This window comes from Hemicordylus capensis, chromosome 5 (genome assembly GCF_027244095.1).
Source record: "Hemicordylus capensis ecotype Gifberg chromosome 5, rHemCap1.1.pri, whole genome shotgun sequence".
NCBI classification, from domain to species: Eukaryota; Metazoa; Chordata; class Lepidosauria; order Squamata; family Cordylidae; genus Hemicordylus; species Hemicordylus capensis.
The window spans coordinates 256,936,977-257,038,814 of record NC_069661.1 but is presented as its reverse complement, the minus strand read 5'-3'; the positions used below and the strand labels follow the sequence as shown (position 1 = coordinate 257,038,814).

Sequence of the window (101,838 nt, the reverse complement as noted above, 5' to 3'; positions counted from 1 at the left end):
TTGTAGTGAATTTCATCGCCACAACCTGAACTTCCAGGCAGCCTGCAGTACATCCAAATTTGGAGCTGCACGCTGTTGGCCCTGGAACCGAAGTTAAAGGAAGAAGCTTAATGTGCAACATAGCATGTCCATAACACTGGTCTTGTGGTAGCCAGCATGACTTGTCCCCTTAGCTAAGCAGGGTCTGCCTTGGTTGCATATGAAAGGGAGACTAGTAGTGTGAGCACTGCAAGATATTGCCCTTGGGGATGGATCCGCTCTGGGAAGAGCATCTCAGTTCCAAGTTCCCTCCGTGGCAGCATCTCCAAGATAGGGCTGAGAGAGATTTCTGCCTGCAACCTTGGAGAAGCCACTGCCAGTCTGTGAAGACAATACTGAGCTAGATGAACCAATGGTCTGACTCAGTATATGGCAGCTCCCTATGTTCCTATGTTACTATCATGCCAGCTGCTACCTTTTGAAATACATTTTAATTCAAGATTTCAATTAGATTACAATAGTTAATGACAACTATTACAATTTCACAAAAATAGAACTTAATCTTGCACACTATTGTTGATTCCAAATAATTCCCACAAGCACAAAATGGATTATTTCACCCAGAAGGGTGAAGGATATTGGCTGAAGCCAGTGGATTCAACAAGATGACAGCCCTAGGGTTCTTCTTTGTTTATTGAACTGGGCAAAGTGGATTAATCATAAGAACAGCCCTGCTGGAGCAGGCCCAAGGCCCATCTAGTCCAGCACCCTCTTTTACAGAGTGGCCCACCAGATGCCTCCGAGAAGCCCTTAGGCAAGAGATGAAGGCACATCTTCTCGCAGGTTGTTGCTGCCCTGTGACTGGGGTTTAGAGGCATTTTGCCTCTGAGGCTGGAGGTGGCCTATAGCGTTCAGACTAGTAGCCACTGATGCTGTCCTCCATGAAGGCTAGGAATGATGGGAGGATGTACGAACAGTCCTGCTGGGTCAGGCCCAAGGCCTATCTAGTCCTATTTCCCACAATGGCCCACCAGATGCCTCTGGGGATCCCACTGCCACACTTAATTGATTCTGTATCAGGCATCTGTATTTGGCTTGTTATGGGGTGCCGGGGAGATACAGGAGAATATGAAATTTGGCAAATATTTGGAGGCACAAGTATCTGAATATTGTTTTGGAGCTGGAGGTGGAGGCTTATCAGCAGCAGCAGTGTGGTGTGCTTTTCTTTTCTTTTCTAGAAGCATCTGCCTCTCTTTATAGCATCTATTGCCACATGGATCCACTGCGGCTCTTCCTAGCCAGATCCTGCTGCCCACCTTTATTTTTTTCCCTTCCCCCTTTTGAAAAAGTGAACAAGGCGTAACACTGTGCCACATCATTCCCTAGTGCATTTCACGGAGGTTTGGCATTTTCTGTAAAAGAAAGAAACCTCCCTCGACTCTGAGACTCTTCAGAAAGGAAATCTATCACAACATTTGGGGGGCGGCGGGGGTGGGGGGAGATTGGTGGGTTTTGAAGCCCTTCTCCAGAGAGGCAGGGCACTGCTGTTTTCAAAAAGAGGAAGAAGCTAAGCCACTCTCCAAACAATTAATTCAGCTTCGTGCTGCCCCCAGGGGCGTAACTATAATAGGGCAAGGGGAGACAGTTGTCTGGGGGCCCACTGCCTTGGGAGCCCCCCAGAGGCAAGTCACACGACTGATTCCCCCAACCACACACCCGCCCGGGCTTCCTTCAGTTGTATTCATCCTCCGAAATTGATGTGAGTGTTAAGACCTGGAGCGACCGGAACAGCATGTCTTTCTCTAGTGCCATTCAATGACTTGCATCGTCCCCAATTTGCAAAACCTTTAAAAAAATAATTTAGGATGATGTTCTATTGTGGCACGTAGGATATAAATAAAAATATAAATTATACTCTGCTTTTTGTTACCACTATTCAGCCTAATTTAAGATTTTTTTACTTCATGAGTTGAGCTTCAGTGAGGGGTGGGGGCCCATTTTAAAATCTTGTCTCTGGGCCCCCTCCAACCTTGCTACACCCCTGGCCGCCCTCACCACACACACACACACACACACACACACACACACACACACCCCTACTGAAACCCGCCTCCCACTATTTTTGACACCAGTGAAAGCAAAAACACACAGCAAACACGAGGGACCTTGGGGGTCTGCAGCACTGCTACCCTCCTGAACCTCCCTCTGCAGAAAGGATATCAGCATCCGAAAGTTTCCCTGGTGGATCCTTGTCCAACTTTGTTTTGAAAACCACCCCTTTGACACGGGATCCCGCAGCCTTGCCAGGCAGTTCCTTGGGTGCTGCTCATCCCTTGGAAGCCCCCACCCCTGTAAATCTCACTGTCAGCACCTGCTGTTCAGTCCAAAGAGTTTTTGTCCTCCCCAAACACTGAGGCTGAACAAGAGTTCTTCTCCCTCTGCTGCTGCTGCTGCTGACATCTGCTTAGGCACCAGCATACGCTGCAACTTCGACAGTTTTTTCAGCCATAAGCTTTCCTCTCGCTTCGTCTTTGTGGTTCTTCTTTGTACCATTCCCCACCCCCACCCCTCCCCCCACCCCACCCCAGTACCTTCTTCACTGCTGGCCTGTAGCCAGGATAGAACCCAGCATTGCAATAGAGATCTTAATGGGCACACGATCGAATGGTACTATTCCTTCCTGAATCTTAGAGATAATACACCTGGTGCATGCAGCAGCCTATAATTACCTGACCCACAGTACTGCCTGCCAAATATTAACCATTATCCCCGTCACATCTTGTGCTCACTGTTCAGACATTTTGTCTAGAAAGGACATTTCTCCCTGTTCCAGAGGCCATCAGCAAGCTTTGGGTTTTGTTTGTTTTAATTTGGCCATTAACTTCCTGAAGAAACCCATTATATGTATAGTAACCCTCAGCACTGAATGAGGTTAAGGACTGACCTACCATTTTGCACTCAAATAGCCATTTTTGTTGGACAAATGTCACTATCAGACAACAGTTCCTCTATTTTACGACATTATAAAGTGTTCTCGTGAAAATGTACCAACAGGTAAGATCACATTGCCAGACCTTGAATATAGCTTACCAAACAGGATCACTCCCAGAAAAACCTTTTATTGTAGAAATGTTCACCAGAAGCATAATCAGTTAGTGACTTTTCTTACTTCACATTCAAAAGCCTTTGAAAGAATCAATTTCCAGGAAATGTTTTTCTCTGGAAAATTCTGCTCTATGATTAAATTCATCTAGAGCAGTTTATATTGCATCAAGAGGGTGTGTCAAAACACAGAAATATACACACACTAAATATTATGCTCCAGTGTGGAATTCCAATTGCCTAAGGCTGCAATCCTGTACACACTTACCTAAGAGTACGCTCCACTGAACACTTGGGGATTTTGGATTAAACATAGATAGGATCCAGCTGGAAGAGGCAGAAACACTGAATCATTGTTACTGGGGTTTTGCCCAGTACTATGTATTATGAGTTAACATATTTTTACGATCTGTTAGATGAGCTTGGCACTTCTATAAGAATCATGGTGATGTGTCTGGGTTAAACATTTGCCAGAGCATTATCTAGACCCATTTCAAACTGGCTTTAGAGCAGGCTATGGGGATGAGATGGTGTTAGTTGTCGTGATAGATGACCCTCACCAGGGAATTGACAGAGTGTGACTCTGCTGGTTCTTTTAGATCTCTCAGCGGCTTTCGATACCATCAACCATGGTATCCTTCTGGATCACCTGAAGGCTTTGGGGATAGGAGGCACAGTTTTACAATGCTTCCACTCCTATGTCTTAGGTTGATATCAGATGCTGGTGCTTGCTGACAGTTGCTCTTCAAAATGGGAGCTATTATGTGGAGTCCCTCAGGGCTCCAGTCTGTCACCAATGCTTTTTAACATCTACATGAAACTGCTGGGTAAGCCCATCAGGGGATTTGGTGCTGGGTGTTATCAATATGCTGATGACATCCAAACCTATTTCTCCTTGTCATCAATATCACTAAATAGTGTTAGCCCCTTAAATTCCTGCCTACAGGCAGTAATGGGCTGGATGAGGGATAATAATAAACTGAAGCAGAATCCAAGCAAGATGGAAGTGCTCATTGTAGGGTCCCTCAGGTATCCTGGGACCAAACCATTAAGGGCTTTAAAGGTCAAAGCCAGCACCTAGAATTGGACCCGGAAACAAACTGGTAGCAGTGCCGCTCTTTCAAAATGGGTGTGATGTGCTCCCACCTGACTTGTCCCCTTAGCTAAGCAAGGTCCACCCTGGTTGCATATGAAAGGGAGACTAGAAGTGTGAGCACTGTAAAATATTCCCCTCAGGGGATGGAGCTGCTCTGGGAAAAGCAGACAATTTCAAGTTCCCTCCCTGGCTTCAAGATAGGACTGAGAGAGATTCCTGCCTGCAACCTTGGAGAAGCCACTGCCAGTCTGTGAAGACAATAATGAGCTAGATAGACCGATGGTCTGATTCAGTATATGGCAGCTTCCTATCTTCCTATGTTCCTAAAAAGCTTGAGTTGCCAGAGAACTCTTTGACTCAACCCACAAGTCCACCTCCAAAGCATATTGAGCAGCTTTTAAGGTGAATATATGCGGATTATGACAATCAGCCATATTATTCTGATAATTGTCGGCTTTACCATAACAATTAGGAGTTATATTGTGGGTTGTTTTCATCCAACTTCAGAGCTCTGTATTCTTTCAAGATACTCATTTATTAATATGCATGCACTAATTTACTTCAGGAAGTTTGTGTTCTAATCAAAAGCTGGTTCTGCCCACTGGAACATGGAGAAATGTCCTTATAGAGTAAAAGTTCTGAACAATTAGCTCGAGATTGGAGATATTTTAAGCACAGGATTGGGGTTAACTGTGAATGTTTTCAGGGACCATGGGTAACAATGTTTATCAACCTGATGCCATAGTACACACAGCCAATGTAGTTCTGGGTTCATGGAATCCAAAAGCATCTTTGGGGATTTAGAAAATGATAGGACCATTTCACTCAGCACTGGTAAGATTTCCAATGGAAGCCTAGATCTGGAACTATTCCAGAAATACAATCAGGATGGAATACATTGCCAGGGTGTAAAATATAGTAGGTTCATTCGCATTATGATAAAGAGGGTAGGAGGAGCGTCCTACCCTGATTCAGGAGCTCTGTGCACTCAGTTTTCTGCTCATGACTGAGGGGGAGACGAGGTGGGAGGCTCCAGCAGTGATGATCAGCTACCCACCCGCAGGATAGGAGGGTTCCATCCTACCCAGCAACTATACCCAGTTGATGGATGAGATAGGAGGGAAAGCCCTTTGACCCAGCGGGAGGCTAGCTGATGATCCCGGCTGGATCCTCCTACCTGGTTTCTCCTTCGCACACAAACAGAAAACAGGCACATGCACAGCTCTCAAACTTGGGAAGATTGCATTTCCTACCCTGTTCACCATCATGTGAGCGAGCCTGTGGAGTTCTCGCCTAAGAAGGCTAGTCATGAATAAGTCCCACTGACAGGAATCAGGCTGAATGAGCTGCAACTAACTGGGCTTAGGAATTCCCATGGTGCTGGGTCATGCCTAACTTTCTTAGGATACAACCCCGTTTATACACACTCCACCCACCCCTCCATATTTTCCATTCCTTCTGGCACCTGCGTGTACTTTCCCACGGAGCCACAGAGTTCACGTTTGATCTCTGCAAGAGAGACACATGTCACTCCCTTTCAGCGCGTCTATAAATAAATGTCCCAGGAGGACGAGTGTCCTACACAGAAGGAATGAACGTGGCCTTCGCGTCAGGCCAGGCAAGCCAAGCAGAGACAGACAGACGGTCAAGTGAGTAGCCTTCACACTGTGGCCTCTGAGGCTTCCATACTGCGCAGGGCCCACTGTTCTAGCATTGGGGTGCTGCCCACACTGCCTCTGTCCATCTTAAATCCCCTGAAGCAGCTCTGTGGCTGTTAAATATAGCATCAGCATGGAAACATCTCTCTCACATTAGAAATAATGGGAGCGTGTCACTTCTGCATGGACACTATTTTTAGAAGCCACAGAGTTACTCCAGCAGTGTGTTCATGCATATGGTCGAATGGGGGTAGGGGGTGCATAGTATAAAAGCCACTGACTCATCTAGCCCTTTGAGATGTATCTCTGTCAGAGACATGATGCTGCTGCTTCTGACCAAAGGTGATCCAGTTGGCATTGTGTACTTGGACTTCCAACAAGCTTTTGACAAAGTTCCACACCAAAGGCTCTTGCGTAAACTTAGTAATCGTGGAATAAGGGGACAGGTTCATGTGTGGATCGGTAACTGCTTGAAGGACAGGAAACAGAGGGTAGGAATAAATGGACAGTTCTCTAAATGGAGGGAAGGAAGAAGTGGGTTCCCCCAGGGATCTGTACTGGGACCAGTGCTCTTTAACTTGTTCATAGATGATGTAGAAGGATGATGTAGAAGTTAGGGTAAGCGGCAAAGTGCCCAAATTTGCAGACAATACTAAACAATTTCAGGTAGTGCAATCCAAAGCAGACTGTGAGAAACTACAAAAGGATCTCTCCAAACTGGGGGAGTGGGTGACAAAATGGCAAATGCAGTTCAATGTAAGCAAGTGTAAAGTGATGCATTTTGGGGCCACTTCTCCCCCCACTTCACATATACATTGATGGGGTCTGAGCAGTCAGTGACTGACCAGGAGGGACAATCTGGTAGACAGTTCATTGGAAGTGTTGACTCAGTGTGCGACAGATGTGAAAAAGGCCAGTTCCATGCTAAGGATAATTAGGAAGGGGACTGAAAATAAAAATGCAGCTATGATAATGCCCTTTTACAAACCTATGGTGCGGCCACATTGGGAATACTGCATGCAGTTCTGATCACTGTATTTTAAGAAGGACATTCTTGAAGTGGAAAAGTTGCAGAAGAGGGCAACCAAGATGACCAGGGGCCTGGGGCCTGTAAAAGTCCCCCCTTTTACATCAAAACACCACTGCCTTTGCAGTGGAATGGGGCAGCAACGGCGAAGGCTGTGGTGTGTGTGTGGGGGGGGGAGTCCCCCCATTTACGTTAAAGCAGTGGCCGCTGCGTGGAGGAGCGGCAAGGGAGAGCTCCTTCCAGTTCCCCTCCTCCCTCCCCAATGAGTCCATGCCCCCATCGCAGCCCATTTGGGACCCTTCTCCATGTGAGGTGAAAGGTCCAAACCGAGCTGCAACGGGGGGGGCACTCATTTGGGAGGGAGGTGGGGAGCTAGAAGGAGCTCTCCCTTCCCCCCCACCCCCGGCAGCAGCAGTGGACGCTGCTATAAGGTAAATGGGGGAACTCCCACACTCACACCACAACCCTCCCGGATGCAGCTGCCACCACCCCATTCCGCCGTATAGGCAGCTGTGTTTGAATGTAAAGGGGGGGGACTTCCCCTCGTCCCCTGATCCCCACAGCCACCACTGTGTGGCCTTTGCTGCCCCCCATCCCGGCACTGTGGCAGCTTTTAGAAAGAAAATGGGGTGGGGCTTCCCCCTTGCCACCCTGTCTGAGCGCCCTCTCCAGGGGATGGGCTGGGTGTAGGTAGTTATCTCTACAGTACTCTTTGATTCAAGGAGTGCCACGAGGGACAGAGGGTGGGGTGAGAGGTGGCTGCTGGCTTCATGTACTGCAGCTGGAGGGAAATGCAAAGAACTAAAGCCAGAGGGGGGAGTGTAATACTGGCCCAACCGGTGCTGCCGACTCTGCTGTCATCCAGGCAGGCAGCGCCCTGAACCAGACGGGCCCACTAGGAGCTCTCGGCACCGCCCGCTGCCGCGGCTGCCACACAGCAGCAGTTTTTTAGAAGAAAATTAAGATTCAGCTTTCCCCACCCCAAGATTTGCTGCTGCCCCCGGATTTGCCACCATAGACAATTGCCTCCATTGCCTGTGCAGTAATCCACCTATGCCTGGAGCAACTTCCTAACGAGGCCAGGCAGCAGCATCTGGGGCTTTTTAGTTTGGAAAAGAGGAGACTACAGGGAGACATGATTGAGCTGTATAACATCATGCCCAGAGGAGAGAGAGTGGACAGAGAGACATTTTTCTCCCTCTCTCATTCATAACACTAGAACCAGGGGTCACCCCATGAAACAGAAGGCCTGGGAATTTAGGGCCAATAAGAGAAAGCACTTTTTCACACAGCACATAATTAATCTATTTCAGCAACAGGGTGCTTTCCAGGGCGTTTTCTGCCACAGGATGTGGTGATGGCTACTAGCTTGGATGCCTTTAAAAGGGGCTTGGACAAATTCATGGAGGACAGGTCCATCAGTGGCCACTAGTCTGGTGGCTATAGGCCACCTCCAGCCTCAGAGGCACAATGCCTCTAAAGACCAGTTGCAGGAGAGCAACAGCAAGAGAGAGATCTCTTGGGGGGTAGCGGGTACATAGTATAAAAGCCTGATCCAGCAGGGCTGTTATTTTGTTCTCATTACACAATGTGGAATTTTTAAACTACCGCTTTGCAGATGTGATTCCCTATGTTAGCTACCAAGTTGCTACTTTTGCATTATTGTCTTTTAAACTTAGGAAGAAATTTATATTTACTAAACCTTTTTCTAAATTGTAGTTTCAGGTCTAGTCTTACTGTATAAACTATATTTATTGATGTAACTCCAGATAGGAATTTTAGGTCATTATCATTAATTGTATTTTATTAAGAGGTTTTTTCTTTTCTTTTTTAGCCTACTTTCCAGTAGGCTTATGAAATTATCCGGGAGTCCATGTGTGTGTCCGTGTGTCTGTCCCCTACTATCAACTTCACAATGCCTGGACCAATATGAACCAAATTGGGTGCAGTTGTAGGGACACATAGGAACACCTCAAGGGCATAGTTTGTGATGATGTAATCCACCCCAATTCAAGATGGCGGGTGCGTAAACCTTTGATGCACAAGTGGGCTAACTTGTGGACTACTTAACTGATTTGAACCAAATTTGGTACAGTTGTGGTGAGTGACACACAGGGACACCTCAACGGCATAGTTTGTGATGATGTCATCTACCCCGAACAAAGATGGCAGAAACATGAACATTTGAGATGCAATTGGGCTAAGTTGTGAACTGCCTAACTGAGCAGAACCAAATTTGCTACAGGTATAGGAACACATAAGGAGGGCTCAAGAGCATTGTAATGAGGCCATCCACCCTGATTCAAGATGGTTGGTACACAAACATATGAGGTGCAAGTGAGAACCGATTGGGACCAAATGTGGTACTGTTGTAGGGACACATAGGGAGATCTCAAACGCATAGTTTGTGGTGATGTCATCTACCCCAATTCAAGATGGCAGATGCATGGACATTTGAGGCACAAGGGGGCTAATTTGTGAATGGCCTAACTGATTTGGACGAAATTTAGTTCAGTTGTAGGGATAGTGAAAGTAAAGTAGGCAGATTAGTTCTTACTAGAACAACATGTTATGTATTATATGTTATTTATTATTTATGTATTTATTTATTTGATTTTTATACCGCCCTTCCAAGCTGGCTCAGGGCGGTTTACAATTAAAAAACAGAAATGTGTTATGTGTTGTGATGTGATGTGATGTGACGTGACCTGACCTGACCTGACATGACATGACATGATGTAACGTTACGTTATACATAGGAACATAGGAAGCTGCCATAGACTGAGTCAGACCATTGGTCCATCTTGCTCAGTATTGTCTTCACAGACTGGCAGCGGCTTCTCCGAGGTTGCAGGCAGGGATTTCTCTCAACCCTATCTTGGAGATGCTGCCAGGGAAGGGACTTGGAACCTTCTGCTTTTTCCAGAGTGGCTCCATCCCCTGCGGAGGGGAATCCCTTCCAGTGCTCACACATCAAGTCTCCCATTCATATGCAACCAGGGCGGACCCTGCTTAGCTAAGGGATAAGTCATGCTTGCTTCCACCTTTCCTGTTATGTTATGTTATGTTATGTTATGTTATGTTATGTTATGTTTTGAACAGTGGTTACAACAATAAATTTACACACTTACTAGTACACAACTTCTCTGGGTTTAACTGCCCTTCCAACAGTCCTTTCTCCTTTCTCCCCAGGTGCAGAAGAATGGGGCCAATCTCTCCCTTCTATTCCCCCCTTTTTGGCCTCCTGGTCTTCAGCTGCTTCCTGCAAGGTAAGTCTCAACTGGGCCCTCCATGGGTTGTGAGAAGCCAAGATAACTTTTCACTTCAGTACAGGATCTTTTTTTAATGCACAAGGAGACCTGGAGGCTGAAAGCCTATTTAGCGGGGGGTGGGGGTGAGGGTCGGGCTTTCCAAAATACTGAAATCACTCCTAGTCCTGGAATTACCTTTTTGCGGAACAGCCACAGGAAATAGAAGCGATCGTTTTAAAGACAGAAGCATAAGAAGATTTTGCCTCTATTCATCTGTCCCCCCGCCCCCTGTCATGTGGGGCCCAGGGCAATGGCCTGCCTGCACCAACTCAGCAAATCCCACTGAACTCAGTGCTGCTTACATCTGAATAAATCAGTTCTCTGAAAATGTTTTCTACTTTTCCCCAAAACAACCTAATGGCTTCTGTGCTGCTGCTGTGCCTTGGCACAAGTGCATGGACATACTCCAGGTCTGGTTCTGTTTCATTTTTCCCCCTAAATCCCATACATCATAAGCTTGGCAGACAAGAACCTGAGGAATGCCATCTCTGAGCAACGTTCTCAGTCCTGAGCTCCAAAGAGCAGGAGGTGCTCCTGCTGCCTCCGCATTGCCTCTGTGTGTCTGTTCATACATAATTGTGACTCTATATCGTCCCCCTGAATCTGGTGAAGGGAAATGCCAGTTCCTTTCCTGGGGATATCATAGGGCTTTTCCAGGCAACATTAAAGAGATTTGTTATGAAGCAAGTAATCAACTGACAGTGACATTCTTTGGCAGGACAAATAAGTGACCACTATTGCTGCAGCAACAAGGAGCTGCAGAGAAGGCACAAGAAGGCACCTCATCCCAATAAGGTTCCCGTTTCAGTCAGTTACCTAATTCCAAGCCACGCTAATGTGGCCTTTTTATCTTCCAGATGACATTAAGAAGTCCTGTTCCTGGACTGTTCCCAGCACAATTTTCCTTGGCTTCCACACACTTCAGCAGGCTCCTGTTGTCCTTTCCATTGCAAAGTCATCCTCAGTCTGCCCTTATGCACAGCAGGGTCCAGCACAACTCTATGAGCGCCACCTGCTGGCCAGCCCTTGATTTCCATGAAGAACCACCATTTGCCATAAAAGCAGTAATAATTTCTTCATGGAAAGAAGGAGCAACAAATGTCTCTCCTAAAACCGTGCTGGAGCCTGCTCTGTATATGGACAAATATATGGACAAAGTGTGACTTTGCACTGGAAAGGGAAAGACAATGTGCGTGCTGTAGTGTGTGGAAGCCGAGTAAAACCACACTTGGAAGAGGGCAGGAAAAACTCTACAATTCTAATCTGGTCTTTTTCTAGAGGTTTTCAAATAGAGGCTGGATGGCCATAGGGCAGAAATGCTGCTATTCTGGACCAGAAGACTTCCAACTCTAAATTCCTCTTTCTGTGATTCCCAGTCTAGAACATTTGTCCATGAAGTAATAGGTTCACATTTCAGTTTCTGATGTGTTTTCTTCAGTATAGCATTACTTACATGAGAGCAATATATTTTTGCAATTCCAAAACCAGAAATGAGGATACCCCATTAAAAATAACCCCTAACATTTGTATAGTGCTTTATCAGTGTGCAAACTGTGTCACATGCATTATTTTGATGCAATCCTCACAATAACCTCATGAGCTACCAGTCATATTGTTTTCCCCATATTGCAGTTTGAGACTGAGAGGGAGCAACTTGCTTAAGGCCACAATGTATGTTCATGGCAAAGGCAGTATACAAACAAGAAACTTTCTACTTTGCAGTTTGGTTTCTTAGTTACCATAATGCTACATGAATGATCTTGTTGTTGGCCCTTCCAACATCTATAGGACAAATTTGATTTACTCCTGTGGTAGCAAGCATGACTTGTCCCCTTGGCTAAGCAGGGTCCTCCCTGGTTGCATTTGAATGGGAGATTATAAGTGTGAGCACTGGAAGATATATTCCCCTCAGGGGATGAAGCCGCTCTGGGAAGAGCAGAAGGTTTCAAGTTCCCTCCCTGGCAGCATCTCCAAGATAGGGCTGAGAGAGACTCCTGCCTGCAATTTTGGAGAAGCTGCTGCCGTCTGTGTAGACAATACTGAGCTAGATGGACCAATGGTCTGACTCGGTATAAGGCAGCTTCCAATGTTCCTATGAGTTTTTCTAGTGTGTTACATAGAGGACAAGGTTGTGCACAAAGTGAAATTTGCACCCAAGTTTGGTATCGAATTGGCTTGGGTGAAGGCCAACCTGGTGTGGCGCATCGAGGCACCCCCAGAGCCGGGGGAGAGGTGAACACTGCCTTTTAAAGGGAATACTGCAGGCCCTTACCTGCTGCTGCAGCACTCCCTCCAACAGCTGGTGTGCAGTGCTGTGGTGGCAGAGCAGTGGCACACACATGGCCTCCATCCGCAGATGCCATTTTCATGGTCAGCAACACCATTTATTTAACAATCAATCAATCAATCAATAATGGAATGTGTGCATGTGAGGAGCCCCCATGTGCATGCTGGCACCATACTGGTGCCGCACATGGGCTGCTGGTGGGAACGCCACCGAAGCAGGAAGCTGCATGGAGTGGCAGAAAGCAGGTATGGACCTGCTGTATTGCCTTTAAAAGGTGCCACTCAATGCCAACCCCCCACCCCTGCCAATGGCACCTTGGAGCGCAGAACCTGGCCCTCGCCCCAACTGCTTCAGTGTCGAAACTGAACCATTTTCTTTCTGCTTCTCTTGCCTCCTTACACTAGGTAGATTCCCCCTCCCACCAATTCCCCCCATCCTTTGCCTGCTCTGGTCTTTGCTTCTCACCTTTGCAGCCAGCTCCTCTGTCAACCCTTGATTTCCATGAATTTCCACCTTGCTTCTGGGATCTCTTTCCATCACTTCTCATCTTTCTAGAATCCTTTCCCCGGACTCCTCTACCTCCGAATACAACACAGCTTCTGCAGAGCCCACATCCTGCGCGAGGTGCCACATCCCACCCCCACAAGAAGGTTTTAGCCCACCCGCAGTTCAGCTGTGGCCCAGCCCTGATTCACAAGCCACCCAACATTTCATCTCTGATGCCGCTTTCCCCCTTCTCTAGCAGACGCAGCAGTAACAGTGTGTCCTGAAGGCTGGATGTCCTACGAGCGCAATTGCTATCAAGTATTTGCTAATGCATTGAGCTGGAATGATGCAGAGGTAAGGAGGAGCAGGGCTGGGCCAAGCCAGGGGGTGGGCTGCGTTATGAACAGCCTTGTGCCTTGTAACGTGCACCATCAGACCTTACACACTTCAAAACAATGATTCCAACAATCATGTGGGGAGCTGAAAAGTGGGTAAAAATGTGCACATATCCTTTCCCAACACATTAGGCCAGCCTTTCTCAACTATATATCTTCCCTTTTTAGGCATCAATTCCCTCCAGAACAGGGAGTGAGAAAACCCCAAGCCTCGTCCTCAGGGATCAGGAGCTTTCCAGATTACCCGCTAGAACTGTTGCAATATGTTTAGCCTTGGCAGGATCAAATTGAAAACGACCCCCAGAATCTAACGGAAAATGCAGCTACTGTTTTGCAATGGACACACAATGTTATAGCACTAAATCTCGGCGATGAAATCCGAAACAAGGCATCCGAAATGTGAACCACACCCTGCCAACAGTGTAGGGACCATGGAGTCACAACACAGGCAGTATGGAAGCACACTTAGTAGATATGTTGTGACACTGTTGTGGGGGTTAATCTGGAAAGCGCCCAGCCCAGGTGACACCTCATTTATTGAACATGTATATATACTGCCTGTAACTACATCAAATACTCATTTCTGCCTCTTCCCATAAGAAGGCAGGGATCCCAGAAAAAACTTCTAGGGAATCCAAATCAGTTCCTGCATGGGAGCCATGTTTAGCCTACTTTGCAAAGGGCAGAGGGCTTATGAGACCACCATAGCCCTGAATGCACATACATTCAACACCCATACAACATGTGTACACTACACACAGGTACAGTTCTGTACATGAGTAAATTCATTCACATGTAATGTTGAATGTAGGTACAGAAGTATGCTTCCTATCTGTATCATGCATTTGAAGGGCCTGTATCCAGGTTTACTTTTATGAGGAACACAGGTACAGTCATTCACACAAACACAGGTACATGTGTACAAACATCTGTACACACATACAACATAATGTCTGAATCGGACTCATGTCTCTGTGTGTGTCCATGTTACCATGATGTGTCCCCTTATAGTAATACATAAGAACATAAGAACAGCCCTGCTGAATCAGGCCCAAGGACCGTCCTGTTTCACACAGCAGCCCACAAAATGCCTCTGAGAAGCCCACAGGAAAGAGGTGAGGGCATGCCCCCTCTCCTGCTGTTGCTCCCCTGCAATTGGCACACAGAGGAATCTTGCCTCTGAGGCTGAAGGTGGCCTATACCCACCAGACTAGTAGCCATTGATAGACCTGTCCTCCATGAATTTGTCCAAGCCCCTTTTAAGGCCATCCAAGCTAGTGGCCATCACCACATCCTGTGGCAGAAAATTCCATAGATTAATTATGTGATGTGTAAAAAAGTACTTCCATTTGTCAGTCATAAAATTCCCAGCCTTCAGTTTCATGGTATGACCCCTGGTTCTAGTGTTGTGAGAGAGGGAGAAAAAAGTCTCTCTGTCCACTCTCTCTAAAGGTAAAGTGTGCCATCGAGTCGGTCCCTAATTGTCTCCTTGCATTTCCTTTGCCAGAGTTTATGTTCCTTTCTGTGACAATGGTCTCTAATCCCCAGTGGTTCTACAACTCTGACAGCTTGCACCACCAGGTCCTGGGAACCACTCAGGATTAAATCCAATGTCATATTCTCTCTGGTTGGTTCTGCAACCAACTGTTCTACAACACAGTCATTTAGCATGTCTAGAAATGTGGCTTCATTGCCATTACTTGAATGTGAATTTACTCAATTGATGTGTGGGTAATTGAAGTCACTCATTATTACAATTCTGTCTCTCTTTGATGCCTCTCTGATTTGCTTCTCCAACTCCAGGTCACACAGCATTTTGATCCGGAGGGCGATAGTAATACATTTCCTTTCAGTCCTTGTATTGTCACCCATAATGACTCTATGGAGGACTCTAGTACCTGTAGGTTTTCTACCTTGTTAGATTCTATCCTTTAATATACAGTGCTACTCCACCCCCATTCCTCCCCTCCCTGTCCTTCCTGTAGAGTTTCTATCCAGGAGTAACAGTGTCCCCCTGGTTCTCACCGTTCCACCAGGTTTCCGTTCTGCCCACTACCGGTATATCTATGTTTTCATTAGCCACCAAACACTCCAGCTCAGAAGTTTCTGGCATTGGTATATAAATACCTATGTGCCAAGTCTCTTACATGATGTATGTATGTATTTATTTATTTAACTTATATACTGCCCAAACTTTCGTCTCTGGGCGGTTAAAATAAAAACAATTAGAATACATATAAAAGTTAAAACAATGCAACAATTTAAAAACAGCCATAAAATTAAAACCAGACAGTTTTTAAAAGCTGGGAAAGCTTGGGTGAAAAGATGGGTTTTCAGGTGTTTTTTAAAAATTGCCAGAGATGGGGAGGATCGTATCTCAGCAGGGAGCGCATTCTCCAATCTCGGGGCAGCGACCGAGAAGGCCCGTCTCTGTGTAGCCACCAAACGAGTTGGCAGTTCCTGGAGACGGATCTCCTCAGATGACCTCAGTGGGCGGTGGGGCTCATAGCGAAGAAGACACTCTCTTAAATACCCAGGTTCTATGCCATTTAAGGCTTAATAAGTTATAACTAGCACTTTGGAGTAATGTGGTCTCTCCGAGATGACCCAGTGACCAATGTTGGTGTGTGCCGTCTCCCTTGCTGTCACTTGACCTTTTTAACCCCCGTCATGTGTTTCCATCTGCTCTACTCCTGGTTCTACTCTGCCCACCTGCTTTATCTGAAACATTTACACCCTCACACCTTAGGGGAGTTTGCTTGCTGAACCAGGTACCACCCTGCTCCTGTTAGCAATCCTCCAGGCGTCATTTTAAAAGTTGCTGTGTGACCTTTTTATTTTAAGCACCAGCAGTCTGGTTCCATCTTGGTTCAAGTGCAGCCTGTCCCTTTTGTACAGGCTTCACTTTCCCCAAAATGTATCCCAGTGCCTAACAAATCGAAACCCCTCCTCCCGGCACCACTGACACATCAAAGCATTGAGACCTCTCAGATCCACCTATCTCAATGTCCCTGTGCGTGGAACAGGTAGCACTTCAGAGAACACTACCTTAGGGGTCCTGGAATTCAATATTTTACCTAGCAGCCTAAATTTGGCTTCCAGGACCTCCTGACTGCATTTCCCAACATCATTGGTGCCAATGTGCACCACAACAGCTGACCTCCCCAGAACTGCCTAACAGCCTATTTAGATATTGTGTGACATCCACAACCTTCGCACAGGCAGGCAAGTCACCATGCAGTCTACACATAGGTCACAAACCCTATGCCCCTAATGAGCTAATCACCCACTGCTAGGACACCCCCAACCCATGGAGGAGTATCCTCTGTGCGAGATGATATGTGTGCATCACTCAAGGAAGGGATCCATTCTAAGGGAGCATGCCCCACTTCCTCAGACTGATGTCCTCTTTCCTTGAGACCTTCATTCTCCTTTAATATACAGTGCTACTCCACCCCCATTCCTCCCCTCCCTGTCCTTGGATGCCTCTGCAGTCAGCCTTGGATGCCTCTGTCCCTTAGAGTTTCACCCACATATCTCTCTGCCTTCCTGAGCTTCTCCAGGTTAGTCACCTTGACATGCTTGTTCCTTTAGAGCCAGGAGCTCTATGTACCAAATACACACCCACAACCTTTGCCCCTCAGGCAGATAGCCATACATGTAACACTTCATGCAATTCACTGGGAACCCCCCTCCCCTGCTGGAATTCTACATTCATAACTGGTTTAATTGGCAGTTTATAATATATAGAGCGTGTTTACTTGAAAACTGGGTCTTAGCTGCAGTTGTCTGTCTTTCAAGGAAATTACAAAAGTGGTGTAGCACTCACCATCTCCACATGCTGAGTGTCTCCTTTGTTATAAACGGGGACCACTTCTGTGCCTCCCCCCACACACTCCTCCACTAGCCTTCTCTCCAAACTCCTTCGATATCTGTTTGCAAACTCCTGTTCACAATGTTCTGGGGAGCAAAGCTCCTCTGGTCTGAGTCTTGTCTTCACAAGAGCTGCTTCCAAACTGAGTCACTTCAGAAATCTTCCCTTCCCACAAGCTGTGTGACCCTCCTGGAGCTAATCCCTCACCCAAACAATCTGCCCGGTCAAAAACACAAACCTCTAGCCAGCCAGAAATCAAACCCTAGAAACGACTAGTCCTAACAAACTTAGCTTGTCTTTTCCCCCTTGCTTTCTTGTTGATTTATTTATTTATACATTTGCTTCCTTGCTGTCTTCTTTAGGAGAGAAATCAAATGTTTGCTGCCTCCCCGGTCTGAGCCTTGTCTTCTCAAGGCTTGTCTTGTCATGCTTGCATTTACAATCTGATACAGACCAAATTCACAGCAACAAAGGGTTCCTAGAGGCCCCCAACAAGGGTTGGTTTTTGTTTGTCTGTTTGTTTGTCCACCCACCCACCATCTTGTTTCAAGATTGCCCCCATTCAAAGTACAAGTAATACCCTTTATCTCCCATGTGTGGAGAGCTAGATAAAAACCAAATTCTTTCAAGATGGAAGGTGGTGGCCTCCCAGTTACCTGCTGACGCTGCCCTTCCTCACCCCACTGAAGCATGCTGTTCATTTTGCCTTCCTTGTCCTCTTCTCTCCCCTCTTCCCCTCCCTGGCATGTGTCCCTGACCCCACTGTCACCACCACTGTCTCCGTGGCATGGCCTGAGAATGCTCAGCACCCACCTGCAGATGGGAAGGGAGTGAACTCTTGTCCTTCACCTCAGGCACCCACATGTCTTGGACTCATTCTGCACAACAGGGTTCTTTAAGGAAACTCCTTCAAGGAGGTTTTTTGAAATATGATTTTCCTTTTACAAAAGCTCAGTTATACTCCTGGAACAAAGTTAAAGATACAATAAGTCCAAGAATCCCCCCTGTAGCCTCTTCTATATAGAAAGAATGATTATTTTAGGCTTCAAAAAACTCACTTTGATGTGAGTAAAATTAGTATGGTTTTGTGATATAAGAAAGCAAAACTGATGTATGAAGAGCGAATGATGAGGGAGGGTTAAGAAGTACCATGAATGAGAGGCCCCCCCGTGTTCTCTGCAGTGAAACCCCTTTGTTCTTTGTCCCTCCCAGACAGAGTGCCAGGCCATCAACCCAAGCAGCCATCTTGCCTCTATCCTTAGTCAGCAAGAAATGAACACGGTAGCCAAACACATCTCCTCGACCCATGGGAATGTGGGTTATGTCTGGATTGGCCTCTTTGATCCCGCCGGTCATGCTTCTAAGGTGAGTGTGGGCAGTCTTGGCTTCTCTTTCCTCTCAACGTTCAGGGACTGTGGAGACTGCAGCCTAAAAGGGGAGGGAGAAGAAGCCGAGGGAGGGAAAGAGCAAAGCTCGTGTGGAGGAGGAGAGGGGAGAAGGGCAGCAGACACATGAACCTCCATCTTCCCAGGATCCACCTGCAACCCCACCTTGTGGCACAGGACCCCATTTGAATTGTTCCCATAGAGCAAGGGTTCCCAACTTGTGGTGCCTTCCAGTGTTGCTGAACTACAACTCCCATAAATTGTAGCTGGGGATGATGGGAGTTGTAGTCGAGTAACATCTAGAATATCACAGGCTAGGAACCCCTGCCACAAATGACCGCTGCCCTCTCTGGGCTGACCCAATGGAACGGAGGCACGCAGGGTGCTTCTGCCTTTAGCAGGCCTCAGAAGAGGGGGGCCCAGGTATGGCCGCCTTGTGGGGGTGGGGCTGCTCCGGCCAACATCCCCTCTTTGGGGTGGCTCCCAGAGGTGCAGGCACGCTGCCTCCCTTTGCGTTGGTGCCTTGGTCCCAATCCATCAGGCAAGGAGAGATTCATTGGCAGCCCGGCCCTGAAGACAGTTGAGGAGAACAAGGCTGCGTGGCTTCCAACACGGGAGAAAGGCATTCTTCTCTGGGAATCTGGATGCCTGAAATTCTCCAGCAAATATGCTAGATGATCAGATCAGACTAGAGCACGCCCATTTTGCGTTTGAAGGTTAAAGACAATTCTTATCCCAGATGCGTATTATACAAATATGAATACAATTAATATTCATATATTTGTCATATAACAAAAGTTCCCAAAGCAGTTTACATATACATACATACATAAAATGGCTCTCTGACCCCAAAGGGCTCTGACCCCAAAGGGCTCACAATCCAAAAAAGAAACCTAAGATAGACATCAGCAATGGCCACTGGAAGGATGCTGTGCTAGGGATGGAGAGGGCCAGTTGCTCTCCCCTGCTTTAAAAAAAGGGGGGGGGATCACCACTTTAAAAGGTGCCTCTGCTCAGTTAGCAGCAGAGGATATTCAAACGCTGGATTCAAAACCTGTGGCCAGAGTGGAAACTCCATGTGGCAAGGATGTCTGCATTAGTTTCAGCTGGAGCAGATTCTCCTCTGCATTTGGTCAGCTGCAGCCTTCTGTACCTTGAATGCTCTGAGCCGTCTACTCCAGCTGGTGGAGTGTTTGAGTATTTTCAAGGGGGAGAACTGGTCTTGCAGCATCAAATGTGAATTGTTCCCTTAGCTAAGCAGGGTCTACCCTTGTTTGCATTTAGATGGGTGACTGCAAATGAGCCCTGTGTCTGCTATAAGATATTCCCCTTAGGGGATGAGACCATAGCTGAGTGGAAGAGCATCCACTTGCATGCAGAAGGTCCTAGGTTCAATCCCTGGCAGTATCTCCAGGTATGGCTGGGAAATACTTCTGCCCGAAACCTTGGAGAGCTGCTGCCAGTCAGTGTAGACCAGGGATTCTCAAAATTTGGTCCCCAGACGCTGTTAGACTTCAACTCCCATAATCCCCAACCAAAGGCCACTGGGGCTGGGGATTATGAGAGTCCAATTACATCTGGGGACGCGAAGTTGAGAATCTCTGGTGTAGCCAATACTGAGCTAGATGGACAAAGAGTCTGACCCAGCAGAAGGCAGCTTCCTATGTGCAAAGATCCCAGGAAGGTTAGGGAAGAGTTAAGGAATTCTTGGTTTGCAGGCCTACCCCCTAACAGGTTCAGGGGCCTACTTAGGGATGCTTACCAAAGGGCCCCTGAAACCCTGGGGCAGACACTCTGAGATGGGTCTCGCGATCAGTGAGACCTGGTTTGGGAAGGTAAGCGGAGAGAGCGGGCTAAGCCTGCTCTCCCCACAGACGAGCAGGGCGGGAGCCCTGGGCGGCCAGATCAGCTGCCCACATGACTGCCGGCTCCATGACTGAGCTGGGGGGGCTGGGAGGATCGTGGGCCGCATGGCCCCCGGAAGCTCCAGTATGCCCTGCATGAGCGCGCAGGGCATACTGGAGAGACCCCCGGAGCTGGGAGGTGGTTTTTCGCCTCCCCTCTGGTGGCCTACTCATGAGTAGCCATGGCGCAGAGCCACTCTGGCTACTCACAATTTTAAAAACCAGGTTTGTGGTGCACTCACTCCGCAAACCCGGTTTAAGGGGAGAGGTTGTTTGGTGGGTTAACCGCCGGAAGGCAACTAGGCTCACCTGCGAGTCTGGTGGCTCCCACGATCAGCCGAAATCAGGCTAGGCTCCCCAAGCCCAATTCCGGCTGATTGTGGGAATAGCCTTTCTGTCCTGCTGCCTTCTGATGTGTGAACACGAGGCTGCTCTCCAAGGTCTCCAGACGCTGAAACATTCCCAACATCCAGTGGGGTCCTATGAATACTGCTGAAGCTCTTCTTCCAAGATCTGCTAAGCCGTGCAGTGGCGGGGGGGTGGGTGTTTCCCCAGGTGTGCTGTTGCCACAAACCACCCCTCTGGACACGTACAGCTGTTTAAGTGGCACAGCAGGAGCACCTTGCTGTCGTGCTGTGATGGTCCGCCTGCAACGTTTATTTGCTTCGAGCTAGGATGCCTTACGGCTCTTCCAGACAGAGGATGTTTTCTGACTGGGTGAGCAAGCCTAACCGGTGGGAAGCCGTCCTCCTTTTCCAAACAGTAGCCTGGGAAGTGAGTGGATTTGGTGCCAGGGAAGCGATGGACCCCATTGCTCAGCAACCTCCCCCCACATCTGGTACCTCGTTCCCCCCAAGATCTGCTTCCAACACTTACGGCAAAGGCTCAATTCAGCTGAGGAGAGCCTCCTCTGGCAGCAGCCCAAGAGGCCACGGCCCTGAGCCAGCTTGCCTAGCAGCACATCCCAAACAGATGGCCCTAAGGTACCAGTGCAGATCTCCGCTATGGAGGAGATGCCTCTGGTCATTCACTGCGGGGGGGGGGAGGCCCTCTGCACAAGCACAGAGGCACTCCCTTTCACTCCACAGATTATCCCAACCCCAGCACTGAAAAATAAGAAGAATCCTGCAAATAAATAAATAAAGCAAGCAAGCAAGCAAACACCTGGGAGTTATTCACAAATGGCTTCATGCTGCAAAGTAGATGTTGAGTGAAGCCACTTTGAAATACACTCGAGGCATCTGAGGGAAGCAACCCCTCTCCTCTGTTCTCGGGGGCTTTTTTGGAAACAGTTTGCATTGCATGCCTCCTTCTAGCCAAGGGGGCCGGGGGGAGAGAAAGAGAAAGAGAGAGCGAGAGAGCACTCCTTGGATAGGAACACAATGACTCTCTGTCAGTGCCTCTCTATTTGCTCCAGCATTTTCAGAAAAACTCCCTTAAAACCAGCATTTTAATAATCCAGAAATACATCGAGATAAGCTAGAAATCGGAAGACAAAGCCAGATTTGTGTGCAGAGTGCTTCCAAGGATCTTGAATGGACTTTGGGGTCGGTTTGGCTGGTATGTGAATGCACTCACTATCTTCAGGAGGAGATTCAGGGTAGCAGCCCTGTCTGTAAAGCCTCCTGGCAGACTAAAACATTCTCAGAGCATGATTTGTGGCTGTTATTGTTGTCTGGTTGGAAATAGGAACATAGGAACAAAGGAAGCTGTCATATACTGAGTCAGACCATATGTCCATCTAGCTCAGTGTTGTCTTCACAGACTGGCAACGGCTTCTCCAAGGTTGCAGGCAGGAATCTTGTCTCCCAGCCCTATCTTGGAGATGCTGCCCGGGAGGGAACTCGGGACCTTCTGCTCTTCCCAGATCGGCTCCATCCCCTGAGGGGAAGATCTTGCAGTGCTCGCACATCAAGTCTCCCATTCATATGCAACCAGGGCAGACCCTGCTTAGCTAAGGGGACAAGTCATGCTTGCTACCACCAAACCAGATCTCCTCTTCAAAGAGAGGACTAAACAATCCAAGTGTACTGAACAATCCAAGGTGGTTTAGTACAATAAGCAAGTAAGGAAGAGGTGTTCCTTATACATGGTGATAAAGGTCAGAAAGATTCAGTAGAATGTTGTCTCATGTGAATGCAGGGGTGTGGCCAGGTCAGAGTGGGCCCTAGGAGAAGACTGTGAAGACGGGTCCCTGCCCTGTCCCTCCACCACCACCACTGCGCCTTCTTCAGAGAGGCAAGAGAAGGGCAAACTATTGCCCCGCTGGAGCCCCCCCCCCACGGGCCCAGAGACACTGGCCCCTGCTTTGTTAAATTATACACCCCTGGGCTAACATGGAATGCTAGACATTGACACCTTCATGCAGATGTTTTACAGTGTCCAAAAGACTGGACGGTGCTTATCTATGGCATAGGATTATGTGAGCAGGGTAGAGTTTAGTGATGAAACACTGGATCCCTCTGATCCAATGAGTGAGACTTGGATCACACTCTGACAGTCACATATATTTTTGCTAACTGAAGAGGACCATTTTTCACACTAACCTGGCAAATGCTTTTTTGTGTTATAGTTTTAATTCAGCATTTTCTTTTTACCCCTTATCTGTTTATCCAACTTTTTCTCGCATGCCCCATTATGCACTCCGCCTGACCATCACAGCACAAGGGGAAAAGAAAACGGCAAACAGCAGTAAGTTCTCAGTGCATCCCAAATGTGTCTTTATCTATTTCCTGTAGGCTTGCTCAGATCAAAATGTGTCTTCCTTTAAAAATATGTGCCAGCCAGGATGCTGAGCAGAAGCTGGAAGGCCGGGCAGAATAATAAAACCCATCAACATAAGAAGGAGGGCAGCCAAACTGTCCTTTCTGGGGAGCTGGATCCAGCGCTATTGAGCACCCACAGAGAATCACCACAGAGTCATCTGCACAGTGACTCATAGGTGACCCCTCCCATGGATACAGGGCAGGAAGCAGAGCGTCTCCAGAAAATAACTGGGGCCCCTCTGTTCCGGCCACAGAACAGAGCAATAAGATTCGTGTAACCAGCTGTATCTTTCTTTGAATTTGCTTGGCAATTCTGGAGTCCTGCCAATTAGCCCAGAGACTCAGGATGCTCTTCTTCTGTAGCCTGGGAAGGACTTTCCCCCACTATGAGCACTGGAGGGCAGGTCCTGTCCTCAGGATAACAGGAAGAGGGGAGGAAGGGATCCTCTTCCTCCTTCAGCAAAGTCTCTGATACTTCTCCCCACTTTGTCTACAGAACAGACGATGGAAGTGGACAGATTCCTCGGCCGTCCTTTTTCTTTCTTGGGCACCTGGGCAACCCGACAACAGTGATAAAAGGGAGTATTGTGCTGCCTTACTACATCAAGGTGAGGTGATGTTTTTGCCACATGTGTCCAGGAGCTGACATTCTGGAGTGTTTTGCATTCATAGTTTGATCCTTCTCTTAGGTTTCAGAGAACAAGACATATGTAAGCAGACCTGTAAGAGTCCCTTTTCCCACATATTACTGGACTTCACTTATCTGTGGGATAAATCTCTCTTGATATGACCCAACCTTGCCTCCCCCCAATTTCCACTTTCGAAACCTCCTTTGATATTTGCCCCCCTTAAGAAAATGCCTTCAACTGCTTCAGCCACTCAGCTCAAAGACAATTTTCTCCCTCTTTCCATGGCTCCCATTTCATCCAGGGTGGGCAGCTATTAGAAGAAATTAACATTCTGGGTTTCAGGCACAGTCGGCTGTGTAAGCATCATCCATAGATGCACTCTTTAGAAATACAGGTATGTGATAGAAGAGGCAGTCAAAAACTGTCATGTGAAAACAGGCGTGGCAATCTAAATCACCCTGGCGTGTTCCAGACTAGACCCTACAATGGGGTCAGGACGCATCTCGGAAGTGGGCTTCCACACTTCCTGTGTCGTGACACCACAGTCCCTTCACGGACAGCAGGGTGCCGTCCACATTTCCAATGCCTTGTTGCGAATGTAATCACTGCGATATAGAGCAAGGATGTTGCATATCCGGCATAAAAAAGTTGTTGTTTTTTCGGGTTGTCAGTTGCTGCGAGACTGCTCCCCCTGCTGTTTATGTCCCAAATTGCCCAAACAGAGCAAACGGACTTGCCCAAACAGAGGCATTTTGCTGATGATGAGCAGCTAGGCTGGAAAGCACCCCACTGAGCCAGGTGCTCCCCACTCACTTCCCCCTTCCCGAACCCTGGCCCTAAGCACCACCTTATGCACCACCAACATTTTAGACTAACCTGCTGTTGATGCAGGTCCTTCAAACAAGGCTCGTCCTGGAGATTTTTCTCTGCTCCAGGGCAGGGGATGATGGGTGTCACTACACACAAGTGATGAATGAGTCCTAGTCACCCAAAGGAGCCTTCTACCGAGTCAGACCATTGGTCCATCTAGCTCAGTATTGTCTGCACAGACTGGCAGTGGCTTCTCCAAGGTTGCAGGCAGGAGTCTCTCTCTCAGCCCTGACTGGAGATGCTGCCATGGAGGGCAACTGGAACTTCCTGCATGCAATCATGCAGATGCTCTTCCCAAAGTGGCCCCATCCCTTGAGGGGAATATCTTCCAGCTGGGTCAATAGGAGTCAAAGTGATATTAATTGATCTGTTCTTGTCTTCTAGATTACACAAAATGGAGGGATGACATTTGTGAAGCGAAGCATCCCTACCTGTGCAGGTTTCCTTTGTGAAGTCAGCCAGTCATCAGGGCTTCGACATGGTCACGACCTGGGGCAATGGGACTACTCAACCCGAGGATCCTTCCTTCCAGGGGATTCCCACTTCCTTCCATCTATTACTCCAGTGCCCCAGCCCCATGGAGTGGCTATGGGTCATGCTTTCTCTTTTCTGTGCTGTGGAACCAATACACTCACTTCCAAATACATGCGTGTCTCTGACTTCTGTCTCTGTCTCCTTTAATCCATCCAAAAATCTCAGCACCTCTGGCTGAACCTCTTTGAGCTTCAGATCTATTTGCATTTTTTCCTCTAAGGTGCCTGGGTTTAGGGGTGTGCATGAATTGGTTTTTTCATTTTGATTTGTACCCAAATGGAAACACCCCCAATTTGTTTTGAGTCTGAATCTGACCCAACCGAATCACCCCAGATTCTATTTGTACCCAAATTCTCCAATCCAAATCGATTTGGATTTTTTAAAAAAGAGTCCCAGGGCCAAATGAGTGGGATGGGTGGTATTGCCCAATGGGTGGAAGCTACCACCCAAATTTCAAAGAAATTGGGCAAAGGGATGACTTTTAAACAATTTTTGAAGTTTACGTGTTGTTAAGCTTTTCCCAATAGATAATAATGGGGATTTCCAGAAGCCTTATAGCTCCATGTGGGGGCACCAGGGTGGCCCAGAGCGGGTTGTGGTGGGTGGTAGTGCTCAATGGGTACAAGGAAGCTACCACCCAGATTTCAAAGGAATTGGGCAAAGGGCTGATTTTTAAAGAATTTCTGAAGTTGGCATGTCTTTGGGGCAGATTTGAGGCAGCAAAGGGGTTTGGGGGACAAAAGAGTGGGTCAGATGGTAGTGCCCCAATGGGTGCCTGCTACCATCCAGATTTCAAACAAATTGGTGAAAGGGGTGGTTTTTAAACAATTTCTAAAGTTTGTGCAGCTTTAAGCTTTCCCCCCATAGGGAATAATGGGGATCTCAGCAGCCCCATAACTCCACTTGGGGGGCACCAGGGTGGCCCAGAGCGAGTGGCACATAGGGTGCCAACGACCCCCAACCCCACAAGGCCATGGCCCATTGGGTTTTGCTGCTTCTGAGATGTTCTGAAGTGCACCAGGGTTAAGGGAACACTTACGCCCCTAACCCTGGCTCAAAGCTGGGGTCAAAAGTAGGGTTGTGAGAGGCAGCAGTGCCAGAGTCAGCCACGATCCTGGTGCTGCATATGAGATGTCCAACCCAGGCTAGGTTGCCCTAGCCTGGGTTAAGCTGCTCATGTGAATAGCCTTAATGTCTATGAACTGCTTCTTGTGCATAGTTGACTACACTGTTATAGAAAGCCTATTTGAAGAGACTTTTACTAGACATGTGATTGCAGGCTGCAGCCTGAAGGATCCCTCCTTGGCAGACAGAGGGGGAAAGGAACATGAGAAGTTGCAAAAGAGTTTATTGGTTTGACCCTGAAAAAGAAGAACTGGCCCAGAGACATCATACAGATAGAGCAGATCAGCATGCACAAGGCTTCCATCAAAGGGCATGCTTTGCCCCATTGTCCAAAGATTTTCCCACCATCATTCCCAGCGTCATCCACCTCCTCAAAAAGCTGCTCAAACATCCGCCTTTGCTAGGCTGAGTATTTGCAGAGGTAGGCCATCTCCAAAGAACAGTCTGCATCGTTCCATTTCATATATCCTGAAAGGCAACACAGAAATGGACTCAGAGAGGTTCCTGTTTTTCTATGCTTCCTGACTTTAAGGCAGAGAGCGCCCCTTCCCAATTCCTGGACTACAGTCCAGGAGGAAAATTCTGGCCACAGGGCTGTCGATGCCTTCCTCAGTTGTGGACCCCCTTCACTCAGCCGCATAGTGGAAATGCATCCAAAACCAGGTTCCCCGCTCCCCACCGCCTGTTTTCTGATGTAATAGAAATCAGGGGGGTGTCCTAAATTCAGAATCAGGTACTGTATATGCAGGTATAACTGTATTTAACCTTTTAAATACCATTGAAATGTTTTAAATAAATAAACCTGTATTTTTTTTTTAGGGTGACGGCATCTTAAATTTAGAGTCATCTTCAATTCAAGTAAATGTGGTATTAGGGCAGCAAAGCAAAAACTGATCTTCTAACTTTTCTCCTTGAAGAAGCAGTCAATCCCCTGAGGTTTTAAAAGGCCCCTGGGGTTTTTTGTATTTATTTCTATATTACATGAATATCCTGCTGCTCCACTTCTCCATGGTGACACTCATGCAGTTCCCAGGCTGCAGTCACCCAACCAGACACTGGTCAAAGCAGGTCTGGCTTTTTTGCTTTTTAAAATTTTTATTGGTTTTTACAATATCTTTACAATCCCGTTACATCTAATTAAGTAAATATTGACTTCCCACTCATCAATCTGCACGATTCATTAACTATACAAGTCAACCATTGCTATAGTAATTCAAAACATATATCCTACACATTGCAAACTCGATTTTGCTCTACCCAACCTGCTATTATTACTAAATTTCAAACCCTGCTGAAAGGGCCATATTAGAAAAATAGTTCTTTAAGTATAATAAGAATGGTTTCCAATCTTCTTTAAAAGATTCATCCCTTATCAGTACTGTACGTTTTGCCATCTCAGCATATTCCAAAATTTTTATCAACCAATCTTCTTTTGAGGGCATTTCATTGTCCTTCCATTTCTGCGCATATACTGTTCTGGCCGCCGTGGTTGCATAAGGTCTGGCTGGTGGACAGAGTTGCACCTAGGTAATTTTGGAGCCTGGACCTAAAGGGCTTTGGAGCCCCCACTCCCCACTGCAAGCTAAGCATCATACACACACACATGCAGTATTTTAAACACATGGGTTCTTGGGGACACAAATAGCAACTGAACTCACAAGAATGTAAGGATATAAAACAGGTCTATTTGTGCGAATATGCAGTAGCAGAAACATTTCAACACACAACTTAATGTATTTCCCTCTGACATGTTTCTTTCCCTACTCGCCCCTCTGTCTCTAAAGCACCTGGCACAGATCACAGTCACACTCGGCCGCCCTGCACAGTGCGGGCCAGCAGTGACCACACACCCCAGGAGAGACTTAAGAGGATTTGGGGGGGCCCAGGGGGCGAGGGGCCCCTGAAGTCCTGGGGTAAGAGGGCGCACCACTTCTGGTGCTGCTGACTTGACTGTACTAGGGTGAGACCAGGGAGCTGTTTGCTCCCTGCCCTTTCTCCTGCCCGGTCTGAATAGGGTGGCCAGGTATTCTCTTATCCTGGACTGTGCCATATTTTGAAGGGTTGTCTGGGGCTTGTCTGGGATTCGGGGCAGCCTCGTCCCAGACAAAGGCAGCGAGGTTAATTATTTCTGCCTGGGCTGCAGCTCAGCTGCAACAACCCTGAGCTCCCTTTCAGGCTCAGTCTTTCTGAAAGTCCGAGCCCACAGGAGTCGAGGAGAAGCCGAGAGAGGTCAGCGTGGAGGAATCTGGAGATGAGGTCCGAGCTGTGCACAGGCACCGCTGTGGTCAGCGGCAGCCAAGGCAGGCTCAGAATGGGACGAAGACATGCAACCAGACAAGCCGGCAAGGACGGTGCCAGCACTGGCTGGGGCTGGGGACAACAGGCATGCGGAGGCTGTAAGGCAGTTTAAGTGCACCTGTGCTGGAGGTGAGGTGGCTGGCCAGAGTGCCTGTGGTCCCCAGAGAGGGAAGAGGCACCAGGAGGAGGCCCCACAAGGCAGGAGTGAAGGTCCAGGGTGAGGTGGCCCTCTTCCTCTTGGGTTATGGACAGTGTTCCCTATATCAGGGATTCTCCAGACGTTGTGGACTACAACTCCCATAATACCCAGCCAAAGGCCATTGCAGCTGAGAATGATGGGAGTTGTAGTCAACAACCTCTGGGAATCCCTGTTACAGAGAAAACTGGAGGTGGGCCCCCTCGGGGCCTTATACTGGGGGCTCCCAGCAAGGGATTTTTGCAATTTTTTTGCTTTAAATGATGTGTGACTAAGTTTAAAATAAGAAAAAAAAACCTCACTGCAGGCCTGGCACATGAGCCATTTCCCCAGCATCCTGGATAAGTAATGTGTTGAGTTGTAATTATATTGCAACTACCTTAGATCTATATTTACCCTGATAAACAGTGGGGGAGCCAGCCAAACGGGGGCCTGTGTTCCACTCTGCCCAGCCACCCCACCAGTGACGTCACATGCATGGTGGTATGGCTCAAGCTCCAGGGAGCCCAAAGAGAGCTCTCCCCCTCTCATTTCAGGCAGTGTTTGCTGACTGGCAGCGCTTATTTCCCTTCCCCTCCCCCACTGGAGGAAGCGGGAAATAAATGCTTTCAGGCAACAAGTGCTGCCTGGAAATGAGAGGTCGAGGACTGGGGCGGTCCTTCCAGCAATCAGGCCACACCCCCTTTGCTTGTGACATCACACACAACAGGGGCTCCAGCGGCCCTTTTCATTGGCGGCCTGGGTTCCTTGAACCCATTCACTCAATGCTGGCTCCGCCCCATCTATAAACAGAAATTAACATATGGACATTTCAACCAAAGTTGTGTCCTCTTTCTTGGCGGGGAATACAGTATGTGTGGTCAATAACTTGCCAAAAGCCTTTTTTCCTCCCACAAGGCAAATAGTTAGTTAGCTAGCAGGAGTCAAGCCGTCTTGCAAGTCCTTTTCCCTGGGCAGGTCACCCACCATTCCAGCTATCCAGCACTTCCGCTGCTGGGCCCAGGTGCCCTAACCTGCTCCTTACCGGACTGGGCAGTCAGATGAACACAAAACTCCTTTTTATTAGTATTGCTGGGCTCCCCAAAATCCCAAGGCTTGAATCTGACCATGGACAAATCTGACCATCGCCACCGTTGGTTCTGTAGAGACAAGAAAGGGGGTGGGTTCCTTGCAGGTAAATCCTTCTGGTGTTTGAAGATTCAAGTTAAAGGAAAAGCAGAGAGAAGAGACCTCCTCAAGTTGCAAATGGTCCCTCAGAGGCCTATAGCCAATTTGGCACCAAGTGCCTAGCCGTGCTTACATAATCACCCCATTCACACAACCATGGGAGGTGACCCAGGTCAGAGGCTGTACCCAGGTGTGCATGGCTATGTGAACGGGGTGACTTTGTAGCTGATCAGTTCTCCGCTTGCTCAGTTTGCTTGCCAGAACAATTTTCAGCACTGTGGAGTTGACACCAAGGGACATTTGAAGTTCCCTCTCCAGTAAAAAATCCAAGAAATTTGAGAGCAAACAAAAAACCAGTCATTTCAGGGGTGAAGTTTTAGCACAAACATTGGGGATGGCAACTTTTTACTATCCTCTCAGGAGGCTCTGGAAATTGCCTGGGAGAAACAAAGAGCACTCATCTGACTGCAATGGTGCAAACATAATCTGAACTTAACCTGAGCCAAGGTTGACGCGTGAGATGTGGTGATGGCCACCAGTCTGCATGGCTTTAAGCAAGGCTTAGACAAATTCATGGAGGACAAGTCTATTAGGGGCTACTTGTCCTGATGGCTGTAGTCTACCTCCAAATACCAGTTGCAGAGGAGAAGCAGCAGGGCATGGGCAATGGTTTCCTCTCCTGTTTGTGGGCGTCCCACAGGCATCTGGTGGGCCACTGTAGGAAACAGGGTGGTGGACTAGGTAGGTCTTGGACCTGATCCAGCAAGGCTGCTCTTATGTTCAGGGCTGCTCACAGCCTGTTTTGGTACCAGAGAGCAGCTCTAAGCTTGCACAGAATGTCTTCCGGGGAATTTAAGGCAGCCTCCAACCCTGCCATGCCATGTCCCATTTGATAGACAGCCCTGGCAGCCAGCAGTGATGCATGCTGAATTTGCTATCTGGGGGGGCAAGCATTTCTTCTTGGGATGCATCCAAATGACTGTGGGGCCATGAACTGAATCCACAGATATCTGGTTTGCTGAAAAGGACTAATTGGCTGGTACAGAGATCAATACACAGCTCGTTTTGGGGAGGAGAGCTGGCCTTGCAGTAGTCAACATGGCTGGTCCCCTTGCTAAGCAGGGTCTGCCCTGATTTGTATTTGGATGGGTGACTACGTGTGATATTCCCCTTAGGAGATGGAGCCATAGCTCAGTGGTATCTGCTTTGCATGAAGAAGGTCCCATGTTTACTCCATGATTCAGGCAGGGCTGGGAAAGACTCCTGCCTGAAATCTTGGAAAGCTGTTTCCAGTCATTGTAGACAATATGGAGCTAGATGGACCAATGGACTGACTCACTATAAGGCAGCTTCCTATCTTTATATGTCACATGTTGGCTGAATGGTGGTACCTGATACCCGCCCGCCAAAAAAACCCTATCTTCCATCTAGAAGTTCTAAATAAATATGCTAAATAAAATAAATAAGTGTCCATGGACATTGATTCCAAGTTGTTCAATAGGGTAACCTTTGTGCCTCTTTCTGCACCGCTTTCTGCACCGCTGGCAGGATGAAAGAGTTGTGCCCTCTCCAGTGCTTATTAGGGTCCCTTTGTAGAAGCAAACTTTGCCACACAGTGTGCGCTCAATGCAATGCCAATGCCCATTCTTGCCCTCCACGCAGTATTCCTCTATGATACAGGATTGGCTGCAGTTTTTTTCAAACACTTCCTTATTATAGTCACACTTCCAACTTAAGATGTACTCCTAAAAATATCTTAGGTGTGTACCTAAACAGAACCTCATGAGAACCTGTTTTCCTGATTCTCACGAGGAAAATCAGAGCAGGAGGGGCATCACCAGCCCATCTCAAAGCCCTGTGCGCAATCCAGGAGATCCATCATGTGTCAGAAAACATGGAGGTAAGAAGTTGAGGTGGGAAGTGATCGTGTTCTAGCCTCGATCTGGGCAGGGTGGCGACAGCCAACCCAGGTAGTTTACCCAACATCAAGGGTGGAAGAAAAGCCCATCCCACCCTATTCCACCAAGATCGAGGCACATGATCACTCCCACTCCCACTCCCCCTGCCTCAGTGTTTGTTGTCACGTGACCATTCCTCATGAGTGCACACAGCTCAGAAAGGCTGGCTGGACACTCCTCCTAGCAGCAGATGATTGTAGGAACAAGCCCCAAGGGTGGAGTGGCCCTTTAGACTCCAGCCACTGTTCAGGGAGGACGTTATTGCATTAGAGATGAGCTCCATTGAATTAGGGATGACCTCCATTTGGAAGGCACCAGTGCATTTCAGTGGGCATTTCCTGTCATTCATTTTAGGATGTCCTGACACCAGTCCACCAGTAGGACTTGCATGCTGATGGCCCCAAATTCAATCACTGGCAGCATCTGCCTGGAGTGCTGCTGACAGTCTGTGTAGACAATACTGAGCTAAATGGACCAATGGTCTGACTCAGTATAAGACAGCTTCAATGTTCCTAAGACAGGAATGTTCCTATATTCTGCGACAATATCTATTATAATAATAACAGCAACAACATTGATAGTAAAATCCAGCCATCCCAGGTCCTTGGGAAGGACTCGATGTATGGATAAAACAAACCAGTCAATAACACCTGTCTGTGAAAACAAAAAATAAAACAACAACAACAACAACAATAATAATAATAATAATTTGGTTCATGGTATCTGGGCATTCTCCAAAGTGACAAAATCAAGCATGCTGAAGACCAAAGTTAGTAAGGAATATATCAGGTGAGTAAGAAAGCCACTGAAGTCCAAACTTAATGGTGGTAACACTATGAAAGCAATCAACACACGGGCAATTCCTGTAATCCAATATACAGCAGGTATTGTTGACTGGACACAAGCAGAATTGGATGCGCTAGACTGGAAAACCAGGAAAATAATGACCATCAATCATGCCCTGCACCCAAGAAGTGATGTTGATAGGCTGTACCTGCCAAGAAATGAAGGTGGACATGGAATGTTGCAAGTCAGACAGTCTGTTGAAGAAGAAAAATGAGCATTGGCGGAATACATCAGTGAAAGCCAAGAAGAAATGCTACAGGAAAAATAAGACAGGACTGTTGAAAATAAAGGAATGAAAGGATGAATACAAAAAAACAGCAGATGAGGAATCGACAAGAAAAATGGCACAACAAACCATTGCATGGTCAGTTCTTTAATGATGACATATAATCAAAAGTCAACAATAGCACAACATGGCAGTGGTTAAAGAAGGGAATACTGAAGAAAGAAACAGGAGGTCTCATTTTTGCAGCCCAGGAACAATCACTACAACAATCACAAATGTTATAAAAGCAAAAATTGATAAGACACAGAAAGACAGTAAGTGTCGGTTATGCAAGGAAGCGGATGAGATGGTTGAGCACCTTGTATGTTGTTGTAAGAAAATTGCACAGACTGATTATAAAGAAAGACACAATAAAGTTGCTGCGATGATCCACTGGAACCTTTGCAAGAATTACAAATTGCTAGCAAGCAAGAATTGGTGGAATCATCCAATTGAGAAGGTCATAGAAAATGAGGAGGCAAAAATCCTTTGGGATTTTAGAATACAAACTGATAGGCATTTAGTGCACAATACACCAGATCTGACAGTCATCAAGAAGAATCGGGTTCTGATAATTGATATTGCAATCCCAGGGGATAGACGAGTCAGCTGAAAACAACTGGAGAAAATAACTAAATACAAGAACATTCAGATTGAAATTGAGTGGATCTGGAAAAAGAAAATAGTAGTGGTGCCAATAGATGTTGGTGCTCCTGGTGCAGTACCAAAAGAACTTGAACACCATCTCGACACCTTGGGCATCGATAAAATTACAACACATCAGCCACAGAAGACCACACTACTTGAGACAGCATGAATACTACGACACTATCTTTAATTTTTCTTTAGTTATCCTAGACCCTTGGAAAGGGCCCGATAATTAAAGTACCAAATCCAGTCAATAACATCTGGTAGACTGTGTGTAGATCATCATCATCATCATCATCATCTAATGTAACCAACAAATTCAAGACCTAATAACACCAGAATTAATAAGTGAAAGAGCAAAGAAAATTAAAAATTGGACTGCTCCAGGTGACGATGAACTGCATGGCTTTTGGCGTAAACACCTAACAAGCCTTGATAAACAATTATCAAAACATTTCAATGACATTTTGCAAGGAGGTGATATTTAACAATGGTTAACAACTGGCAAAACTCATCTCATAATGAAAGACCAGTGAAGAGGATGCAGTTAAAATGGTCAATAATGAGAAACTATTAAACACCACTGAAAGAAAGCAGGCCTACAAGAAAGAACAAGTCAAGAACTGAGCAGAAAAATGGAAAAATAAGCCACTGCATGGTCAATATTTGCACCATATAACTGGAAAATCAAACATCACCAAGACCTGGCAGTGGCTTAAGAATGGCAACTTGAAGAAAGAAACAGAGGGTTTAATACTGGCTGCACAAGAACAGGCACTTAGAACAAATGCAGTAAGAGCAAAAGTAGAAAAGTCAACAACAAACAGCAAGTGCCACCTTTGTAAAGAAGCAGATGAAACAGTGAACCACCTAATCAGCTGTTGTAAAAAGATCGCACAGACTGACTACAAACAAAGGCATGACAAGGTAGCAGGGATGATACACTGGAACATCTGCAAAAAATACAAGCTACTTGTAGCCAAAGATTGGTGGGACCATAAAACTGAAAAAGTTGTAGAAAACGAAGATGCAAAATTATTATGGGACTTCCGACTACAAACAGACAAACATCTGCCACACAATACACCAGATATAACTGTAGTCGAGAAGAAAGAAAAACAAATTAAAATAATTGGCATAGCAATATCAGGGAATAGCAGAATAGAAGAAAAAGAAATAGAAAAAAAATCACAAAATACAAAGATCTACAAATTGAAATTGAAAGGTTGTGGCAGAAAAAGACCAAAATAATCCCAGTGGTAATTGGCACCCTAGTTGCAATTCCAAAAGACCTTGAAGAGCACCTCAGCACCATAGGGGCCACAGAAATCACCATCAGCCAATTACAAAAAGCAGCTTTACTGCGAGCAGCCTATATTCTGCGACGATATCTATAATAACAACAAGAACAACATTGATAATAAAATCCAGCCATCCCAGGTCCTTGGGAAGGACTCGATGTCTGGATAGAACAAACCAGTCAATAACACCTGTCTGACTGTGCAAACAAGAAATAATAATACAACTTTATTTGTCACAACAGAGCATTAAGAGGCAACTCCGGATTCTATCATCCATTCAGTTTGGGTGAAGAAGAACAGAAACATCCCGCTCTCCACCAAAGTGTTTTGGAGGAGAAGCAACATGTGGCTCTATATATCTCTGCCTCTATCCAGTGACAGGAAGAAGACAGGGATACTCACCTCGTTGGGGTCATTCAGTCCAATCCAAATATGGCCCACATCATTGTACGTATTGTTAATGTATTTGGCTATCTCTTTCATCTCTTGCCAGTTCAGGATGGATGCCAGATGAGCTTTGCTGTTTACATTAAAGCACTCAACCTGAGTGAGACAAAGGACAGCTTCACATGATCCATTGCAAGGAAAGAAGGCGGGGAAATGTTGGAGAAATGTCGGGAACCAGCAGCACACACATCTGGCCGGTGTTTCATGTGAGCCCGTCACCCATGTCCAGTTCCTGAGCCTTCTGCCTGACATTTTTTTAATGCCTGTCTTACAGTGGTTCCGTTCTTACCTTAGCGGGTGTGTCCAGTCGGTATGCATTGAGGTCAGGTGCTCTGACCCATGGCCACTCCTTTATGGAGTTCCCCAGGATTCAGTTCTTGCCCGTCCTTTTTAACATCTATATGAAGCCGCTGGGTCAGGTCATTTCCCAGTTTAGGGTGAGATTTCATCAATACACTGATGATACTCAGCTATATATTGCCATCCCAGACCATTTTGGGGATGCTGTTTCTGTGCTTACCCGCTGCCTGGAAGCTATTAAGGTCTGGATGAATCAAAACAAGCTCAGACTGAATCCACTAAGACTGAATTACTTTTATTCAGCCCTCGTACCGGCCAACAGTTGGATGTGAACCTTGTTTTAGATGGGGTGGCGCTGCCCCCAAAGGAGCTTGTTTGGGATTTGGGGGTCCTTTTGGACTTGCACCTCCTGCTTGAACAGCAGGTGGAGGCTGCGGCCAGAAGTGTTTTTGCCCAGCTTCATCTGGTTCGCCAATTACACCCTTACCTTGATCGGCAGGCATTAATGGCAGTGACCCATGCCCTTGTAATCTCCCACTTAGATTATTGTAACGCTCTCTCTCTAGGGTTACTTTTGAGGATGATCGGGAAGCTGCAGCAGGTCCAGAATGCAGCGACTCACCTACTCATGGGTGCCAGAAAATATGACAGGGTGACACCTCTCCTACAGTCATTGCACTGGTTGCCTATTCGCTTCCAAGCTCAATTTAAGGTCCTGGTTCTGACCTTCAAAGCCTTGCAGGGCCTGGCGCCTGTCTACCTACAGACTGCCTCTCCCATCCAGTTACATTCCATCCAGTTAGATCAGCTCAGATGTCGGTCCCTGATTTCCGAGATGTTCAGGGCTCTAGCACCAGTGAAAGGGCCTTTTCGGTTGCTGCCCTGCTCCTTTGGGACTCTCTTCAAAAGCGATCTTCAAATCGCTGTTGAAGACTTTTCTTTTTCGCCAGGCCTTTGCCCTGTAGTTCATTTTTCTGTTTTTCGGTAGTTACTTTAGTTCTTTAATAATTTTTAATTATTAATGTAATGTAATTTTTAATGTTGCCTGTTTGCCTGTTGTTGTATACCGCCCAGTCTTCAGAGTGGGCGGTATATTAAATGTCTCAAATAAATAAATAAATAAATTTTCCCAAGATGCTGCCAACTTCCACGTGGATTCCAAAACCAAGATGTGAAGTTGGATGGAGCATCTTGGGTACCAGACTTGGGTAGGTTCGCACAATAGGCCTGCCAGGAGCATATGCTGCTGGTTTCCGACATCTCCCCAACATCTCCCTACCTTCCATACTCACTGCTGATCATGTTGAAGCCACCCAAAGAATATGTGAGATTCTGAATAAAGGAAGATTACTTGGAGCTGAAACTTGCAATTCAAACCATAAATTTGACTCTTGCTCTACATTGTCTGACTATATGGAAATCCAACTTTTGGGTGAACTTGCAACTTTGATTTTAATGCCTTTTTAAGTCTACAAAATCCACAGTACAGTGTGGCTTGGCTGCAAGCAAAATACCTAAGAAACAACATCCAACACCTAGATTACAGAGAGAAAGCTGTGGACTATAGAAGCACTGGAAGAATCTCTGATTAAACACAATAAAATCTGATGGGCAAGTGGGCAAGTTTCAGATTGGTCAAAAGGATTCTGTGTTGAAATCATTTGCTCGAAACTGGGAAAACAGATATGGTGATGAATTTTCTGCCCTTCTCTCCAGCAAGAATGTGCACCTTTCCGATTGCTATGTTTTGTGCTATTGCACACAAGGTTCATCAAGACATTGTAAAGGCTTCCCCTATTCTAGTAGATGGAGATAGTTAAGTAAGTAAGTTAAGTTGTTTATGCTATTTAGGTTTATTTCATTTCAGACTGATATATTGGATTGATATTGTTCTAGATTGATCTAGATGACTGGATGATTGGTTTAACTGCAATGTATCCTGGTCAATGATCTTAATAAAGTTTCTGATCTGATCTGAGATAGCAATTGAATGTCTGTGTGGAGGAGCGAGGCCTAGACCTCTTGGTCAGTTGTACTGATTGGATTGTTTAAAAATGGTTAGAGAAAAATTGTGTATATATAGCAGAGATGTGCCCGAAGGTGATTCGGCGCTGGCGGGGGTGGTACTTAAAGGGCGGGGGAGGGTGCACTCATCCCTCCCGCCACATTTCCCCCTCCGGCGCTCAGTTATTTTCAAGCTCCAATGGGCCGATGAGGGCAACGGGGCGGCAGGGAGGAATGCTGCCGCCCCGCGGGACTTGAAAATAATGGAGTGCCGGTGGGAGAAATGTGGCGGGAGGGGTGAGTGCACTCTCCCCCGCCCTTAAAGTACCACCCCCGCCAGCGCCGAAATGCCAAAAAACCCCACCCCGAGCCAAAACATTTCGTAGGCCTTTATAATGGCCTCTGAAATGTTTCGGGCTCAAGCCTAATATATAGGAGGGAGGATGCTTGATCATAGAGGGAGTGAGTCTGAAGTCACCAGCTGAAGAGTGAAGAAGTTGCATTGGAAAGAGTTGAAGAGTGTCATAATCAATTACAGAGGTGCACCCAGGTCACTTTGGAGCCTGGACCTCAAGGCCTTTGGAGGGGCCCCCTCCCCTGCAAATTAAGCATCATCATGCACCGCCAGGCGACCACACCACCCAGGACAGACTAAAGAGGATTTGGGGGCCCCAGGGGCTGTGGAGGCCCTGGACGTCGGCCCTGAAGTCCAGGGTCAAGAGCGCCTCTGATTAATTACGACTGCTTTTAGCTGGATCAGGACTAGCCTGTGCCAAGTGTTGTGCTCTTATGTTCTCTTCTGCATGCACAAGCTCCAAGAAGCGGGTTTTACCTCTGCAGCTGACCAGGTCAGATGATCCGTGAAGAGTCCATAGCAGCTTTTTTGGTAGTACCTCCAGCCACGGGGACATGTTTTAGAGCCAATGACTGCAATTAAACACACGGTGTTTTCAGAAGAAAAGCAATATTGGTACTCTGGGGCCTCTTTAGTGCTTGAAGGGAGCCCCCCGATTCAATGAGCCTAGGTTTGCTTCTTCCCAGTTTGAAAGAGTTGCTTCAGACTGGCTCAAAGCTCCAGCTTGCCTCACTCCTTCCTTGCACCCCTCCAGCCATTTGTAGTGCAGGGGCTGCACAACTTTGGCCTTCCAGCTATTTTTTCTTACTACAACTCCCATAATCCCCAGCCAGAGTGACCAATACTCAAGGATTATGGGGGTTGTAGTACAACATCTAATGGCACAGTGGGGAAATGACTTGAATAACAAGCCAGAGGTTGCGGGTTCAAATCCCTGCTGGTATGTTACCCAGACTATGGGAAACACCTATATTGGGTGTTCAGGCATCATCTCATACTGCATGGGAGATGGCAATGGGAAACCCCTCCTGTATTCTACCAAAGACAACCACAGGGCTCTGTGGGCACCAGGAGTCGACACTGACTCGACAGCACAACTTTACCTTTAGTGCAACATCTGCAGTGGGGCTAAAGTTGTGCAGCCCTCATGTAGTACAATGCCTAACTTGTCCTTTTCATTTCAATGGGACTACTTTGAGTAATTCTCCTTATCGGGCCAGCCACTGTCCCTTTCCCCCTGCCACCTTTGAGCTGCCTTCAAAAGGGAAACGAAGGGCCTCTTTCTACCCAATGGTGCTCCCATTCGTGGAGGCTGAGCCCCACAATGTCCAGAGAAGCAGGTGGGTTTTTGCCCCATGACAATGTTGCTTACTTTCCCCCATGGGAATGAATGGCAGCCATCTCCAGCATGGTGCAGTGGTTAGAGTGTTGAACTAGGACCAGGGAGAACTGAGTTCAAATCCCCATTCAGTCATGAAACTCACTGGATGACTCTGAGCCAGTCAACTTTTTCTCAGCCTAGTCTACCTCACAAGGTTGTTGAGAGGGTAAACATAGCCATGTGCACGGCTCTGGTCTTCTTGGAGGAAGAGCGGGATATAAACTTTAATAAATAAACCAATAAACAATGCCCAGTGATAATCAAGTCTGTTCCTGCCTGCATTGCCCCTCCCCCTTCATCTGCATAGCCACACCCTAGGCTCTCTTTCTGAGAGCTTGGCAAATGGCTTTTTTTCCTATCTAGATTCCCTCAAATTAAGTAATGCAAAAAAAAAAATCCGCCATTGAGAGTGAGATAAAAGTACATTACCATTGGCTTCATTCCAAACAAAACTTCTGATACCTAGATAGTGTTTGCCCAACTCTGAGGAGGAGGCCGGTCTCAGAAAAAGTCTAGCAGCCAGGAGGCTGAGGCAGTAGAGCCTGAAGCAGTTGACTGGTCCCATCTGAAAGAGAACCACACAGGGAAATGGAAGCATGGCCGTGCGATAAATGCTCCCCTGGCAGCTGGACAGCCATTGCGTATCAAACATCTCAGCGGTCACAAGGCTCAGACACTTGGGCCTGATCCAGCAGGGCTGTTCTTGTGTTCTTACTTGCTCTATAATGAACAGGCAGCCACAACACAAAGCCCTGCTCCAACCAGATAGGGGGCTGCATGTATGCAAAACAAGCATCGATTAGTTGACTCAAGTTTTGTTCATGAACTAGAAGTTCCTCCTTGATTCATGGGTGGACCCCACAGCCTGCTAAGACTCCTGGTGTTTTAAGGCTCAAGGGTGGGCCACCTTCCTGGTTTCTGGGCCAGATTTGATGGGGTGAGTGGAACGCAACAGTGTTTCCCCTTTCACTTTATATCCCAAATGAGCAGACATTTTTCCTTTAAGAGTGAAATCACTGTGTGTTTCCATTGAAGGATTAAAATCAAAGCTACTTGACACAATCTCTCCCCTTCTTGCCCCTTCTTCACTTCTCCTTCCTTTCCCACAGTAGCTCTTGATGGCCACCATATGGTCTTCAATATTGCCCCTCCAGAGCTGCTACGGCTATAGTGGTTAGTGTGTTGGGCAAGGATTGGGAAGACCCGGGTTCAAATCCCCTGTCCGGCAAGGCCGGCTGTCCTTACCTCCGAGGACAAGGTAGTGAGAGGGCCCAAGGTGACAGGGACAGGTGGCAGCCGGGGAGAGACTGAGGAAAGACTGCCAATGGGCAGGGACTCAGCTCCAGTGGAGGAGGAGCAGAGCCCTGATAAGAGACCGAAGGGGAGGCATGCAAGAATAACATCAGCAGCATGCCTCCCGGAGGGAAGGGGTCTGAGCAGGAGGAAGGAGGAAGGGGAGAGGCGTTGACAACAGCTGTCGGGGGTAATCAAGGGAATAGAGAGGGGCGTTGGCCCCATAATTTGGAGTGGGTGGAGCTGGCCGGGGATGAGAAGCAGGCTGGTGGAGAGTGTCAGGGGCCCCCGGAGAGGGGCAGACACAAGGAACAAGCAGCCTGGGAGGCACCGGGTGACGCTCAACCCCCTCCCCTCCCCCTCTCTGCTCTGAGGCTAGTCCTGATAAGCCTAGCCAGGCTGGGTAGGGGGAGCAGGGGCATGTAGCCGGACATCTCATTGGGTGATTCTGGGCCAGTCATTTCACTCTCAACCTAACCTACCTCACAGGGTTGTCATGAGGATAAACATAACCACATAAAGTGCTCCTGGCTTCTTGATGGAAGGGTGGGATATAATGGCTAAGCAAGGTCCACCCTGGTTGGTTGGTTGGTTGGTTGGTTGGTTGGTTGGTTCAATTTATATTCTGCCCTTCCTGAAGCAGCTCAGGGCAGTTTAGATTTCAATCCAAAACACATAATAAAACAATTAAAATTAAAAACAAAAATTTAAACCAAATTAAAATTAAGGCTAGATATCATTAAAAGTCAGGCTAAAAAGATGGATCTTAAAGTCTCTCCAGAAGGCCTCCAAGGAAGATAATGCTCTTCTATCCATGGGGAGTGTGTTCCACAACCTAGGGGGCATCAACTGAGAAGGTCTGGTCCCAGGCCGCCACCAGATGAACTGTTGGCACCCGAAGACAGACCCCTCCTGATGAGCGGTGGGGATCTTGCAGTAGAGAAAGGCACTTTCTCAGGTAACCCGGACCCAAGCCATCCAGGGCTTTCAAGATAATAAACAGCACATTGTACTTTGCCCAGAAACATACCCAGAAACCCTGCTAACTTGGCAAAGAGGCACCTTTTAAGGTGGTGATTCTCTTTATTTAGCAGGGGGAGAGTAACTGGCCCTCTCCACGCCCAGCACAGGACCTCCAGTGACTGTTGCTGGTGTCTATCTTGTGTTTCTTCTAGATTATGAGCCCTTTTGGGGGAGAGGGAGCAATCTTACTTATTTATTATTTCTCCGTGTAAACCACCCTCAGCCATTTTTGGAAGGGCAGTATAGAAATTGTAATAATAATAATAATAATAATAATATCAGCAGCCAGTGCAACTGTTTAAGAACAGATAAAATGTGGTCTCACCGGGGTACCCCAGAGACCAGTCTGGCTGCCGCATTTTGGATTAACTGAAGTTTCCGAATGACGTACAAAGGCAGCCCTACATAGAGCACATTGCAGTAGTCCAACCTGGAGGTTACCAGCTAGTGCACCACTGTTTTGATGTTGTGCTCTTCAAGGAATGGGCAGAATTGTCAGACCAATCACAGCTGGTAAAAAGCACTCCTGGCCACAGCCTCCACCTGAAGAATCAGGATGAGACCCGGGTCCAAGGGCACTCCCAAGCTATGGACCTGTTCTTTCTGGGGAAGTGTAACCTCATTCAGAACAGGAAGTTCTAACCTGTCTTGCAGATAACAACCCACAACAACGAGCACCTCCATCTTGATTCAGTTTATTATTCCCAATCTAGCCCATTAATGCCTGTAGGAAATGGCTAATGCCATTTCCTGATATTGATGGCAAAGAGAAACAGAAATAGAGCGTGGTTTGGTTCAGTGGGGAGTTGGAACAGATATGCCTTCTATCAGCTTCAGCTGATATGCCAGCTGCCTCCATTTCTTGAGATGGACAACCTCAGAACAGTGGTACATCTGCTGGCACTCTATGTGCGGCTGCCTTTGTATGTAGTCCAGAAACTACAGCTGGTTCAGAATGTGGCAGCCAGGTTGGTCTCCGGGTCATCTTGGAGAGACCATATTACTCCTGTATTGAAAGAGCTACACTGGCTGCCGATAAGTTTCTGGGCAAAATACAGTTTATAACCTATAAAGCCCTAAACGGCTTGGGCCCTGGGTATTTAAGAGAACGTCCTCTTCATCATGAACCCCACTGCCCACTGAGGTCATCAGGAGAGGTCCAGCTGCAGCTGCCGCCAGCTACTCCGGAACGGGCCTTCTCCGCTGCTGCCCCGAGGCTTTGGAACACGCTCCCTGCTGAAATAAGAGCCTCCCCATCTCTGACAATTTTTTAAAAATCTTTAAAAATACATTTGTTCACCGAGGCTTTCAATGCCGTTTTAATGTTAGTTTAAACATTATTTTAAAGTATTGTTTTAAAGTTTTAATTTGTTGTAATGTTTTAACCTTTTGTTGTCATTTATTTTAACCAATGTTTTAATTTCCCTGTTGTCATTTATCTGTTTTAATTAATGTTTTAACTTTTCTGTTTTTTGTTGTAAACCGCCCAGAGACATACGTTTTGGGCGGTATAAAAATATGTTAAACAAACAAACAAACAACTCTCTGAATCCCGAGAGCTGACAGGGCAGCCAGAAGGGAAAACAATAATTAAGTGACTGGACTCCCTTCCCCTATCATGGCCTGCTGGCCTGCCAACGCCCAATCCTCTATTCCCCACCACGACTGAAATAGCCACCTCAATCTCATCGAACATGCCGCCAGCTCCATCCTTAACAAGAGAGCCCAAACCGTGCACAGGCCTGGCACAAACCTCTAAAAAAATAAAATAAAAATAAAAATAAACAAAGCTAGAACTAAAACTGGAGGACCTGGATCGTAACTTCCCCTCAGACCTCAGGCAACCACACCAGCAGCTGCACCTCTGGCTTGCCTCAGTCCTTTTCAGCCTAACTCCCCAGACCCCACCTCTTATGTGGACTCCGGAGCCTGGCTGATGAAACTGGCCCCCACAACTTGTCGGGGCAATCAGGACAGCGGCTCAGGCTGGCAGGAGGAATCCCAGCAGCGGCTGGCTCTCCTCTGCTGCTCAAGGCCAAAGTGGGGAGACAGGGCCGGCTCGGCAAATCTCTCCCATCAGGCCAGGGAGATTCAGGTGGGGAAAGAATCCCCAGCCTCTCAGCCAGCCTCCCCAGTCTTCCTCCATTTGAATGGGAGATCACATGTGTGAGCACTGCAAGATAGTCCCCTTAGGGGATGGAGCTGCTTGGGGAAGAGCATCTAGGTTCCAAGTTCCCTCCCTGGAAGCATCTCCAAGACAGGGCTGAGAGAGATTCCTGCCTGCAACCTTGGAGAAGCCGCTGCCAGTTTGTGTAGACAATACTGAGCTAGATGGACCAATGGTCTGACTCAGTACATGGCAGCTGCCTATGTTTGGATAGATAGATAGATAGATAGATAGATAGATAGATAGATAGATAGATAGATAGATAGATAGATTCAATCAAATCTTGTTTAGCCCAAAGCTGGAAAGGACAAGGACAACCCTCCTCCTTTTCATTAGCTAGCAGCATTTTATTCTAGGCAGTGGATCAGACTGTAGGAAACAGCTATGCTTATTTGGCCAGGGACAGCCTGCTATTCTCTCTGTACACACTGGCTGGCACCCTTGTCCATGAAGGTTGCACAGCTGCCCAAAGTTGTGGCCACAACAAAGTTGTGAGCAGCCACTTTCTTGAATCTTGGAAACATGTCCCTTGCAGTGCTGCAGTCTAAAATGTAACATGTGTGGTGCATCGGTGGGAGACTCCCACCACAACTGCATAACACAAAAGTAGCACACGCAGCTCAAGTTCATTCGAAAGCACCTGGGGCAACCAATGACCCAACTCCCAGGCAGTGTCAGTGAGCCAGCTATGGGGGCAAGGATGGAGAGAACACAGCTGGGGTGGGGTGGGGGGCCTCATTGAAGCCAAAAGTGGATGGAGGATACAGATTGGAGCAGAACAACCACCTGGTGGAAGAGAAGGTACTGATAAATCTATCAGTCAATCTGGGCAGACACTTATCCAACCTTTTCTCAGAAACCTCCAACTTGGCACTCAAGTCAATAACCTTCCAAAGCAGCTTCTGCTTGTGCTTGAACCACCCTTAACCTTATTTCTATTTTGTTTAAGCAGTTGTACCTTGCCTCTTCAAACACTGTTCAAGATCACTTACAAAGCACACACACACACACACACACGATTAAAACCAGATTAAAAGCTGAGAGGCTTAATAGTCTGGACAAATACCAATATAACAATTCAAAGCAGCAAAAGTAGAACACAGTATACTAAGCTAAAGGCTGGATGATAATGCCTGGGGAAAGACTAATGTTTTTACCTGGTTGTGAAAGGAAGAAGCAGAGGTACCTGGAATATAAAACTAGGGAGGCTGTTCCACCAAGAGGGTGCCACCACACAAGGCTCAACACCCACCTCACCTCAAAGGTGGGGGTTGATCATTGGACCCAGAGGCAGCCCAATGAGGGCTGGTTTGGAAGCAACCACATGACGCCTTCTTCAAGGTAGCTGGGATCAGCCTCTCTCTCTCTCTGAAGCATTTATTACTCCCTGGACTCAGCTAGTCCCTCCCCTTCTGCTGGATAGCATTAGCCATGAGGCAACAGCTGAGCAAGCAGGCAGAAGGCTGGGCCACTCCAAGCACCCTGTCCTTCAGGTGCTTCATATCAGCAACTCCAGTAATACACACTCAACAGCGGACCAGAGGGCTTTTTTGATGCATCCTGTGACTGAACAGCTATAACTGTAGTGTTCAAATCCCGGCAGTAAATCCCAGCAATTTTAGCCTCCAAGTGCTTTGCAAATAAGCCATCGAGGACCTTTGAGGGTTTCCTAAAACCACTATCGCAACCCACATATAGTTGGCCGCTAACCACTCAACACAGCCCCTGCTGCACAGCACTGTGAGGGCATCATGGCAGTGGGGAAGTCTTCTGGCTTGGCCGCCATCCCTGCCAGAGAAGACTCCGAAAATTAGCTCTCTGTTAAGTCTGCCTCCACTAACACCACACAAGTGCTTCATACCAGGCAACTGAATGGGCTCTTTCCAGTGGGAAAGGGTGCTTGCTTACGGACCATTGTGTCCAAAGCCACAATACCACCATCAGGCTAAACCTGTCCAGTTAATGGCCTATCCATGACAAGGCAGTCAACAAAACACCTCCACTTTCAGCTCAGCCAAAAACACACATTTTAGGACAGCAACAAGTTGGAAGACCAAGTGGGAAGCTGTAATGGTGGCCATGAAATCTTCAGCTCATCCAGATTTTGGAGGTCCTCCATGCTGTCCGAGATGGCCTCCAAGTTAGCAAGCTGGTTCTTCCATATCTTTAACTATGTCCGGCATCCCCACAATTTAAACCAGTTGCTGGTTGTCCTCCTCAGAGTGAGCAAGGTGGCAAATAGCCTCTCCTGACATTCCTGTAATATTCTTCTAGGTTGAATATGTGTGGCTGCTTGCTCAACCTTTCCTCACTGTGCTTGCTTTCTAATGTTTCCACAGTCTGTAACTCTTCTCTCCGTCCTTTCCAGCTTGCAGTCCTCTTTCCTGAATGGTGAGGTACCTAACGCTAGACCCAGGAGAGATCACTTTACCTTTTGCCAGTGCTGAGTGGATCTATAACATACAACTCATGCAGCTGAAAATTACCTTGGCCGTGCAGACTACAGTGTCACACTGATCATACTTGAATAGAATCATACTTCTATTTACTGCCTACCAGGATCCTATGAAGCATTCATGGTAAGCTAACTTGGCAAAGAGGCACCTTTTACCGTGGTGATTCTCTTTATTTAGCGGGGGGGAGTAACTGGCCCTTTCCACCCCCAGCACAGTACCTCCAGTGACTGTTGCTGGTGTCTATCTTCTGTTTCTTTTTAGATTGTGAGCCCTTTGGGGACAGGGCTCCATCTTATTTATCTTATTTGTCTATTGTTTCTCTGTGTAAACAGCCCTGAGCCATTTTTGGAGGGGCGGTCTAGAAATCAAAGAAAGAAAGAAAGAAAGAAAGAAAGAAAGAAAGAAAGAAAGAAAGAAAGAAAGAAAGAAAGAAAGAAAGAAAGAAAGAAAGAAAGTCTCACCTTATGCTCATTGTTCAAAGTTTTATATCATGAGGAAATTTCTTTTTGTTCCAAAGGACTTTATGTTCCATGGACTTTTAGTGAGTTTAGGAAGTTGGACTTCAGGAACATGGAAACATTTCTCCATGAAATCTTCTGAACAAGCACCAGATGGGGAGATAACTGGCATGTCATGATTAACGGTGCATGGAACAAGAGTCAACAGGATGGTGCTGGCCAATGTCACGTTAGCTTGTATGACCAGGCCCATCGTTTCTACTGTTCACAGGGTGATAATCACAGCCGTAGTGGCTCATCCTAACAAGACGGGGGGGGGGGGGGGCGGGCTCCAAAAGAAGCATAGCTGCCTCTGCTTCCGGGCACTCCTCTTTCTCCCGCTCTGCCTGGGAGCCGTGCTGCCTGCAGGCTGGCCATTCATCAGGTAGAGCTGCATGGTTAACGACATAGCTCTACCGGACAAACGGCCAACCCACAGGCAGCATGGCTCCCAGGTGGGGCAAGTAGAGAGAGGAGCAAGCAACTTGAGCTGCCGCCAGGAAGCAGAGGCAGCTGTGTGGCCTTTGGCGCCCTCCTGTCTCCTTAGGACGAGCTGCTCCTGAATCACAGTCTCCTCAGCACTGGTAAGATCTCTGCTGGCATCTTGAGTTTGCATTTCAAGAAAGAATGGAAGGACTGAGGGGAGTGGTGCTACAAATATAGCAAGACATCTGAACTACACATCTAGGAGGAAAGGTAGAAGGGTGGTGGCAGAAGGGAGAGGCAGACCACTCGCCCATCCTGCCCACGTGAGGCAGGATGAATAGCCAGTGGGGTGAACAGGAGAGGGGAGGCTTTGACTGGAGACCGAGAAGAACTTTCTAACTGCCTGCGGCAGCCCAGACCACGGGGAGACGGCCCACAAGGCTTACCACAGGGCAAGTGGACCTATGTTGTCATCATGCTGGTGGCTCCCGTTCAGGTTGCTAGCCCCTAATCTAATGATATTCAGTTATCTCCCATCTAAATGTTACTGGTTAGACATTTGGTCCCATGAGGAAATTTCATCATGTTCCAGCAGTGATGAGCTTTCAACAATTAAAAGAAGTTAGTGGCTTCATGACATATATCAAGGCACTTTAGGACCTCAGGAACATGGAGAAAAATCGCTATGGAATGATATTCTGAGAAGGAAATATGTACAAATCTAGTGTGTACATATAACCCAGGGGCGGAGGGGGGGGGGCTTTCGCAGGTTCACTTGGATGGCCGTGGCTTGTGTCATGCTAACCATCCTCCACTATCCCACACTGCCGGCTTTGAAGCTCCAGAGAGTCATTGACCAGGAGGCACCTCATATACAGCCAGGCCCCCTTCAGACATGACAGCATGCTCATTCTTAATCTGTAAGGGCCCAAAGTAAACTTCTTCTCCTGGCTCTTAATCCATAACTTTTAATGACTTCTAATTAAAGTCATAATCTACTCTCAGCCTACCCTACTTCACAGGGTCGTTGTGAGGAGAAACTTAAGTATGTAGTACACCACTCTGTGCTCCTTGGAGGAAGAGTGGAATATAAAATATAAATTATTATTATTAATTATTAATTATTATTATTATTAGACTCATCAATTTTAGCATTGTTTTAAATTTTAAATTGTTTTAAAGTTTTAATTTTGTTTTAATTGGTGTTGTTTTGCTGTAAACCACCTAGAGACATGAGTTTGCGGCAGTATATAAATAGGTTAAATAAGTTAAAATGTGTTAAATAAAATAAAAAGGCACAAGAAGCCGCCCTCCAACTGCAGCTATGAAAGAGAGGGCCAAGAAGCACTTTTTGTAGCCTGTATGTGGTGGGGACAGGGCGGGTAAGAGCATCAGGGACCCTGACCATAAAAGGAGGGCCAAACCAACTGTGCACAAAAATGCAGACTACAGTGACCTGCTTCAAAGCTAGGGATGTGCGGTTCGGTTCGGATCCGGACCGGTTCGTCCGAACCGGTCCGGATCCGGCGGCTCGATCCCGGACCGAATCGGGCCCTCCCGGGGACCGAGCCGGACCGAATTCGAGCCGGTTCGGTACCGAACCGGCTCGGGTTTCCCGAACCGGTTCGGGAATGAAATTGAGTCTCACTCAGTGTCTCTTTAAAGTGTGTCCTCCATTTTGTGTCTCCTTCCCGAAACTTTTGCTCCTCCTTGCATCCATTTTGTGATGCTATTTCCAGGCATTGTATTGGCTGCGCTATTGATCCTTGATTGGCCAGAATGAGTCCTTTGGTCTGGTAGGCTGCTTGGCTGTTGCACTGTTGAGAGCTGGCACCCTGTTGGCCGTGGGGGGAGTGCAAAGGTGGGGGCTCCCAAAGGAGGGAATTTCAAACCTATATAAACCCAAGCCTCTTCTCTGGAAACTTCTCTTGGCTGCAGTTGTGGGATCATCTCTGAGACCTGCTTGCCCTTTGCTGGCTGCTCTGGTGTCTCTGTGAGTCCTGACTGTGTCCTGTGTCTCTCTGTGTGTGCTCTGTCTAATCCTTTGTCCACCTGCCCTTTGTGACTCTCTGTGTGTCTCCTCTCTCTGTCTGTCTCTTGTCTGTATACTGTGTGTTACTTCACTTTACTTTCTTCTTAATTTCCCCCAATTTTCCCTGTTCCTTGTCTGTCTGCTTTTCTCCCCCCCCTCCCCCCCCTTTCCCTTCTCATCCTTTGGGCCTACCCTCCCCCTCCCCCACTCCCACCCACTGCATCCTCATTGCTTTAAATCTTCTTCCATTAATTATTGCTCTTTGTCCTGCCTTGTTGTTGTCCAACTTTTTGATTTTCACATTGCATTCCATTGGTTTCAGTTATATATTGCTTGCTGGTTTTGCTTAAATTGTACCATTTTGTTTGTTTCTGCTGACTGCTGCTGCCCTGCGAGTTGGTTCCCTGAATCCCTCCCCCCCACCCCCAGAGGATTCTGTTGTTGTTTCTTGTTGTCCCATATAATCAGTTTTGGTTCCCTGCTCCAAACTTGCCCCTCCAAGTCCAACCACACCCCACCCCACCCCAACCCCACCCCATCCAGCCTTCTCCCAAGTTTGCTGCTGCCAAACCGAGTCCAGTTTTCTTTGCTTGGTTCCACTTATTCATTTGCTATTATTAATTTGCAGCAATTGTGGTTTCATTGTCTCTGTTCACTTAGTGGCCCCCCTCAGAGTCTGTGTTTGGTTCCCCCTCCCCACACCCCCACACCCAAGTTTTTTCTGCTGGTTATAGTCTTTCTTTTAATTTTTTTTTTAAACTTCTGGCTTGTGTTCTCTTGATATATATTGCTTTATATATTTTGCTACCCTCCTCCTCCTCCTCCCCCCCCTGCCTGCCCCCCCCACCCTCCCTCCTCCCAGACCCTACCCTAGCCCAGGCCCAGCTCCTCCCCCAACCACCCCATCCAGCCTAATCGCTGCTGCTGCCCGAGTTGTTCCAGTTTCTCCTTTGCTGTTTGTTGTTGCCCCCTCCCCTTCCCCCCAACACCCCTCTGCCACACACTAGCCCCCAACCACACACACCCTCTCTGCTCCCCCCACCCCACCTCTTTTCCTCCTTGCCCCTGACTCTCTCCACTCACCCCAGGCCCCCTGCCACACACTAGCCCCCAACCACACACACCCTCTCTGCTCCCCCCACCCCACCTCTTTTCCTCCTTGCCCCTGACTCTCTCCACTCACCCCAGGCCCCCTGCCACACACTAGCCCCCAACCACACACACCCTCTCTGCTCCCCCCACCCCACCTCTTTTTCTCCTTGCCCCTGACTCTCTCCACTCACCCCAGGCCCCCTGCCACACACTAGCCCCCAACCACACACACCCTCTCTGCTCCCCCCACCCCACCTCTTTTCCTCCTTGCCCCTGACTCTCTCCACTTACCCCAGGCCCCCTGCCACACACTAGCCCCAACCACACACACCCTCTCTGCTCCCCCCACCCCACCTCTTTTTCTCCTTGCCCCCGACTCTCTCCACTTACCCCAGGCCCCCTGCCACACACTAGCCCCCAACCACACACACCCTCTCTGCTCCCCCCACCCCACCTCTTTTTCTCCTTGCCCCCGACTCTCTCCACTTACCCCAGGCCCCCTGCCACACACTAGCCCCCAACCACACACACCCTCTCTGCTCCCCCCACCCCACCTCTTTTCCTCCTTGCCCCCGACTCTCTCCACTTACCCCAGGCCCCCTGCCACACACTAGCCCCCAACCACACACACCCTCTCTGCTCCCCCCACCCCACCTCTTTTCCTCCTTGCCCCCGACTCTCTCCACTTACCCCAGGCCCCCTGCCACACACTAGCCCCCAACCACACACACCCTCTCTGCTCCCCCCACCTCTTTGGACCGCTGCTACTGCTGTGTCCTCCCCCCACACCTGAATCCCCCCTCCCTGCTGCGCTGCGCTTCTCCTCTCTCCTCTTTCTCTCTATCATCTCTCTTTCTCCTCTCTCTCTCTTTCTTTTCTCTCTCTCTCCTCTCTTTCTCTTTGTCCCTGCCCCCCCTCTCTTTTCTCTCTCTCTTAGTCTTTTCTCTCTCTGCTCCCCTTCACTTTCCACCTCCTCTCCCACAGCTGCAGCCGCACACAGTAGCCTACCCACCTGGCGGCTGCCATCGGTTTTTTTTTTTCTTTTTATAGTTTTTGGTTGATTTTGTCTCTGCTTGGGGGTGAGTTGAGCGACACAAATAGTGTTGTCTCCTCACTTCTGCCCCTCCATCGTTGTTGAACTACCCCGGTTGCCTGTGTGCCTCGTGCGGCCGCCCTGCTGTGTCTCAGCCCAGGGTGGCTGGCTGGCGGCGGCGAATCCGTGACCAGCAGTGAGTGGCAGGAGAAGGACCGGAAGAGGGGTTAGTGTGTGTGCGATTGTGCACCTTTTGTTGCCCCTTTCTCTCCCTAGCTGGCGGTTTTAAATAGGGACACCCCTATTCTGAAATGCATTTGGGTGTGGGGAGGAGGGAGGGAACCTTGGAGAGGAGATGTACTGTTGTAAAACTTGTGTCTTCATGCCCATGCCCAGTAAAGAAATTGCTGCTGTGTGTTGCGTTGCATTGCATGCGTCTTGCAGGTGGTTTTTGAACAGGTGCCTTCCAGAGTGCTTCCTTGCCTCTGGGGCAGTCTGAGTGGGGTCCAGGGTTCTGATGCGATGCTGCCACTACATGCTGGGCCCATGCCATGCCAGAGTGCTTCCTTGCCTCTGGGGCAGTCTGAGTGGGGTCCTGGCTGGGCTCTGATGCTGCCACTACATGCTGGGCCCATGCCATGCCAGAGTGCTTCCTTGCCTCTGGGGCAGTCTGAGTGGGGTCCTGGCTGGGCTCTGATGCTGCCACTACATGCTGGGCCAATACACACGTATGATGATGATCATGATGTTCAATCCATGAGGCTGCCATCAAGTGTTTGCTGCTGCTTGCTTGCCATGGCATTGGGCAGGCAGAGTCACAGAGTGGGTGGGTTCAACCTCTGTGTTGGTGTGACTGGGTTCTGGTTTTGGTTGTGTGCAATTTAGAGTCACTAAATAGGCTGCATTGAGTTTGAATGCCCCTCCAAATTATTTTTTTGACCCTGTCTGGCCTTCCTCCTAAAGTCTCCCTCCTTCTGACCTAGCAGCATGTCTGAGCGCCGTGTGGCGGGCAGGGCTCGCTCAAGGCTGGCAGGCAGAGGTGGGAGAGGCCAGGTGCGGGGTGCGCCTGCGGCACGGGGAGGGAGAGGACGCGGGGAGCCTGAGGACACCCCAGTTCTCCCCATTGGAGAATTCTTTGCTCCGGCCCCATCTTTGGTGCGCAGGATTCAGTTCCCCACGCCTGCTGCCGCCAATCGCGGCAGAGGCAGAGGCACTGTTAGGGCTGTGGCGGGTCCCTCCTCGCCGGCGGCACCAGGTGCTGCTGAGCTACCGCCAGTTGTTGAGGTGGAGGAGACTGTGGAGTTGGAAGAGCAGGTAGAGGGCGGTGAGGACCGTGCGGCTGGCAGCGATGCAGCCAGGTTCTCCCTCCCTCTGGGGCCCCTTCCCCCTATCCTTTCGCCGCTCAGTGGGGCCCCCCCTCGTGAAGCCCGACACTCTGGTGGGGAGCGGTCTGGCGAGGTGGTGGAGGAGAGGCCTGCCTCTCCGATGCCAGTTGAGCCGGGCCCTTCCTCCGCTGTGGAGGGCGGAAGGGGCGGGTTGGGTGGCAGCAGTGGGCAGGCAGCGGCGGCCGCCCCCCCCCCTAGGACTGCAGCCACCCTGCGAGAAACGGCCTAGGACGGCGCCCAGGGCGCAGGAGGCCAAGGGCAGTGGTGCATGGGTGCATTTTGAGGTCCCTCAAGATGCCCCATTCCACGCCCGCTGTGTCCACTGCAGGATGCTTGTCAGCCGTGGAAGGGACCCTGCGCACCTGGGTACGACGCCTATGTGGAGACACCTAGAGCGTCACCACCCAGGTCTCAGGGGACAGGCTGGCAGCGCTAGTGCGCCTTGTGCATCTGCCACTAGGGCGGGCAGCGGCAGTGTGCCAGCCAGCAGGCAGGCTACACTGCCCGTCCAGCGGTGGACGCAGTCCTCGGGCAGCCAGCGTATTGTTCGCGTGGACCATCATCACCTCACCCGCCTCATAGGGGAGATGATTTCCACCGATGACCAGCCGTTTCAGGTGGTCGAGAACAACGGCTTCCGCCGTATTCTCCAATACCTGGCTCCCGAATACGTCATCCCCTCAAGGACGACGTTCAGCCGGAACGTGGTCCCCTCCCTGTACCGCCGGTGCAGGGAGCTCGTGTCGGCCGAGCTGCGTGCAGCTCCGGCCGGGACAAGCGTGCATTTCACGACTGACCTCTGGACCAGTGTCAGTGGGATGCACGCTTCTTTCCTGGCCCTCACTGCCCACTGGTGGGGACCGGAGAGTGAGGGGACCTCCGCGGGCGATGCTTCCGGGTCCGGCGCGGCTCCCGATGCACTACGGCACAGGTGGGCCGTCCTGCACGTGGAGACGATGGACACGAGGCACACCGCGGAGGAGGTGGCGGCCGTACTCGACCGCCAGATAGAGGAGTGGATTGGCGGGTGTCCACACCTCTCCCGCGGCTTCATTGTCACCGACAATGGAGCCAACGTTACCGCCGCTGTCGAGACAGTCATGGACTGTGTGAACATACGGTGTATGGCATCTCATCCCTACGGATGTGGAGACGCGGTGGAACTCCACCTTCCTCCTGTTCCAGCGCCTGTTGGAGCAGGAGAGAGCCCTTGTCGCCCTGGCGAGGGACGAGTCCTTGGATGTCTGCGACTTCTCGAACGCAGAGTGGAAGCAGATGTCCGAGGCGGTGTCGGCACTCGAGCCCTTCCAGCTTGCCACGAAGGGCTTGTGTGGCGACACCACTCCCTTGAGCCAGGCGCTGCCCACAGCTGTTCGTCTCGAGAAGCTGATGGGTGGACTCCATATCTCTCTGACCACGCCAGAGGGTCGTGCTCTGGCTGGGAGGCTGAGGTCTGGGGTTGACGAGCGGCTCGTTGATGTGCTGGGAGACAGGGAGGAGTATGTCCTCGCTTGTCTCTGTCACCCAGCCCTCAAGGGCAATGCCGTGAGTGCCGACGACTTGCCCAGGTGGAAGGGCATCCTGGTCGAGAAGGTTAGGGAGGAGGAGGCCGCTAGGGCCCGCAGAGACCAGGGTGTTGGTAGTGGTGCGGGGGCAGCCCTCGCGGCCCAACCCGCACCCAGCAGCAGCATGGGCGGCCAGCCGGCGTCAGCTTCCCCTTCCCCTCCCTCTTCCCAGTCCAGCAGCGCGGCATCCCAGGCGGCGCCATCGCAGCAGCCATTTGCTACCGACTCGAGATCCGCCCAGTGGTTTCAGCGGTTCTGCTATGGCGCCATGCCTGGTATGCGGGAGGCTCGACCTGCCAGGCCCCCCTCCAGTGCTGAGCAATGCGTTGCGCAGTACTTGGAGGAGCCTGTGGAGGGAGACGGCGTGGACTGCGCACAGTTCTGGGCGAGCCGCCGCCAAGTCTGGCCGGACCTGGCGGTGGTGGCTGTGCGCCTCCTCTCCTGCCCCCCAACCAGTGTCCAGAGCGAGCGGGTGTTTTCACGTGCCGGGGACGTGGTGACACCCTCTCGCTCCCGCTTGGACCCTGGTCTGGTGGAGCAGCTGGTCTTCCTTAAGGTGAACCTCCCCCTGTTGGGCTACCCCAAGCTGCAGTTTGAGACGGGCGAGTGATTACCGTGGGTTGCCCCATGGTTGGTCACCTGCCTGGCTCGAACTCTGTGCTTATCCCTACCCTCCCCCCTTCCACCTCTAGCTGAGCTGACGTGACAGATGCTGAGCCGTGCCAGCCAGTCGCAGCGTGTAGTGTGCCCACACAGAGATGCAGTTGTAGTAGTAGTTGTAGTGCTGCGACTGGCCAGATGTTTACAATGCCCACGCCCACCTAAAAAGAAACCCAATGCTGACCAGCACAGGCCCTTTATCTATCCACCTGTCAGCATTTGGGGACCTGGCGTGGGCACGGCACACCCCCCCAAAGTAGCACAGCCCACGGAGTACTAGACTTAGCGGCAGCGGCGGGTATACGTTCAAAAATGCAGTGTAGATATGTAAATACTGTATGTAAATAAACATGTAAATAATTTTTTCTTTAAAAACCCCATGTCAAAATCAAGCCTCAAAATTATGCAAAAGAAAGAAAAAAAGGTGACAAAGGGAGAACAAAATGATGAATGCCAAATGAATTGATTTTATTGAAAATGTCACCAGAAATCATGTGTGGGGGGCTTGGTTTACATGGAGAAGATGATTGGGTGATTTTTTGAAATGAAACGAATGAATTATTATCATCTTATGTTCATCTTGATTGTGGTCACTGTTGATGTTGGCTGATGGCAAAAAACCCAAAACCATCAGAATAGCAATGAACTGGCTGCCAACACAACATATTGATTGATAACTGTGCAGGGGGGGAATTGGGTCTGTGTGTGTGTGTGTGGTGCAGGCTCAGTCTGTCTCTTCCTGTTGTGTGTCTGTCTGTCTGTCTGTCTGTGTGAATGGATGCCTAGCACTGTCTCTGTGTGTGGATGCTTTCTGTGTGTAGTGTGGTGTGTGTCTGTCTACATGTTTTTTTCCTCCCCCCCATGCCTCCCTCCATCCTTCCCCTCTCATCCTCTCCCCTTCCTCTTCACCACCTTCCATCCTCCCTCCCTTCCAGCCCACCACCGCCTCACCTGCCCCCAACCCCGGTCTGGCAGATGATGAGAGTCTGGTCTCTCCCACCGAAGCACACACGTGAGCACGTGTGTGCACAAATATGTGGCTGACCAACTCTGAGCCGGACCCTCCCCCCTTCAATCCCCTCTACATCCCTCTCCCCCTCCCCTTTCCTCCCCCCTGCCTCCCAGCCTCCCTCCCTGCCTCCCTCCCCCCTCCTAGCTAGCAGCGCACACATACACACACAAAACACCTGTGGTGGCAAACACCACCAGCACACATGCACTCACACTGGTGCCACCACCTCTGCCTTGGGCCTCTGTGTCCTTGAGCAGATATGTGGTGGTGGACCAGAGAAGCATTTCTTTCCAGCAAGGCAAAAGGCATGCACTCACTGCACACACACACACACACACACACACGAAGAGGTGAAGACGAGAAGAGGCAACTTCTAGAACCAGCAGCAGCAGGTGAGTGTCGTGTAATTGTGTTGCTTCCCAAGGCCACTGCCCATGCTCAATGCTCAGTCTGCTGAAACTAAAGAACTAGCTACAATCACCCTTCCTCACATGCAGCTCAGCTCAGCTCAGCTCAGCTGCACAGCACACTGACTAACTAGACACTACAGCTGGTGGTAGAAAAAACAGAAGTCTAGATTCTAGAAGATGTCCTGGTGGATTTTAAACTTTCAAATCTGTGCTAGGATTGCCTCGCCCGCCTCCTCCTCCTCCTCCTCCTCCTCCTCCTCCTGCCTGTAATTGTGCCCTCTCCCCTTGCAGTTGCGCCGTCGTGATGGGTTGGTGATGTGCGTGCGCCGTCTACTTGTTAGCTCTCTCCTCCTCATGTTGGCTGGGCTTGCCAGGCACTGGCTGGCAGCAGCTGTTGGCTGTGTGCTAGGCTCAGGCTGTGGCGCGCGTGACTGGACTGGGAATGTTATTGTAGCGGCAACACTGGTTGTGGTGGTAGCAGTAGTAGCTGTTGTTGTTGCTGGGCTGGTGGCTGCTGGCCTGTGCTGACTCTGCGCACTTGGTCTGGTCTGGTCTGGTCATTGGGATGCAGATGTAGGGTGTGTGTGCATCATCCATGGGGAGCATCAGAGCAGAGCAGAGCAGGTTGGCTGGCTTCTGTCTGTCGGGCCTAGTCAGTGGCAGGCACTGAGTGAGGCGGTGGTTCCTTTGGGCATCACGTCACCCATCATGCAGAGCGGCAGGTCTGCTGCTCTGCTGCTCCGCCTCCTGCTTCTTCTCTGTGTGTGCTGCTCTTGTGCTTAGTGTGCTGCTCCGCTGCTGCTGCTGTGCTGGCAGGCAGCACAGCAGTGGCCTTTTTGTTAGATCAGAGAGTGGGTGTTGTCTCTCTGAGTGTCCTCCTCTTACTTGCTTGGATAGGAGTGGTGGTAGTAGGTAGGCATTAAGATGGACTGACTAGGTGTTACGTGTTAGGGCGCCCAGAGAGAGGGGCCAAAAAGATGGGGTGGCAATTGTTGGGTTGCTCCTAGTATTATTGGTGAATTTCTGAAGAAAAATTTTTTTTCCATTGGCTAGAATGGGGGTTCGGGGCTGCCCCAGACCCGCCTCTGTGGGGTGGCAGCACCGCCAAAGTGGGTCCGGGGCCATGGCAAAAATGCCCTCAGTCCCTCCCAGCAATCCCCGTAGAGATAGGAGTGATGGTTCTGTTGTTTTTCTGAGGTGTTCTGAGTGAGTGTGGATTCTGTGATAGCAAATGAGAGTGGATTCATGGTGTCTCATTGGAAATCTCATAAGCTATCATAGAATCTACACTCAGAATACCTCAGAAAAACAACAGAACCATCACTCCTATCTCTACGGGGATTGCTGGGAGGGACTGAGGGCATTTTTGCCATGGCCCCGGACCCACTTTGGGGGTGCTGCCACCCCACAGAGGTGGGTCTGGGGCAGCCCCGAACCCCCATTCTAGCCAATGGGGAAAAAAAATTTCTTCAGAAATTCACCAATAATACTAGGAGCCACCAATTGCCTTGGGATTTTTGGGGTGGAGGACACCCATGGGTGGCTACCACCCACCCCAGCTTTTTTGCCCCTAAGGGCTCCACATTGTGAGTTATGGGCAAAAATTTATTTTTTGAAAAAAATTTGTAAAAAATCAGAGGAAGGTCCAATCGACTTGAAATTTGGGTGGCAGGTAGAACACAATGTCCCCTTCAAAACCAGCCACTTTTTGTGATCCGAACCGGTTCGGTTCTGATCCGAACCGGTTCGAAACCGAACCGGACCGGGGGGGTGGTCTGGCAAAACCAAAACCGAACCACCCCGGTCCGGTCCGGACCCGGTTCGGACCCGAACCGAACCGGGAGAACCGGTTTTATGCACATCCCTATTCAAAGCAGAATCATCTCTTACCTCATTTTTAAAAGAAAGAAAAAGAAACCGCAGTCCCAGCAGGGCCCTGGCTCCCAGGACTAAGTGGATGCTTTCCCCTGGGGCAGTCTTCCCACGGAAAACTGCCACTCCAAGGAAGCCGCTTGTCCCCAAAGTGGAGACTTAACAGGAAATAGCCGCTGTAGGGGACAAATGGTCCCTTGGAAAGTGATGTTCTGAATATCTCCACAGCAATTGGTCAAAACCAACTCAGGGTTCCCTCGTGGTACAGGAAAGACGTTACTCCCAGTAAGCCGCTCCAGCACCAGAAGTTTAAGGAGAGGAGAGCTGGTCTTGTGGTAGCCAGCATGGCTTGTCCCCATAGCTAAGCAGGGTCTGCCCTGGTTGCATATGAATGGGAGACTCGATGTGTAAGCACTGTAAGAGATTCCCCTCAGGGGATGGGGCCCTTTTGGGAAGAGCAGAAGGTTCCCAGTTCCCTCCCTGGCAGCATCTCCAAGATAGGGCTGAAAGAGATTCCTGCCTGCAACCTTGGAGAAGCTACTACCAGTCTGTGAAGACAATGCTGAGCTAGATGGACCAATGGTCTGACTCCGTATATGGCAGCTTCCTATGTTCCTTCCTGTGTTCCTATGTCCAGGCTGTCTCCAGGCCCTTGACTGACCAGGCCCTTAGGGAGAGGAGAGCTGGTCTTGTGGGAGCAAGCATGACTTGTCCCCTTAGCTTATCAGGGTCCGCCCTGGTTGCATATGAATGGGAGACTAGAAGTGTGAGCACTGGAAGATATTCCCCTCAGGGGATGGAGCCACTCTACGAAGAGCAGAAGGTGTCAAGTTCCCTCCCTGGCAGCATCTCCAAGATAGGGCTGAGAGAGACTCCTGCCTGCAACCTTGGAGACGCCCTTGCCAGTCTGTGAAGACAATACTGAGCTAGATAGACCACTTGTCTGACTCGGTATATGGCAGCTTCCTATATTCCTATGACAGCTGCTGGCCTCTCCTAACCGTGCAAAGCATGAGATGGTGTCACTCTGGTTCACAACTGGGGAGAAGCTGGTGGGCAAGACAGGATTCAGGAACTACAACGACTACTGTTGATAAACCACTGTTCAACCCCCCAAAAATCTCAAAGTGGTTTACATAGAAAAAGAATGGCAAGGAGAAGTCGGTTCTCTGTCCCCAAAGAGCTCACAGGTCTAAAAAGTAGCACAAGGTAGAGGTACCAGCAACAGCCACGGTGGGGGCGGGAGGTGCTGTGCTGGGGTTGAAAAGGGCCAGTTGGCTCTCCCCCTCCTCAGCATAAGAGATTCACCACTTTGAATGGTTCCTCTTTGCCCAGTTAGCAGGAGAAAGCACCGGAAGCCAAACCACGCTGCCTGCAGTGTAGTCTGAGAAGGCCGCACCATCACAAGCAGTGCTCAGCACTTTGCCTTGCCTCTCCTGGATTTTACCTCCTGAGCCACACTGCCAAAGGGGTCTTAGAGCACCCACCCCCGGAAGGCTCAGGACACATGGTGGGGTCTGAGTGGTTCTGTGGACCTCCCACAGAGCTGGGTGTGAAAAGAGGGGGAGCTCTCATCCCAAACAACAGAAATGACTCTTCCCTGGAATCTGCTTGAGTAATAATTTCTTCCCACCTACCTATTCAAGATCCTCCCACCCGACCACAGGCTATTTGTAGGCGACGGCGTTCAGCATACCGCCCATTGGTGAAGGAGCGGGGTCTCACGCTGAGGCGGTCCACTGTCGGTTTTGCCTCTTTCTGTCTCACTTGTCCTCAGGAGCTCTTCCGGGCGCTTTCTAGGGTCTCAGGCTGGCCTGGCAGAGCTTCAAGGCTGCTGGCCCCTCGTATCTCCGCCGTGCTGCTGGGATTTCCTCCTTCGTACTGCGCACCTGCCAGAGAGATGTGGGTAAACCTTGCCCAGCACCACCCGCTCAGCACCAGGCTCTCTGGCTAGGCACAATGCGGCTGGGCCAGAGGGGCAGACTCTGCCAGGCTGCTGTCCACCGCATGAGAGGAGCCCTCCTCACTCCCCCACCAGTTGCATGAGCAGGGAGGGGAGATCCCCACCTGGTCTCAGACTATTCACCTGCCTGTTGTGACCCATGTGTGGCACATGGAAGGACAAGGGGGTGGGGAAGGAGCAGGTCTACACTCAGGGGGAAGCAGAATGGGGCACTGAAGGATAACATTCTCCCAGCACAACGGAAGGGAGTGCTGCCAAGTATTTAAATCTTCCACTCCAGGGCTGGATCTCAGGGCCAGTTCATGCAGAAGCATGACTCAAGCTTGGTTCTGCCCATGTCCTTAGGAGCACGCACTCCCCTCTGCTCAGAAAACCCTCATGCGCTGTGCATGCCCCTTACTCCTGCCTCTCTTCCAAAGCACCCTGAACAGCCCTGGGGGCTTTGCCCAGGGGGACAGCACAGAGGCTCAACCGTCCTGCTCACCCACAGTTTCCTTCTGGCCATGGTGGCCTGTCTTGTGGCGAATGGGCTGACTGAACAGCTTCCCACACGGACAGGAGTGGAAATTTGCTCACGAGTGCACAACGCACATTGAGGCAGTTGGGGAGAACAAGAACAACTTCATGCCGTGACCAACATGGATCATCCAGCTGGAGGGGGAGGAGGGGAGGGGGAGGCCAGGAGGAAAGGGAAGGGAATCCACTGTGGGGAATCTCCCCTCCCAACTCCTGTCACCACCCTAAGGGGCGGACCTTTTCCTGATGGAAAACTCCTATCAGAAGCAGGACCTCCAAATCCGATGCAGCATTATCCGGAAGCTGAACCCATCAGGGATTTGATCATGGACAACCTCCAAGATTCTGATGGTCTGGATCGCCAGGCAGCTGACTGATGGCTTTGGGTCATCTTGCAGATTACTCAGGGCTAAGAAGGAAAGGAAAGGGGAAAGGGTCACAGCCATGCTACTGAAAGGAATATCTGTTAGTTTGTTTAGTCATGTCTGCCTTGTTCACATATGACATGAGGGGTGAGTGTGCTCTAATTTAAGAACCCAAGGGATATATGGATGGAAGGAAGCAAACCCTCTCTTCCGTACCACCTCCTCCTCTTCAGGTACTTTCTTCCCCAATCCAACTCGCTTCCTGGATCAGAACCAGGCTAGGAGGAAAGCACCTCGGTCCATGCAACATGGGATGATAAAATTCAGGAGAGTTCATTGCCCTTCATTTACCATCACCCATCGAACCCTTGTAATGCAAAAATCTGAGACTTTCCCCCACTCTAAATGTGAATGGGGAAGGCATGTGAAGAAACCATCATGACTGCCTTGTCAGTTCTAGTGTGGCCCTAATGTGAAGCATAACAGAAGTATAAGAAACGGCAGAGCTAGAATCTGCTGATTGTCCTGTTATGGGCTGAGGGAATGCATTCGCACATAATACAAAGCCAGAGGTCCCTTCACCTCTGGTTTCAGAAACTGCATGCCCAAATGCGGGCAACCACACTTTCAGCAAATAATAGACCTGCCGTTTCCCTCCCCAAATAGAGGATTGTACCTTCGGTTTGTAGTGAGATCTGCTGCTTGGACCTCCAGTTCCATGGTGCCAGTGTTACCTCCAAACACTGGCACCACAGTTTGCCTTCTCCCCAACTGGAGTTGAGGGACGAAGCTCCTCCCTCATGCCAGCTGCTATTGACTGTGTGGGCTGTCCTTCATGAAAGAAGGAAGCCCATACAGCCAGTTCCCTCTCTTCTCTGCAGTCAGCGAGACTGCAGAGAAGGAGCTCTCCATTTCGTCTGAATGCAGACAGGAAAGTGGGGAGAGGAGTTACGCCAACCTGTGGGTCCATTGGACCCCTGATCCCACGTTACATACCAAGGCAGCCCGGGACTCAGCTGAGGCAGGGACCCAAGGGCACAACTCCCAGGGAAGGCAGGTCAGGACCTTGGATAGCTCCATCCACAAGGGAGCTGGGTATAGCAACATGAGAGGGGTATTGCTCCAACAGATGCTTGGAGGTGACTGCTGGGTTTTATAGCTGCTACCCAGGTGGGGTGGCCCCTTTCCTGCCCTGGGAAAAGCTCTGTTGCTTAAAGGGGCCTTGCCTAATTTTCTAAGCAATGGCTCGGGCAGCAATGGCGGACCTCTACTTGCTGACAAGTCTTCAAGGAACTGCTCAAAGTGAAAAGCTGAAGGCAGGGCCATGTGTTTGGGTCATGGTTTGAGTGCAGGCTTTGGTTACCCTAGTTCTCCTGGTGGGATGGGGCTCCTCAGCACACAGTTGCCTGGGGTTAGGTCACAGTGTCTTTCTACCCTGCTCCACGCTCTAAATGGTCTGCCTAATCTGCTAATAGTGCGGAGAGGGGAGTCTCAGATTTGGGATCATGACACTGATAGGCAACCTCTAGCCCTCCTCAGGCCACAAGAAGGTGGAAATAGCCCTTGGCACATGGCAGGAAGATGCTCATTCTTCTCCCAAGAGTCTAATGCCGAGGCCAGAACTTACCCTTGCAGATGGTCTCCAGATTCCGTTTGTTCTTTGTTTCCTGAGCACCAAGTCCTAGACAGATATCCACACAATTCACACTCAGAAAGGGCAGCTCAGCTCTCAGAGAAGGGGAGGGAGGGATCGATGCTTGGCTGCCTTCATGGTGGAGCACAGGAGGGAAAGGCAATGGGAGAACTAACCATATGTGCCTCTGCCTTCGCTTTAGCCCAGTGAGATTCTCAGTAAGGAAACCATCATGTCAGGAGAGAGGGACTAGTCTGGAAGCAAGTGAGGGTATGGTGGTAGAGCCAATCCTGGGCCTCTGCTTTCATCTTGCTCAGAGTTTGGCTTTCACCAGGCTGCTCCCAGAACCCCAGAAGCAACTTGACTGCATACAGCATGCTTTTCTGCCAACTCCCACATACTGTAGCTGGGATTAGGGGAAATTGTCTTTGGGGGAAGAAAATAAGCAAACTGGCTCTCAAAGACTTCTCTTCTTAGAAACAAACCCCTGCTGGTTTGACTTGTTTTTTAAAGGCTGAGCTGGAATTTCTCAAGAAAACTTTCAGCTTTGGATTGGGGGTGGGGATGGAAACAGTCTTTGTTTTTGATGGCTTTGCCTTTTTACATAGGAACATAGAAAGCTGCCATATACTGAGTCAGACCATAGGTCCATCTAGCTCAGTATTGTCTTCACAGACAGGCAGCGGCTTCTCCAAGGTTGCAGGCAGGAATCTCTCTCAGCCCTATCTTGGAGATGCCACCAGGGAGGGAACTTGAAACCTTCTGCTCTCCCCAGAGCAGCTCCATCCCCCAAGGGGAATATCTTACAGTACTCACACTTCTAGTCTCCCATTCATATGCAAACAGGGCAGACCCTGCTTAGCTAAGGGGACAAGTCATGCTTGCTACCATAAGACCAGCTCGCCTCTACTTCTTAATGTCGTCCTTACTCATTTCATATGATCTTTCCAGCATCTACCATTGTTCCCACCCACCCACCCAAAATGCCCCCATTGGAACAATATTAGCTGACACAGCATCATTTGAGGGGGGGGTTATGTGGAGGGGGGAATCGCTGCTTCTGGGAGGAGGACTGCCCAGGGAGAGGCTAGAAGTGGGCAATCACTTTTTTTCAAAATAGGAGGGTTTAAGTCAATGGCCGGAACTGCCAAGATAGAACTGAAATACGAATATTCATTCATTCATTCATTCATTCATTCATTTAATACATTTCTATACCACCCAAAACGCAAGTTCTCTGGGTGGTTTACAGAAATATTCTGTGACGATATGACGAATATATATATATATACTGCTTTTCAACAAAAGTTCCTAAAGCAGTTTAGAGGAATATAAATAAGTAAAGATGGCTCCCCGTCCCCAAAGGGCTCACAATCTAAAAAAGAAACAGAAGATAGATACCAGCAACAGCCACTGGAGATGTGCTGTGCTGCGGATGGGAGCCTTTAGTTCAGGCCTGCTCAACTTTGCCCCCCCCCACAGCTGTTTTTGGACTACAACTTCCACAATCCTCAGCCACAGTATCCAATAGCCAGGGGTTATGGGAATTGTAGGCCAACATCTGCAGGAGGGCTAGATGTTGAGCAGTCCTGCTTTAGTTCCAGTTCCCTGGGCTGTGGTTTCACCACTTGCAAAGGGTGTGGGGTCATTTCAGCACAGCTTTATTATTAAACACCACCGGTGGGGAGAGAAAAGATAAGACTCCACTCAGAAAGGGAAGCGTTTGGGTGCAGGGCTTACCTATGAGCCGGACGGCCAGCTCTCTGATAGCTGCTTGTGGGCTCTTGAGGTACTTTATGCTCTGTGCTAGGAAGTGGCAGGCGGTGACCGTCCTGTATTTCTTTATCTAGAACGGAGATACACTGACTTCACTCTTATACACGTTTAAAGAACAACGACCAAACACTAGCCCCCTGTGGCCTCCTGGGATGTTTCACACGTACAAAACAAGAGTATAGAAAAATAAAAAGAGGGTACAACCGGACTACCATGTTACCCCCAGACCTTTGAAGAAGCTACCAACCCTCACCCGCCAGCTTAGGGAGGGGACTCGGGCCCAGAATGCAGAGAAAGGCTACATACAATGAGCAAGCAGATAGACCATTTATCCTGGCTCCGAATCAGGGGCTGAAGCTTCCGGCACCCGAGGAATCTCCCCACACTGGAGAGGGTGTCCCAGGAGACCTGCGGGAAGGAGTGGGGGGTTGTAACCGCTAAGGACTGTCCCATTCCACCTTTCTGCTCACCACAAACAGCCCTATCCCAGGTCAAAGCCTTGAGCCATCTAGCTCAATGTGGTCTCCCTCCCTTTCTGCCACCCAGCCTGAAGTTTTGCAGCATCCCAGTAGTGGGGGGGGGGAGGGCAGCAGGGCAACCAGGAGCGGAAGCCAGGTGAGGTGACACCTGGGTGGTGGGAGGGCAGGGTGGGAAGCCTGCACTTGCCCCCCCCCATCACTTGCAGAAGCACCGCCTGAGGCCATGGCTTCACTGTGCCTCATCACACAGACCTATTGCAACATCACTGGCCCCAACATGTGTACGTTCTGGTCAGAACTGAGCGGCACCCTCCCCACTCACCCCTCCACCCACTGTGGCCACCTGTCGCTGCTTCCTTCTGCAGAAAGCCGAGGCCTTTGCTTCAGGGCCGGGAGTCTACCTGGATCACATGGGGGCTTTGGTCGTGGAGGTGCATCACCAGCGGCACCAGGCTGTGAAGGGCATGCGTCTTCATTTGCTTCCTGGCTTGCCATGAAGTTGCCATTTCCAGCAGGTTGCTAAAGAGGCCAATCGCGAGGAATCGGACTTTGTGGGACTCCTGTGGGTGGAGATCACAGAGGAGACAGTCCATGAAGGCCTTGCCTGTCCAAGCGAGAAGGAGATTTAGAAAGTTGGGGAAGGGTGCTCGTTGTGCAGTGCCCTCCGACAACTGGCTTCCTTGGCTCAAAGCATCCCCCTGTAGACATCCAGCCTGTTTCCACAGTTTCCTGGGGAAATCCTGTTTCGGCTGTTATTTCTGAGTGTCATAGAACGAAAGTATAATTTACAATCGGTTCCGTCTTAGGGATAGAGATCTGAGAAGCCGTACCTAACATATCAGAAAACATCTCACAGAGATATATAAGAATCAGGACTAAGATCTCTTGGTGATTAGTGAAGACAATTTATAGAATGGTCAGACCGATTTTCACTGCGTTAAATTCAAACATATCTTTTCCCTTTCCCATTATAAGCTTAAAAGAAGAAGAAGAAGAAGAAGAAGAAGAAGAAGAAGAAGAAGAAGAAGAAGAAGAAGAAGAAGAAGAAGAAACCCTGTGCCACAGCTTTTCCAGAGTGATTAATTCAGAATGGGGAAAGCCAGCTGTGCACAGCACTGATAAGCTAGCACCTGTAACGTATCCAACACGCCAATCCTCTGCCAGCCTTTCAAAAATGTTTGCAAGATTTTGTTTTTAAAATAAGGTGAAGGATGAATGGAATGGATGTATAAATGAATAAATACAGTAGGCTCTTGAATATTGTGGGTTCAGGATTTGTGGTTTCAGCTATTCACAGCCAATCTATATGTACACCCAGTTTCAATTATTATGAGGTGAATTATGGCCTTTCATAGTTGCTGTAAATGTGTATCATATTTCTGGGTGGATTTCCAGCTTGAAGAGTGTTCTGGAGGCAGTGTAGAGCCATGTTGGGATAAGGTTTTGTGGCATTTTGTGGTTTTGTACTTTTATATAAAGTGCCCCCTCCCAAATTTCTCTAACCTCAGAACCGAACCCCATCATTCCCATAAGCACAAAGTTTCAGTTATCAAGGTTTTGGCATTGGCTGTGGTATCGTAGAAAGTAACCTTCATGATATTCCAGGGCCTCCTGTGTACATATAACACTTTCAAGGGGGCATCGAATGAAAGGAGGGGCAAGAGAACTGATAATGCTTGAATGGGCATCTGATTTTCTGCTACTTTCATCTATCAAGTAGAGTGCAAAGTTGGGAGGAAGGCAGTTGCACACTGAGGATGAAGAACACACGAGCCTCATCCAGACATTATCACCGGAGGCTGCACTTGTGGAAATCCCGCCCAGCGTGTGAATCCCTCTCCCTTGCCAGGCAGGTAAGTTGGCCTCCATCTGGAGAGTCCAAGGCTGTAGTGGCACCTGGCAGAGGAGAGTGACAGACGCGCCAGGCAGGACTTCCAGCACACTTTTGGAGACAGTATGCAGTGAGCACAGCCTCTGAAGGTAATGTCTGGATGGGGGCACTGGGGCAGCTTATGTCTCAATCTCCCAACCTCCCTCCTTCTGTTCCTCGCTTGCCAGCTCATCCCCACAGCCAGGCTGGCTCTCTCGGCCGCAGGGCGACTTACGTCATCAAAGAGTGGCAGCACTGGGCCTGCGACGCCCACGGCAAAAGCGCCCGCCTCCCTCGATCCGGCCAGGCAGCTGGTCATCTGCTTCACCAGCCTGAGGGTCTTCAGGGAGATCTCCCGGTCAGACTCCTGAAGTCTTTTTGGGATCTCCTCCAACAAGAGGGGCTTCAGCATCAGGGGTTCTGCCTGAAGGGGACAAAATGCCTTCAGCCTTCCACATCTCATCAACCTGAACATGAAGCAGGGCTCTTGAACCTCAAGGTCTGCAGGAACACTTGAAAGGGCCCGGTGATCCCATCCCATCTTGGCTTTCAAGACAAGATGGCTTACCTTGGGGATCGGGAGGAGGGAGGAGGGAGCAGTCTGCTTTTTGAAAGTTGAAAATTGTGCCATTGAGTGGGTGTTGACTCCTGGCCCCCACAAAGCCCTGTGGTGGTCTTTGGTAGAATACAGGAGGGGCTTACCATGGCCTCCTCCCACGCAGTATGAGATGATGCCTTTCAGCGCCTTCCTATATCGCTGCTGCCTGATATAGGAGTTTCCCATAGTCTGGGAAACTTATCAGCGGGGATACGAAGCAGCAACGTCTTGCTCTCTAGGCAAGTTACTTCCCCGCTCTGCCAGTAGGTGGCTACAGTCTGCTTTTTATCAGCAGCTAAAACAGCAAATCTTATCTGCTTGAGCAGAAGCACAGAATCTAGCTCTTGACTAGTAACTGTTCCGCTCTATTCCATGCTGATCTGACCCCACTTGGAGTATTGTGTCCAGTTCTGGATCCCACATTTTGAGAAGAACTAGAATGGGTTTAGAGGAGAACAACAAAGATGGTGAGGGATCTGGAAACCAAATCCTATGAGGAATTATTGGAGAACAAGGTGTGTTTACTACTGCTGCTGCTGCTGCTGTTGCTGCTATGCATATTTAAACACTGCTCTTCAACCAAAGTTCTCGAAGCAGTTTACATAGAAAAATAAATAATACATACTGTAAAGAAGATGGTCCCCTGTCCCCAAAGGGCTCACAGTCTGAAAAGAAACATAAGGTAGACACCACCAGCAGCCACTGGAGGGATGCTGTGCTGGGGTTGGATAAGGCCAGTTGCTCTCCCCTGCTCAATATAAGAGAATCGCCATTTTAAAAGGTGGCTCTTTGCTCTTTTAACAGGTGTTTAGCCTGGATAAAATAAGATTAAGGGATACTGATCATAGTCTTCACCTATCTGAAGGGCTGCCATGTGGAGCGGAGGAAGCAGCAGGTTTCTTCCCTGTTCAAATGGTAAGGGAGCAGATTCAGGCTAGACATTGGGAGGGATTCCCTGGTCATCAGAGTTTATGTGCGAATGCTTTAATCCTATGAACAGAACTCAGCTGTCTGCATCTATTGAAAAATCAGCAATAAGGGAGTGTTTAGATAGGTCCAGCTCAGTCTGCAGCCAATGAGATGTTGGCGACTGGTTTCATAGGCGTACAGATGGTGGGTCAAGAGAGGGCAGTTGCTCCCCCTGGATTGAGCCAGTCCCCACTGAATTCAATGGGACTTACTACCAGGGATGGAGGCATTGGATTTCTGGCTTTGCCCACCCCTCTACCGCCACCCTGAAAAAGTCCTGCGGATGACTTTGGCTGGTTTGTCCGGATTTCCTGTTTTTTGCTCTCTGTTGGCAGAGGAAGTTAGAAATGGTCGACCTCGCATCCAGCCTTGAATTTAATCTCTATACTCAGCTGGAAACAATTGTCTTTTCACCTAATGAGCTTAATGACCAACTAGCATCGATCTGAAAGAATTCATCTCCAGTCCACAAGCTTCACTACCAACTCTAAAGAAACAGCATCTCTGATATGCAAGTCATTTGCACATTAGACAATAATAAAATCATTAACCTTTGTTGGAAACTGACTCATTCGAGTAATACTGGATGAAATCATTTGATGTTCAGAACAGAGCCTCTCCTTCATCCTCTGAGTCAGAGGATACGGGTGAAGATGTGTTGGAGGGATCAGAGGATTTGGGAAATCCTAATAGCAGAGGCAGAGATCCCTCAAACCCCTCCTTGGCCAAGCCCTCAGTAGAAAATAGAGCAGCCAGTGTCCTAGCTGAAGATTGCTTTTCAAAGCATCCAACTCTGACTTTGTATGCTTTGAAAAGCATTTTCAAAGGATACAGTTTTATTCCACATGAGCCTGCCCTGTTCCTGTGTTCTTCACCTGAGGTCTACATCCTGTTGCCCCTAGAGATTCAAGAGCCTAGACCTCAAGGACAGGGCCTTCTCGCAGGTGGGCCAGCTGCTCCCTCTTAGTCACATTTGGGCTTGCTGTAAAGATGGGCTTATTTTGCCAAACCTCCAGTTTGATAAGAGCTTTCCCTGCTGCTCTATGTGTTAATTTGTGACTGTGAGCTCCTTGTGGGCCCCATGTTGGGCTAAAAGGCAGGACAACATTTGAATAAATGGACACAGGAAGTGCGCTGCAGACGTTGCCGCCCAGTTCAGCAGGAGAGGAATGGCCTTTCTCACCCTCTCTGGAGTAGCTGTCAGGTGGAGCATGCCCTCCAAGGCCAGAGAGCGGAAGGTGGCTTTGGAAGACATGAGATGCTGGCCGAGATGCTTCAGGATGTCTTTGTCTTTGTCGTTGCCAAGTTCAGGGCACTGGAGGAACTGAAATGAGCAACAAGAAGGGATTCGGCTCCTGAAAACCCCTTAGAGCTCAAGAGGCCTTGACTTGACTTCAAGAGCAACATTTAGGACTGATTTGGCTGGGGCTTCTGGGGAGCAGAAGAGCCCACTGGTTGACTTTATTTCACTAGCACCACCCACTTGGTATTTTTCCTGGAAGCACACGGCATAACTTGATTCCATGGGAATGCCTGAGGGGGAAAGGGGTGACTGCCAGAAGCAGCACCATCGCCGCCGCCGCCACCACCATGGATAAAGCCCCCATTGCAAGCCCCACCCAGCCCCCAAGGATTACAGGCAGGCACTCTGCCTCACTCTAAGGAAGCTGACCCAAGGAGGAAGGGCCTTCTCCCCACCCACCCCGACCCCCGCCAAGGAGGCTCACCTCCACTAAGAAGGCCATTGCACTCGCGTGGCGACCCTCATCCGGATCAGACAGCACGGCCAAGACATGCCCCACCATCCACTTCAGCTCACGGGGAGGGTTCCTGACGAGAGCTCTGGCATTGGGAGAAGACTGTTAGCGCAGCTGAAGCAACCCCTTGGACCTAGTCCCTAAGTGCAAGAAGCTCTGCTTACAGTGAGGAACAATTAGCTGGGTTATGTGTCAATGTGGATGAAGAGAGAGAAATCAGTGTCTCCCTACCTGACTAAAAGTTGGTATACAGAGAATTTGTTTGCCTATGAATCCCCCGAGTAGCTGCTTGTCCTAACATGCCGGGGGGGGGGGCACCCAAGGAGGCGATTCTTGTGCTCTTCTCTCTCCTGTCCAAGAGCTGCACTGCCCGCAGCTGACTGTATAGCTCGACCTGAAGAATGGCCAGCCTGCAGGCAGCATGGCTCTCGGGCTAGATGGCAGAGAGAGAGAGAAACAACCCAAGCTGCTGCCAAGAAGCAGAGGCAGCTGTGCCTACTTCTGCAGCCCCCGCCCCCCAGCTCATCAGGAGGAGCCACTGCTGAATCCACCCCACCCCACCTCTGTTCAGATCTAACAGCATTTGGCTATTCTGCAATTGCTATTGCAATTCCAGCAAAGACAACATTTCCTTGCTAGCAAAAATTGGGAGGGAAGAAAAGTGGAGAGAGTCAGATCTGTAACTGGACCTGCTTCTTCCCTCTGCAGCCCTGGTCTCCCATTTAGCTTGAAGAAGCTGGTTTGCATAGGGGCTGGCATTCATCATGTGACTGTGGAGCAGCTGGGACCACCCAGGGTTGAACCTCATAGGAACATAGGAAGCTGCCATATACCAAGTCAGACCATTGGTCTCTCTAGCTCAGTATTGTCTTCACAGACTGTCAGCGACTTCTCCAAGGCTGGAGGCAGGAATCTCTCTCAGCCCTATCTTGGAGATGCTGCCAGGGAGGGGACCTGAAACCTTCTGCTCTTCCCAGAGCGGCTCCATCCCTTGAGGGGAATATCTTGCAGTGCTCACACATCAAGTCTCCCATTCAAAGGCAACCAGGGTGGACCCTGCTTAGCTAGGGGGATAAGTCATGCTGGCTACAACAAGACCAGCTCTCCTCTCCTCTTCCTCAGAGGGAAGGATCCTCAGGTGGCTCCTGAGACCCCAGCAGCCCATGCTAACCCCTGCCCCAACCACCTGCCTGCTTAAGCAAACAATATTATTATTATTATTATAATTATTATTACATTTATATCCCGCTCTTCCTCCAAGGAGCCCAGAGTGATGTACTACATACTTGAGTTTCTCTTTCACAACAACCCTGTGAAGTAGGTTAGGCTGAGAGAGGAGTGACTGGCCCAGAGTCACCCAGCTAGTTTCATGGCCGAACGGGGATTTGAACTCGGGTCTCCCCGGTCGTAGTCCAGCACTCTAACCACTACACCATGCTGGATCTCCAGTTGTGTCGACTGGCTTGCTCATTTCTTCAGGGTGGCAGTGAGTCTGTCTGGCCCACTGCTAGGGGGCCCACTCCACGGGCCTCCTGGCGCAAAGCCTGGCACGAGCCCTGGCACCATCCTCCTGATAAAAGCAGGAAGGGTAAGTTTCTGCAAAGCCAGATAAAGCAAGTGCATAAAACGGAGCACTGCCAGACACCAATTAACTCGGTGGGGTTTGCTTAACCCTCCCAGTCCTTTTCCCACAAGGAAGCCCATCTTATGCAACACTTTTAGAGCCCAACTAGCACCTGCTTCACAAATATATGATTTTTTTTTAAAAATGTGTGCTAGGAACTGGATCCGACATTGCAGACTGAGAGCTTGCTGGGGAGAGGGACACCTCAACCCTACCCTTACAGCCGTCTTAGTCCAGAATCCCACCCCACCCCGCTCCAGCCTCCCACCATGGCTGCTCTTTCTCCTTGGCCAATAGTCGCTACTGGCAGTGCAGGGGTGCGGGGGGGGACACAGTTTCTTTCCCTGGAGTGGTCATCATGAGTGCCATTTTCATCATGAGTCTTCATCATGAGTGCCATCGCTGGTATTTAACACCTTTGGTATTAGCCCAAGTTCCTCAACAAAATTCCATACAATGTTGGAGCGGTTATAAACAGAAAGGTACATATTGTCATATGTGGTGGACTTGTGAGAAAATTAAACCTTTTCAGGAGAATTTTTTTGTTGAAATTAGCAATATAATGAATCAAAGAGTAGAATATTCTCAAGATTTGGGTTTATTACATATTTTTACAGGAAATAATACTAAACTTAAAGATGAAGAATTAGGTTTTGTTTGTTTGTTTAATCCTGGCTGCTAAAGCAATTATGCCACAGCAATGGAAACTATTGGATAGTTTAAATGTGGAAAGATGATATAACAAGGTATAGTCATTGACGGTTTGAGGAAAAAATTCAGATAAAATAAAGATAATGAAAAATCAGAGAAAAGAATCACAATTTTGTCGCATTTGGAAAAAATATATTTCTTATATAGAGCATAATAGAGATAACTCTGATCCTGTTCATGAGGTTTAGAAATCATGATTATTTTGATATGCTTGGAATAGTGGATGGGGTCCACTCCTAGCAGTGGTTCAATATTATGTAGATTGTTTGTTTGTTTGTTTGTATCATAAATATGCTAAATTGATTTGTATTGAATTAAATTGAATAAACATAAGAATGTTCCAATAAAAAATAAAAAATAAAAATGAGTGCCATTTACCGAGCAAAAAGGGCCACTCCTTGGTGATGTGTCTCAGCATTGACAAGGAGATCCCAGACAGTGAACTTCTTCATCAGGAGGCCTTGGTTCTCACAGCCTGCATGGCGCAGGAGCGTCCTTAGGGTACTGACAGCTGCCCTGTGTGCAGAGCCAAACTCTCATTACTGACAGAAATGCCCAGGACAGTCCCAACCCCTCATAAGAACATAAACCCTGCTGGATCAGGCCCAAGGAAGCCCATCTAGTCCAGCATCCTATTTCACACAGTAGCCCACCAGATGCCTCTGGGGAGCCCACAGGCAGGAGTTGAAAGGGGCATGCCCTCCCTCCTGCTGTTACTCAACTGCAACTGGGACTCAGAGGCATCCTGCCTTTGAGGCTGGAGGTGGCCTGTAGCCCTCCAACTAGTAGCCGTTGATAGACGTCTCCTCCATGAAGTCATCCAAACCCCTCCAAACCATTCCACCAGGTGTCTGTTACACCCACTATATCTATGTTTTCATTAGTAACCAAGTACTCCAGCTCACCCATCTGGGCTTGGAGGCTTCTGGCATTGGTATACAGACACCTATATGCCGGGTCCCTCACCTGGTTCTGGCGTGTGCTATCCCCCTTACCATCATTTGACCTATTTGGCAAGCTATCCTGTGTTTCCTTCTGCTCAACTCCTGGCTCTACTGTCCCCTTCTGGTTTAACGAAACATGTTCACCCTCCCACCTTAGGGGATTTTGCCAGCCGAAGCAGATACCACCCTGTTCCTGCTGGCAATCCCCCAAGCGTCATTTTAAAACCTGCTCTGTGACCGCCTTGATTTTTTTGCGTCAGCGGTCTGGTTCCATTTTGGTTCAAGTGGAGCCCATCCCTTTTGTACAGGCTTCAATTTCCCCAAAATGTATCCAAGTGCCTAATAAATCTAAACCCCTCCTCCCAGCACCACAGTCTCATCCATGCATTGAGACCCCTCAGCAACGCCTGTCTAGCTGTCCCTGCATGTGGAACAGGTAGCACTTCAGAGAACGCTACCCTGGGGCTCCTGGACTTCAGTATGCTACCTAGCAGCCTAGATTGGGCTTCCAGGACCTCCTGACTGGATTTCCCAACATGGTTGGTGCCAACATGCACCACGACAGCTGACTCCTCCCCAGCACTGCCTAATAGCCTACCTAGACGCAGCATGATGTCCACAACCTTCACACCAGGCAGGCAAGTAACAGTGCAGTCTGCACATGGGTCACAGGTCCATTTCTCTATGCCCCTAATGATCAAATCACCCACTACTAAGAGGTCCCCACCCCCTGGAGGAGTATCTTCTGTGTGAGAGGATATGGGCGCATCACCCAAGGAAGGGGTCCCTGCCAAGGGAGCATTTCCCTCTTCCTCAGACCTATGTCCTCCTTCCCAGAGACCCTCATTCTCCATGAGGGATGCCTCTACCACATCCCTGAGGGTCAACCCCCCGAGAGGAGAGCTGGTCTGGTGGTAGCAAGCATGACTTGTCCCCTTAGCTAAGCAGGGTCTGCCCTGGTTGCATATGAATGGGAGACTTGATGTGTGAGCACTGGAAGAGATTCCCCTCAGGGGATGGAGTCGTTCTGGGAAGAGCAGAAGGTTCCAAGTTCCCTCCCTGGCAGCATCTCCAAGATAGGGCTGAGAGATTCCTGCTTGCAAGCTTGGAAAGGCCGCTGCCAGTCTGTGTAGACAGTACTGAGCTAGATGGACCTGTGGTCTGACTCAGTATATGGCAGCTTCCTATGTTCCTATGAATCAAGAGGCTGGGCTTGAGTCACCTGGCGAGGCGAGGAGAAGGGTGCCTGGAGGTCTCCTGCATCTCGCTCTCCCATTCACACACTTTGGGATCGAATGTGTGGGCAATCCAGAAGATCAAGGCCAGGCAGAGCTTCTCCCACATGTTCTTGAGCTCCTTTTTGAAAGCTGGTGGTGAGCACGCGAGGATCACATCTAGGGCTCTGGTTGCCTAAAGGAATAGTGCTGTGAGTTCAGGCCTCCTTGATTCCTATGAACAGGTAATGATCATTTCCCTTAAAATATTGCCTGCTCTTGGTGGGGGAGGGGAGTCAAGATGCTAACAAAATAAAATGATTGTTCCTAGAAAAGCCAGGGGTCTCTCTCCAGCCTTGGAATGGAACACCCATCCGACCTGCAGCCACTGATGCCCCTTGCCAGTAGGAGGCAATAGTCTGAAGCCAGTTTGCAGTATGAATTGTGAGATTTTGGAGCTAAGATTATCTGAGGGTGAAACATTCTGGGAGGCAGGGGCTGTCTCTAATGCAAGGGTCTTCTTTCATTTGTTAGTTAGTTAGTTACAAAGTTCCTAAGAGTCTAAGTTGCTATAGAAAAATTAAAAACAGGCCCTGCCTACAGGCTGGCAGTTAAAGGTAGAGAAAAGACTCTTCCTCTGCTTATCTGTTTGTAAAGAAAACAGAACCTCCAAAGGCTCCCGAGAGTCTCTGAGACTCTCTCATCCTCAGGAAACGAAACCCTGTGGCATTAACCGCAAGTTTCTAACCACTCAGGGAAGTGGACAGCACACTGGGTTGTAAAAGATAAATCTCTCACATGGACACTTTCCAGATTCCACACTACAACAGGGACACTACTGTCTGATAAGTGTGCGTCTGTCCTGCCTGTGTTTCGACACTGCAGTCCCTGCGCTGTCAGTGAGGTGCCGTTCACATCTCCGATGCCTTCTTTCGGGTTTCATCCTTGCATTTTAGTCCTACGGTGTTGCAAGTCTATTGCAAAAAAATAGCTGCATTTTCCCATTGTAGGCGGGTTGCGCAAGCCATTTATGTTTTCAAAGGTGTGTGATCTGGAAAGCGCCATGGAAACCCAAATCCCTCAAGGCAGAGGAGTCAGGGTCCAGTTGTCTGATCCATCCTGTGTCACATACCGCTGCAGGGAGAAGAACCACATTCTCCCCCGAAAGGTCTTGCATCGGCAGTTTGCTCTGCAAGCAGGAGAGGAGACTTCTCAGGACTTTGCTGGCCAGCCCCGAGAAGCACACGAGGGTCATCCACATCTCTGCAGCTGTGCTGTGAATGGGGACAACAAAGCTCTTTAGGCAGCTTGACAAACGAAGGGCCAGCATCTAGGGATATGCAAACTGGCTCAATGTCAAATAGATTCGATGTCGAGCCAGTTCGGCTCAACGGTCTGGGGTTGAACTGAACCACCCCATGTTTGGTCCAACCCCAGACCAAACACCCCCCGACTGTTCAGGGGTTCGCGGACTTTTTTTTTTTTACTCCAAAAAAAATTTTTTAATGTCACTTACCCCCTCTGAGGAAGTTGTTTGAAGCAGGGGGGGGGGCGTGTTCCATGGAGGTTCCCCCTCCCCCCACCAGCCTCAATCCAGCCCGAACTGGCCCATTCGGCTGGCTCTTCAGCTTGTTCGGGCCTTCCCCCTCAGCACAGTAGCCATTTTGGTTAATGTCGGACCCGTGCAATTCACCTCTGAGAGGCCTGGGTCATGCCAGGCCTCTCAGAGGCCAATTGCGCAGCTGCAGCAACCTCCAAAATGGCCACCATGCTGAGGGGGAAGGCCCAAATGGGCTGAAGAGCCAGCTGAATGGGCTGGTTCGGGCTGGATTGAGGCCGGGGGGAGGGGGAACATCTGCAGACACACACACGCCGCCGCCTCCAACAATTCCCCCAGAGGGGGTAAGTGACATTTTTAAATATGGGGGGAGGTCCGCGAACACACACACCCCTGGACCAGACCAAACCGGGGGGGGGGGGTTCGAGGGGGTGCCAGACTGAACTGACCCAGTCAGGTTTGGGTCCAGTTCGGACTCGAACCAAACTGGGTCAGCCGGTTCCATGCACATCCCTACCAGCATCAGCACTCAAAAGATACTTCTTTCAGGGTCCCAACCTATAGATTTTTTTTTTTTACACATTCAATTTTTTTTCCATGGCATCAGCAAACTTTCTGAGATGGACCCTTAGTACCTTTGCACACAGAAGGCCCCAGGTTCAATCCTTGCTATTTGCTGTTTAAAGGATCTTGGCTAGCAGAGGTTAGGAAAGCCTCGTTCTGCCTGAGACGTGGGAGCCCCTGCTATTTGGGCACTCCTGAGCTAGGCAGTGTGGCCACCTTGACTTGGTATAATGCACTTTCAGAGAATCATTCCAGTTGTTAGCTTGGAGGAAGGGGATTGCTCAGTGATCAGAGTAGACACCATGGATGCAGAAGATTCTTGGTTCAGTGCTCAGGCAGCAGGTCAGGAGAAGACCATGAAACATCACTTCCACAACACTGGACCAGATGAACCAAGGATCTAACGAGGGACTTGAGGCAGCTGGGCGCTTTCCAGATTAACCTCTACAACAGTGTCACAACGTTATCTGCTAAGTGTGCTTCCGCACTTTCTGTTTCGTGACACCACAGTCCCTATGCTGTCAGCAGCATGCAGTTCACATTTCAGATGCCTTGTTTCGGATTGTATCACTGCGATTTAGTGCTACGGTATAACGTATGTCAGTTGCAAAAATGTAGCTGTATTTTCCGTTTTAGGGAAAATTTCCCGTTGTAGATTCTGGAGATCGCTTTCAATTCGATCCGGCCAAGCTGAAGCATTTTACCACCATTGTAGCTGGCAATCTGGAAAGCGCCCTGGAGAGCCTTCTCTTGAGCTCAGTTAGCCCTCTAATGCCACCTGGTGGGTATATTTCGAAACATAACATTCTGGTCACCATGATTTAAAAAGGACGTTGTACTGCTGGAAAGTGGGAAGAGGCCACCCAAAATGATCAGGGAGCTGGAGTGACTCCGCTATGAAGAAAGACGACAAGGTTTGAGCCTTTTTCATTTCAAAAGGTGGCCAGGGACATGATAGAGGTGTATGAAATTATGCACAGTGTGAATCCGTGGGAGATGGAGTTCCAGTGCATCGGCCTTTTGCACCAACTATCCTACTGACCACTAGGGGCATTGGGAGCAGAGGGAGCTAGTGTGGGTCCCCTTACCTGTCCCTGCTTGCCTCTGCTCTATGACCCCTACCTTGACTCCTCAGGTACTTCCTCTAGTGAGTCAGTCCTCTTCCTTTTCTTCCTAGAGAGAAGATGGAAAACTTCTCCCTCCCTACCTACCTATTCATTATGTAGCTGATAGATAGGATAGGTCGTTCCTATCTCAAATGTGCTTCACCAATAAATCAATTTAGTTTAGACTCTACAGCGATCTCTCTGCGTTTTCCTTAAATAGCTGCAACAACTAAACTTTGCACTCTGTAACTGGAGTGGTAACTTCCTTGGACTTCCTTGGTGCTTTGCTAAATAATCACAAAACCCCAACAGAATCAAGTGGATAGAGAGAATTCTTTCTCCCTCTTTCATAATATTAGAAGCTGGGGGTCATCTGTTGAAGCAAAACATTGGGGGATTCAGGACAGACAAAAGGCAGTACTTTACACCATGTGTAGTTGAACTGTGGAATGTGCTGCCACCAGAGGTGGTGATGGCCAGCAGTCTAGAAGGGCTTAAAATCAAATCCAGGGAGGACAGACCTATCAACAGCTACTAGTCTGGGTAGCTGTTTCTTTCCATCAGTACCGGAAGGGGCATGCCCCGGAACATCAGGTTCTAAGGAGCACCAATGGGAGGGGACTTTGCCCTCTTCCCTCCACTTGCGGGCTTCTCAGATGCCCTTGATAATTGGCCACTGCATGAAGCAGGATGCTGGACTAGATGGGCCTTGGCTGGAGCGGAGGCTGCTGGCCATCCATGCCCCACACTTCTTTCAAAGTTCTGCATACCTGGCCTAAGTGGACAAAAATTAGGAAATACAAAAGTAGGCCATGATCAGAGTAGAGGTGGGCCAGGTTGCCTACTTCGGGTTTCAGATTTTCTAGGTGCAAGAAGATGTAATGTTTTAAGCCTGGCAGAGTAATTTGGAGGTTCTGAGAGAAAAAAGTGCCTGTACCATCAATGCAATGCCTGTACCACATCCCTCCACAGAGCCCGCCTCCATCCCTCCCCCAGAGCAACCTAGCAACAACCATTTGCAAGACACTGGTATAATTTTGTTATGATGAACAATGCACACAGGTATGTTAAAGGTAAAGTGTGCCGTCGCGTTGATTTCGACTCCTGGCACCCACAGGACCCTGTGGTTTTATTTGGTAGGAGGGGTTGACCATTGCCTCCTCCCACGCAGTATGAGATGATGCCTTTCAGCTTCTCCCTATATCACCGCTGCCTGATAGAGGTGTTTCCCATAGTCTAGAAAAATAACAGCAGGGATTCAAACCAGCAACCTGCTGCTTGTCAGTCAAGCACTTCCCTGCTGTACCACTTAAAGTGGCTACACAGGTACTGTGTTACTAAAACTATAATAAACATCTCTCTCTCTCTTTTTTTTAATGGCCATGAAAACAGGCAAGATAGAATTGATTTAGCATTTACCTTGCTAATAATAATAATAATAATAATAATAATAAGAAGAAGAAGAAGAAGAAGAAGAAGAAGAAGAAGAAGAAAGAAAGAAAGAAAGAAAGAAAGAAAGAAAGAAAGAAAGAAAGAAAGAAAGAAAGAAAGAAAGAAAGAAAGAAAAGTCAAAATAATCGACATAGCAATACCAGGGGATAGCAGAATAGAAGAAAAAGAAATAGAAAAAATCACCAAATACAAAGATCTACAAATTGAACTTGAAAGGCTGTGGCAGAAAAAGACCAAAATCATCCCAGTGGTAATTGGCGCCCTGGGTGCAGTTCCAAAAGACCTTGAAGAGCACCTCAACACCATTGGGGGGGCCACAGAAATCACCATCAGCCAATTACAAAAAGCAGCTTTATTGGGAACAGCCTATATTCTGCGATGATACCTGTAACAACAGCAACAACATTGGCAATAAAATTCTGGCATCCCAGGTCCTTGGGAAGGACTCGATGTCTGGATAAAACAAACCAGTCAATAACACCTGTCTGACTGTGTAAACAAGAAATAATATAAGAACACTTGGAAGGCAAGTTATAAAATCAGGCTAGCAAAGCTCTGACAGGAACCCCCCCACTAAGATACAAATTCCACAGGTGTCGTGTTCAAAATAGAGCAAAGCCAGGTTGCTTGGACAGGTAGTAGAAGGCGACAGGAGGAACCTCTGGAGAAGAAGAGGATTGTGGGTGTGTACCTGTCACACTCTGGCGAGCAAAGCAAGAGAGCTCTCACCACATGGATCATGCCATCCTTCCCCAGGAAGCAAAGGGTCTTCCGGGTCTCTTGCCGGGCTAAGGAATTACTGATGGAGGCCAGATTGTGGTGGATGCAATCCACAGCCTTTGACAGCTGGAAAGAGAGAACAAAAACAGCCAGGATGTATCCAAAGAAAGCTCACAGCTGGCGCCACTTGGATTCCTCCTGGCCTTGCAGCTGAAATGACAGATCTGGGAACAGGAGGCCCTTGTTATTTTTGGGTTCTCCATCTGCGGTTTCACATATCCACACTCAGGTCATAGGGACCCAGTTTCTTTCCTGCAGTGCATTGACAATGTGGTAGGGCAAAAACGCATTGTTAAAATTTGAATCAAGGCAGGCATGGGAAATACAAACGGCACCCTGCTGACAACGCAGCGACACCAATGTGGAAACACGGACAATACGGAGGGGCACTTAGCAGATACGTTGCGAGTAAGTAGCAGCGTGTATGCCGGGAAACGCCCAGATGGCATCGACCTTTTGCCCCAGTAACCCTAATTACCATTAGGGGCATTGGGTGTAGAGATAGATATTTAGGGTCTCCTTCTCTTTCTAGCTTATCTCTGCCTCAATGGCCCCTCTAGGGAGAGAATGTACTCAGGAACGTCCTGGGAGTGACTTCCTTCTTCTTCTTCTTCCCAGAATGCTTCTAGCTCGCTCGCTCGCTCGCTCTCTGAGCACCATGCTTCCTTAGGTCTCTCTCTGACCAGCATGTAGCCAGAAGTTAGATATAGGTCTTTTCCTATCATCATGTACTTCTAAATAAAGTCGATTAGTTTAACCTTACATGAATCTCCTTCTTATCATTTATAAGCTGTTGCCCCTGAGACCCTGTTAACTTCTGCTGTAAGGGAAGAGAGTTAGCTCCTGAAATACTCTGCTATGTAAGTAATTACCCCCAACAAAATTATGGGCTCCTACATTCCCCAGCACACGCCGGCGTCCATTACAAGTTGAGCCCCAAACCCTTCCAATCGTCAGGCTGGCTTATAAAGGGCTCACTCAGTACCAGCTTCATTTCCTTTCCCAGCCAAACTTGTAGAGTTGAGGCAACGGAGAAACCTTGCTGCAGGGAGTCCATTAAAATGTCAATTCTATGGCAGCATCCTAGGCACAAGGAGCCATGGGAAATGCATTTATTTTATTTTATTTTATTTGCATTTATATCCCACTCTTTCTCCAAGGAGCTCAGAGCACATGACAACTCCTGACATCCCTCCTAGGATATTAAAATCTGTGAGGGCTACATTTCCCATTGATCCTTGCACTAGGATGTGTTTCCATTGTCTGCTGAAGATTTCACAGTTGTCCTGACCTCACACGCCATGAGGGCCACCACATTGCCCCAGTCTTCAAAAAAAACTATTGGAGGTGCTCTTTCCCCAAGGAATGCCAAATAAGAGCCACCAAGCAAGCACTGCGAGCACCAAGCCCAAAAACAAAATGGGCAAGTCCTAGGAATGCCTTACCTTCCCCAAGGCGAGACTCTGGTCCCTCTGGATGGCCCTCAGCATTGAGATGGCTGTCGTGGTGTTGTGGGCACTGTCGTCCCGCATGCCACTGATGGCAGCTACCATGACGTCTGTCAGCTCTGCTGGGGAGAGGTATTTCCTGAATTCCTGCAATAAAACAGGAGAGAAGGGAGGGACTCCGAGGGTGAGCCAGGCAGCTCATCTGACTAGCAAGGAAGAATCCCCAGAAGAGGTTTTGGCAAAGGGGGATGAGGGGGGATAACAGAGGCTCTAATTTCCTTATACCTCCAGCGTCTTGCCTGGTTTTCTTTATTTCACCAGGGTCAGTGCTGTAGCCACCTATAGTCTCTATTGTATTGTAGGTTCGGGCTTTCTCTGGTTCACTCTTTTAAAGCGTCAGATTAATTCATGCAACATTAATACGCAAAGCTGTTTTCTCCTTGGACTGACCATGGGTCCATCTAGCCTGGCATTACCTGCTCCAACTGGCAGTGGTGTCCATGGACTCAGGCAGAGAATGGCCTTGCCTAGCTTTGCTGTCTAAGCTCCTGTACCTAGAAATGCCAGGGACTGAACCTGCACAACTTCTGCCCTCTAGCTATTGTTGGACTACAACTCCCATCATGCCCCATCACAGTGGCCATTTATTTATTTATTTATTTATTTATTTATTTATTTATTTATTTATTACATTTGTAAAGTGTGCTGTCGAGTCGGTGTCGACTCCTAGCGACCACAGAGCCCTGTGGAATACAGGAGGGGTTTACCACTGCCTCCTCCTGCACAGTATGAAATGATGCCTTTCAGCATCTTCCTATATCGTTGCTGCCCGATAGAGGAGTCTCCCATAGTCTGGGAAACACACCAGCAGGGATTTGAACCGGCAACCTCTGGCTTGCTAGCCAAGTCATTTCCCGCTGTGACATTAGCATATTATATTTGGACACCGCCCCAAACCTATCCCTCTGGGTGGTTTACAACAACATAAAATAAATTAAAACAAAAATTAAACACTTAAAAACAATTTAAAGCCACAAGTTTAGTTAAAAAGATGGGGTGAATAAATGCGTCTTTAAAGACTTTCTAAAATCTGTCAGAGATGGGGAGGCTCTTATTTCTGCAGGGAGCGTAATCCCAGAGCCTTGGTTCAGCAACACAGACGAGCTGGTGGCAACTGCAGGCGGACCTCTCCGGATGATCTCAATGGGTGGTGGAACTCATGGCAAAGAAGACGTTCTCTTAAATACCCAGGGGTGATTGGAGCCCTACAAGAAGTGAAGGGCCAACGTTGTACACTCCTCTGTCCTTGAGCATGCAAGATGTGCTTTCCGGGCGCTGAGTTATGGTCCCTCCTGCCAGTCACAGCCCTCCAGAGGGTGCACTTACCATGGTGATTTCCATAGGGTCCGTGAATGAGGGGGTTTCCATGGGGCTGGCAAACAAGTTTTCCTCCCGTTCCCATGCCATCAGGAGTGGAAGAATTGGTGCATCTCTCTTTGCCATGGGTTGGGCTGAAATATTTGGAGAAAGCACTGAGCCACAATGCCTGCTGATCCTTGGGTTCCTCAGCAGGGCTTGTGAGCAGAGCAGAATCAACAGACATATCCAATGCATGGGGGAGCCAGGAATTGTACTGGTTATTTTCACTTGAGCATTTAAGCCAGGCCTGCACAACGGATCCAGCCCGCAGGGACTATTTTACTGCCCACCCAGGTATCCTGCAGCAACACAAGAGCTGGAAACCGCCTTAAAGTGCCATCTTGTGCATGCTTTCTCAGAAATATGCTCCATGGTGTGCCCAGTGAGGCTTACTCCCATGCAGGGGCGTATCTATGGTGGGGCAGGCAGGGCACGTGCCCCGGGCGCCACTTGAAGGGGGGCACCATTTCTTAAAGTTAAAAAAAAAAATTAAAAATGGCCACCAAAAACAAAATGGCCACCACGGATGCTCAAATGGCCTCTGCGAGGCCCTAGGCCATGCCAGGCCTTGCAGAGGCCATTTGAGCATTGCGGTGGCCATTTCATTTTCAGCAGCCATTATGTGTGTGTGTGTGTGTGTGTGTGTGTGTGTATCCACCACACGTGCTCAAATGGTCCCTGCGAGGCCCTAGGCCTCACCAGGCCTCACAGAGGCCATTTGAGCATGCATTGCAGCCTCCAAAATGGCCACCACACCGATCTTTTCAGGCCCGAATAGGCCCAAAAATCAGCCCAGGGCGGGCTGTGGCGGTGAATTAAGAGGCTAGCAGGGGGAGGGGGAATGGTGAGTTTGTCTTTGAATCAGTGTGAAATCCTTAGTATTAAGGCCCACTGGGAGTTTCAGAAAGAAAGTTAAAATGAGAGAAAGAGAGCAAGAAATACTAGACTATATTCCAAGCAGTGACACAGTTTACTCTGCATATCCTTTAATTATTTTCAGAGTATCTGGGAAAAGTCAAATTCTCCATTTATTTTTAAAACTTATGTAATAGTGATGCTACAATTCATAGTAGAGAATTAGACAGGCCCTTCTGTTTAGTTTTCCAAGTACACCTCCACATAGTATATGGGTATTTCATGAGCCCCAGCATACTGAAATTTGTCGTTTTCCAGCATATTTTGGTCTGGCTACGTCCACTGCTGAATAATTTTTGAAATATTAAAAGATTAATGAGCTTGACTTGTATTTTTGAGCTGAAATTATGGTAAAATTATCTAAAAGATGGGTGTCAGATGCTTGGACAGGGGGCGCAATTTCAGTGCTTGCCCTAGCACTATTTTCCCTAGATACGCCTCTGCTCCCATGTAAGCATGCCTAGCATTGCAGCCTGAAAGTAGCAATGATTTAGGGAGAGGAGAGGACTTGGCCTTTGTTTGGGGCTAGCATCCACTCCAGGGGCCCCAGTGATTGAGCAGGGACAGGATCTATTCTCTGGCCAATATCCTTGGTTGAAACTATGGGTCCATTGACAGGGGGAAGAGATCCACAAGTAACTAATAATATTTTGAATTTGATCTCAGCCCCTGCACACCAAGTTGCGGATGGTTCTGGCCCACCAGGGCATTTGAGCTGTGCAGCTCTTTTAAGCAATGGCCACACCAGGTTCTTCCTGTATCTTGTGGAGCTGGCATCTCATGACAGGCAGGCAGGCAGGCATGCAATCAAGTGCTGGCCGCTGCATCATCTCGCCTCTTTCCCAGTGTCTCAGGAGCTGGCCTATTTTCACATTATTAATTTTTTTAGCAGCGAATTCATCTTTACTCATTTACACATCAATTCTCTATTTAAAGTAGATCAACCCCTCAGGCATGTCTGCAGGATTGGGGCGGGGGGGGGGGCCACAAAGGCCTGGGCCCTGCACAGCCGCACTCTGGCTCCCTCTGGCTCCGTCTCCAGCCCGAGCTCCAGAACATCCCAGGGCTGAGGGAAGGCAAAGCGAGTGGCATGTCCTCAGTCTCTCCCTCCTACAGGAGGTCAAGCAGGCACGCAAAACTGCTTCCCCCATGTTGGAAGTGAAGGACTATATGCTGTCTCTTGTCTCAATGACATAGGAGGACAGACTATTGAGTCAGAGGGCTAGAGGGTCAAGACATTGGTCATCCCTTCTCTACTACTCTGACACTATCCCTTTGATATGTAGATTGCTAATCTCAGGGACTTCCTGCCTGCCTGCCTGCCACTTCCTCTCCCCTTCTTCTTTTCTTCCTTCTCCCTTGCCACATGCAAGCTCCTCTCTCCCTGCACCATGGGTGCAGAGATGCAGAATCCATCTGCATCCAGCTAGCTAGCTAGATTAGAGATCCTATCTCATCACTTTCCTATCTAGAATGGAGTTCTCTAATAAATACTCCTTATATGAATTTGAAACTATGAACTGCCACCAAGTTATTTTACTCTCAGCATACACGCATGCCTAACCAAATTCTACTGTGTTGTGCCTCTGTGCACTCTGCTATAATGAAAAAGGGATTCTCTTCCCAGAGAGAATTCCCAACACCCCGGAGGAGGAGGGAGCCCCACTGCCTGCCTGCCTGCCTGCCTCACTGACTGGAGTGCCCAGAGCACCGTGCTGACCATGACAGTGCTGCCTATCTGCCCCCCCCGGGCTTCCCTTGCCCCACAACACTGGCAGGAACGGGGGGCGGAGGACGCCTGAGCTCATCTTTGGGTGGGTGGGAGCTGAGGAATGGGGTGGCAGCATGCAGGAATAGGAGGGCAGGCTTAATCCGGATTGCCCCCACTCCCCCCGAGCCCCCGATTCCCATGCAACCCAAAGCAAACATTTTACAAGCAGCCATAAAACATGGGGATTGAGGAATGAAATGAGTTACATAGGAAGCTGCCATATACCGAGTCAGACCATTGGTCTATCTAGCTCAGTATTGTCTTCACAGACTGGCAGCAGCTTCTCCAAGGTTGCAGGAAGGAATCTCTCTCAGCCCTATCTTGGAGATGCTGCCAGGGAGGGAACTTGGAACCTTCTGCTCTTCCTAGAGCAGCTCCATTGTCCCCCAAGGGGAATATCTTCCAGTGCTCACACTTCTAGTCTCCCATTCATAGGCAACCAGGGCAGACCCTGCTTAGCTAAGGGGACAAGTCATGCTTGCTACCACCAGACCAGCAATCCTGGTCTTGTGACCCCACAGGCAGCAGCCAGGCAGTGCCACCTACAGCTCTCCCTACCCCACCCCATTCAGTTCAAACCACACTAGGGAAAATTCAGACTGGACTCCAGAGCAGGGGAAGTGTATTAGGACAAAGTGGAGTGGGGGTGCCATTCCCACTGCTCCAAAGATGTTGCAGGGTCTGCCTGCACCACTTGGCCCTGTGCCTCACCCCCTTTTCTGAAATAAATCAGTTGGGACAAAGATACAGCCTGGAACCATGTTCCCATCAACCACCATGACTCAGGCATTCCGATTCTCTTACAAGCTTTATGCAGGAGGAAACTGTGGAGGTGATGGAGACCTTCAGAGGCACAGCGGGCGACCACCTCACTGCAGTCGGAGCAGCACAGAATGAAGCAGCCCACCAGCTGGCCAGCCACAGGGAAGTCGGCCTTCTCCTAGTGGAAAGGAAAGCAAGCAAGAGCACTGAGGGAGAGAGGTGATGGTGGGGAAAGCAGGGGCGGGCAGGGAGGCTGGCCCCTGCCTCTACTTTCTGTCCCAGTGGGTGACTTCTCATCATGCCTGGTTTTCTTTGCTTCATCGGGGCCTGGGCTGTAGCCATCTGGTCTAGACTCTAGAGGCTTTTGGTGATGGGATGGCACCAGGCCAACCCAACATTTCACCAGCATCAGTAATCTAGGATTTGATCTCAGGCTATTCGGTGTCAGGTTGGTGTGGCACCATTGGTGCCAACCCAATATCGTTGGACATTGAGGGTTCTTACAACTGGAAACTAGGGGCATACATGGCTCACTAATCTCTCAATTCCTGGCCAACTGGCCTTGCACAAATTAAAAGCCCCCACCCAATATTTGGCTATCGAGAGAGGGAAAGTGTGTCCTGAGACATACTTTCTGCCTCAGGGTGAGGAGTACTGAGGAGTTGAGAGAAGGTGGCTGTTCCAACGAATCCATCCTGTTCCATAACAATTCCATAGGTTACTCAATCAATAAAAAACACCAGGTGTCTGCCCTTTATTTATTTTATTTTATGTTTTAATCTCGGATGCTATTCTTGTTTTGTACACCGCCCTGAGTCTGTGGATTGGGCGGTATATTAAATCTCCAAATATATATATATATATATATATATATATATATATATATATATATATATATCAGAGTCCTTAGAAACATTATCAACTTAATGATAATCCAACTTTGACTGACACAACTACTTTTCTCTCAGTATTGAAAACATGAATTAGGTACTTCAACCTTTAAAGAAAAAATCTACCTTCTCTGTATTGAATAATTTGCATTAATATCAAACAGCTGAGAAGGCTTCAATATTTATTTTCCCATAGATTGATGGGAGGTCTCCAAGCATTGCTGGGAGGAACCCCTTCCAGTTGAAACTGTGGAGAGATGCTGCCAGTCAGTGTTGACCAAATTGTCCTAGATGGACCAAGGTGCGATTGTGTACAAGCCAGCTTCCTGTGTGTGAAGTGCCAGCATGGGTACATCATTTTGCTACAAGTATGTCTTTGACCCAGAAGTTAGAGTCAGCTTAACAAAGAGAAGATGGGATTGCATTCAGGAAGAGGGACTCACTTTGAAGGCAGGACCGGTGAGCATCCTTTTGCAAAGCTGGATGATTTGTTCAATTGCCCTCTCTCGCTCCTTAACGTTGATGGATGCCGTCCAAGTGATCAGGAACTATGGAGAAAAGGTTTAGCCTGCTTGCAGAACGGCAACAAAGAACACCCTGACCCCAGGAAGCCCCAGGAAGAAAGATTCCCTTTCAGAGTAAGAACTGACTTGGGCCCTAGGAGAAGGCTCAATGGCAGATCCTCTGCTTTGCATGGAGAAAATCCCAGGTTTGAGCACCAGCAGCATCTCTAGGTAGGGCTGGGAAAGGCTCTTCCCTGCCTGACCCTGGAGAGCCACAACCAATCAGTGTAGAACAGGGGAGGGCAAACTTGGTCCTCCAGCTGTGGTTGAATGGCTGGGGATGATGGGAGTTGTAGTTCAACAGCAGCTGGAGGACCAAGTTTGCCCACCCCAGATGTAGATGATATTGAGCTACTGTATTTACCTGAATCCAAGACTAGATTTTGTCCAAGTTTTCTGATATTAGAAATCAGGAGGTTGACTTAAATTCAGAGTAGTGATGTGCCCGAACCAGTCTGGAGGACATTCTAAAGGCCTCCAGACCGGTCCGAACCTGGGCGGTTCAGGGTTCGGGCGATTCGGGTACGGGGTTGCTTTAAGAGCGGGGGGAGGGTTTACTTACCCCTCCCGCCGCTTCCCCCCTCCATCGCCCGTAGTTTTTCTAGTAATTGTGGCGGCAGGATACCTCCCTGCCGCCCCTTCCCCCGTTTCGCTTGAAAAGGCTCCCAGAAGTCTTCTGCACGCACACGCACACGTCACAGAGATGTGAAGAAGACTTCTGGGAGCCTTTTCAAGAGAAACGGGGGAAGGGGCCGCCCCAATTACTAGAAAAACTATGAGCGGCGGAGGGGGAAAGTGGCGGGAGGGGTAAGTAAACCCTCCTCCCGCTCTTAAAGCAGCCCCCCACCCCAGTGCCAGACCGCAGTTCGGCGGTTGCGTGCACACCCCTAATTCAGAGTCCGGTTCCTTTTGAATAAATGCAGGTATAACCTATATTTAACCTTTACTATTTAAGGGGGTCGTCTTACACTCAGAGCTGCCTTTGATTCGAGTAAATACGGGGTGGGCCCAGGGTCTGGCTCAGTAAAAGGCAGCTCCCTATGGTCATATCCAGGAGGTCTGTTGGCACCATTATCTGGGGCTGGGCTGAAGTGCTGGAGAGCTCCTACCCACGTGACCAGAACCTCCATTAGGGTCAGCAAACCCAGGACACACACAATTAAGCCAGGAGGGGCATCTGTGGCTGAAACCAGGAGCTGAAAGTCATCAAATGTGTTATATTTCATGTTTTAATTCTGTACACTGCCTAGAGAGTTGTATACTAGGTGGTATATATATTCAATAAACAAACAAACAAACACATAAATACATAAATTCTGAGGCCTCCCGTGTCTTCCCAGCATTCTTTGTGCTGCCAACAGATTGGAGAAACCTCATGACATCAGCAGCTGACCTCTGATTGGCCATGAAGGAGCAGGAGGCAGACCCAGCCCTGCTGAAGCCGCTCTCGTTTCAGAATCATAGAGTGTGGTTTGCAGAGTGCCACATTCATTGTGTCGGGCTTGCCTACCCTCCTCCATGAGACAGGGCTGTTTACCCAGCCAAACCGGGGGCGGGGGGCTGCCGAGAGAAGCAGAGGGCTCCGGTTGCCGGGACAGCCCCAGTAATTCCCCTTCAGAAGCCAGGAAGGGCTCAGAGAGGCGGGCGCCATCTGCTTGGGGGTGAGCGGGTGCAGCCCGAGCGGCAGCAGAGTGGTGGAGATGGAATAATGATGGCGTTGGCCCCACAGCTGCAGCCCTGGGTGGAAATGCTGGTGAAGGGGGTGGAGTTGGAGAACCAGCCCCCTTGGGAGGCCAGGGACTGGGTGGCCCATCCACTTGCCTGGCCAGGGAAGAAGGAGCAAGCTGGACGTGGGGGAGGAGTGTCCTAAAGGTAGGGCTTTATTTAAGGCAGGGGCTGCCGAAGATGAGACGATCAGCAGGGATGGGGTTTGTGGGTCCGGTGGACTCCCGGAGAGGAGCACAGACCTTTGCTCCCGCTGATAGGCGAAGGAGTGGAGTGACTATACTGCCCTCCTCACGCAACTCTGAGGCAATGTCTGTGCCTGTAATTCAGTGTGAGAGGGTGGGAAGGTTAATTGGAGAATTCCTCCTCCCTAAACACAGATGGCATAGATGGCATCCCCTGTAGCCACAACTCTCTATTGTTTTCATGCCTGTGTTGGAGATGAACTTCCAGTGCATCGACCTTTTGCACCAATTATCCTAATGACCACTAGGGGCACTGGGAGGAGAGACAGTGAGTAAGAACCGCCCTGAGCTATTTCGGAAGGGCGGTATAAAAATCGAATGAATGAATGAATAAGGGGTCTTCCTCTTTGTCCCTACTCTATGACCCCTGAACTGACTCTGCAGCACTTCCTGTGCGGAGTCACAATCCTTCCTTTCCTCCTAGAGAGCAGATGGAAACATCTCTCTCTCTCTCTCCTTACCTATCCATTATGTAGTCCTTTAGATTAGATATAGGTCTTTCCTATCTAAGTGAATTTAACCAATACATATTTAGTGTTTAGTCACACAAGGATCTCCATGTGTTTTCTCTAAATAGCTGCAATATCCAAACCATCCTCTGCTACCTACTCTGTAACTGGAGTGTGTGTGCTCATTCCTTAGTGCTCTGCTGTTTTACCCATTGCATAAAAATCAGCAACCTCTAACAGCCTGCTGGGTCCCAGTGGCTGAGGAGAAGAGGTGAGTGGTTTCGCACAACCAGAGAATCATGGTAGCAGAACTTTCTCCTCCCTCCTCCTCCTCCTCCTCTCGGGTAAGAAAGAGCAGGGTAAGAAAGCTGGGTTACCCAGCTTTGAGCAAACTGGGCTAGAGGCCATTTTTTTGAGTTCACACGATCATGCAAGCCAAGATAGCCTGCCTCCTATCCCAATTTTGACAATTGTGTGAACCAGGCCGATCAGTTCAAGTGGGGTCATAACTCAATGCTAGAGCATTTATGCTGCATGCATAAAGCCCCAGTTTCAAGCCCTGCAGCATCTCTAAGTGAGGCTTGACAGCACTGAAGATGGTTCCTGGGCAAAACCTAAGCACACATGGCATGTCCCTGCTCCAGCAAGGCTTCTTGAGCTGACTGGCCAGTCCAGCCTACCTAACAGGCACCATTACCCACCTTGATGACTTTGACAGCCAACGATGAAATGTGGAGACTATGGACGGTGGTGGTCGTGGTGGTGCTGCTGCTGCTGTGGAGAATGTTCAACTCGTCCAAGAATTTCACCCACTCAGACATATCCTAAACCCCAACCAAAACCAGAAATGTAGCGAATATGAGTAGAGAGAAAAAGGATGGGAAACAAAGAACCTAATCCAAGGTCCAGTTAGGATGTTATAAGATCCACCTGTGAATGCACTCAAGGCATCCGCTGGTCCTGTGGGCCCTCACTGTTGCCTTGAGAATGTGAACCAAAACACATACACACACACCCCATTCACATGACCATATATACCTGGGTACTGCCTCTGACTCGTATATGCATGGCCGTTTGAATGGGGTGACCGTCTTCTCTGTACAGCTGGACTTTGCAGGGGGAGCTTGGTAGGGTGGGGGTCAGCTATTCCTGCAAGGAAGGCCTGTCTGCCCTCCGGATATTCTATCTGAGGAGCCCAATAAACTTCCAAGAGATCCCAACATTCACTGGAACAGAGTTCTCACTGCTCTATTGTTTGCCCCCAGCACTTGGAAGCCAGCAGTTTCATCCTTTTATGATCAAACGCCGTAAGCATGACGAACCCCAACCACCCTGCTGAGGGTGGCGAGACCACTGGGGTCCAAAACCAGGCATCTGGCTGCAGGGTGCAGATTCCTAACTCTCTCTGCACGGTGCCAGAGGACAATGCTAACCACCGTGCACTCAGCTGGGCTGCAGCGCCACCCTTGCAGGTGGCGACATTGCAGTATTGCAGCCATTCCAGGGCAGGGGTCAGGTGACGCAAAAGACCAGTCGGGTTCTGCCTGGTCCTACAGAGCTGTTGCCAGACAAAGCCACTCAGGAGCGAGGAGCCATCCCTCCCTGTTTCCTGGCTCTGCTTCTTCCCTGGGCTCCAGACCCCCAGACCTGCAATGGTCTGGCAGTCCTGAGAGGATGAAACTGACAGCCTGGGGAGGGGCAGGGGAAAACATGAAAGAAGCAGAGAATGCGGATACCTGTCCATTGCTCCAGATGAAAGACCGGACGTACTCCAGGGCTGAATTCTCCTGCTCTGAACTCAGAATGCTTGCTGAAGACACTCGCGTGCCAGCTGATGGCAAAGACGGGATATCTAGCCCAGAGAGAGCATAGCATGGTTTTTACTGGCCAAAGAAGAAAAAGCCACCCATTGGGGCCCCATCCTCATCCAATGCTCTGAAAACCCCATCTGGCGGCAGGCAGTGGCTCATGAATTCTCCTGCTCAGGCTTTCTGGGTTGCACTCTAATGTGGTCCTTCCTTCTAGAGGAGGGGAAGGGAATATGGTGAATACTTGGAGGTGCAGGGATGGGTTCTCTGAATGGCTTGCCCTTCCAGCAAGATCCTGCAAGACGGGCCCTCAGGAAATGGATTGCCCAACTCCCTAGTCGGAGGCGGGAGACGGCGCCACGTTCACACCCATCCCCGTCCCATACCCCCAGGACAGGCATTCAGGTTCAGTTCCGAGTTGTCCTCGTTTTATGGAACCTCCATGTTCAGAGACAGCCTCCCTCTGAATACCAGTTGCTGGAGAACAACAGTAGTAGCAGCAGCAGCTTTATTGTTTCAACATTACAAAACAGCAAGACACCCATCACTCTGACACACAAAAACTGTGTGTAAAAAAAAAAAGGTTTACAACCAATAAAAATCCATATTTTTAAAAAAGAAGGGCCAAGGGAAATATAGACTCATATAGAAAATATAGAGACAACAATGTAAAGAGAATAAAATGCAACAGTAGGACCCTGGGAGAGAGCTATTGTCTCCAGGACCCGCTGGTGGGCTTCCTAGAAGCACCCGCCTATGAGGGAGAATGCTGGACTCGGGTGGCTGTTTGTAGGTGACGGGGCTCTCCTCAGGCATTCTGCACTAAGCATTGTTTATTTATTTTATTTTATTGTTAGATTTGTATACCACCTTTCATTAAAACAATCTCAAAGCGGTTCACACAGAAAAATTAAAACAAGACTACAAAAATTACACAATTAAAATATTAAGCTAGAATGCAAAAACAAAGATCTGACTAAAAAGATTTAAAATACAAGCACAATATTACCATACAAAATACAAAGCAGCAGCAGTAGAGACAATCATATAAAAGCCTGGGTAAAAAGCCAAGATTTCACACGCTTTCTAAAAAATGTGATTTAGACTGAGGAGCAGATGGACACTGGGGGCAACAACTGAGAAGGCCCTGTCCTGCGTGCACGACAGCCAAGTCTCCCTCATTGTTGGCACCCAGAGCAGAGCCCCCTCAGACGAGCTTGTCAAGTGGGCAGCAACCCTTGGGAGCAGGCGGTCCCTCAGGTATCCCGGGCCCAAACCATTAACGGCTTCAGAGGTCAAAACCAGCACCCTGAATCGGACCCAGAAACAAACTGGCAGCCTTTGCAGCTCTTTCAAAATGGGCATGATGTGATCCCAGTGAGGAGCTCTGGATAAAACCCTAGCTGCCGCATTTTGCACTAGCTGCAGTTTCCAAATATTCTTCAAGGGCAGCCCCATGTATGTGCATAGAACGTGATAAACTTCAAAACTTCTCATTAGATGACATCATAAATGACTTAGCTTTCCAAAAATCACAAAAGAATTTTTTTTATACTTCTATGTGAAATGAGAAGCCGACATAGTGCAGGTTGGTGGGGTTTTTTCTTTCCAATTTAGTAATGCTGAACTGTGAAACCAGCCTTGTGTTTACATTAGCATCCCTGAAAATTTTTAAATAAGAAATCATAATGTGTTTTCAGTTAAAGGCATTTCTGATGCAAGCAAGCTTATTGCAAGAGAACTCTGTTAGATGATTCATTTTTCACTGCATCTTTGCCAAATCTATATGGGGGGAAATAAACCTTTGTTATTTCTATTTTTTAAAAAAAATTCTTTTTGTTAGAGTGTATTCTTTTTAATGCTGTGAGGCCTCAAGTCTCACATAGCTAAGAGCCTCCACAGCATGTCTTAATCTGGCCCTGATTACAGGTGTTTTGTGTGGCTTTCCTCCTTTACAAACCTAAAAATAGTTGTTTGCTTCAACAGCAAAGGGGGCCAGAGATGAGGGACTTGGTTGGGGGCACTTTGCTGAGCAGCAGGAGATCGGCGGCTCACCTTCCACTGAAGGCACCTTCTCAAATAAGAAAGTGTCCTCGTCTTCTGGAAGGCCTGGAAATGTTGATGTGTGTGTCTGTTCTTCACTCCATGCATAGATGGGGATAGGCTGGATGGAGGAGGTGTCCTCTGCAGACATCCTGCAAAAGAAACAAGGCAGCCGGACTTAATCAGCATTGGGGAGGGTTTGAGTCCTTGGGTCATGTTGGCCCACACAACCCACCCACAGGATGTCTGGCCAGAGACGGCTCACTCCTCGCAAGGTCTGGAAAGGGAGTGTTCAGCGGGAGACGCCTCACAAACCTCATCATCAGGGCTTTCAACAAAACCCCAACGGGAAGTCGGACAAAAGCCAAAAGCCCACAGCCAAGTATAAAGCTAGCCAAGTATAGGCACAAGAACAAGTGTGATAAAGGCAGAAGCAGGATGGCATAGGAGGGCACTCAGAAATATGCCCCCCCCAAAAAAAAACTGCAGCGAGAAAGCCAGTAGGTGGCAATACCGATGGCCTACAGACAAGCACACAAAGTATGGGGAACCAAGTGAACTTGAAGGAAAGTAAATGTGAACTGATCGGTCCTGGAACTGGAAGGGATGCAACCCATGATGAGAATACAGTGGTTGAACTTGCTTAAAAGAAACAGACCCAGCAGCATGGGAGCAGAAAGTGCATTATCTGTATAGAATGCATACACACCACCTGGGATGGGCACTGGAGGAAATCCTTCCCTCCTCCCTCTGCTTCTAGGCATACAAGAAAGGAAGTTCATTCTGGAAGGGGAGGAATGCCAGAGCTTACAGGTATGGTGCCTGACTAAGACTTGCCCCCCGTGGGAGAAATCTGTTGGGGAAAGCCTCTCCAGCCTAGGAGTAAGACCCAGCTAGTCTTCATCAATAGGCCACCTAATGGTGCAGTGGGGAAATGCTTGACTAACAAGCAGAAGGTTGCCGGTTCAAATCCCCGCTGGTATATCATACTATATTCGGCATATAGGAAGATGCTGAAAGGCATCATCTCATACTGCGCAGGAGGAGGCAACGGTAAACCCCTCCTGTATTCTACCAAAGACAACCACAGGGCTCTGTGGGCGCCAGGAGTTGAAATCGACTTGACGGCACACTTTACCTTAGTCTTCATCAAATACCACTGTAAAGACTTGAGCTTAAAGCAGACTCCACAGCCTTGGAATGCCTGGAACAGAAGGCCAGTGAAGAGACCTGAAGGTTGCTATCGTATTCTCTTTGGGAATGGCTATCTCCCTGGGAGTAAGCTCGTTTCTGAGGCTACAAAAATCTTTCCCCTTCACAGGGAGTTTATCTGGGCAAGCAGAAGACCTGGATCATTCTTCCCTTAGACAGATTACCAAATTCTCAAAGACGAGGCAGGCACTGGTGGTAATGGAGAGCTTCAGTTATCCTGCAAAAGTTGAAGTCTAACTCCAAGTGTTGGGATGAGGTCTGTCCAATATGTTTTTGACTTCCCATGCTGACAACTTCATCTTTCAAAAGGTGGGGAAAGGAACTGGCGGGGGGTTGCTTTCCAGCTACCCTTAAATTAGTCCTTACCAACCCTGGGGTGAAGTGGGCATGAAAGTGGGGAAAGTGGGTAAAATTAATGATAACTGCTAGAGATGGAGTTGCAGTGACATTGACCTTTTGCATTGACTATCCCAGTGACCACTAGGGGCACTAGGGTAGAGGTAGTTGGTGAGGGTCTCCTTACCTGTCCCTGTTTGCCTCTACTCTATGCCTCCAGCTTTGAAAACCTGGGTAGAAGTGATGGGGGCTATTCTGACGATTCATACTGGGGCTTGCGGGGGCCGCGCGGCCCCAAGCTCCCCAGCCCCCGCCGGCTCCGTCTTGGAGCCGGCAATCGTGCGGGCAGCCGATCCGGCCACCCAGGGCTCCCTCCCTGCTCGTGAGCAGGGAGAGCGGGCTTAGCCCACTCTTCCCGCTCACTTCCCTAAACTGGGTCTCATGGATCGTGAGACCCGGTCCATGGTGTGGAAGCAAGCTAGGAGGAAAACCTGGGTAGCTTTTCCTCCTACCTTCCACACAATTGCTTCTACCCAGGTTTTCCTCCTACCTTGCTTCCACACAACCGAAGATTGGGAGCACACACAGCTCCCAAACCTGGGTGGAACACAGTTTTTGTTTATGTGAATGACCTCAAAATGTAGTTATTAGACAAGATTAGGTCTTTCCTATCTGAACGCATTTCACCAATAAAACTAGTTACCGTAAATAACTTAAACTCCACAGTGATCTCCCTGCGTGTTCCTTAAAAAGCAGCAACAACTAGATGCCACACTCTGTAACTGGAGCTTAAGCTTTCCTTAGCCCTCTGCTAGAATACGTTGCACTTACCCCAAAGGGAAAGGGAAATAATCATAAAACCCCAACAATATCCAAGGGAAGAAAGACTTCAGAAAGTTGGATGTGCACCTTGGGTTTCAGGAAAGATGATTTTCAGAAGCTCAGAGAGAAACTAGGTGGGACCCAACAACTAGAAATTGTAAAGGAAAACAAGAGTCCAAGAGGGATAAGAGATTCAGTAAAGTAAACTGTGCCATCGAGTCAGTGTTGACTCCTGGCAACCATGAGCTCTGTGGTTTCCTTTGGTAGAATACAGGAGGGGTCTACCATTGCCTCCTCCTGCGCAGTAGGAGATGATGCCTTTCAGCATCTTCCTGTATTGCTACTGCCCGATATAGTACTAGCGGGGATTTGAACCGGCAACCTTCTGCTTGTTGGTCAAGCATTTCCCCGCTGCGCCACTTAAGGTGACTGAGACATGAGATACTGAAGACAGAATTGCAAACCATTCCCGTGAGTAGGAAAAAACTTCTTAAGAACTTCTTAAGAAACCAGGATAGATGTACAGGGAATGTTCTGAGAGCAAAAAGAACACCCGGGGAAATGGAGGCACATATAATAACCGAGGACAAGTACTAAAGAGTGGCCTGAAGCTGTGGGGATGGTGTCAGAAAGTGAAGCTCAGCAAGAACTCTTGTGAGGGAAGCCACGAAGGGCCACGGCAGAAAGGAACCTCCCAGACCATACACAGAGGGAGGGTAATGCCGCCAACAGGACACGGTGGGCTTGCTTTGTGTTCGAGTCACTTGAATTAGCACTGAGAAAAAGCCCTGCTGCTGCTCTCTTTCTCCTGAATAAATGCCAAGGATGATTTAATTCTGTACAAGATAAGAGGAAGGTCAAGGAAGCAGTCAGTGTTGCTTAGGTGTGCAGGTAACCGGAAGCTGGGAGGTGAGTAACCAAAACTTTAGAAGGCAGAGGAATCAAGATTCAGAGCTATTTGACAGGTCAAGCCTCAAATTTGGAAAATTCACTTGGACTGATTTAAGAACATAGGAAGAGAACTCTTTAGCCTAAGAGAGGGGAGATACGAGAGCCCTCTTCAAATATCTGAAGGGCTGCCACAGAGGAGGAGGAGAAGCAGACTTGTTCTCTGTTGCTCATGAAGGCAGGACCCGAGCAGGTTCAGAGTAGACATAAGGAGGGGTTTCCTAATTGTAGCAGCTGTTTGATAGTGGAACAGTCTGCCTCATGAAGTGGCAGGCTCTCTTTCACTAGAGGTTGTCAAACAGAGGCTGGGTGGCCATCTGGCAGGGAAGCTGCAGCAGATCCTGCTCTGAGGAGCGGGGTGGACTTCAAGCTCTTCCAGCTGCTACTGCTACGACAAATATTTAAATACCAGTTTCAATGAAAGTTCCCAAAGCAGTTCACATAGATATAAAATGGCTCCCTGTTCCCAAAGGGCTAACAGTCTGAAAAGAAACATAAGGTAGCTTACAAGTAGCAGCCACTGGAGAGATGCTGTGCTGGGGTTGAATTCGGCCAGTTGCTCCCTCCTGCTCAGTATAAGAGAACCACCACTTTAAAAGGTGTCTCTTTGTTCAATTAGCAGGGGTAAGTTTTGTACCAAATCTTTTCCAAGGTTGTAGGCAGGAGTATCTCTCCCAGCATTGGAGACCACCCCCCCATACCCCAATATTAGACCCAGAGGTACCAACCCAGAAGTATATGGAATTCAGGCCTGTGTCTGATTCCATTTTATTAAGAGATCAATTAATACCTGAACTCAAGGTGAACTGACACCCAGGTCTCATGACTGCCTCGGCTAACTGCTCTGTGAAGGAAGAGGCGATCCAGCATTGTATTGTGAAATGGGTACTCAAAGCAACACAAAGGCCAGGCCTGAGCGATCCAAATGCTAAAATCTAACCCATTATCAGATAATGGGTGGAAGAAGTGAGAAGCTGAGCTTTCATTTCCTCCTGCAAGGTCTATGTTAATCCTTGTCAATGATTGCTCTGCCATGCCCAAAGGGGATACTCAATTGCTGTCTATAGAAATTCCACTCTAGGTAAATGCACACAAAGAAAACACCTATAGATTTTAATTCTTATTTTACTAACACCTTTTAACACCTTCTGGGACCAAGCACCAGAAATCTGGGGACAAGAGAAGATGCCCATTTGCAGCTCAGAGGTGCAGATTTGCTTTGGGCAAAGTAGAATGTCCCCTCCCCTGGATAGCAGCTAACAGAAGATGGGATTCAGATCTCCCTGGACTGAGCTAATATCCTGAATAATTAAAAGACAATATCCAGAAGGTAACAGCAAATTGTCACCTTTTGGGGGACCCAGGAAGCGTGAGGATATTTTGATATAGACTCTATGGAGATCAAAGGAAGATACAACTATAAAGAATGAGGCTTACTGGACAGAGTCAGCAATCTTGCCTAACAAGCACACTTGCTCAAGAGCCATCCCAGAGTTTGCTGCTAGGCCACGGGGCAACAAGCAGGAACTATGTCCATGGACATAAACTGTCTGTGACACCTGCTGCTCAGTGAGAAGTCAAGACTTCCCCAGCCATGGTGCTCTCACTCTCGGCCTTGCTGTGAGCAAACTGCCTGCTTGACCATCGCTCCCAAGCTCCTGTCTCCAGCTAAAGCCTCTCTCCTTCAGCTGAAAGCCCCACCACTCTGAAGCCTCTGACCCTGGTAATATGCTGCTCCACAAGCCTAGGATCCCTCCATCCTTTCCCCTTCTTCTCCTTTCCCCTCTTCCCTCTACTAATTCCTGATCTCACCAACCCATGCCAGTCCTCAACCTTCCTTACCCCCCACTTTTTTTCTGTCTATATCTGAATTATATTAGGCTCTAGGAAGATTTAATACATACACATATGTTAGTTAGGAACACTGGGTGAATGTTTTTGCTGGCTATGGTTGAAATATTGTTAGTAATACTGACAGATTGTTTTGTTTTCTGCTCACTTAGATTGATGTTGTTATTCTTTTATACTCAATAAAGCCCATTTGAATCATTTAGGATTGCTTTGATCTCCTTTCTTCCTTGCGCCCAGACTATACATGGCCACCGTATAAAAGAACTGGTCACTTTGTGACACTGGTGAAGCCAGCCTAATTTCATATGCTAGCATATCTAGTATACAAATCAGGCTTGGTTCACAACACCAGCCCTACCTTGGAGATGCTGCCAGGGAGGGAACTGGGAACCTTCTGCATGCAGGTGCTCTTCCCAGAAGACCCCCATCCCCTAAAGGGAAGATCTTACAGGTCTCACACATGGAGTCTCCCAACTCCATACACGTCCTGTGAGGATGGGATGGTCCTGGCTCTGAGACGCGGACAATGGAGGCACCAGGGGTGCTGACCTTGGGGTGACTTTCCACCACTGAAAAGGCTCTCTTGCCACCTGCTTCACCTCAAAAGCGCTGAATATTCTCCGTATTCCCAAGGAATATGAATTTAAAGACAAATTGAAGCTTGAGGACTGCATGTCAGTTGCTGTAGCAACTGAGGAGCTCAGGAGAAAAGGAGGTTAACGCTGAAGTTGTGTCCCTGGTAAAGTGTTAGCCTAGAGGGCTAGTCTCACATAGCGTGGTAGGCACATAGAAGTGGATGTGGATGTGTTTGAGTAAGAGCTAGGAGGAGAGCTGGTCTTGTGGGAGCAAGCATGACTTGTCCCCTTTGCTAAGCAGGGTCTACCCTGGTTACATATGAATGGGAGACTTGATGTGTGAGCACTGCAAGATAGCCTCCTGAAGGGTTGGAGCCACTCTAGGAAGAGCATCTGAGGTTCCAAGTTCCCTCCCTGGCAGGATCTCCAAGATAGGGCTGAGAGAGATTCCTGCCTGCAATCTTGGAGAAGCCGCTGCCAGTCTGTGAAGACAATACTGAGCTAGATAGACCAGTGGTCTGACTCAGTATATGGCAGCTTCCTATGTTCCTATGAATTGTCCAGGTGTTCCTAGGAAGCTGCCTTCTACTGAGTCCAGACCTGGGTCCATCTAGCTCAGTACTGACTGGGAGCGGCTCTTCATGTTGTCAGGTGGATGGGGGGTTTCCAGCCCAACCTGGGACCTTCTGTATGCAGTACCTCTATGGCTCTGCCACTGAGCTTTGACCTCACCCCCCCCCCCAAATGTTAGTCTTGGGAGTGGTCCTTTGAATAGATATAGGCTACAGGTTGCAGGGTGAGAAGTGTGCACATGCAGATCAACGCTCAGGTGTCGGCATCACCCACTGTCTGCATGCATGTTGAGTGCCATCGGTGGATAGGGCCAGGTTTGCTACTGAAGAGGGAATAAATGTTCCTGGGAGATGGTGGCCCATCCTTCCCAAGGAGAAGGCCACAAGGGAGAGACTGGCCGAGCCAGATGCAGGGGGCCTACTCCCCCTCCTCTCTCTCCCATACCAGAAAGATGCGGCAGGGGGCAGATGGTGGAGGGAACAAAGTGAGCAGGGGTGGGAATTGACAGTGAGGGTGAGGGTGCGGGAACGAGGGGAGCAAACGGCCAGCCGTGGGAATGGAAGGAAGGGGTGCTGCGCTCTGTGTCAAGGCTCGCGGGTGTCTCTTTCACAATGACAGGGAGACTCTCCTTTTAAACCGCCCTCTCACCTGGTGGTCTTCTGAAAGGAGAGCAGGGAAGCCCCACCCAGCCGGCTGCTGAACTGGCCCACTGGAGTCCTCAGGGGCCTTGGTGATGACCCGCCCCGCTTCCTATACTGAAGCAAAGCAACCCTTCGCCTCCTGGCAGCTGGAGACTCCAAACTGGCCAGACAGCCCAGACAAAGGCTGAGCAGCCGGGACTCCAGCAAAGTCAAGCCAAGGATGGTTCTTGGTCCAGACGGAGCCAGCTGACTGTGATGTCATAATTGGCGCCTCAGCAGGGCCACCCCAGGCCCAGCAGCTTAACCCTTGTGGGCCCAAGCTGGACTTCGCTGGGGGGAGCCTCTAAGCTTTGTGTCCAGGGTCACATTTTCCATGCAGAGGACACACTCCCTCCCTCTCCCCCCCACCCACTCCACTGATGCTCTCTATAACCCTCAAGATGAGAA

General features: G+C 49.0%; 3 protein-coding genes across 6 annotated transcripts; 1 reads left to right on the top strand and 2 right to left on the bottom strand.

The window, feature by feature from the left end:
* Positions 1-5,780: 5,780 nt before the first annotated feature.
* Positions 5,781-25,386, top strand: LOC128325840 (C-type lectin BpLec-like). The gene is made up of 7 exons (XM_053251677.1): positions 5,781-5,826; positions 10,055-10,131; positions 13,203-13,300; positions 18,428-18,580; positions 23,166-23,195; positions 23,766-23,877; positions 25,153-25,386. The coding sequence occupies exons 2-7, from the start codon at positions 10,065-10,067 to the stop codon at positions 25,218-25,220; spliced, it is 528 nt and encodes a 175-aa protein (XP_053107652.1). The 5' UTR covers positions 5,781-5,826; positions 10,055-10,064; the 3' UTR covers positions 25,221-25,386.
* A 1,247-nt stretch (positions 25,387-26,633) lies between these two features.
* On the bottom strand, positions 26,634-60,276 carry LOC128325989 (C-type lectin mannose-binding isoform-like). 4 transcript variants are annotated; one of them, XM_053252002.1, is made up of 6 exons: positions 60,154-60,276; positions 40,023-40,158; positions 38,690-38,784; positions 35,509-35,649; positions 29,946-30,060; positions 26,634-26,895 (listed from the first exon to the last, which is right to left on the bottom strand). In XM_053252002.1, exons 2-6 carry the CDS (start codon positions 40,156-40,158, stop codon positions 26,828-26,830), a joined length of 555 nt encoding a protein of 184 aa, XP_053107977.1. In that variant the 5' UTR covers positions 60,154-60,276; the 3' UTR covers positions 26,634-26,827. The 4 variants fall into 4 exon arrangements, with proteins under 4 accessions (XP_053107977.1, XP_053107979.1, XP_053107976.1 ...); XM_053252004.1 differs by lacking the exon at positions 60,154-60,276 and adding an exon at positions 45,234-45,492 and having other exon boundaries at positions 40,056-40,158; XM_053252001.1 differs by lacking the exon at positions 60,154-60,276 and adding an exon at positions 45,234-45,489.
* Positions 60,277-60,282: 6 nt separating this feature from the next.
* LOC128325988 (maestro heat-like repeat family member 5) lies at positions 60,283-101,596 on the bottom strand. Its single transcript, XM_053252000.1, has 21 exons — positions 101,399-101,596; positions 94,446-94,585; positions 92,319-92,434; positions 91,284-91,406; positions 88,044-88,148; positions 86,753-86,888; positions 83,230-83,354; positions 81,841-81,990; positions 80,307-80,461; positions 76,068-76,209; positions 74,944-75,131; positions 73,156-73,293; positions 70,413-70,527; positions 69,869-70,009; positions 67,354-67,542; positions 65,650-65,808; positions 65,076-65,177; positions 64,734-64,839; positions 62,988-63,041; positions 61,233-61,404; positions 60,283-60,405 (listed from the first exon to the last, which is right to left on the bottom strand). Exons 2-20 carry the CDS (start codon positions 94,582-94,584, stop codon positions 61,256-61,258), a joined length of 2,532 nt encoding a protein of 843 aa, XP_053107975.1. The 5' UTR covers position 94,585; positions 101,399-101,596; the 3' UTR covers positions 60,283-60,405; positions 61,233-61,255.
* Between the last annotated feature and the right edge of the window lie 242 nt (positions 101,597-101,838).

What these genes read in the sequence shown, in the direction of transcription:
- LOC128325989 (XM_053252002.1), bottom strand. Translation starts at nt 40,158, where the DNA reads ATGGGACCAGTCAACTGCTTCAGGCTCTACTGCCTCAGCCTCCTGGCT. An exon ending in GACTGAATGACCCCAACGAG is followed by an intron (nt 30,061 to 35,508) that starts GTGAGTATCCCT and finishes TTGTCTCTACAG; the next exon opens with AACCAACGGTGGCGATGGTC. An exon ending in TCATCTGACTGCCCAGTCCG is followed by an intron (nt 26,896 to 29,945) that starts GTAAGGAGCAGG and finishes GTTGCCTTTCAG; the next exon opens with GATATATGAAATGGAACGAT.
- LOC128325840 (XM_053251677.1), top strand. Translation starts at nt 10,065, where the DNA reads ATGGGGCCAATCTCTCCCTTCTATTCCCCCCTTTTTGGCCTCCTGGTC. An exon ending in CCGCCGGTCATGCTTCTAAG is followed by an intron (nt 18,581 to 23,165) that starts GTGAGTGTGGGC and finishes TGACCATCACAG; the next exon opens with CACAAGGGGAAAAGAAAACG. An exon ending in AAAGAAAACGGCAAACAGCA is followed by an intron (nt 23,196 to 23,765) that starts GTAAGTTCTCAG and finishes CTTTGTCTACAG; the next exon opens with AACAGACGATGGAAGTGGAC.
- LOC128325988 (XM_053252000.1), bottom strand. Translation starts at nt 94,584, where the DNA reads ATGTCTGCAGAGGACACCTCCTCCATCCAGCCTATCCCCATCTATGCA. An exon ending in TCACCGGTCCTGCCTTCAAA is followed by an intron (nt 86,889 to 88,043) that starts GTGAGTCCCTCT and finishes CCTTTCCACTAG; the next exon opens with GAGAAGGCCGACTTCCCTGT. An exon ending in TGCTGCCACTCTTTGATGAC is followed by an intron (nt 65,809 to 67,353) that starts GTAAGTCGCCCT and finishes CTCCACCCACAG; the next exon opens with GAGTCCCACAAAGTCCGATT.